This window comes from Pangasianodon hypophthalmus, chromosome 2, assembly GCF_027358585.1.
Source record: "Pangasianodon hypophthalmus isolate fPanHyp1 chromosome 2, fPanHyp1.pri, whole genome shotgun sequence".
Taxonomy (NCBI): domain Eukaryota; kingdom Metazoa; phylum Chordata; class Actinopteri; order Siluriformes; family Pangasiidae; genus Pangasianodon; species Pangasianodon hypophthalmus.
In genome coordinates, this window is record NC_069711.1 from 8,200,576 (window position 1) to 8,339,162 (window position 138,587).

At 38.3% G+C, this 138,587-nt stretch overlaps 5 protein-coding genes across 15 annotated transcripts; 3 read left to right on the forward strand and 2 right to left on the reverse strand.

Annotated features, from left to right (window-relative positions):
- Positions 1-8,302: 8,302 nt before the first annotated feature.
- On the reverse strand, positions 8,303-12,340 carry mitfa (melanocyte inducing transcription factor a). Its single transcript, XM_026921537.3, has 9 exons — positions 12,003-12,340; positions 11,585-11,797; positions 11,037-11,132; positions 10,823-10,940; positions 10,496-10,576; positions 10,033-10,089; positions 9,839-9,914; positions 9,505-9,652; positions 8,303-9,220 (listed from the first exon to the last, which is right to left on the reverse strand). The coding sequence occupies exons 1-9, from the start codon at positions 12,033-12,035 to the stop codon at positions 8,807-8,809; spliced, it is 1,236 nt and encodes a 411-aa protein (XP_026777338.1). The 5' UTR covers positions 12,036-12,340; the 3' UTR covers positions 8,303-8,806.
- Positions 12,341-36,043: 23,703 nt separating this feature from the next.
- On the forward strand, positions 36,044-87,171 carry frmd4ba (FERM domain containing 4Ba). 8 transcript variants are annotated; one of them, XM_053227092.1, is made up of 25 exons: positions 36,044-36,327; positions 55,484-55,549; positions 55,739-55,833; positions 56,237-56,329; positions 56,572-56,656; positions 60,981-61,037; positions 61,679-61,701; positions 68,397-68,480; positions 69,245-69,310; positions 69,544-69,601; positions 69,878-69,964; positions 76,449-76,525; positions 77,184-77,322; positions 77,739-77,880; positions 78,036-78,169; positions 78,370-78,486; positions 78,594-78,822; positions 79,068-79,124; positions 79,241-79,367; positions 79,917-80,081; positions 80,419-81,155; positions 82,328-82,460; positions 82,782-82,981; positions 83,276-83,446; positions 84,043-87,160. In XM_053227092.1, the coding sequence occupies exons 2-24, from the start codon at positions 55,484-55,486 to the stop codon at positions 83,293-83,295; spliced, it is 2,991 nt and encodes a 996-aa protein (XP_053083067.1). In that variant the 5' UTR covers positions 36,044-36,327; the 3' UTR covers positions 83,296-83,446; positions 84,043-87,160. The 8 variants fall into 8 exon arrangements, with proteins under 8 accessions (XP_053083067.1, XP_053083075.1, XP_053083069.1 ...); XM_053227100.1 differs by lacking the exon at positions 36,044-36,327 and adding an exon at positions 39,169-40,185 and having other exon boundaries at positions 84,043-87,161; XM_053227094.1 differs by lacking the exon at positions 36,044-36,327 and adding an exon at positions 40,198-40,371.
- A 3,587-nt stretch (positions 87,172-90,758) lies between these two features.
- On the reverse strand, positions 90,759-98,960 carry arl6ip5a (ADP-ribosylation factor-like 6 interacting protein 5a). The gene is made up of 3 exons (XM_026920277.3): positions 98,708-98,960; positions 92,677-92,894; positions 90,759-91,751 (listed from the first exon to the last, which is right to left on the reverse strand). The coding sequence occupies exons 1-3, from the start codon at positions 98,884-98,886 to the stop codon at positions 91,576-91,578; spliced, it is 573 nt and encodes a 190-aa protein (XP_026776078.1). The 5' UTR covers positions 98,887-98,960; the 3' UTR covers positions 90,759-91,575.
- A 391-nt stretch (positions 98,961-99,351) lies between these two features.
- trnt1 (tRNA nucleotidyl transferase, CCA-adding, 1) lies at positions 99,352-107,759 on the forward strand. Of its 4 annotated transcripts, none has more exons than XM_053227107.1 (9): positions 99,422-99,482; positions 100,273-100,401; positions 100,660-100,816; positions 101,697-101,890; positions 103,602-103,740; positions 103,827-103,953; positions 104,476-104,669; positions 105,793-106,046; positions 106,821-107,759. In XM_053227107.1, the coding sequence occupies exons 2-9, from the start codon at positions 100,330-100,332 to the stop codon at positions 107,067-107,069; spliced, it is 1,386 nt and encodes a 461-aa protein (XP_053083082.1). In that variant the 5' UTR covers positions 99,422-99,482; positions 100,273-100,329; the 3' UTR covers positions 107,070-107,759. The 4 variants fall into 4 exon arrangements, with proteins under 4 accessions (XP_026782404.1, XP_026782414.1, XP_053083082.1 ...); XM_053227109.1 differs by having other exon boundaries at positions 99,423-99,482; positions 100,678-100,816; XM_026926603.3 differs by lacking the exon at positions 100,273-100,401 and having other exon boundaries at positions 99,352-99,482; positions 100,678-100,816.
- A 146-nt stretch (positions 107,760-107,905) lies between these two features.
- avpr2b.1 (arginine vasopressin receptor 2b, tandem duplicate, 1) lies at positions 107,906-112,869 on the forward strand. The gene is made up of 2 exons (XM_026926633.3): positions 107,906-110,035; positions 111,491-112,869. Exons 1-2 carry the CDS (start codon positions 109,192-109,194, stop codon positions 111,688-111,690), a joined length of 1,044 nt encoding a protein of 347 aa, XP_026782434.2. The 5' UTR covers positions 107,906-109,191; the 3' UTR covers positions 111,691-112,869.
- The last annotated feature ends 25,718 nt before the right edge of the window (positions 112,870-138,587 follow it).

Consider the following 138,587-nt stretch of genomic DNA (forward strand, 5'->3'; position numbering starts at 1 on the left):
GACCCCGTATGCTTTAAGCGAGAAACACGTGCAGTCTGGCCAACGGGCAATATCACACGGCCTGGAGAGGACATCAGACTTACAGACGGTGTAAAATTTCCAAACTCCTCTTATCAGCGCTCAGGAAAAGCCAGCATGCACTAATCCTCACTGATAGAAGCCGCTAGACTTCATAATGGTATTGTTTAATGCCTGAAATAAATCCACACTGATGTTGTTCTTAGAGAGCAGGAGGCCTAGCTGTGTGTGAACAGAGGAAATTAATGTGTCTGTGTGTGTGAGCGAGTGAGACACATCTTAAGCCTTTTTTAACATCCATCCAGCAATTTACTCCTCTTTGTGAGTGTAAGAAAACAAGCTCCATATCAAGTCTCCTTCTGTGATCTGTGATGCACAGCTTTGCAGATTATGATGATTTTACTGCTGCACATTCCTGCTAAACAAGGGCCACTTTTGAACTTGCTAGTGAGAATGAACACCTGATTGTCAGGTGTCTTTGAGGCATGTTGTAATCTTCTCCTGCACTGTTAGGCCAGATGATATATTTGGCCCAGGAGCCCAACTACACAGGTGTCACCTGTTTCATTTTCAGTGAAAGAGGTGTATAAACCTGCAACCAGGTCACATCCATTCATTCTCAAGAGACTTAACAGGAGGAGAGAAAACAAAAAGGGGCAGAAAAAAAACAAAAGTGTTCGGTTTGCCAGATGGACAGAACTGCTGTCCCTGTGTATTTTAATTGAACTTTCATAGCTGCATTTTCTTTCCTGACTTGGCTACAACAGGCCCCATCTGATTACACATTATGACAATATTATAACAGATGTCCGGGCCAATAAAGCAAATTCCTGAAGGACTGCATGTAATGTGAGTAATTGATCACTTTTGTCCTCTCTCTCTCTCTCTCTCTCTCGCGCGCGCTTGCTCGCTCTCTCTCTCGCTCTCTTGCTCTCTCTCTTGCAATGGCTCTCTGTGTAACAGCATGCTCCTGTTCTACAGATTGTCCCACAGTTGGGACTTGTGTACATATGGTACACAAGTTTATTGGCTACTTGACTGTGCTGTTGATTGAGTGCTATTGTTGCACAGCACGGTATTGCTACACAGTGTAACAAACTAGAGGGGTTTTTTTTATACAAAATTAAAATAGCATCCATCTTTATAATAAAAAACTTTAATAAACAAGGTCTGAAACTAGCCATAATGATCTATATTTGCTAAGAGTGTTTCACAGACGGCAGTTTACAGCCTTATAACACTTTAACAGGTTCTACCTATTGAATATGATCCAAAATGGTCCTAGAACAGCCAATAAGATGGATGGGGTTTACAAATCATAAAAGGTTCCATGGATTTAGGTTAGTGATCATATAAGCAATACACAAATGAACAGATTTATAGGTAAATAATAAAGTCATATTAACTGTTCACTGCATGCGTGTGTACAGTGTGCTGTATATTTCGTTGCCTTATTGAGGTCATTCTAAGTTAGTGGACTATCATTTCACTGGCAGGTGAAGATTATTGTCAAATCCAAACACAAAAATTCCCCTCAAATCAATCGTACAGATCATGTGCAGAAATTTGCCACAAAGCTATTTCCTCTACTTTATTTTCTCCAGCAGTAGAAATTCATTGAATTCTTAGATCCGGTGTTGATTATCCTCATGTATCCTTGCTTCAGAGTGACCCATCACGTTGCTTAATGATTTAAATGAAAGTACACCGCTTCCGCTTCCAGCAGTGTGGCACATTACAGACACCATTACTAATCAGAGCCAAGCACTGTACAAAGAAAACACCCTAAGTCAGAGAGAGAACATAGCAAGAAGTCACAAAAAGAAGCAGTTTTCTTTTTAAAGCCAATGAAATACCATTTGGTTTTGTATAATTCGCCTCTCTCTGGATTATCTCATGGCAGACAACATGACTTTCCAAAATTTTTTAGTCTTCTAAAGGTAGTGGTCCATTTATTATTCATACGAATGTTGTTGGTGATGTATGGAAGTAATTGAAATGCGTCAAAAATGATACCTGCAAAACTTGGTGTAATACTGTTATAGTAATAATCGAATATATTTCTTACCTGAAGTTTCCCACACAGGCATTAATCCATTAATCCTATATGGAAAAGTTGTTGTTATTACTATATAGGCGTTTTTAGAATTTGTAAGACATACCACCACCAATTTATACTTAATGTCAGTGTGCAATGACTAACATAGTACATAATTAAAAGTAAGTGTTTCTACATGGAGGTTCATTTATTTCAAGCAAGTTGTAAAGACTCATGTGAATGGAAGAGTGGGGTGAGGTAACGTGAGGTAAATGTTAATGGTTTGGTCTCCGTCCTCAAGAAGAGTGTCCTCACTAGAGGAAATCATCTGTGTTATTGTACACGAGGTGCACCAGATTCCACTTAGACACTAATATTGTTGTGTCTTTCATGTCTACAACAATGTGTGAATATTATCTGCAATGCTAACGCAAACATATTGTTTGCAGATAGACAATATGCGCAGTTTGTAATAATAATAATAATAAAAAAAATTCAAAACATTTGCAGTATAATAATCACAAATAATTAAAATCTGTTTAAATTATTAAAGCCATTTTTTCTATATCAAATTTACTGGTGTATATATTATTCCATATCATTTATTCTTTATAATGTGAAGAGGAAAATCCTATTATTATTTAATATAGGAGGCTTTTAGATTCCATTGTAATCTACAAAAAATTATAAGGTAAAAAATTAAGAACTTTTTTTTTTTTTTTAGTTTTTAAATCTACTGCATCAAATGCCGCTTTATTGTTCCAGGACTGTGGAAAGAACAATATTTAAATGAAATAGTCAGTCAAACTTGTAGACTGATATGAGAGCTCCATCTGCTGGAATGACTTGGAAGTAAAATAAAACACACATATTTACTGTGTACTTTCCAGGTTATAAGTATCTGTGCTTTAATACTTTTGATTTTTAATCACTACTTTTCAAAAGAAATAGCTCTGCTTTCTATACACTACCTGATTAGCATACTCGGTCATCATGCCACACTGCTACTAGTGCAGGCTCTTGTTATCTCAAAACTGGACTACTGCTACGCACTGCTCCCGAGCCTCCCAGCCAGCTCCATCAAACCCCTTCAGATGATTCAGTATGCAGCAGCATGCCTTGTTTTCAAAAGCCTAAAAGGACCCACGTCACACCTCTCTTCATCTCCCTCCACTGGCTTCCTGTAGCCGCCCACATTTAATTCAAGGCCTTGATGCTCACGTACAACACCTTGCCTGGAACAGCACCCTCTACCTCAACACTCTCCTTGAGGTTTAGTTCCCTCCTGCAACCTGCGATCAGGTAACAACTGACGCCTTGGTAGTGCCTACTCAGCGAGGCATGAGGTCCCTTTCCAGAACCTTCAAACTGACCGTCCCTCAGTGGTGGAATGAACTTCCAAGCTCAATCCAGACAGCAGAATCCATCACTATCTTCAAAAAAACGGCTAAAGACCCATCTCATCCATGAACACTTAACTAAGCCCTAACTCCAAAAAAAAACCTGCACTTACACATGCTCTTACACCTCTACTCCGTGCACTTCGCTCCTCTAGCACTCAATTAAAAATCTCGTATGCTAGCACTACTTGTATTCTCTGCTTGTTGTACCTCTTTGCTTGTGTTTCTTTATTTGTAACTCGCTTTGGATAAAAGCGTCTGCTAAATGAATAAATGTGATCAAACATAGTTTTTAAAGGCATGAGGTTACATTTTTCCAGTGCAGCTTCAAGCAGGGTCTCTCAGTGTAATCTTATATACATTTCTAAATTAAGCATACTGTACATGCTTACACCAAAAAGGAGGGACGGAACAAAACAAAAGAGTGAAGGAAAGGAGATAAGAAGAACATAAACTCTGGTCACTGAAGAATTCTCCCTTAAATATAAAAACAACATATGACCTGATATCTGTTCCTAAAAATATCTAGGTGAATAGCTACATTTGTGATTGTTCTAGCCAAAGTGTCAAGACTGCTAGATTTTAAGCTAGTTCACATTTAATTTGAAGCACTGATTTATTTCTCATTTGTGATTCTTTCTTGTACTTTTGCTTTCACAAAGTACTCTATTTTGAGTAAAGAATTTTCCACAGTATTTTTATAGATGAATAATTGATTTTTTAAGGGTGGAATTTTTGTAAGGTACTTCTACCAGCCATGGTTAAATTACTACACACATATATTGTTTAAGATGTTACTTTTTAATTGTTAACATTATACACATTATACATTAAATAATTGCTTTAACATAACTTACAGTGTTACTTCAGGTAGCACACATCACTGTGTATCACTCTGGAAGTGTTAGAGAAGTACTTGACACCAACTTGACACAAGCTCTCAAGAGCTTATACACATTCTCAAGATACAAGTATCGGTGTCCTCCCACCTTCCAACTATCATAAGCAAATGTATACCATGGAAGTGTGTGTCAGATCAGTGGGAAAAGTCAGCAGGTTTATTTCGTTGTCACATCTACCATCACAAATCACAAATTTTCTAGCTGTTACTTTTCACTGTGTTTAACTATTAACTAATCTAACTTCATAAAACTGAACAGACAACAAAAACAGTTTGAATTGAACAACAATTTAAAAAAATATATATATTGCTTTTTCGATTAACACATGCTCATTCACTGGCATGTGTTAAGTCTCTCTGGTGCCAGCTAGTGGCCAATATTGGTATTTTATTTTTTAATGTAAATAGAGGACTCTGTGAGTTTGGTCAGTAGTGAACACACCATAGACAGCTACAGTTAAAGCTCTGTCATGTTTCAGTTCCTGTTATGCATTCTCTTCGGAGATTATTCATCTATATTATCGTGTCTTTACTGGAGGATAATTCTTGTTAGCTGACTGTCTAGCAGTAGGCAATGTCAGAAAGCTAAGCTTACATTTACAGCATTTGGGAGATACCCTTATCCAGAGCAAGGTACATTTATCTCATTTCTACAACTGAGCAGGTGAAGGTTAAGGGCCTTGCTCAAGGGCCCAACAGTGGCAGTGCTGGGATTTGAACTCACAACCTTCTGGCCAGTATTCTAACATCTTGACCATATACCACGACACAAATCACAGGGTGACTCGTTCTCAAAATAGTGGGCTAGATATGAATTTCTTAATGGTGTATATAAAAAAAGAAGAAGGATCAAGATGTTCCTGTATCCTTTGTACAAAGAACTCTGTACAAAGAACATTACTTTGTACAAGTAACAGCATGTTTAATGGTCTCTGAGGAAACCTGATTCTAACCACCTCTTTTTTTTTTTTAAATTAAAAGAAACACCTCTTAAACATGAAGGAACAGTTTATTTAATCTGGGTTGGGTTTTGTTTCTCTTTTTGCATTGTCTGTTTGTTCATAGACAGAAAAATGTGTGTACAGGTTATGGGTCCAAAAGTATTATAATACATCTCTTCAAATATCTAGTCTGATGCTATGACTTTTGTAAAACTATCAGAAAGTGGTTTTGCTATCAGAATAGCTGTCATAATACTAAGAAGAAGAAGAAGAATTGTGTAACAAAGGTGTATCAGGTTTAGAAGGGGCTAAAGAGTAGCAGTATAAGGGGCTATTGAGAACAATGGGCCAAAAGTATATATTTTTTTTACTTTCTATTTAATTGTATTGTATTGAATTGAATTGAATGTGCTGTTTTACTAATTTATGTCACACTTTTAGGGTTTTCATTCCACTCACCCTCATATATGTGTCTTCTGATGACTCTAACTGAAAGAAATATATTATCATATACTGGGTGATTATGCTGCAGATTCCTGTTTGAAGAAAAACTACCAAACTGTTTACTATTATTAGCCTATAGTTATCATCTGGATCGTCTGTAATAAAGTTAATTCCTGAAATGAAGTTCTAACATGTAGATGGAGGCAGAGCACCTACACGGCATTTCACTGGCTCTGTACTCGTTCTCTGCACAATGACAATAAAGCTGAATCTAATCTAATCTAATCTAAAATATGTAATAGTGGCCCAAATCCCCTCTGTGGCTTTACGGATTGGGACTGAGCTTCAGATTCAGTTAAACAGAGTTTTCTGTCTGTCCTTTGATAAGTAAAAATACTTTTGGATATAATGCAACTGTTGTTGCACCAATCACGTGTAACTAAAATCAAGTACAACAGTCTCATATATTAATGTGTTGACTCTAATATTTGAATGTAGTGACCTATTTTGATTAATAAAATTGCTTTATATCTTAGGGAAAATTCTATTTTGACTAAGACAGTTGACTGAGGACTGTTTGAGAAAGAGCGGCATTCCTGGACTAAAAACACTTTAAAAATCAGTGTATCATGTGAACATGACAATCATCAACAATCAACAGTCTTCCATGCAGCAAACACGTCTTTTGTGCACAGAAATAAAGTGCAGGTGAATCTGGTTTTGTGGTTTGAGTGGCAGTTGTAACATTTTAACATTTTCCTCCTTGCAAGGTGGATGAGAGCTGGAACTTTTTTTTTTTTTTTCGCATGCCATGGCAGAATTTCTACAGCTTGAATTTTTACAACAGTTGCATCCTACATTTTTAATGAGTGTATGATACAGTAGCTCCTACAGTCAGGATGATGAAGGATGATGAATGGTGTAAAAACGCACAAACCAAACAGGTAAGTCAGATAATGCAGGACAAATGTGTGAAAGATATTTAGTTGCATTAGAAATAACAATGAAGGGCTTTGGGAACAAAAACCTAATTTTCATCTGTTACTGAATTATCAGCTTAATGACTAATATTCAACAGCTATAACATCAAGACTACCAGTGATTTTAAAAATATGAAAAGCATGATGTTAGTGTTCTTTATATGAAGATCTATGTAAAAAGAACTGTTAACAGACTGTTTATTGTACTGAGGAAAATTATTTTTTTCTTAACATGAACATGAAGACAGTTCATTTAATTTGTTTTTTGCTGTTCTTGTTGCTGTCATTGCTCTGTGTTTTATATTGTAGGATAGTTCATATACTGAAAAATATTTGCACAGGGCATGGATCCAAAAGAATTATTATACAGCTCTTCTAATATCTAGTCTGATGCAGTGAATTGTGTAATGTTAACAGAAAATGATTTTGCAGTGTAAATTCTAATTCTTAAACTACTAAAATGAACAGGAGCTGCTCAATACGATTTCTTCTACACTGGCTGAAAAACAAGAAGCTGAAAAAGAATCTGTTTTGTAATTTCTATAATGATAAATAAAGTGTGCATGTTTGTATTAAGCAATATTTTAAACATAATCTTGTGTTACTGTATGAACTTGCGAATATCTTTTCAATTAACAAAGCATTCCAAATAATGCGAGGAGAAATTTGCACTGTGTGTGCATGTGTAAGTGACGTCTTTATTTTGACACCAATCTTTTTCAATATATAAAGGAAATATTAAAAAAAAAAAGAGGAAATATTTCTTCAATTAAAGGCACTTCATTCAAGGTCTCTCAGTTGTGAACTAATGATTCATATCTATATATCCTACTATATATCTATATAACACTATTAGAAAAGGGTCAAATAGAACCCTTAAGGGTTCTCTGGTTGTGCTTGTGAGGGAACCCTTAAAGGTTCTAAGTAGAAACCTACAACAGAGTGTTTCCCGATCAGGAACGGTTCCAAAATAAACCCATTTTAAGAAGCTAAGAATTTTTTCATATTCAAAGAACCGCTTTTTTCTAAGCGTGTACTGCCAAGAAATTGAGAAAACAAATATTCTGTAGTTACAGTATATAAAATCATATAACAAGTTTATACTGAATACATTAATAATGAGCAAATACTTCAAATTCCAAACTTATATATTTACCATGTAAACAAATATACCATAGGGAGTAATCAGAAGGTGAACTTTCCACTTTTCTAATAAAATATATTAGAAAAAGCACATAGAGAATACAATATAGTGAATACTGTATAACTATATGGATAACTAAATTTGAATAACCATTATTTCTGTCCATTTTCAGTTTATAATGTACTTATTTATGTTCTTTCTGATGACTAATTGAAAAAAAGAAATTACGTATATATTCTGGTGGATAATTAAATGATACACTACAGATTGAAGAAAACCCTGTTAACTCTTAACCTATTTATTATTGTTAGTCTATAGTTATCATCTATATCCTTTAGGAGTTACTAATTTTTGTGAAATTTGGTACTAAGAATCTTAATTTACCATAAATACAGTATATAATTCAAATTTAACACCAAATCTGAGTAAAGGGGTATTATTATTATTATTATTATTATTATTATTATTATTATTATTAGAATTTACACCAAAGAAATTTTGTGAGAACTTTAAACTTTGGCAGTTATAATGGCACTAAAAGCAATAACTTCAGAATTATCTCATTTTACTTCTGATTAAATGACAGATTACAGATATGCTAATAATATACAGTATAATGCAAGTATAAACTAGGATGAGGCATCATGACATAACTAATGTTTCTCTTGTCTTTTTTTTTTTTTAATATAAATAATATATATCAAAAATCATGGGCAAAATGGAATCACATCTGTTACACTAGATGTAACAGAATTAATGTACCGGAAACAAATCACATTTCAAAAGATCCCAAAAATCCCAGTGGTGTTCCAAATCCTTGCATATCTTTAGCAGTGCACAGAAACATCTTTGAATACACTACTACTGTAATCAACCCAACAACGAAAACAATCCTAAACAAAAACAGTCATAAAGAGTTATTAAAAGTTCATTAGCAGTGCTAACAGCCCTTGTCCTGCTCCTCTGTGCTCGTGCTGCTTCGTCTGCTGCTGTCATTGGAGTGTGTGGGAGAACCTGAGGAGAGCAGCAGGTTACTGGTGCCCACTGGTGACAGTGTGTTCTCCAGAAACATGTCGTCTAGCTTGGTTGTGGGTTCTTTGCGGCTTGCATAAAGCCCTGCCTCTGCTTCCTCGGTGGTGCTGTCACTGTAGCTAATGGTGCCATTGTTGAGGTCCAGAGTGGTGGGCCGAGAATGATCCGGGCTGGGGAGGTGTGGACGAGTGTACAGCTCGGATGAGCAGCTTGTGTAGCTGATGGGTTCTTCCTTGATGGCGCAAGCCACCAACTCAGTGGAGCAGAGCGTTGAGGAGCCTCCTACAGCCAGGCCATGAGCACGAGCCTGCATCTCCAGCTCCTGAACCATAAACACATGTACCATATTCATTACTCTAAACCTGAATTCGCATTTTACACCCAATACAAATCAGAAAATAAGCTGTGCAAGGGTATAAACAGTGTATATACTATATATTTCTACTACATATTATATATTTCTATACATGTTATAATTTCTACTTAATCCATCACTAAAGTGTAAAACACTTTTCGTACCGTCCCAAGCTCCTACAGAGTTATTGCTTCAGTATGCATACCAGTATAAAACCTCATTTTTGGAAATGAATAATTCATATTGTGTACCTGAATGCGAAGCAGGAGGTGTCTGTTGGTGTGCTCGAGTCTCTTCTGCCTGCTCTCCAGCTCTTTTGCTCTCTGCTGCTCTCTCTGTAGTTTCCTGATGTAGTCCACTGAGGCCTTCAGAATAGTTCCTTTATTCCACCTCATATCTCTATAAAACCCGTAGTAAACCCATAAGTAAATACATAACCCATTCCTGTATCGACTAAAAATGAAAAATCAGCTTAAGTGTTTTTTCTTTTAATTATATTTACAAAGAGAAATCATTTTGGTTTACTTTGAAGCAGCCTTAATGTGATTCTTAATGTCGGCAATTATGGCTAGCTGGTTGACTTACGGATCATTAGATTTGGGAATTAACGTCCCAAGTTCTTTAATTCTGTCATTTATGTTAAAGCGCCGTCTCCGTTCAACTAGGAAAAAAGAAGCATGTTTGTTAGACAGGGAGCATATTGACCATGGCAAAGAAAGTTTGTTTAGCAACAGTTCACTAAGCAAATTGTGTTTGAATGATATAAGAATTATTCTTACTTAGGTTGTGGTTGTCCTTCTTTTGCCTCTCTTTTGCCAAAGCTCTGACTTCTGCTTCTGGAAAAAAAAAAAATAATTAAAAAACATTTCAAGTCCAGTTAACATAAATAAACACCAAAAAACCACAAAAAAAATCCTGAAATTTCTTTATAATTAAAAAAAAGAATATATAATATACTGTATAATTTACAGTTTGGAACACTTATTCTGCTATCTGATTTGTTTTCAGTTATATGTGTATGTTTTTGTAATCAGGCATCCAAATTGTGTGCAATTTTCCATCAATCACAATTTAATTTATTACAGTAAATGCACAAATGAAAATGCATTTATCATGCACTATCCCAATTAAAATGTGTTTTCTTTCATTTGATGTAGTACAGGAATATGTGCGAAAACACATCATACAGTTAACTCTAATCTAAGACTCATATATGTGTTTGTCAAGCAGAGGGAAACATACCTACTGGAAGGCCTTCGGGCCTCTGATAAGAGTCAAACTTGCCACATGGTCCAGGTTGGTCCACGTGCATCATGTCAGGAGCTGGGGTAATTTGGTACAATATAGATTTTATTTATCGTTGCAGCTGTGCACTTAAAATTGCACACAATGTGGATAGTTTAATTTAAGAAAAAGAAAAACTTTCAGTTCCCATTCAATATGATATTGTTTGTTGGAGGTTTATGAGTTTAATTCTGACATGTAAGGGATTTATGAGGAAATATGCTTAAATGGCTTTAATGGGTACTCTAGGCAGAATTATCACAGACATAATGGAAGCTGATATACCTGAGAATTCCCTTTTCACATTGGGTAAACTAGATGGGCAGGAATTCCCAATGGTGACTCCAGCTGGAGGAAGTGTATGATTACTATAGATGTCCAAGAGATTTGCAGAAACTGGGATCTAAAAAGGAGTCAAACGTTACAATTATTTTATACTCAAACACAGAAATTATTTAAACAAATGAAAGATCAGTATCATATTTCTGTCTTAGTTTACTGTATTTGGTATTTGAAGTCCTGCGTCCATTAATCCAAGGATATCATCATTATAGCTTGACTCCAAACTGATAATGTCTTCAATTACGTCGTCCATCTAGAGCAGCAGCAGAACATATAAGCAAAGAAGATAATATATCAATAACACTTTGTAAACCATAAAACATGACCGAGTATGCAGTTATAGCATTTTCATGGAGATGAAACTCCAAATCTCAGACCATTCCTTTTCATTTAATATCACTAAAATTGTCCAATTTATTTATGATCTTCATTATTATTAACAATTATTAGCAATAAAAGCGAAACAAAATAAGAACAAAACAAATGTAGATCATGTGACAGGAACTAAAAATCACTTTTTTTTTTTTTTTTTTTTTTTGCTTCATATTTACACAGACCAGTAACTTTTAAACTCTTTAGTTTAGCGTGACAGATCAAAGTGAACTAAACATAATCTCTGCAGTATAAATATGATTAATGTGTGTGAATTTTATGACAAAACTATATTCACTTTTAGTAAGAGTCTAAAACAGGATGGGGAGTTACCTCTTTCTCGCAGTTGTTGCTGAGGGTGAGCAGGGCCATGGGGCTGTTGGGGGCGCTGGCTCCGGGGCCGGGGGGCATGCCGTGCTCCGGATTCTGGCTGTTTAACGGAGGGCTGAGCTTAGCCCCAAGCGTGCTGGGCAGATAGTGCTTCACCTGCTGCCTTGGACTCTGCTGGAGGTGGTACTTATTAGGGCTCTCCAAATGAGTCTGTACCTGCAGGAAAGACAAAAGTCCAAATGTCCATCATGTAGAAGACGCATGCCACAGAAAATCTAAATATCTGGATAACATATATTTTTTCAGTCTTATTACAGAAAGTGAAGGATAAGATCTTAGTCTAAACAACAAGGTCCTGGATCAAACTCTCCCATTCCAAATTGACTAAAATATAAAGTCAAGCACTAAAGTTGTATCTCACCTGGTAATGACTGTACTCAAGCATGTCCAACATATTGTTATGCGCAACAGATCAACACAGAGACCTCAGTAAGTAGTCAGTTCGTGCACTCAGCCGGGTTATAGTGACCAAATAAAGGAAGTCAGGCGCGTTCAGGCTTCTGGACCGGCTGCATTCAATGCACTCAAAGATACAACAATGAAAATATAAAAGAGAGAGGAAGAAAATTTGTTTGCCTTTTACTGAGTTGTCTCCCAAAATGATGACTTTATGCTTTTATAGAGCTCATTTGACGTCACCGTTCCCATTTCACAAAGACTCTTTTTAACTGATTTGCTCGTCTCTAAACTGAAACTGGCTTAGGGCTAACTACTGTTTCATCTTTAGTTCCACTCTGCCTGCATAAAACATTATTTGTTCTAAACATCCAAGAAACAATTACTGCTACTGTTGCTCCAGAAAAAAAAGGCAGAGTAAATTCTAAATGTTGATGACCATATCTCAGGCACACACACACACACACACACACACACAGAAAGAGAGAGAGAGAGAGAGAGAGAGAGAGAGAGAGAGAGAATGTACCCAGATGTATTTCAGTCATTAATTATACCTCATGTCAACTGAAAGCTAAACCATTTTTAAAATTGTTGTCTAGCTGTCTTGCTGTACTGAACTATTTATTTACTTATATATTTTATTGGAAGAACACCAAAATTTTGAATGATTGTATCCTTTACTTTATGATATATCCAGCATCACTGCATTAAAACCAGCAAAGCAGTGCATAATTTAAGCAAAATGAAGTCAGAGATTTTAGCTCCGTTTTTATCAGAATAACAAGACAGTTGAGGAAGACGTGCATTTACCATAAATTTAATGCCAAAGTAGGTTTATGTGAGAATTTTAAACATTTTTAACAAAATGGTTTTATTACATTTACTCAAGTTAGACAGTAAAGTAGGTTTTTTTAGTTGTTAAGAGTAACAGTACTCGAGTGGAATGTTGTGTTTTTTGGTATGTGTTTATGTGCGTGTTTATGAGATTGTGTGTGACTACAAGCTCGATTGTGTGTGTTTGCATGTGGAAACATGTCTAAACATAAATCTTGATGCAGACCAATAAAAATGTAATTAAGTGAGGAATGTGCATCAACTCTAAATTCACACCCATGTCTAAGAATTGCCCCGGGTTTTTTCTCCTGCCTCTACTTGAAAATTTCAGAATCGATGCATGATTTCGACTCTTATTGTTATATTAAGAGAGGATACTGAAAATTAAGAGAGGATACTGAAAATTAAGAGAGGATACTGAAAAAACGCTCTTTGGGCATTCTTTGAAAGATATTTTGTCACTCCCCCCTCTCTTCCAAATATTACAACTATCATTTGGTTGTGTTAACAAAGCTAACCTGTTGTTCCTTGGTCTAACAGAGAAGCGATTCAGACATCCTTGCTGTTAGAGCCCCGAGCAAGAGGCATGTTCACATCCAACACGTGTGGGACTGAGGTCTGCACTAAAGTCCTGATTTACCAGTCTTAGCATCTTATAATGCTACTTAAACACTTCCTACTTTTCAGTTTAATTGCATGATTGCATGCATTGTAAGCTGGTGATGACCTGATTTCTCATTTTCATGATAACTTGAAGAAGATTTTGTGTTGTTCCAATTAGGCCATTTTTAGCGGGATTACCCCAGCTAACTATTCTGAATCTGAATCAGAATCTGAGCTTTTATTGCCAAATGTGTTCACACACACACAAGGAATTTGACTGGATATGAAGCTTCCAGAACACACATACCTATAAGATGGCAAGACATATTATAATAATAAAATTTACAGACAATAATAATATGAGAGAATATCTAACACTGTACAGTAGACGCAATAGGCTTAAACGGAATAGATATATGTCCAGATATAATACAGCTATTTGAACTATTTTAGGTTAGCGGAAAGATTTCAGAACATTATGATTCTAGGAACGTTTCTTTCTATTAATACCAAGTTGTCTTACCAAGTCACATTTATACATAATATTTGTAAATATTCAATTTCTACAACGTTGCGTTACTGTGAGCAAACTGATGTTACGACAATTGTTTTAGAATATTGCTGGAAAAATATTTTTGGAAATTTACAGTCTAACTTTCATAGAAACATTAGCAAACTTAGCAAATGTCTGTTTAAATGCATCTCACATAGTGCACAGTCATAAACTCACTTAGTGATGACTAACATCATTTAGTCCTTAAAAACAGACTGAACTAAACTGGATTTTGAGCCTAAAAATATGTTTAAAGTGTAAAATATGTTTAAAGTGCTGATTAAACATTTTGCTAATTAAACATTGCATATGTAAGTATATGCTATAAACATATATGTAAATGCAACAAAATGTATAATTCATTCACTTTAAGTCTGTAATGGAGTGAAAGGCTAAAAAAAGCATGTTTTATCAACCAAATTGAACTCACTGGACTTCATAGTATGTTTCTAAAACTTATATTGAGGTAAATATTTTTTTAAGCCTAATTTACATTTTAAGAAAAAATCTTGCGAAAAAAATAGTGTGCGAATTTTAGTAAGTTGGTTTGTGTAAATAGATTTAGCTGTTAACTTGGAGTGTATGTGGATGAAACTAGGCATTTTTGCTGAAATGTGTGTGGGGTGAGGATTTGGAATATACAGAAATGACGTCTGAAAAGTCTGATGCTCTTTGGTTCTCTAATAATTTGTACTGGGGCAGCAGGATGGCGTGACGTGAGAAGAGTGTGCGGATGGACTTTATGAACGCAAACTGAGAGGTGATGCATGCTACAGACAGTTCCCTCCAGCCTAAAAGGACCTTGGGTAAAAAAAAAAAAAAGAATGCTCCCCTTGTTCCTCCTTATCTCTTTTTCCTATTTTCTAAGTTTGTGGCATCTTCCTTTGGCCTGAAGTCTTTGGGATATGGAGAGCGCATTCTAAATAGGAGCAATGTTCTCCAAAAAAAACAAAAAACTCCCTGCAGTTAAAGCGCCATTGCTGATGAAGTCAGTGTAATGCCAGAGTTGTACCACCTACCCATCAGAAAAAAAAGCATATCATGTCCATGAGAGGTTGAGGGTTTAAATCATAGTTTTAAAGAAAAATGATTGCTTATTACATTGCATTTTTTAAACATAGTTTTTCCTATGACTGCTTTTGTATGAAGTTTAGCAACAATATAGCATGGGAAAGAAGTGAATGATTTTAATACTACTAAGAGATCATTGTAAATTGTAAAATTGCAATTTTTGAGGGAAAAAAAGTTTCATTGTCTTACTCGCATTGTGCAAGTAACCACTTCTCTCTGCTCAGCATTGCTGCTTTATTTATGAAATACATGCTTTCAGGTATTTTACAATAAGCAATACACAAATTAACAGACATGGTAGTATACTGTATGTTGTGAGAAAATATATATTGAAATAACAGATGGAGTTCATTCACGGAAAGTGATTATATAGATACCTAGTTGAGACGTTTTATACTGGTTTATTCCTTGGGTGGGATTTAGGGTCTAAAAACTTAAAAAAGTTAAAAATATACATTCAGAACTTTACATATTTAGTCTCGATTATGGCTTTTGTTGAACCTTTTTGTCTTTATGGTTTGGTCTTAGACCTGTGTATGGACTTTAGACTTTAGATTTTTGCATATTGTCAATGTGCTCTATTTGTCTTATGACACAATGTCTTCTTCATGTGTTTATTAAAACTTGACTAAGCTACTTGCATAAAAAAGAACAATTATTGGACATTGCACACTTTCATGGCAATGAAAATTATATAGGAACGGATCAGAAAATATTCTGTTTGTCGTGCTCAGCTCTGTGCTATTGAGACGTAAATATCAGAATAATAATTCCTGTAACTGGTCATGCAATTGCCACCAACTGACTCTGCACATTTTAGTCACAGCTCATTTCATAGGATAGTTTTAATAGCATAGTTTTTATTAGACGCCTCTACATATCTACTGTGATTCATTTTTGGGAGATAAAATTAAACAAATACTCATTTTCCTTTCCAAACTATGTCAATTAGTATTCAATGCAATTTAGCATCCTCTTCAAAGAACTTCCCTCTATAACTGGTGAAAATGTAGAAAATGTCTGCACAGAAGGTCACACAAGCAGGATGGGAATAAACAGAGGTTCTTTTTAAACAAAGATTCATGCAATGTGCTTCTCAGCCTATGGCAATGAGGCATTAAGAAAAATGTAGCACTGACTCGCCAGAAGGGCTAACATGAACTGACTTGCAGGGAGATGAATCAATTGCAGTTGCTTAAGTGATAAACAGTTGTAGTGTTTATGTGTCCAGCTGGGCTAGCTGAGCTATCACCAGTAAAGGCTGCTATGACAGCCAGAACATATTTGATGCCCAGCCAGAAAATATTTGTTGCACCCAAATGGGGATGTCGAGACAGAGACGGATTTGTCACAGTGTCACAGAAGCCACAAGCACCAAAAACAGAATGAATGATTTCTATCTAGGACCAGGAGAGAAAGACCAGGCAATTAGTCACTCTCTCCAAGCAGACAATGAATTAATCATAAATGTAAGATACAGTACACAAATGTATACTGGCCAAAAATAAGGTCAAAGTTCATTCTAAAAATTACTTTGATAAAATAAGAACTGACTTCAGCCAACAGAAAAAAAAAAATCCTCTATAATTTCATGGTTATAAATTGAAGATATTTTGGGATTTAACTGCACTCTAATTGGGTGAAACTGGTTTTAATTCACCAAAAGAACCAGACATACATCATGTACAGGCTCATTTAATTTAATCCAAGGAATTCAGGAAGAAACCAAACATTTTTCTAGCCCGTCAAATATGCCTTCAAACTAAACTATGTTCTCCGAGTTCTCAGAAAGTCCTCTCATATCTTTTTATTTATTTATTTATTTTTTTTTAACAGAACAGAGGGTCTGTTTCCAGGTTCTGGGATTTGCTAGAGCACCAAGCACTGAGCTTGTGTCTTCCAAAGCTGGCACACAAAGCAGGAGTTGTTTGGGCCTGAAGCAGTGCAATTTAAAGGGCAAATCGACCACCAACAAGCTGAACAGGCAACCGTGAGTCCCATCTGCATGTGGAGCTCCAATCTGATGACATTTAAAAGTCAGCTGGTTAGCAGTGAGGCAATTTTATGGCTATTTTGTTAGGATTTATTTATTAATTTATTTACAACACGGCTCACAGCTTTGCAAAAGGAAGACTAGATTATATGATAAATGTATTTGATACTAGGCTATAAAGTTTTTCACTTGTAGGCATGTGTTCCTAATTCCTGTCCTGATATGACACTAGCAGTAAATGCACGAGGTTAAAAAAAGAAATGCTTCGTAGCTCTGTAACTATGCTAATAAAACTTACCATGTCTCATTATAGATAGAAAAATATTGTGCACATTACTTGGCTCTTGAGCGAATCTGACTCCTTTAATTAAGACATTGACATCCTATACCAAAGTAAGTGAAGCCAGTGAACATACCTGTGGAATAGTTTTAATAGAAAATGCTATGATATGTGACACTTTCAACACCTCGTACAATCCTCACACTACTTCTTAACTGTTGATACTGACTTAAGCTGGAGTCACTCATTACGTATACACTGTTCTGTCTGTCAGCACCTGCTTCTGAAACTTTAAAAAACCACATCTCTCATGCTTTCTAAGTAGCCTGTAAATGCCAAACCACATCACGTAATCATTCACACGACTCACAAGCAGCATATCCCTGTTCACAATGTCCAGACATCTAATTCAGCACACCTTGTTCACAATGACAAACACTTCCTTAAATAACTGAGACTCTTACCACATTTTTGCAACATTTCACACCTGCATTGTATCAGTGACATTACTAGGCCTTGTATGCCTGATGTTTAGCTATTCCTTATATTTCTGTATTTTTTTGTGAATAAGAGTCCTGAAAAAGCACAGGATAAGCACAGGACAGTCTTCATGATTACAGCAGCAGTCCGAAATCTACAGTATACAGGTGAGATTATCCACTGAAGCCAGGGTGAGTCTTGGGCTTAAACTGTTTTTTGGTAGGTGCACATCTTTAGGGTATCGATACGGGACCGTCTTAAATGGTTTTGCCTTAATGCCAAGACTCTTACCACATCTTTGCGACATTTCACACTTGCATTGTGTCAATGACATTACTAGGCCTGGTATGCCTGTTGTTTAGCTATTCCCATGCCTTATATTCCTATTCTCTTATTCCTTTTGTGAATAAGAATTCTGAGATAAGCACAAAAAACTCTTACACAAAGTAGCGATCCAGATACTCCTACATCAATATACACTGTATTCCATCAGTACATCCCACAAGAAATGTCAATGCAAGCAATCGTAAGCCTTCTCCAAATCCACAAAATACACATAGACGTAGCATGTAGAACACATGTAGAGCACCTCTCCTGACCCCTCACAAAGCCGGCAAAAGTAAAGAGCTGGTATGTTTTCCATGGCCTGGTCAGAAATCAGGGCCGTCGTAAGTGAGGGAAAAGGGTGACTGAGCATGTAGGGCCCTGGCATGTGAGGGGCCCTCGAAGATCCTAAAATTATTAAATTATTTTTTTTATTATTACGAGCTCCAGCACACACGTCTGTGTACACGCCTCTCACAAGCACAATATACACGCAATTTGCAAAATTTGCAAAAGAGAGGGAGGAAAAGAAAAAGAAACAAAGTGAGGGGAACAACTCCTCACAAATTTCTTTCAAATTTCCAATCTCACTCTAAGAGACAAATCTTTAGAGAAAAAATGTTAGCAAATATGGAAAACAATATGAAAACGACGTTTGTCCTTTTTAAATACAGACAGATTACATGGATCATTCATCAAAATATTAATATGATTGGTCATAACATTAAGATGGCATGATAATAAACTGGAAAATGAAAAATGATTAAACATATTAAATACTTTATTCCAGAGACATACACAATTCATACACAAATATGATTCAAAGTGCTGCATTAACATAGATGCAAATAATATATCATTTTTTATGTTATACTATACATTTATATGATCTACATCTTTTTTAATAGTGTTGGTTTAAAAATTACATCAGTAATATACACCAGTGATCACCAGAGCTATTTGTATAGTTGTACACTATTATTTAAAAAAAAAAAAAAAGTGGGAAAGGGGCCCAACACACTGTCTTTGCATAGTGCCCAAGATTCTGTTTTACACCCCTGTAAGAAATTGTATTGTTCCTCATGAATGCTAGGATCAACAGTCTGATGGAGTCTCCTCTCTAGAACGCTGGAATAAATTTTTTCCAAGGAGGCTGAACAGTATGTTTTCCCTACATTTGAAACATACCATTTTTTTCTTCTTTTATTAAATTAAAACCACCACCCTAGTTTTCTGGTTCAAAAAGCAAGAGCCCAGTTTTCCAGGTAACATTGAAGAAGCATCTTATCAACATGATACCAGCCTTGCCCAGTGCCTTCAACATGTCCAGGCTAAGCTCATCTACCTCAAAGTCTTGATGTTAGAACTTTCATAATAACAGAAACAGAAAATTCTGGCATTGCCCCCTGAAGGCAAACTGCTTCTTCCATAACCAACAATATCCCCTCCCAAGCCTGAGCTTTCACTTCTGCAACTGCAAACCTACTGACTCTCCTATACCTCTCAAGTGAGTCAGGAAACCCATCTGTGAGCTTTACTTGGAAGGGCTCTTTCTTCAACTTGATGGTGTCTCTGACCACTGGTGTTCACCAGTCCATCCTAGGTTTACTGCCATGACAGATACCAACAGCCTTCTGGACACAACTTCTTACAGCTGTCTCTGTTATTCAGGACTTGGTCCATTGGGACTCAATGTCCCTGATTTCACTTGATACAAGCAAGAAGTACTTTCAGAGGTGGTAGCTCAGTTCCTTCCAAAGCTTCTGCCAGATGCTCCCAAGCAACCCAGGTGGCATTCCTGGGTTTACCAGGTTAACCTGGCTGGTGCCTTCATTTGCGACAAATTAATCACTTGAGTCCATTTGTCAGTAACCACAGGACATCCAGGCTTCACCAAGACCCATCAACTACCTAGCACCAAATACTGGTGGGAATCCATAATGTTGGATGTTCACAAATGCATTAAATCATGTTCTGCATGTGCAAAAGAAAAAGTCCATATAATCTTTTTAGCCTGTAAATTTTATCCAAGCTCAATGTCCTTGGTCACACATAATAGGAACCAACATAAGCACAGCAATAGGATTCCAACCTGGAAGCCACAGATTGATTTGCCAAGTCCTGACAACTAACTCCCCTTCTTGCGCTTGAAGTATTTCAACTAATTTTCAGACAGTTTGGCATCCCTGAAAGCATTTCAGATAGCGGGCCCCAATGCACGTACCAGGTCTGGAAGGCATTAATAGAGACTTTGGAGTTCTGACCCCAGGGTATCAACTGCGGGCCAATGGCTGGGTAGCACATGCCAACCAAGAGGCTGATTCCTAAGAAAAACTCCATCACTCAGCATCCCCTTTCAGTGTGCAACTGGGTATCAGTCTTGAATGCAACAGACAGAGGTGTATCTACAAGGCAGGCAATTGCCTGGGGCCCCGCATTCTGAGAGGGCCCCCGAGGGTTGATCATTTAAATAAGTTTTGAAGACTCGTTTATGTTCCTGTGCCACCCCTTCACACGCGAGTCGCACGAGCTCTAATTCCTGAAAATGAAGAGGATGTATCTATCTGGCAGCCAGAAGCACAAGAGAAAACAAGAAGAAGAGGAAAAGAGGAAGCAGGACAGTGGTAAGTGATGGAGATAATGACGTATGAATTAAGGATAATTAAAGACAAACAAACCTACATCTTTTTGTCCAATTTCAGTTTTATTTCATCTTATTATTTGCAAGATGAATTACTGGTAATAGTTAGCTAGGGTTAGCATGTTTTGAGTAGAGTTAGCAGTTCTTAATGTGGGCTGAAATGCAATCGGTGTTACCGTGAACGATGGGCACAACACCGGCAGCACCGCTTGGCAAGTATCAGTGTCTCTTGCTCCCGTGAATCAATACTTTACATTAGTTAATATCAGTTAACATTAGTTGAAGATGGACATTTTGTTTCTTCACTGAGATTTGATTTCTTGTTTGTAAAACACACCAAGCTGTAAAAAGTAAACATTATGTCCTGTTAGATGTGTTTTGACTACTTTTAAATGTACGTTGTATAATTATGTCTCTGGGTAATATGAAGACATAATAACAAAAAAGATCTTTCAGAAGGGCCCCATGCATTTATTTTGCCTCAGGCCCCCACATAACCCAGGTTCGCCTCTGGCAACAGACATAACAATATTTGAGGACTGGGTCAGGAAAAAAGAGAAGGTCTAAGAAGCCAAACTGAGCTATGTGTTTGCATATAGATATTATTTATTCATTACAAAAAAAAAAAAAAAAACTTTTTTGTAAATTTACTATCTAGCTTAGTCTTTAAAATTGAAACTGTCAGAATTGTGTCAACTGCTTTATGAGTTCATTTAATAAAGGAGTTGCTGATGATGCAGGCATCTGGGGCGAGGATCATGGTATATATCTGTGTATAATTTGTATAACTCTGGTAATACTTTTTTGACAGTATGATGTGATTTTTGCTTAACACAATCATAAATTTCCTGAGCTTTACAAAGGAAAGAAGAGACCCACATTCCTCATTACAATAACATCTGACTTGGGTTTGACTAAAAAAAACTCAACGTACCATGCAGAAATTATTTTCACACTGTTAATCATGACATTAAATCCTACAGATCTGCCTGACACCATTTCAAAGGAGTGCCTGTTTTCCTTTCTCCTAAATATGTTCTAGTATGAAAATAGCATGTGGAATTATGGGCATTCTTGCTTGAATTAGCTGGGTGTGTACGTACGTGTGTGTAGTAAAACCATGTTTGCCTTTGTCATCTTGAGCTGCTTCTTTGCTAGGCAGGTCAGAGGTGATTGTACTAATTAAAGGCTCACCCAGCATTTGGCCTGGACCATTGGGGCTTAATGTTTTCACTTAAATGCTTAACCACTCTCTGCCTGGTACCTCGTAGCTAATTTTGCCTGCTTTGCAGAGACAAGCTAATCTATTTATCAAAGCTCAAACTGCCACATAACTCTTACATGCAAGTCTTGTAATTAATAGACGGACATTTAAAAAAAAAAACTCTTCTGAATGAGAACAACTAATGTACTTAAATTTGCACATTTACTATGAAGACTTTTTTCACCCAAACAATGAAACGTGGAAGAAAAAAGCTATAAATGACAAAAGCCAGAACTATGACCACAGCATTCAGCATTAAAACTGATAGTCTGCTTTTACTGAATAGCATATATGCACTTCATACTTGCAAATTAATAGAGGGGGGGGAAAAAATCTAAATAATCAATAATCATAATCAATTCTTTTATGTCCTGGTGGAAATCATGCAAAACAGGACAACCATTTGTAAAATAGACCTTACGTCAGGGTTATCAGCTACAGCTACATCAGCCACACATGAAAAATGAATACTTGTCACCCAACAAAACCAAACATTTATATTTATGCTGACAAGAATCATATGTCCAATTTTGCCTGAACAAAGTTGCAATAACCGCAAAAATAAATGTCTGCTCTCTCTGGATCTTATACTGTAAGTCTTTAGAAACACTTACGCCAGTCAGACTGTCTAATTCATCATGGACCCTTTCATTTCTCACTGCGAATGCAGTACAATCCCTCTAATAACTTAGCCACATAAAGGTTATTTCATATAAATAAAGGCATCTTACCAGAGCTTATTAGATGGTTGATTTCTTGCTGAATTAATCATTTTATGAGCAGTAAGACCATGTTGTTTCCCTCACATTTAGTTTATGCAGTCCACTCAGACCAACCAGAAAATCAAAGCCATGAAAAATACGTCAGTGTAGTGGAGAAAATAGGATTAAACGTCCTGAATGCCAAAAGTCTGGAAACACAGCGCGAATTAAAGGAGGAATTCTCTGAGTAGAGATAATCCCCCTTATGGATTTAACACAGTTTGGTCGCAAAGAGCAATATTCTTTACCCCAGGGCTGACACGGGCTACAGAATTCACATGGGGGTTTTGCGATCCTACAAATACAATCTTGGTTTGAATCCATCATCTCAGTATTTTAATAGCTGATCAACATTGGCAGACTTATCACACAACATGTACTTATACAGAAATATCTGGAGTGGGATATTCCTCTATCACACACTTATCTGTTTGGCTTTACTTGGATTTTCAACCAACCAGCAATTTGAGTCATTCTTAACCCTAATATACCTATATAACCCTATATTTACACTCTGCACCTACAGATGTAAATGAGCAGTGTAATACAAACTTGGCAAATTCTCACCTTCAGTACTGTAATGTAGACAGGATATATGGTGCATCTCAGCCTCTGTGATGATTGCACTCTTGCTCTTTTTTCTCCTCCCGTAACTGCTCCTGCATCTGCTGTGAATGGAACGCCAGTGATGATTATGTCACCAGAGATAATTGACACTGACCTTAACTACAGCATTGGTTCAGTGCTCCCATGTTCATTAAGAAACTCCTATGACATTACAGAGGACAGAAACAGCAAAAGAGATGGGCAATCAGTTTCTACTGAAACAAAACAGCTAATTCCATTAGTCTGAGCTTACTTTAGGCAACAATTCAGCAGCCAAACTAAACTAAGTGAGAGAATGGGGAAATATCACTAAAGCAGCTGAAAAGGGAAGGATAGTATTACACATATAGCAGTAAGAAGGAAGTAGAAAAACCATAATGGATGACTGCTTTTTTAGTGGATGAGGGCCAATGCACTAGAAAATTTTAAGTGTCATTAACTGGGAAAATGACCATACACACTCGCCAACAGCAGCCTAATCACCTAATCCACCACCTGGCCATCCTAAAACAATAACCACTTGTAACAAACTCCTTCAGAGATTAATATACGCCATAACATTTCCAATAACGGAGTCTATTGTACTCCATCGACCCCAAAATTAGTCCTCCAAACATACAAAGAAGAAAATACTAAGCAAGATAAAGCTTTTGTAGCTTCTTTTTAACTGTTCGCATAGGTTGCAAATAATTAAATAAATAAATAAATAAATAAGCAGCCCCGATAAACAGACAGACTGATCATTTTGATTTAGTTACTTTTATTTTTTTGTTTTATAGTTACTTTTACTTTTATCCACACTGGTAAATCTAGGGAATAACATTTCGGAAAATAGCACGCCCAGGAACAATTGCTTACACTAAATTACAAATACATCAGCATTGTACCAGAAAATTATGCTTGTGTCTGTGCAAAAAACACTCCATGATTTGTCAATATTAGTTACACAATAGTTACTGTATTTCAGAAACTAAGACCCCTAATTAGTGTTGAACTCATAATGTTTTTATCTGGGTAATAGCAAATAGTTGCCAAGCCTCAGGCCAGAATATCCAGTATTGAATCTCTAGAAATGTATCATGATTTCCATTTAAAATTTACCTACCATAGATGATGCCTACTCTGCAAATTCAGTGGAAACTCAATTCCATTACGTTTTGTACTACAGGTGAAACCAGCTGAAAAAAACTTGGTCCAGTGATGAATGTAAGCATGTGCTTTACTTGCAAAACTAGTTAACTGAGTCATAAAAAAAAACAAAACTGCAAACTCCAAAAGTGACACCATTTTTGGGTTACACTACAAAAGGTTTGACTAGAACTTGCTCTAAAGTTAACCTTTTAATATCCCAGCTTATCAATCATTAATTCATTTGAACACTATTATTCAGTAACTACTACTGCATTATTTAGTAACTATAGATAAAGAAATAGCAAAGATGTAGTTACAAGAAGGTGAGTCTGGAACTTCTGATCCTGGAAGTTTATGAGGTTAAAAAGACAGCTTTTGCAGTGTTTCTTAAAATCATAAAGGTAGGGTAATGGAAAATATGGAAATTTGTTCAAGCTAAAGCAAAAAAAAAAAAAAATCTGTGTTCTATATCAGGATGTACAGCACAAACACAGAAACATGGCTCATGCATGGAAACTTCCAGTCATTCTAGTCTTTCCAATTCCAAAGCAAGCCTATGAGTGTAGCCATCTTGGTGTCCATGGCTGGGGTAAAAAAGGAAGAATGGGACATGACAAATTCGTCTCCAGGCTCTAACCGAATCCAAAAATATGCCTCTTTCGTAAAAGGTTCCTGCTGGTTTCATCACCTCCCTCTGTTCTCCTCAGTGTAAATGAATGCAGTTGTATAGCTATATAATAAATGTGTGAATTCTCATAGTTGTTACAGTATACACTGTATTTTTTCTGTAACACCATGCAGTCCACTACTTTAGATACAATCAATAACAAAACAAGTGTGTCTTAACAAATGATGTTAAGTGACGATACATTCTTAACTTTGGAGACTAGACAATGTTAATTGTTTTGTTTTGTTTTTTTTTGTGGGTGCTCAAACTTTCAAAAGACTTCTGTAAGACTTTTTAATGCAGTTTCCAGTATGTGGTTATGAGACAGTGCTATAAGAGATAGAGATACACCTGAAATACATTAATTGTTTTGTTTTGCACATCCCAGTGGCTACGTTTACATGCACACCAAACTCCGTTTAAGGTCTATACTCAGGTTACAGCCATATTCCGAATACGATGTTTATATGCATACAGGCATGGGAACATTCCTGTATACGTGGTTGTTGTAAGTATGCCTGAGTTGCCATTCCTAAATACCTAGACTACAGCTAAGCATCTGATAGCACCCACAATTCCTTGCGGACCGAGCATGTATCTCCTTTGAGTGGATTTCCTGAATAAGGTGTTTGCATGCCACACATTTCCGATTAAAACAAGCATATTCCAAGGATGGGAATCAGAATTTACGGAATCATAATATTGTCTTAATTTGAGTCAGGCAATTGGATTGAGGTGTTTACACGACTCAATACTGATTAGAATATTGCAAAATTCCAATTAATATCTGAATATTGATGTGTATGTAAACGTAGCCAATGAGGTTCATAGAGGTTCCAGGTTTGAAGCCATCAGTCTTAATTACACACCTGCTTCCAATCTGTGAACTGTTGATACCATTAGCTTCCATACCCTTTGTTTTCACATCGGCATTGTGAAGTCTTGATTATTTTCGTACATTTTTTTGCCATGTTCCCAGTTTCTGCATCCTGTTACACTTTCTGTATTTAAAGCATGTTTTGGTCTGGATGCGTTGTGTCTATGAGGACTGGATGAATACTTATAAATCACATGGGCATCCTGCTAAAGCTGAAATAAAGAGAACAACAACAAAAGCCTCAACAAGGACAAAACAAGAACAAAGCAACAAGAACAAAAGAGGTTAATTGCACACTGCGACCAGATTTATCTAATCAACCAAACCTTGCTGTTAGGTTTTGTTGTTAATTTAATGAGGACATAGATGACATCTAATGAATGAAAATGGAGTGATTAATGCAAAAATTAGTCTACATTTAAATGACAATTAAAATTAGCAATATACTTTTTGTCTGCATACACAAAATTAATAACAGTCAGCCATAATTAAAACCACCTGCCTAATATTGTGCAGGTCCCCCTCGTGCCACCAAAACAGCTCTGACCTGTCAAGGCATGGACTCCACAAGATCTCTGAAGGTGTGCTGTGGTATCTGGCACCAAGATGTTAGCAGCAGATCCTTTAAGGCCTGTAAGTTGCAAGGTGGAGTGTCCATGGATCAGATTCGTTTGTCCAGCACAGCCCAGGGTTAGGGTTAGGGTTAGGGTTATGGTTAGGGTTATGGTTAGGTTAGATGCTCAGTCAGATTGAGATTTGGGGAACTTGGAGGTCAAGTCAAAACCTTGAACTCTTTGTCATGTTCCTCAAACCATTCCTGAACGATTTTTGCAGTGTGGCAGGGTGCATTATCCTGCTGAAAGAGGCCACTGCCATTAGGGAATACTGTTGCCATGAAGGGGTGTACTTGGTCTGCAACAATGTTTAGGTAGGTGGTACATGTCAAAGTAACATCCACATGAAAGCCAGGACCCAAGGTTTCCCAGCAGAACATCACCAAGAGCATCACACTGCCTCCGCCAGCTTGCCTTCTTCCCAAAGTGCATCTTGGAGCCATCTCTTCCCCAGGTAAGCAACGCACATGCACCCGGGCATCCACATGATGTAAAAGAAAATGTGATTAATCAGACCAGGCCACCTTCTTCCACTGCTCCATTGTCCAGTTTTGATGTGCCAACTGACCAGTCTGCAGCTACTCATCTCCATCTTACAGCAAGCTGCAATGCACTGTGTGTTCTGACACCTTTCTATCATAGCCAGCATTATCTTTTTCATTAGTTTGTGCTGCATTAGCTCTTCTGTGGGATCGGACCAGACAGGCTAGCCTTCGCTCCCCACACGAATCGGTTCTCTAGTTGTCCTTCCTTGGACCACTTTTGTTAGGTACTAACCACTGCATACCAGGAACACCCCACAAAACCTGCCATTTTGGAGATGCCCTAACCCAGTCATCTAGCCATCACAATTTGACCCTAGTCAAAGTCACTCAGATCCTTACGCTTGCCCATTTTTCCGGCTTCCAACACATTAACTTCGAGAACTGACTGTTCACTTGCTGCCTCACATATCCCACCCCTTGACAGGTGCCACTGTAAGGAGACAATCAATGTTATTCAATCAATAATCAATACTAATCAAATATTATTCACTTCACCAGTGATTTTAACGTTATGACTGATCTGTGTATATATTTTATATACATTATATATTACCAACTCTAGAACGGAAACACATTTCTAAAAAGGTGCATTGAGGTAAGATGCCTGAACTGTTTTGCAGAGAAATGTTTTTTCCTATCCTATTCTGAACATATGCTGTTACCCTATGATATAAAATGCTTTGTGGTAGCATTATATCTTATATCTGTTATATTACTACTCAGTGTTTGTACTCAGTGCTAGCTGTAAGTGTCAAGTGTATTCCAGTGTATACTTACTGTCTACTTGTTTACATTTTTGCTGTTAAAAACATATTGGTTAAATATATATTTAAAATGCTACTTATGTACTGAAATCATAACCATCATAAACAATAAATTCTATTTGATAAATATATTGTGGAATAGCTTACTCTTATTCTTACCCTTAATTCAATTAAAAAATATACAAATCACACTTGTGTTTTCTTGTACAGTGAATGACTTACTAATAATCTTAAAATAAGATAAAATAAGTGCTGTTTTCCACCTGAATCACATTTTCTAAATTTGATCTGCTCCTGAATACTTACAGTATATCCATTGTCCATAGTCAAAGCTGATTGCTGGGTTTAATAAGACATATAAAAAAAAGTAACAGGAATGATAAGGATGCTGGTACACATGCATTTTTAATGTACACAGACTAATAATACCAGACCTTCTATATATGTCAAAAGACCCTATGGACCACTTTTTTTCTCTGTTTTCTTATTAAATAGGCAAAGTTCTGCTGCCTCCTTTTGGCTGACACTCCACATGTAACTGTGCACTAATTACAATAAAAAAGTATGAAGTAAAAAAAAGTTACTAGGTGTCTAGATTACTTGGTTTTTTTTTCAAATATAAAAGAGAACGGTAGGAAAGTTACTGTTATCAAGTCACATGGCACTGTTCAGTGGACACTGGAATGTACGTTATATGGCCGACAAAAAGAAATTTGTGAACACGTGACCATTACGCCAATATGTTTTGAACGTGGAATTCCAGATTTAGCCACCCGTTCCTGTTATAATAACCTCCACCATTCTGGGAAGCTTGTCCACCAGATTTTTTTAGCATGGCTGTGGGGATTTGTGCTCAATCAGCCACAAGAGCATTAGTGAAGTAAGGTACTGATGTCAGATGAGGAGATCTGGGGCGTAGTTGCAGTTCTAGTTCATCCCAAATGTGTTCAGTGGACACTCGAGTTCTTCCAAACCATCCTTGGCAAACCATGTCTTCATGAAGCTTACTTTGTGCACAGGGGCATTGTCATGCTGGAACAGGTTTGGGCCTCTTAGTTCTAGTGAAGGGAAATCTTAATGCTACAACATACAAAGACATTCTAGACAACTGTGTGCTTCCGACCTTGTGGTAACAGTTTGGGGAAGACCCACATATTGGTGTGATGCTCAGGTGTCCACAAACGTTCAGCCATATAGTGTATGTATTGTATTGACTTTTTCTGTTCACACAGACTATGTGGGATTAATTTAATTCTAAAATCATATAGCAGCATCATGTTCATTATACTGGTTGGCCTATGCATTAAACAAGGATGAGAGATCCTTCTTCACATTTTTGCATGTTCTAATGGCTTGGACTAATGACTATCAACATGTTATCAACAATTTCTGCACCAGACTAGGGTCATTGAACTATCCATTCATTGTTTATCCTGGTCAGGGTCAAAGTGGACCAAGGGACTACACCACCAGAAACACCACTAGAGGTCAGTATGCAATAGGTCAAGCCAGACCAAGTGACCGTGCAGAAGGTCTAGCACCGTTTGATGTCCTTGTTTAAACACACCTGACTCAGCTTATCAGTTAATTACTGGGTTTAATATGTGTGTTACTGCGTGAAAATCAACAAACTGTGCCAGACTGTGGCCCTCCAGGATGCTGGACAGAGCAACAGTATTGGAGCACCTGTTTTCACGTTCCAGAAATCATAGGAAGTCATTTTACCTCAACATCGCCAATGATTTTTATGAAGTAAAATGCAAATAATAAAAACATGAGCAATGAGTAAGTTGCTAATTCAAATTAATTTTCGCTTGTGTACAACTGTGAAACAGGATAACCAAATCATGATGATGTCCAAAGGTGTATTCATTTTAAGCCCAGAATGCAAATCTATATCTAATGTTACAAAGCCCATAGTTTCTTATATGAAAGAAAGGATTTTTCTGAACAAGTCAAGCAGGAGGTAAAATGGATCAAGCAGAGAAATTACTTAGAGCTTTTTCTTTCACCCTTTTCAGACCTCGTTCACTGACTTCACAGAATTTTTATGCACTGGATAACAACAACCTATTTTATAATTTCTGATAAGATGTGTATTAATGTGTAGTTTAGGGCAATTATACAGGAATGACAGACAATTTTTTACCCTCAGGCTATCATATTAGACATGCTATATAATAAGAAACCAGGATGTTGGGTGACAATAAGGGGCACAAGCTGGTGATGGGTTTGCTTTCGACAAGTAATTTCCCCATGTTAACATTTGCTACTTTAGAGGCATAGGTAAATACATAATCAACTATTTACTATATATAATATAAGATGCATTGAATCACACAAGCGTTAAATTCTCTATGTGTTGTAATATATCACGGAATGCATTATGACAAAACATGACATTTAAAATGTTCCTTGGTTTATATACAGAGCTCAAATCAGATGATCCTTTGATTTCATTATGATTAACAACCCTCAAACACAATCCCTGACAAAGTGCTAGCCTACCACATTAGCATTTACATGTAAATGGATGCAAATGACAGAGCAGCAGAGGAATGGTAGACACAGAAATGACAAGGCTGTGATAATCCCTGGGGTAGATAAGGCCGAGGGGAGATTTTCGGGGGGCACTGAGATGCACACTGCACACATGGCACTGGATAAGGAGGAGGAGGAGGAGGAGGATGATAAGGAATAATGTGATAATGTCTTCCCAAAGTCTCAGTCAGTGGGGGATGGAAATGGGAATTGGAGGGTAATCCTTGTGCCAACTGGTTTTAGCTTTAGTTTTAATGTGCTTAATTTGATCACAATATTATTGGCATGCATGAATTTTGGTATGCCTTGTCATTTTCTTAATGTACTAACATGACTTAGAATTACACAATACACTTATTACAGGGTAGCCAATAATTCTAATACATACATGCAATGATTTACTTATTTTTAATAACTGTCTAATCACTGTCTTTCTGTATAGAGTACAATAATAGAAAACATGGACATCTTTTGTTTAGTGTGTGATGCAGATGGGTGTGTTTTTCCAAGGTGTGTGGTTCTAATTAACAGGCTGAAACTGCTATTCGCCCCTTCTCCTGTTTTCACACACACACACACACACACACACACACACACAGAGTGAGCACAAGGGAAGCAAAGATGATACTCTTTTGTTGTATCTATTGTATTTAGACAAAGTCCTTTTGTTGCACCTGTCTTTGTTGCTTATTTTCATATTGTAAATGCATTTTATAATTATGTCTCATCTGTAAATATGTTGAAGTTATGTACAACAAAGCTGATTTTTTTTTAATTTTTTTTTTTTTTTTATTGGCATTCCTTCCTTTTTCCTGCAGCAGTGGATTTAATGATTTCAGGAGTGTTCCTATTGTTCCAAATGCTATGGAGTCCCAAAGCTCTAACACTCCCTTCCTTCCCCCATCCCTCCCTCTTTCTCTCTCTCTCTCTCTCTCTCTCTCTTTCTCTCTCTCTGTTTCTGCATGGCCTACCCCACACGTTTTGCCTTTTAGAGCAAAGCCATGGTCACACACCTCCACACGCAAATAAGCTCTCATGCAGCTGTAGCTTTTTAAAATCCTTCTCTATGAAGAAAAATAAAAGGGAGTGGCATGGAAAAAAGGAAACCTGTATGATATATGCAAGATTTAGCATGTATGACATTTCCTCTAGATTGCTGTGTTAGAGGTTTTGTTGAAGTGGCTTAAAGACCTTTAGACAGCTTTATATTTTTAAACTACAGTTATGTACAAAACAGCATATATTCTTAGCACAGTTTCCAGCTGTACTGTTCCTCCTCCTCCTCCTTACTCATGGCTGATAAGGTGAGAAGTGGAAAGTTTTCTTTGGGTGGTGAGTCACAAGAAAGTCATTGCATCACGTTATCAGGCCAATGATTATGGAGGTGAGAGAGGGAGCAAGCGATGCATTGCTGTTTCGCACACACTCAAGGGTGAAATCGCAGAGCTGGACTAGTCAAGGTTGCCAGTCTTTACACACTTTGAACTTGATGAAGCAGTTTGACGAATAATGTATGAGATTTCATTCTATCATCTGATCTGACATCCGTGCAGCTATTTTTGTAAATGCAAATGCAGTTTAAATGCAGTTTCATGAAATGTGTGGTGGGCTGGGAAAACCCTACACATCCATTTTTGACATTTTCCACTATATAGTTTTGAAAACTACAGACTTTCCCCAAAAAGAAATATGTATCTCTTTACATGTATCTCAATGAGAAGTAAAGTTACAGTATTTTAACGTCTGGTTACCCCCAAAAGTGGAAGGGGAGAAAATTGCATTCATAGATTCCATGCCAATTCCAACTCATGGGGAAAAAACCATTTAATTATATCAAGTTTGTCTAACTTAAGCATGCCTGTTTGCAATTACACTCACTACCTCAACCTGAACTCCCAACAAAGTCTCACTCCTGCTTTTGACACACACATTACTGAGCCTTATTTTCCTATGTTTTGTATATCCGGGTTTGACTTTGTTTCTGCCTCTTTCTAGTTTTGTCCTTGCTGAGTTCAGCGTGTTTGTAGATCGCAGAACCTTTTGCCTGTTTATCGAGTCTCATGGCTGCCTTTAGTTTGTCTGTGCTGGTTTGTTCAACAAAAACTTGTATTTGTATTTAAGCCTACTTCTTTCTGGCACACAGTAAAGTAACCGTTGAATTTTAGTGTTTTAAAATGCACTATATAACACTATATATATATATATATATATATATATATATATATATATATATATATATATATATATATATATATATATATATATATATATAATTACAATACTGTCTCGTACAAAAGTGTTAATATTAACTGTAAGACAAATATACAGTGGGGTCCGAAAGTCTGGAACCAGACTGATTTTTTTTTTCATTTAAAATTGGAAATAAACAGAAGGTTTTAGAATTTAGAAATATTTAAAACAAAGAAAGTTGAATGTTAACAATTCAAGATTCTGCCCTATTTAAATTTAAGCAAATGTGAGATATTGACCATGTTATCTGCTTTGAGCAAAAAGTCAGATTTTCTTCATGTCTAATCTCTTCTATTGAAGCATGTGTTCAGACGACACTCTGATGGATTTGATCTAAAATGGATCATAAGGTTTTGCACGAACTTGTGGAGTCCGTGTCAGCTCGAGTGTACACTGTCATTAAAGCAAAAAGGGGACGTACCAAATACTAAGACACTCTGCTGTTCACTCAAATTGTTGTCAGTAATATAATTTGTAATGAAAATTGCTGTATGATCTTAGAAAAGAATGCAAAATAGAAACATTTTCACTAGTGACAGACTTGTACAGACTGTATGTTATGTGCTACAAGTTCCTAAATAGAGTGATCCAGGTCAGCCTTTTCCAATTAGATCTTTGCAAATGAATAAATAAATAAATAAATAAATAAATAAATAAAGTCTCTCGCAAACATCTTTCTGTTCACTTATGCCTATTTCTTACTGATATATTCTAATTATGGAGTATTTAACTTGAACTCATCTTGAAGTTTAATCAAAAAATGGCAATACAGGGTTTTCAAGAGTCAAGACTCAAGTCAAGAGTTGTTTATTTGTCATCTGCACAGTTACACTGTGTACACTGGGTATTGAAATACTTGGGACAAGGCTCAGATTTAGACATTGTCAGTACAAACATTTATTAGACATGGACTAACACATTTTTTTTTTTCAAGAGAAAAAAAAAGTCTGGAGCCAGGATTCTTTTTGCCACAAAAGTGCTGCAGATCATTGAAAGTTAGGACCACTTTATGTTAATACACCAAACACAGCTTCTTGACCACCTGCTTATCGTCTGTGGGAGGCTATTAAAACTGAATGTAACAACATTGCAGTGATTATGTGTAAAAGGCTGCCTGTACCACAAAGATGTCATTATTTGAAAAAAATGAAAAAGGAAAAACCATTCCATATTAATTTATGGTGCATGTTGCTTCAGTCGTTACTCGTTTGTTAACGTTTATTCTTGCTAAATTAAAATTAATAAATTTCATGCACTTTTTGCTTGGCCAATATGAGCCTCAGAGTGGTCCGAGCATGCATGAAAGCTAGTATTTTTTAAATTTAGCACTGAATTATATATAATATTAAACTTGCAGACTGTCTTTTACACATGGACATGTTGAATGATCTGCAATGCTGAGAAATAAAAAAGCTCAGTGAATCTGCTTAATTTAAATGTGTACATCGGTTCCAAGGGATTGAACTGCGTTACATTGACACAATCTGTTTTCGTACATGGAAGATGATTTGATCGTGTGTTTTAAAATCCCTGAATAAAGTCAAACTCCATGCTCTCGCCTGAGCTGAGGATTCAATTTGGGTCACTGGTATGCTGGAACAGCCACATTACCACTGTGCTATTCACCTTAATTTAATTTTTTAGTTATAGATCACATCAATGCCAACATTCTCGTCAGATTTCATAATATAATTGGTTTACATTTACACTACGTGAATTGATTTACATAATTCAATCTAGCAATTAGAAACTTGTTTAAATTAAGTTTAGTATAAGCAATGAAATCATATTTTGATAAGAAACTGAATATTTTTATGTAAACTATATGTAATATGTTGTCTTATATCTGACTGACCATATATTCCTTTTTTATTTTCAGTGAAGTTACTCTGTTCTCCTCATGGCTGGGTTGGTTTCCTCTGGGTTCTCTGGTTTCCTCCTACCCTTCAAAAACATGCTGGTATGTGGACTGGCTAAAATAAATTTCCACTAAGTCTGAGTGAGTGTGTGCATAGTGTGCTGCAATAGACTGGCATCCCATTGAAAGCATTCCTGCTTCACAGAAGGCTCTCCACCACAACCCTGACCAGAATAAAGCAGTTACTGAAGATGACTGAATAAAGAAATGAATGAGTAACCTATTCCATTTAGTGTAGCATAGTTAACCTATAAACGGTATAATTCATTCTTTTGTTTTTTATGTTTACCTTTAGTTATATACAATTGCTGCAAAAGCTCAATTCTGTATGCACAGTAAACATGTTTGTTAAGTTCTTTTAAAAAATCACTAAACGACCATTTTCCTTCATTGTAATTGTTTTCTCACAGTAAACAAATGGTTAGATTTTAATCCAAAATTGGTATTCGCTTTCGCCTGTATGGGAGGGCAGTAATAATAATAATAATAATAATAATAAAAATAACTCAATTAATAAGTTTGCAGAGGTTTTTTGGATGAACTTGTGAAGCGTTGTTCACAAAACTCATCTTTTTAAGTTTATGAAAAAAAATCTTTGGTTAGGTTGAATATGTGGATTAAACATAGTTGTATGGTGTTTGTCATAGATTTTTGCTCAACCAACTCAACAAAACCAGTCATTTTAACTTCTTTTCGAGTTGGGTTTTCCTGTCCATTTTCTGCTGATATTCTTAGTCTCTGACCTAGTGAACCAGCGTCAGGATGTATTTATTGATAGAGACTTCAAAAAGCACTTCTGTAAGTCGCTTTGGATAAGTGTGTCTGTCAAATTCCATAAATGCATGGAGTTATCCTACACAGCCTATCCCAAGGGACTCGGGGCACAAACCCATCACAGGGCACAGTTGCACATACCACAGACACTTTGGAAATGCCAGTCTAAAACGCATGTCTTTAGGCAGGGGGAAGGAGGAAACCGACAGGATACTGGGGAACATGCAGGCTCCACACACACACACACACACACACACACACACACACACACACACACACACACACACACACACACAGCAGAGGTGGGAATCGAACCGGAAAACCCGCAGGTGCGAGGCGAACGTGCTAACCACTCAGCCACCGTGGCCCCTCCCGCTCCTCTGTTGTGTATCATTTATAATATTGTTCTTAATGCTGGCGCGAGCTGTTGTCGCTCAGTGAGGATAGGAAAACGGGTTGCCGCGTGGGCTGGTCTGTGTGTGTGTGTGTGTGTGTGTGTGAAGGTAAAGGGGCGGAGTGGAAGTGCGCTTTTGTGTGAATGGGACGCGACCGTGGCGGCGGTAGCTATCCCGCGTCCTGACAACAACGACAACACGGGAAAAAAAAAGGCGACCGGGAACAAGGTTTATCTATTTGCGTTGCGTTTTTCGCTTCAACTTCAGCATTAATGACTTCATTCTTCCTGTTTCATGTTGTTTTTCCGCACTGAACATGTGGCTGTAGTGTAAAGTAGGGCGAAGTGGCTCTGGTAGGAAGACAACACTGGGAACCTGAGGCTGGGCTGCAGTAACACTCAGAGGTACTGTGCTGTTCACTCCACTCACTTTTCCTCCTGTTTACTCAGAAAGGAGACACTTTGTCTTGTCTCTAGGTTTGTCTTGTGTGTTTGCTGTTCTGTAGCTGTGAGTGCAGGATAACTGTGTTAACTTCCTCGCTTTTGTCCTGTTAATGCTCTTTTCATATCAATGTCCTGACATGTATAATAGTATACACAGCTCTCCCAGTGCTCAGTGTTATTAAAACTAATATTTCAGCATTATTTATGATCACACTGAACCTGGGATAGATAACACAATGACACAACTTAACACAAAAGCCTGATTTCTTCTTCCAGTATAGTGTTTCTCATATTCTTGTGAAATGGATCAGACACAGACACAGAGAAGGGATCTGATAACACATTTGAATTTCAGATTTGAATCTGAAAGAAGCTCATTAAAAAAAAAAAAAAAAAAAAAGATCTCATGCCAGGTTGTCAATCATACAGTGCTTGGGAAATCTTAAGGAAAAACCTGTGCTGCACCAGGAGACATGCATGCTCTTGTTTTCCTGTAATGACACATGGTAGGTGCTGATTAAACCTTTGGTCTGTGTGTTGTGAAAGGAGAGTTTTTAAAGACCCAGCTCTATCAAAAAGCCCGTCGTTTCCCTTCAGTGTTGCTGGCCGTGGCGGTGAACTTCCCGTTTCCTGGGAAAGACAAACAATGGGAGAACAGAGGACATGTGACATCCGGGCTATGTCTGAAGCTGACAGACTGCAGACCAGATTTAGACCGGTGCCCTGACATCTAATAAAGCTGATCTTTCTGCAAAGTGGTAGACAGGATTGGGATATTTGAAGCAGATGAAGGCGGTGAAGGCGTGCAAAAGAAGTACACACGCTTCAGAAGAGAAAAGAGAAAGTCTCTCGTCAGATAGGGATTGGGCTGTGAATTAACAGGTGATGCTTTACTTGAGGGCAGACATATTGTTCCTTACATTTCATGCAGGCTTGTAATGAGGCTAGTATTGTACTGATCATGAAAAGAGCACACACCACACAAATACACACACACAAATACACACACACACACATTCAAACAAACAGAACAAAAGCAGACAGGCATTGTGCTGATTGTTGGTCTCGGATGTTCAGTTGCCTTTAATGCGGTCAGCTGTTCCAATTCAATAAAGCTATTAACAGACACAAAAGATTGAATTCCAGCCAAGACACATGAGAGTCATTTGACTCTCATGCTACATTAATGGTCTCACATAGAGAAGTCATGCTTTTAATGTTAAAAAAAAAAAAAAAAAGCCAACCTTTTCTATCTAGACTTTACTATATGTCTTTTTCAGCCTGTTCAATGTTATTTGTTAAAGAATTTGACTTTGGATGCCACTTCGCTCGCCATTTTCACTCTTACTGCATTTCACACATTTTCTTTCACGCATTTACGATTAGTGAACGTTGTCATATGATACAGTTGTAAATCCAGTCCGGGTTGTGTTGACTAATCTCGCCAAATTTACAGTGACATCACGTTGGACAGGTTTTTAAATGCAGGCGCTGCACAAAGGATATCTCAATCATGCTTGTGAAAAGACAACTTATTATCGCCGAATCAGGATTTTAAAATCTCACTACTCACACCGTGTGTGTAATTTGTTTATACAGACTTCATCAGCATGGAAGCTTGAGTGGCTTTGAGGTTTGGAGAGCCAGAAAGTCAATGTCTGTTACTGAAACAACAGAAGGCTTTCAGGTTTATAATGGAAATCAATTCGAAGCCCCTGTTGCCGGTGGTCACAGCAGGAGTGGCCCAAAGGGACACGGAAATGAGAAGTCAGTTAAAGCAAATCAGTTAAAGTGTGCCTGAGCCACGTTATGAGCTATAAATGTTCATCAGTAGTGGTGGACAATGTGCACTACGACAGGAGCGTAAAACAAGAGGAGTGGGAGTTATACTGAGCCGTCAAGTGATTCGCGAGGATAAAAGTAACCGTGCTGCTGCATATCATTGGGGCTGTCGGTTTGTGCTTGCTTTACATAGAAATGACCATCTCGTGGTGTACGTCGGGTCAACAAACAGTCTCTGACTCGTGAGAAAGAGTCGGGCTGTTCAGTAGACTGAAATAAACGAGCCGTTATATCTCTGTCTCACTCTCTCCTTCTCCCCTCAGGTCCTTTGCTCTGTAATTCACAACATCCATAACATCTACATTTCCATCCACCCAATAATCCAAAATGAGAAGTTTATGCACAGCATATATATATATATATATATTTTTTTTTTGTGTGTGTGTGTAGCTGTTCCATGAGTGTTGCTCTTATTCCCTTGATAAAGAACAAGCTGCAGAAAGCTTTTTACTTTACCTGCTGTATGACGTACATGGAAGTTGTTTTTGTGTTTCAATATTTGTCTACGTCTAATAACGGACATTTAATTTTCTGTGAAATACAGCTGCTGTTTTTGTAGGCCATGTTTATTAGACAGCTTTACAATGTTATCCCAGACACATGAACATTTTTATTAATATCCTCCCACATCTGTGAGACTCTTGAGCAGCATTAGTCGCTCAAATGATTCCTAGGCTAATTCACAGTGACACACTCGTTCACCTCGTGCACATGTATGTGTGTGTGTGTGTGTGGGGGGGGGGGGGGGGGGGGGGGGGAGGGGGGGGGGGGGGTGGGGGGGGTTTGATGGCAGATGCTTCAAGTGCTCTCTGCTGTTGCAGGATCCCTGTCTTGACAGGCACGTTTCCAGAACAATAGACAGCATGTTTGTTAACAGATCCCCAGAAAATTGTGCATTCCCTAATGAAATCCATTATTTACCTAATGGATTTCAGTGCATTGCCTTTTTTGGCCGTAAGAATAACTGCAAGTCTGCAGTGGAAAGTTGGTTGCTTATAATGCAGCTAAACAGAGCAAACATTCACAATATGCTGCAAGTCTTTGTTGCTTTGTTACTTGTTGCTCTCTGATGTCTATTTATGGCTGATCCTTTTAAGTTTTCCACTGTTTTTTTTTTCCTGGTTTACATTCTTGGAGCTGCTTTTGAAACAGGTTTCACTGCCTTTTCTGAGAATCAAAGCAAATATGCAATGTAGCTGCAGTAGCCTCAAGCCTTCTGGCCTTTGGGATTGGTAGGTTAGTCCGTTCCTATAGAGCTTCAGGTGTTTGCTTTTCTGGCATCTTTTTACTTCATTTATTTATCCATATAAATCTCGGGCAGAAAGGCTCGAGAACAAAGCACGCCGTTCTGTTTCATACAGCACGCTGTAGCTTCCCTGCTGCTCATCTAACGCGCTAGAGGGGAAAATTGAAGATGATTTGTTCAGTAATTACCCCATCCATCACACACTCACACACGCGCAGACACACGTACAAACACGCACATACACCTAATACCACTGCAGAGTCTGAATAATAGTGACTGTTAATTTGATTCCATAGTGACTGGCCTCAGAAGGATGGGTCACCGCTGATGGGTTAGATGTCTGCCACTGCTCTGTGTGTGTATTTGTGCGTGTGTTTCCTCTCTAGAGAGACATTAGCATGGAGTATATAGAAACAGAAAGGCACCAGGGAGCAGTCATGACCTACAGTCTGGAAATGGCAGAAATCAATAGAGCAGCGTGGGTAAAGTGCAAAGTCCCAGATGAATAGGCCTAGTTGAATGTGGGGGAGGAGAGGTAAACTGTAGTGAGTGAGAGTGAGCTAGAGGATCCCTCCTCCCTTTTCCTGTACTCCCTTGTGTCTGTCTGAGCCGGTGTGTGTGTGTGAATCAGGGGAAAAGAAGCGTGCAGAAGTGTCAGGATCTCTGGCCAAAGTCTTCTAGCCACTTCACACTGCTGTATAATCTCACCATTAGTCAGACCTGACTGTGGGGTGAGTCAAAAGCCAAAGACTGAATGAAACACAGGGCTTCGGTTGGACGAAGAGCTTTTATTTTGACTATTCGCTGTTTTAACTCAGTCAATTCAACATAAATTTAACAGCGCCACTGTACGTCATTGTTGCTGCCTGTTTGTACTCGCGGTCAAAGAGAAATGACAATTAGCTTGTGTTCACAGTGTAAGTTGATTCAATTATTATCTTTTTTGACCCTTTTTTTTTATTATTTTAAATCTTTGGCTGTTGACACCTGTAAAGAGTGTGTAAGAGCTTTCCTCTGTTTTGACAATGTGACAGTGCAGGAGCATCACGGACATTTAGATTACATCTGATTCCGATTTGATAATATCTGATTACAAACTGAAATGATTCATCTTATGTACAGTAAATTTCGCCATGGCAAGCAACTATCCAAAAACTTGATGACATTGTGAGACAGCACACTTAACTAGGTAGACTGACTGCATTTATTGCTGCATTTGTTAAACTGGCTTCATTCACAAGATTTTGGCGCAAGGTTTCCCAGAATTCAGCGATAGAGATTTCTCTAAATAGAGTTTACAGATCAGGGCCACAACGTTATATGGTTGTTCTTTGAAGAGCATGTGACAAGAATTTAAATCCAACTCTTTTAATTTGGTCTCCATTATACGTTTTATTTGCAACTTTGATTAGAGTTTGATCAAATACCCTGGAGTAAATCAGAAGGCCTTTTTCACAGAGCTAGACCTTTCAGCTGACAAGGACAGTGTGTGTGCATCGGTTAACTTTGAGAAGAGACTCAAAAGAAAGAGATCGTCTGTGTCTGACAGCCTGATGGGCACCAGATTGTAGTTAATGTATAATGTATATTGTGAACTAGGTAACTATTTTTGCCTTTCAGTGGAAGGTGATTAGCCGGTATAGAGTTCAACCCAGCTGGAACTTTTATTCAGTTCAGACAAGAGAATTTCGCAACACCCTATGACCTGTGGATTCTCTTCTGGTGAATATCCAGAGAGGTGATGAGACAGGATTTCCTGCTATGAATCAGCCCTTCTTTTGTGGTGTGAGAGTTCTGTCTACACAATTGCACCATCACATTTAATCATCTGCGAATGTCACTGTGGATCTGATCCATAATATTGAAGTAGCACACAGGGCTGGGTGGAAAAAAAAAAGGTTTAATGTTTAAAGAATTATAGAAACTTGTGTTAAAATGCTGTTGCTGTGTATGGTGTACAATTACAGCAGTCTCAGGTCTACTCTATATGTATTGAGGTGTATTGTGTTCTTCACTGCACTTAAAGAAAGCACTGTCATGTTATAGCTTCATCTGCTAATGAAAATGACCTGTGTCAGCACAATGGTGTCAGTCACGCTACCAATATGACCTGAGCTTGAGCTGAAACCTGATTCTCTCGAAGTGTGTGCTACCCAGACCGCTGCTCCCAAACGCTGAACGTCTGGGACGCTGGTAGCCGTCTTCTTCAGCTGATTCTATAGACAGTGTGATTGACTTGGGGATGCTGAGGTAATGAGTACGTTTGGAGAAAGGTGATGACTATGAACTAATGGGCGTGCAACGTTCGTGTCAAAAAAGAACAAGGAATTTCAGGTGTAGGCTGAAGTAAATACAAACTGATCTATCCATATGACACGTACGCGCAATTCATAATGTTAAAAATTACCCTTAAGTAAGAACCCAGTATGCAAATACAAGAGGTTATAAATATAAATAACACAAAGCTGGGTCCACATACAGTTGACTGCTAAAGTTTACAGCCCTCATGGTTGTTGAGTGAGTGGAAAAGGAAAAATATACCTCTATTTTAGAATTTATCTACAAATAATGATTCCGAGATGTTAACAGTGGAACATAGGTGTATCCTCCAACAAGAAAACAGCAATCCAAAACATAAATGCAGAAAAATAATAATTTGAAAAGACACGATTTAATGAAAAGGCAGTATTTGACATCTGGCAGAAGAGACGCTTGAACGTCACTGATATCAGGAAAGAATGATGAGGTGAATATTACATTTATGGCATTTGGCAGACGTGCTTATCCAGAGCAACTTACATTTATCTCATTTTTCATACAACTGAGTAGTTGAGGGTTAAGGGCCATGCTCAAGGGCCCAGCAGTGGCAGCTTGAACTCATGACCTTCTGATCAGTAGTCCAACATCTTAACCACTGAGCTACCACAACTGAGAGGTTCCATGAGTTATATAGATGATACTAAAGGGACTGGAGACAATTATAAAGTAATAATAAATTAGTAATAATAAAATAAATATAATAGTATATCATAGTCAGAAAGGGAAATGAAAATTTGAAAACTGATATTTGATTTTTTTTTGTCCTGTTTATATCTTAACATACAGTAAAGAAACATCTATAAAACATTATAAAGAAACATCTATGAAACCTAATACACTAAATGTATTGTATGGTATGAAAACTTCTCTGACTCCTCTTAGGATGACAACGAAGATTCAACCTAATGTACACTCAAAGTGATAAAGCTGATCGATGAACTGTGCCTGACCCTTGACAGATTTGTTGCGTCTTTGGCCGTATTCTTCCCATGAGCCTCCCAAGAGCTTATTAAATATGGATGTTAGAGTTAATGGGAGGGTTCTTTCTCTTAGCAGCCTGTTGTGTTTAAATCTAATCCAGTGAGAGTAAATTTAATTAGGTTAAAATTAGTTAACAATTTAGCGAGATCGATGTCGTATAGCGTTGTAGCAGTTAAATAAGCATGCTGTGTTGTAACAGAGGTGTTGTGTAGTATTGACCGGTGTTTGTACAACAATTCCTTAGGAAGGAGGATAGAGGAACATATGAACAGTACTTGTAAATAACATATTGATATATGGATATAAAATGAAAGAACAGAAATGTGTTAGGAATTGAGATTGATGATGGGATGGATCGAAAAGTATGAGTCCATTAGTAAGAATTACTTTTGTTTCATTATTTATCACAGATTAATACACCATTAAAGAATACATTAATAGAATCATAAACAGATTATTTAGCTGTTTGAAAAAGCCTCAAAATAAATTTAAATGTTTCGGTATGTTTCAGCCAGATGGTAACACATTATACATCCAACGACACAGAATTATTTTTGTTGTCTCTCAACACCTCATATTGATTCAGTTAGTAAAGTCCTGTATGTGTCGAATAACCAAATACTATACATTTGAATGGAGAAATCATTTGTACGAAACAGATTTTGCTCACACGTTTGGCTTCGACCGTATGGAGGGTAAACTACAAGTATAACCTTTATGAAATGAATAAACAGGATAGTAGAAGCTACATATGTTTGAGCATAAGCAGGAAATCTAACGTGGTCTGTGTTTCCGCCCTTTCACCAAGTATCATTCCAACTTCTACACTGCCTGAGTGACTAAGTAGGCATTCAAATTAGGTATTGAGGAAACATACTGTTCTTATGATTCAATAAAACCATGCATACTTGTAATTGAATTGGGCATCCAGTGATGCCACGGGGAACTGAACATGATTTGTAGTAATACAACACCTCAAGTGTTGCAACCAGTTGAAGTGTTTGCAGGCACTTGAATTTTTAACAGCTGCTCCATGCCCAAGTCTTAGAGTTACACAGTAGAGTATTTCTTACTTAATGGCTATGTGTGTTTTTGTCAGTATTGTAATAATACAAAAAAACTATTATCCGTATTATCCATATATACAATTACAAAAAAAAAGCCTTACCCAGTTGTGTAGCCTAACACTAGAAAATGGTACATTCCCCCTTAGGTCATTTTGGCCCATGCAGGGAAGCTAAGGGAATCTATTCATGCTGGTCATCTATTGCATGTGATATTTAAACCCAACACCCCTTTTTCTTCTCCTCTCTATTCTGTCTCTCTATTCAGCTCAGCATCTGTGCTATCCCTCAGAGACCTTATTAGTGGGGGCAGACAGACAGCATGCAAGTGACGTTAGACAGTGGCATCGTTTACCTCCGCCTTCTGGTCCGTGGCATCTGTGTTAGGCACACACACACACACACACACACACACACGCGCTCACAATGTTTACCACTGTTCAGAGACAGCTCTGTGGGGTGCTGCTCTGTAGCCCAGTGCCAGCAGCAAAACCCCAAATCTTAGTCCAAATGGACATCTCAATGGTTCAGTAGTGGCAGGGCCAGACATGCTGTCGGGACTCACAAAGCAGGGGCTGACTGTGCTGCTGAAACCTTTCTTCCTGTCTTTTTTATCAGACTTTATCAGACTTGTTTTTGCTTCCTTCGGTGAACTCATGGTTTATTTCACTGACAGTGTTTCTCCAATAAGATTACGAAATAAGTACCAATAAAATGACGCTTAGAGAGTGGAGATTGCTATTGGACTGAACATGATTAATATTAACTCAATCCAATCCAATGTTTTGTTTAATGTGATCATTTTTTTTATGTAATAAACTGTAGATTATTGAGTGATCTGGAGTTTAAAGTGATCACACTAGCGCTTTAGCGAGACAAACAGAGGTTGTAGTCAGTCAGATTGGACTTGGGACATGTGCCTTTATCTGTGTGTAATGCGTGGATGTTGGTTTTCCGACAGCTGCTTGCACATCGGGTCTGTATGAGCCTTAGTTCTGATTCATTCTCACCTCTGTGGGATCTTCACACGTTTAACATTGTGCGAATGTGATCATGATCATGAGTGAGAGAATCTTTTAATGGAACGGCTTTCATTAGCGAGAGTGTAGGAGAGGGATCAACTGCCACTAGAATAATTAAATAATTAAAGCGTGTGTGTGTTGAAAGTCCACTTTAAAGAAATAAATATATAAAAACTATATAAATTAATGACTATATATTATAAAACAACTTTAGTACCAATCATTTCCTAATGGGTAGCCTTCCTCCCTCTACTACCGTAGTCAGAATAGATTCTTGGTTGAGCAATGCATTGTGGGTGTTCTCTAAAACCAACATGCAGTTGAAAACCAGACAATAAGCGCTTAAGGGTTTAGCAGTATCTAGCTTGGAGAGTAATCGCTATTGCAGTGAAAAGATATGTCTGTACAACCCCTGATGTATGAGTCTTCACAATGCAGAGGTCACGCAGATGACACTAGCGTACCGTGAGTCAGGGTGTGAGATCATCATGAATTGCCAAGCTGAGGCAGGAATACTAGACAAAAATAGAGGCAAGAGTTGACAGATGTACTGGACAATCTATTCAGTGTTCCTACTCAACCTCTAACGCTTTGTGTTTATTCTATGCCATGGTTAGTGTTAGACATAGCATATACTGTAAATGCATGATGCCTGTAATATTTATAGTTGCATGTATTATAGTTCTCTCGGGCATATTTATTACAAAAGTTTAGTTCTTTCAAACAAAATGTTTGAGATTTGTATTTTGGGTTCTGATTTACATGTTTTGAAGGCAAATATTACCCCTAGGAAGTTAAAATATAGGGACAAAATATATATTTATTAAATGCGCCACAATTTTATTTAATGACGTATATAATTCAAACATACACAATTCAATTTCCATGCTCCATCCATTTGAATCATCTCCTATAATGCTTGATTCGATTGAAGAACACAGAGCAAGGAAGCTCCTGACCTCTCACCTCTCAGTACAGAATCTCTCTTTGTGTGTGTAAGGCTGCCAGTAATTCTTGAGCTGACTGTATATGGTCCTAACTGAACTTGTTACTCTTATTGTTTTTGGTTCTCAGATTTTTTTTTTTGTCTTTTTTAGTTCCTAGTTAGTTAATGTTTAGTCAAATATGCAGATTTTTCACTGGTGTATCTTAATCTTAAAGCAAAGGGGTTCTGTTTTGGAAGAACAGTAGGGTATATTTCCAACCTGGAGGCACTTTGTGTGTGTGTGTGTGTGTGTGTTTGGGAGGGATTAGGATGAGGATGCCTTGCAGAGCCTGTGAGCTGGGGATGTGGGTGTGTTTGTTTTGGTCTATGTTCACTACTGTGTTGTCTGCGACTACAAGCTGAACCTCAGAGAGCTGACACAAGCTCATTTTGTACTGAAGCACACAGGTCTTTTCCTGCTCCTCCTTCTCCACACGCTGTCTCTCACCCTGGAAAGCTGGAACGCTGAGATAGATATCTGCTCTAATTCCAAACACCTGAATGAATTGAATCAGATACGTCTCAAGTGATTAGGAAAGGCGTTGGCTGTAGTCCACTTTGTTTGCTCCTGTGTTAATTAACATCCTGCAAATGTCTATAATTGGTAGAATAAAGGCTTAGAGTGTAAAAGAGAGAGGCATAATGGAAAAAAGTGTGATCCTGCACTCATTACCCAATTCAGATTCAAATTAAAATTTTCTTGGTCTCACACACAACCATACACAGTACGACATGCACTGTAATGCTTTTTTCGACTGTCTCTGACATAAAATAGAATTTACATAAGCCAGAACTTGTATACAGGTCGAAAAGGAAAAATATAAGGGATATAAAAGACAGCAACAATATAACTATATTTGGAATAAAGTGCAGATATGTGAAGTTGTTGTGCAATATAATGCTGTGCAATGTCAATTTTACCTGATCCAATTGCTATATGTATACTTATATTTCATATATGAAAAGGGACCATCATAGGCTCACCAGTACGTAGATATTATCTGGGTAATACACTGTTCTCAGCAGAGCAGTGAAGCATGACATGGTAGGTGTATAGTGTGTGTGCCACTGGTACAAGTGAATCAGGCACAGCGTTCGTACCAGTGAGTACATAAAAATGAGCTGGACCTAATAAGATGACAGCTCAGTGTATTTATCATTATCCCATAAATTAAATTTGATATCTGATAAATGCCTGGCTGTTTAACTATTAGAGGAAGTAACTACAGTGGTCAAAATGATATGCCGTATCTAATGGCGACAGATATCTAATAAACCGTCCCGGGGTCCCAGAATGTCAGCCCTGATTAACAAGTGGGAAATAAGAGCTTCTCCGCAAAACCCTAACCTGTTTCAGGGTAGATCTTGTTTTGATCCCCTGTTCCTATGTTTGAACGCTGAACTTAACAACTGGTGTTGGTTTAGACACAGTGGCATGTTTAAACCTGCTGAAGCTTATATCCTGTCTTTCTGTGCATTCCACTACGTGCGAAAAAACACATTCCCTTATTCTACCTTATTTATTGTGGTGGCCATTTGCAGAGTAGATGTTCACTGTGTCAGTGTGACAAGCCAGCACACAGACAGTGGAATGTGCTGAAGTACAGACCCATGTACATATACATTTACTCATCTGGTTGACGTTTTTATCCTAAACGACTTAGAGACAGGATACTGTTGAGCAAATGAGGATTATGGGCCTTGTTCAAGAACCCAACAGCGACAGCTTTGGAGGTGGTGGGATTTAAACTAACAACCTTCTGATTGGTAGCCCAAAGCCATAAATGACATATATGTAATTAATTAGCATTGTGCATCATAAATTTTCATTTTTTCACTAAATGTAATTATATGTGTAAAACAGTGTATTAAGATACATGATACAACATGCTTTAAGTAACTTTTGTTATGTCAATTTAACTTTTGTTGTGTATTATGAATTAAAAAGCTGTTAATAAAAATGACAAAAATGCTTTTTTATGCTCATCATAGACATTACAATCTTTCATTCTCTATTAGCAAAGTTAGCAGTGAATGAAAGCTACCCTTCAACCCTGTTTATGATATTGTTTATAATACCCAGCTTGAGTTGTGTGGTGGAGGTTGCTGGGTTATTATCCAATTTGGGGCAAATCAAATTAGCCCTGTTGTTGCAGTTCTTTAATATTGATTGGCCTGGTTTCATAAAGCAGCCTGGTGCACTGATTTAGCCAGCAGTGGCAGTGTATATTATAGCTGATGCTTGATTGTTCCTCAGTTTCAGTCACACTATTTTTACTTCCACTTGGATCTGTTCTTTTTATTTCACAAACATATTAATCATGTGAAGTCAGGAGCCACACAGCAGTGCACATGCACATGTCTACTTTAGTTCCTTATTCCTAACGTCATCTTAGTGTGTTCTGAGAGACTGCTTTCTCACAAACAACCTGGGGGGAAATGGGTTTCCAGCTGCAACACAAGACCGCTTCTTGTATGTGAGACTATATATAATTTCTTCATCTGAAGCCAATAGCAAGACTTTGAGCACACACATTAATCACTCTAAAGAATATTTATTTCAAATATAAGCTTATTTTCCTATGAAGTTCCCCATTCCTTGATCTGATGGATAAATATTCAGTTACATTCAGTTTTATTTGTATAGTGCTTTTAACAGTAGATATTGTCACAAACCAGCTTTACAGAAATCTGGATGTAGCTTTAGATCCCAAATGTGCAAGCCAGAGGTGACAGTGGGAAACTCCCTGAGACAACATGCGGAAGAACCTTTGAGAGGAAAGGGAACCCTTGGCTACACCGGACAGTGGAATTATAAATCATTACTCTTCTACAACTGTATACTATAAAGTCAAATCATACTGTATAGTGTCTTGAAAGGATGTCCAGTATAAGTCTACTTTGAATGGGAGACCTGGAATAAGCATAGGAATGGCTTTATAATAACAGCAGCAATTCCTAGGTACAACTCTGCAGTATCTAGTTGAGATTATCCACTGAAGCAAATGGTGAGGCAAATTTTTAGAGTTTCCATGTGGGACTATCCGCATATGCAAATATGCTGTCTTTTTTTTTTTTTTTTTTTTTTTCCAAGTACAATATTTTCCAAAGTCAAAGTGCAGACAGAGCTGTGTTGTCCTACCGCCACCCTCATGTCACGGACAGACAAACTAAAGGTTATTTTTAAAAGGATTTCCTTTGGAATATACCGGGTGGAGTCATCTGATGCCTGGAGGAAATGACACCCTGTGGAAGCTCAGAAACCTACATAAAGTATCTTCAGAATGTAAAGTATCTCTTAAGTAGGCTCATTTGCTCAGCGCCGAAACATCAAATAACACCACTGCGTAGAAACATCATGAGCCATTATTATATACAGAAGGACATCAGCATGTTTTAAAAAGGCCTGGATAAACTGCAGCTATTGGAGTCATCAGTCTACACCATTATCTGCTAATCAGTGCAAGAATCAAAACAGCTATTCTTTTTGTGCACGTACATCTTTACTTAATGTCTGGCCATAGTGCAGCGTTTGAGTGAGAGGCTTTGGAAAGACATGAAAATAACAGAGTAAGAAACCACAATGCCTGTTTGTGTGGATGAAGCGGAAAGACTGGGGCAGTCATTGTGTCTGCTTGTGTGTGTATATACTTTGAGTCCGCATGTGTATATGTTTTTGTGTGTGTGTTTGAAAAGTGGGCAGAACGGGTAAGCTCTGGGGCCTGCCCTCCAGCTCTCTCTTCCAAAGGGGGAAAGTCTTGGATTTGAGCCTGTGTATGCAGCATTGAGCTCAGCTACTATAATCCAGACCCAAACCTTTTATTGGGTTACAGTTAGGTTGGGAGAATTCCCGCAGGAGTATTGCTTCTTAGCATTTCCTCCAGAAAAAAACATGGCTCTGGGCTTCTTGTGTGGCATAGAGGACCTGCTGGCTTCTGGGAGTCAGTTCGTATGGACTGTTACTGAGCAGGTGCTGAGAAGATGCTACAGTGATGGACTGGTGCCATGTAGGAGGTTGATTCATTCATGGTGGCATATCGGAGATGTTTATCAGGTATGACAGTAATGAGCTAAGCTTTCAACAGCAGCTGCGGGGTCATGATAGTCACAATTTGTGATTAGACAGCTCTGCGTACCTCATAGATTTATCGTAATCGTTAAAATTCTGGATTTGAGCTTGATTTCCAAGGTAAGCTCTTTGGAGAATGACTTGAGGCAGGTCTGGAATTCCAGTGTAGTATTCGTGTTGTGATCTTTAGTGAAAGTCTTCGAAATTTTCAGCTGAACTGTTTACAGCATCATCAGCATTGCATCGGTTATACGTTAATGTTCTTCATTTCAGTGTGCATGGAGGGAATGGGGGGGTCGGTGTATACATCATTAGTGGTGATTGAAGATGCTCGAGATGTCTCTCTCATGATCCTCAGAGCTTCTGTGGAGAAAAAAACTGATTTCCATGAGATCCATGTCAGTTTGAATGATGTCACTGACCAGTCTGCCTTTCCCAAAGAAGGTTTGTTTGAACAAAATGCCATTTTTAGAACATTATATCTAAAGGAAGTTAAGGCAGTCTTGTGAATTACACAGATTCGGGAATGATGTGAGGAATTTCCCTGTTTAGTACATTTAGAATTGTCTTTAGTCTTTGGTTTGCTGGGTAAATCAAAATCTGGGTATAAAGTGTGGACAACTTTATTGTCAGTAGTGCGGACAGATATTTAAACTTTTATGTCAGGGAGAATTATTAAGTCAGTTTATTTAAATGACCAAAGAATACTTCTTTTGTCATGAATAGTTATTTCAAAACCTGCGTTTTCTATATTTCTCTCTGAACACATTTCACTGCACAGTAGTCCAGTGTCTCCTTGTCTTCACACTTTTCACTTTGGGTTGGATTTTCATATGTCCAGACAATCACGTCTCCAGATGTTATTCTTGGCGTCAGACCTTTATAGTAGTTTTTGGAGCTGGTAGATCTGAGTCATTGCCAGTCAGTTTTATTTGTTCCATGATGACTCCAGTGGTGACTCTCTGTGTGTTTAGTGTAGAGCTGGAGAAGTAGCTGGCATTTTTGTTTTTATTATCAGTAGAGGTTTAAGAATTCTCAGGTCATTGACACTGCATTATTGCATTAATAAAGAAAATTAGTAAAGCTAGTTAGGGCTTTTGTAGAGTCTCAAGTCGTTGACTGCAGAAAGAAACTCACGTTTTGGGGTGAGGATACTTGTGAGAGGGCTTTGTTTGAAGTCTCTAACCCTGAGATTGGGCCTCAGGGGATGTCGACCCCTGTGTCATAACCAGTGCACATCACATGACTCCTTCCTTTTTTTTAACCATGGGACACCCACACACTCACACACATGCATACACATTAAAAACAATGGATTGTTGTAGGACTGTATATCATTAACAACTAAGAGAAAATTCTACTCTTATCTGGGTCTGTGACTGAACAACAACTAGATCTAGCTTTCTCACTGGGACATGGTGGTCCCTGGTGATGCAAAAACCACTCTGAACCAGGCAGAGCCACTGCCTCATAGACGGATAGACAAAAGCACAATGAAGCTGCTGTGCTGAGTGAATACATACGGATTCATAGTGGCCAAAACAGGCACTATCAGTGAAGGATAAGTGTGAGTGGTGGATAAGGACAATAGAGTGGGGGTAGGGTGTTGCGGCCACATTGAGCTTACATAATACGAATACTGCAAGGATTACAAAAGAAGCTCTTCAGAACTTCGTCTTTTGGTCAAGGTAAAGAGTTTCCATCTACACTGATGCATTCTTTTCATTTAATGGCATTGTTGAATGCTATAATTTCTTGTCATACTTATTAAAATGACAAAATGTCATACAAGTGACGAATGTTTTTTTTTTTTTTTTTAAAGCTTCATGCGGAACAAGTCATTAGTAGCTAAAATTCCAAAAAGCAATGAATGGAGCATTAAATTTGAATTAGTTGGAAAAGACAAATTAGACATAAAATGCCAACATTTAAAAACATCTGTGGTTTCAGATAGAGCTCTACTTAATGTTGCGTAAAGACGCTACTATTCTTGACTTGTACCATGTGCAGTTTTTTAAAATTATACCAACACTGTTGAATGCTCGATTCTGATTGGTCAGAAGGTGTTGATTAATTTTCTATAACAACAGCTCCGACAGTTGCTCTGGCTGCAAGGTTTATGGTAACGCACTCGTTCTACTATAGAAAAATTTACACAAGGACTTGTATGGAGAATGCTCCACATATTCGGATTTTTTAAAAAGTATAATTGTTTATATGGTTATCCGTGTAGCATTTTTGGAAGGAGTGTATGGGATCAGTGCTTTGTAACAGTCAGAGGTAAAGCTGGAAATTCTCCAACATGGGAAGAAGTTGCATTTTGTCTTATTAACTTTGCAAGAGAGGGGGAAAAAGAGAGGCTGACAAGATAACAACAGTTTATGACACTTTGGGGTGGGCCGTGATTGGAAAATAATCTTTTGTTGTGGTCGGAGCTGCATCACACCACCCTGTTGTTGATTATTTTCCTATAATAGCATGCCTGGTCATGTTTTGTTCCTTATTCTATGATCAGAACAACATAAGAACATAGACCTAGATTGCCTTTACAATGCAGCTTTGATAAAGTCGTTCAATTCAGACTTGTCTAAAGTCCCTTAAGGGGTTACTATAGTGAGTAATTCCTGCTTAGACAATGGAGCTTACGTAATTATCAGCGACAATAATTCACTTGATTAAGATGGATTAAGCACAATAATGGTCGTGTTTATAAGAACTGGACATGCCATAATACAAAAGCAATATTATATGAAATTAGTTTCACATGTTGGCAGCATATTAAAACATTTGTGCTAATAGTAAAGTAGCCATCCTCAATAAACACTAAGATACTTTGGACTAATCAGTTTCTCTGACAATGTGAAGAGGATTACCATTTATTAAAGGTGGCCTGTGTAAACCGGACGTACGTCTTGGCAGTGACTGTTAATTAACAGAACGCACATAGTTCCTATATATTGATCCACTGAGCTCAGTAAATTCTCATTCATTTATTGAACAAAGTTCACGAGAGACATTGCAACCAGCTTGTTAGTATCGATTACACAATTTACTAAAAGCCATATGAAGACGAGGACATTGAGACAAACACGCAATCTGTGTCTGTCAAACAGAGTGGCTAACGTCTTCATTTCTTTTGATTGCAATGCGTCTCCACAAGATTTGTGTAAGAGAAAAACCATCACAGAGTATAATTAAAACATTTCTGTGGTGTTTTTCTTTTTTTTTTTTAAAAGAGGACAATGAGTTCTCACAAAGTCAAGTTTACATCAGCGTAATTTATTCCAGCCCTTGTTGCGGGTGTGCGTTGTCCTGGCTGTGTGTATTGTATGTGTGGGTGTGTATGGGTAGGTATCCAGATTTTCCATCAGGGGGAAGTAAGTTTCTTGGTACGCACTGATCGTGTTTGCTGCAGCCTTAATTTCTAGGCAGCTGTGACGCTTGGACTTCGTCTTATATTACGCAGTATTCACAGAGCTGGATTTTATAAAGCAGACTTATTCATTTAATATGACTCTGTAACTGTGTATCTGTGAACGATGCTATTGTAACTTTTTTAGCACTGATTTTTCTAGTGAGGTCTTATTCACTTGCTTTCATGCATTTTTTAATTTGCGCATAATAAAAATTTAATGAAAATGCCCCCAAAAATAACTAGATATCATGAAAAACTACATTTGTATAAGGTGGAAAAGTTGTATCACCAAAAAGGTGGAATGATAAATGGGTGGAAAGAGTATTTGAATAAACCACTTGGTAAGTGTACTCTACCATTCTACCGACTGTGTGTTTGGCTGGAGCTCTTTTAATAAAGTAATCTTGTTGCTCCTTTTCGAATTAGTCCCATAACAAAAGGCGAAACACATTTTCTTTGCTGACTATTTGGTAACACACTTTTTAAATATGCAATCCATTTGGATGGAAACATACCTGGAAACTTTCTCCTCTAACATGGTTGCTCGCTTGCAGATTTGTAACAACGTTCATATGACAAGACATGAAGGTTAAATCTGCAGTTGGTGTGGGGTTAGTTTTCGGATTTTTTCGCACGTTGTATGTTTGTGTGCTGTATAGAATGTGTGGCGTAAGGCGTCACATTGCGGCTTGGGTCCTGGGTTCGATCCAGAACTGGGGTTACTATCTGTGTGGAGCTTCTGTGTTCATGTAGGTTTCCTCCCACTGAAACCTCCAAAAGACATGCATGTAGGCAGAGTAGTTACGCTAAATTGCCCCTAGGTGTGAATGAGTGTGTGTGGGTGTGTGTGCATGGTAGCTAAGTAAAAGGTGAAATACCCTCCCCCCTCTCCCCATTTTCTCACCCATCAGCCATTTCTCCCCCATCATATGACAGCTAACAACTCAGCAGAGTGAGGGCTAACGCATGCTTCCTCTGAGACATGTGAGACCATCAAAACACATCTTTTCGAACTGGTGCTCATGCACTGTGATTGACAGGGGAGAGAGTATACCATCCCTCATACTCAGAAAGCATGGCCAATTTTGCTATCCCGGCCACGGATGGCTGCGGCATTGTCAGAATTCGAACTCGTGATCTCCAGACAATAGGGTGAACGCTTTTCTGGTGCACGTCTCTTGCCCCTTCTAGGATCCTAATAAACCAGTAAATTATTTGAAAAATGTGTAACTGTTATTTTTACCATTCATTTATTTATGACCCAAAACTGACGTTCAGGGAATAATGCTGCAAAATTAACGAACACTTTGTGTTATAAGAATTCTTCTCCACTCATCACATCATAGTCCTAAAGCCCCCTCATACACATTCTCCATTTTTTTTTGTTATTTTGTACTCTAGATGCTATGCTTAGGTATGTCTATTTAATATATACAGCTACATTCATATGGTGCTGCTACTACTATTACAGATAAAGCAAAAAAAAATTAACAATAATTACTACACAAAAACACAAAGCAATAGAACATAACATGTCAAAAATGATGGTAGTAGCATCAGTCTTAACCGTTAAAACCTTTTAAAAGCAATTTGCAGAGTAAATTGTGCTGATCCTCTTCTGTGTAGTGTTTAGTTAGCGGTTACACACGAGGTAATGTGTTTATTATTTGGCTTTTGCACTTATTCTTCTCGTACACCGTCACAATAATTTGTACCTCCTGTATTTTCTTATATGTTCTATCGTGGTCTTGGCTGCATTTTGTCGCACTGTCCATGTGTAAATAAATGGGGTAGCAATAAAAATGGACTTGGCTTGATCTCCCTCAATATATATACTGGAGTATTAATAAATATTTTATAGAAATTCACTCAAAAGTACATTCAGCAGCTGAGCGCCCTACTATTAATCACACCAGTGGTGCCTCAGTCTAATATATCCCACACTAGATGTTCTGAAAGACAAAATTTGGACAAGGTTGCCCTCACAGCGTCCTTAAATGATTAGATTAGCTGTAAATCTAGTTTGCGCCTATTTTATGTCTCTGTCTCAGGTTGGTATTCAAAGATCACATGAGAGTATACAGAGATAAGTGTTGTATCAAATGCCATCAACATTAAATGCCAGCATACCTTTCTATTGGTCAAAACACAGTCTGTTCCGTTTTTTTTTTTAGATGACGGAGGGCCGGCAGTGTCAGGTGCTTCTGCTGGATGACAGACAGCTGGAACTGCTGGTCCAGGTGAGGCTTTAAAAACTTTTTACAAGGTTTTAGAAGTGTACGTTGTGTATGAGAGCTTGTGCTGTATTACTAAGACTTTCAATAGCATACTGTTGAAAGTGTAAAAAAAAAAAATCGGGCATGAAAAAAACTAGGTTTGTTCATCACAAAATATTATTAGCAGCAGCCTGTTTTTCCTTTTTTCCTCAGCCGAAACTGCTGTCTAGAGACCTCTTGGACATGGTCTCATCCCATTTCAGCCTGAAGGAGAAGGAGTATTTTGGAATTTCTTACACTGACACGAAGTAAGCGTGCTCACTGCATGAAACATTATGCTATTATGTGAATATGTTTTAATTGACTAGATATAAGTACTTTACTGACTATATATATATGTGTGTGTGTGTGTGTGTGTGTGGCTGTGTATGTATGTATCTGAAACAAGTAAATAACCCAAAGTAACTTATGTTTATCTATCAGTCTGTGAACTTCTTCTGTGCCTGTTATTGTGATGATATGAACAAAGGAAGGGTAATAACATGACAAACTACACCAGGCGTAAAAGATTAATGAGTAACCAGCCTAAATGAGTGAGAATGTCTGTGTAGTCAGTTAGAAACTCAGCAAAGCTGACCGCATGCAAGTCGTGATGATCTACTGCAATGGTTTGTGTGTGATGTACAGTGAATAAATCATTTCTTTTCACAGTGGTCAGACTAGCTGGCTGCAGCTGAACCGGAGAGTACTAGAGCACAACTTTTCCAAAAAGACTGGACCACTCGAGCTCAAATTCCAAGTTAGGTGAGTGTAGACATTTAAACTTGTCCATCTCTCACAGATATGAGTAGGACATGACATGTCTACTAGATGGCGCTATTGTGCAACATACCATGTTTTAAAGAGCAGTTAAAGGAGTATTATATTTATCTCTGATGTGCATCATGTTTATGCTATAGGAGAATTTATTTCAACTGGAAGTGTGGGAATCTGTGGGTATCTGCTCAAACATGCAGGAATTTAAATCGCCATGTGTTCTCTGACAGGTTTTACATTGAGAGTATCACATTTTTGAAAGATACAACCACAGTGGAGCTGTTTTACTGGAACGCAAAGTCTTCTGTCTACAATGTGAGTGCTTCATGCTTCATAAGTGTTTCCAACAGTTTAAAAATGTTTTACTATACCAAAATGACTAATAAAAATCATTTCTTAGGTCTAATTCATTGTAATTTTTTTTATTGTCAGTTTTTTGGCACTCTTTGTAGAGTTTTATGTTTTATGCAGATGCCAAATAAATGTATCCAAAGTGATTTACAAGAAAGGTAGAATACAATACAAAAGCAGAGCTGTTAAAATGATTGAAAGAATAAATTTCCACCAAATGACAAGAGAGGAAGTGTGTAGAAAGATGCAGCTAAACACACCTGAACACACACAGCAAGCCGTAATAAAACATGAGGGTTGGAAGTAGTTGGTCAAACTGTAAATGACAGTCTTGGCAGTGAAAGAAGACCAGCTTTTACTAATGAAAGTAATACACAATAACAGCAATAAAAAAGAAAGTAATACATACAAGCATAGAACAACAAGGGAGCAACAGGTAACAGAATCCCAGTATGCCATCCGTGATAGACGTTTACAGCATAAAACTGCTTCTTCGGTTACTGTACAAAGCAACAGTAGCTTAACATCAGGCATTTGCCAGGAAAGAAAGCATTTCTGATTTGCTCTAAGACCCTCTGAAATTTTAATCTTCATTCAGCTTCTAGTTTTAGTGCCCAGTGCTGCATTGCCTCTTGTTAAACAATGCCAGCATTCAACTCTAGTACAAAGTATCAACTGATTCTGTAATCCTCCAAAAATATCACTTGACTGCATGGATTTTTAGTGTGCCACTGTAATAACAGTGGGAGCAGAAGCAGGGAATAAACTGAATAAAAGGTCTTCAGTAATCTGAAGCTTTTGCCACACACATAGACACACACACACACAGACACAGGCCAGAAGTTTGTTAATTAAAAAGAGGGAGTGCAGCCGTGCAATGCCAATAACTGTGAGGAGAACTGGCTAGACATTCTCTCTATCTCTCTTACACGCACACACGCACAAAATGTTACACAGGTCATATTTAGTCGTGTTCAGTATGTTTATGAGGCATTTAAATAATCAAACAAAATTAGAAATATTGGTGGTGAATTTGTGATCTTTCTTTTTGTGTTGTATTTTGTATTCTAATTTAGTATACTTTCAAATATACACTCACTGAACCCTTTATTAGGAACACTATACTAATACTGAGTAGGGCCGCCCTTTGTTCTCAAAACAGCCTCAATTCTTCATGGCATGGATTCAATAAGACGTTGGAAACATTCCTTTGAGATTCTGGACTGTGTTGACATGATTGCATCACGCAATTCCTGGGTTTTTTTTTTAAGGTGCACTTTCCTGCTGTGAATCTCCTGTTCTACCGCATCCCACAGGTGCTCTACTGCATTCAGATCCGATGACTGAGAAGGCCACTGAATACTGAACTCATTGTCATGTTCATGAAACCAGTTTGAGATGATGTTTACTTTGTGACATGGTACATTATCATGCTGGAAGTAGCCATTAGAAGATAGGTTAATTGTGGACATGAAGGGATGCACATGATCAGCAACAATACTCAAATAGGTTGTGGCATTGTGGCAAGTGATGATTTACTGGTGTTAACGGGCCCAAAGTGTACCAAGAAAACATTCCCCACACCATTACACCACCTCCACCAGCCCGGACTGTTGACACAAGGCAGATTGGGTCCATGGATTCATGCTGTTTGTGCTGAATTCTGACCCTATCATCTGTATGCCTCAGCAGAAATTGAGATTCATCAGATCAGGCTACGTTTTTCCAGCCTTTAAATGTGCAGTTTTGCTGAGCCTGTGACCATTGCAGCCTCAGCTTTCTGTTCTTAACTGACAGAAGTGGAACCCGATGTGGTCTTTTGCTGTTCTAGCCCATCTGCCTCAAGGTTCAACGTGTTGTGCATTCTGAGATGCTTTTCTTCTCACCACAATTGTACAGAGTGCTTATCTGAGTTACTGTAGCCTTTCTGTCAGCTTAAACCAGTCTGGCCATTCTCTGTTGATCTCTCTCATCAACGAGGTGTTTCCATGTGCAGAACTGCCGCTCACTGGATGTTTTGCCTTTATTGCACCATTCTGAATAAACTGTTGTGAATGAAAATCCCACAAGATCAGCAGATCACCAGCCTATCCGGCACCAACAATCATGCCATGGTCAAAATCACTGAGATCACATTTTTTTCCCCATTCTGATGGTTGATGTGAACATTACCCGAAGCTGCTGGCCTGAATCTGCATGATTGTATGCATTACACTGCTGCCACACGATTGGCTGATAATTGCATGACTGAGTAGGTGTACAGGTGCTCCTAATAAATTGTTCAGTGAGTGTATTTTGCTTGTCTAATATTTTGCTTTTTTATAGTAATGTAACGTCACTTGTCAGATTCTGATAGTGATGCAGTTTGGCTCTGCTGATTTAACCAAAGCCAGCTTGTATTACACATGCATGGGCATAGTGTAAATAGGATAATCCTGGGTAATGTGGGACACCTATGCATTTGTGTATTTACTCTTTGGTGTTATCAGAGTAAGTAAACATTGGTAATGCTAAGCCTTAGTACTGACACAGCCCTGACAAAATCACATGACATCACAGTGCGCAGCACAAGATACAGAAAGGAGGTTTCCGAGACTAAGGGTGCGTCTCAATCAGCTCCCTAGATCAGGAATCAGTTTATCGTGTACACAAGTTCAGGCAATGATAAGGACTCTGGCTCACTACACACTGGGACACTGATGACTCAATTTCTGGTGACATGGCTACGTGCTCGTGTTGTAAAGCGTCACCACTGGCATTTATCAACAACAGGCAGAACTGATGTCTTTGTCATAAATTTGTTTCTTAATCACATAGGTTTCTGTCATGGTACATGGTACAAGGCTAGCTACTGGATTTTTTTAAAATCATTAGACACTTAAAAGTCATTAGACTCAAACAAACTATATAGAATGTCAAATAAAGTTAAAAATCGCTAACGCAAATGATCATTTGAGAACTACAACAATGATAACAAGCTATTTATATTTGTAGACGAAGTTGACTGAGAGTTTGTCTGCCATTTTTTATCGAGCTGAGAGGCTTCAGAAAATATGACGTCATTTCCAGTAAGGGAACACAGTGAGCATCGATGCGCCTTGCTTTTTGCGGTGCATTGTGGGATTTTTTTTTAGGGAGCGAACGTTCCAGTGCACTGGAAGGATTTTGCGGATTGAGACAGCCCTTAAAATGGCCGACTCCCTGATCAGTGCCCTGACTCCTGAACTAGGGAACTGATTGAGACACACCCTAAGAGTAAGATATGATCAGTGATAACCTATAAACTGTAAATCTGTTCCTTACTGATATAAAATTAAATGACGTACACATACAATAAAATAAATATAGATTGCTTATATTACGTATTTTTTTCTCCAATGTGTCAGGTATTCTGGGACAGTTCTTTCAGCACTTGAAATGAAGTTAAGATAGATAGATAGATAGATAGATAGATAGGGTAGAACAACTCATATTTCAGTTACATATATTTCTTTTGCATAGGCAGTGTTACTTCTCACCTAGTTCCTTTTATTACAGTAATATTGTGGCTTTTCATTTGTATCTCCAGTAGTCAAAGCTAAGACACCAAGACTCTTGAGCTTGAACATAACATGTTCAGTGTTGCATCCAGCACATATATTATCTCCAGAGTTAAAACATGGACATTTAATATATGAAAAAAAAATGTCTGATCATGTATCTTGTGAAAATCATATCTCCAGTTCTACTGTTATGACTAGACAACATGGGGGTTTGAAAAAAGCCTCACAGAAAATGTTGAAGTCAAAATAATAATGGTCCCACATTGTCTGAGCTCATCCTATATTATGACTTTTTCACAATACTGAAGAAAAAAAAAGTTTCTACTGTCAATTTGGCTTTTTTCTGCTTTTAAGAAGCTTTAACTTGATTTTTTTTTTTTTCTTGATGCTACTTGAAAACCGCTGAACCTGTTAGCAGACTGTACCAACTCAGTGCAGGGGTTCCTCTAACTCGCACCTTTAACTATATATATTAAAGAATACGTATTTTGTGTTAAATATGCTATAAGTATGTGATAATATGTCTGTTATAGTGTGTTAATCACTTTTTTAAAGTATGGAGATACTGGTAAATGTTTTCTTTTTAACAAAGGGACATTAATGCCTCTAGTTTTTGTGGTGAATGGTTTTTCCCTCGTGGAAACCTGTGAGGGGACGGGTGGGACTGAAATAGTTTAAAGCTACCGGAGCCGCAAGTCGGCAATATTTTCAACAAATTTACGTTCTTTCTTTTTGTTTTTCTACAGGGGACTATTGAACTGGAGAGTGAAAATGTTTTTAAGTTAGCTGCTTTCGTGTTGCAGGTAAGTGCGCTGTTTAACGGCGGTTTGTTTGACAGACTGCAGCTACAAACCCGTCGCTTGAGTTTGAATCCAAACTGAGTGAAGAGCGCGCTCGCGACGCAGCGGTGCTGCATGGGAAAGCAGAAGGTTGTGTAGAAGTGTGTCGTGTTTTATATAAAACACGTGTTTGCGTAACACGCTTTAGGTGAAGCTGCATCGTATATATTGTTGCTCATCTACTCTAGGGAGAATTTCGAAAACAAGCTTATTGGGGCTCACAGAAGTCCTGTGAAGCTGGTAGAGTTAAGCTTCTTAGTCAGTGTGTGAAGCAGATAACTGGGATGCATCATGTGCTTTATCACTAATATTGTCATTATGCACATACTCACTGGTAATTCAATGCTTTTGGCTTGTTCAGCTCTTATTCAAGATGCAACATGCATACACATCCTGAGCACATATATTATATATGCAATATGCAATAGATTTTTAGTGCAATTTTAGTGCAGCAAGTATACTGTGGAGTAGAGTTTGCAGTGGATGGATATCATGTGGTAGTGCACTGTTCAAAAGTGGTGCAAAAGTGAATATACAAAAGGAATGTGCAGTGTTCACTAATACATATGTGTTTGTGTGTTTTTGTTTGTTTGTTTGTTTTTTAGGAGGCAAAAGGGGACTACACAAGGTAAATCCCGGATCTCGATCCTCTTACTTATGAACAAGTTCAGTGTAGTTGTATATATTCAAGATTCAAGTAGTGTTTTCGGCATGGTAAAAGGCTTTGCATTGCCACAGCATTGGGAACGTTAAATTACAGACGAACACATTTACACACAATTTTAAAAAATAAAAATAGTAGCAATAATAAGGAAAAAAAAATCTACAATGATTCGTTTTATTCCCCAAATGTTCCTGAGCATTTTCTGCATGTTTACAGTGTCGGTGTTATTGTGTGTTTGGTTTGCTGATGTTTCTCTAAGCAGGTGTAAGAGTTTGTTCTTGTTTGATATCAGATTTGAACTCCTTTTCATGGGTTGTGAAGTGTGTGTGTGTGGGGGGGGAATGTTTCCCTGATTTGTGTATGATTAGAGCGTGTTGTTAAAAAGTGCAGTTTTGTTTCCACGTCGTTTTGTGTGCAATGGGGGCACGGACTGTCTTCTCTTGGTGGCCAGGTCTGTCTGTGTCTGCCCGTCTCTTCTGTGTATATCAGTGTGTTTACAGATTGCGGGATAAAAAGGAAGGATTTGGTGTGCATTGGTATTTAAAATGTATGACATTCTAACCATACAGTCAGATTTTGCTGTTTACAGTATGTCAGTTTTGTTCTTGCAATTCCCGTTTTAAATAGGGCTCTTTTATACTCTAGAACTGTCAAGGCAATTGTTTGTTTAATGAAATCACTAGAGTATCATTTAAACTGACTTGTTGAGAGAATTGCTCTTAGCCTTGGGTAAAGAAATACCTCTTTTCACAGGTTTGTACCTTGAAAGGTACGCCTCCATGGTTTAAACATTTCCTGAGTGTTTAGAGATATTATCTATATCTGTATTGTGTAACAAAAAAAGCTTCCTTTACCTATTACAGTACACCACCATACAGGTATACAGTGTCACCCCAGTGGCAGTGTAGCTGCAGGTCTATGAATATCCATGGATGGGTGTGTTGGGAAAATATCTGTGGTTTGAGTCATCAGATGTCCGTCGTCACCTGTGTGTTAAGGGTGAATGGGCTGATATTATAGTCTCATTGTTAAAAGAGCTCACCTGCACAAAATATTAAGCAGGCAATGAAAGGTTTACCTGTAGAGTCTACAGCTGTCTCTTTTGAGCAGTATGTGAATTTTAGAGCATTGCCAACGTTTTGAGTTTGATGTAAGAGCTGATTTGGAGTTTAAGAAAAGAGATTCCGTAAATAAATTTCACTAAAGAGCTTGGAATTGTTTTGTAAGTGTCGCTTTCCGGTAACTGTGAATGAATGTGTGGTCTTTTAAAAAGGCATTGCTGCATGCTCTAAATGTAAAATGCCACCAGAGAGACTGACACTTCCTTTTTAATGTTTGGTTAATGTTTATGGTTAATATTTATTTTTGATTTTGCTCATGGGGAGGTCAGCTGTAGTTGATTATTCCTTCAAGTGTACTAGGTGACACACAAGTCTGCAACCCCAGTGAATTATGTGCCAGTGTTCTTGGCTTGGATTTTATACTGTAAGTACACCCATCAGCCATAACATTAAAACCACCTGCCTAATATTGTGCAGGTCCCCCTTGTGCTGCCAAAACAGCTCTGACCTGTCGAGGCGTGAACTCCACAAGAACTCCGAAGGTGTGCTGTGGTATCTGGCACCAAGACTTTAGCAGCAGATCCTTCAAGTCCTGTAAGTTGTGAGGTGAGGCCTCCATGGATCAGACTTGTTTGTCCAGCACATCCCTCAGATGCTCAATCAAATTGAGATTTGGGGAACTTGGAGGCCAAGTCAACACCTTGAACTCTCAGTCATGTTCCTCAAACCATTCCTGAACAATTATCGCAGTGTGGCAGGGTGCATTATCCTGCTGAAAGAGGCCACTGACATTAGGGAATACTGTTGCCATGAAGAAGGGTACCTGGTCTGCAACAATGTTTAAGTAGGTGGTACATGTCAAAGTAACATCCACATGAATGCCAGGACGCAAGGTTTCCCAGCAGAACATTGCCCGGAGCATCACACTGCCAGCTTGCCTTTTTCCCCATAGTGCATCCTGTGCCAGCTCTTCCCCAGCTAAGCAAGCCTTTGGCACCCACTACCCCTGTCGCCAGTTTACCGGTTGTCCTTCCTTGGAAAACTTTTGGTAGGTACTAACCACTGCATACCAGGAACACCCCACAAGACCTGCCGTTTTGGAGATGCTCTGATCCAGTCATCTAGCCATCACAATTTGGCCCTTGTCAAAGTTGCTCAGATCCTTATGCTTGCCCATTTTTCTTGCTTCCAACACATCAGCTTCGAGAACTGACTTCACTTGCTGCCTCATACATCCCACCCCTTGACAGGTGCCATCGTAATGAGATAATCAGTATTATTCACTTCACCTGTAGGTGGTTTTAATGTTATGGCTGATCAGTGTATAGGCGTTTAAGGCCTTAAATTACTGCTGACTATCTGCATTAATACAATAAGAAAGCATAATGAGGCTGATAAAACAACTTAAAATGGTGTTGTGTTATGATGTTTGTAAAGGCTATATAGATTATGATGTAATGACTATGGAGGTACTTTTCTATTACTCAGAAGCGTTGTACAGTTGATCTTCTCAGTTCATGTTCGGTTTATACAACGTTTATACTCAATTTAATGGATTGTAAGAGATTCTTCTAGGAGACTGCAAAAAAAAAAAAAAAACTTAAGCTGGGCTTTCGTAGTAACAGTACCTGGTTGCATAATCTCTAAACGTCACACCAATAAAGTGGACGAGTGTGTAAGTTAATGCCAAACCCGTTTGTTTGCTTCTGTCCCTCCAATGGTCCCATGACACATTGTTAGAACACAAAGCTTTGTACACTCTTAGTTGTGTGAAGTGAAAGCAGAGCTGGACTCTTTTACTCTGGCTAAGGTGTTGCTCTTACAATAAACATATAATACAATAATACAATAATGACCTTTACCTTTCCAGTTAACTGGAGAGATGGAGCTGTGAAATGATGTACAAGTCGTTAAGAAATAGCTCTCCCAAGCTATAAATATGACACATTCACTGCATGCACTAAAATAGGAAAATATAGTAACATGTTAAAGACATGTCTTTGGTTGTCTTCAGTTTATTCACAGTTTGCGTTTTGCTTCACGTCTGTAGATAAATGACACAAACAGATATGATTTTGGCCCCTACATGAAAATGTGCAAAAAAAAAAAAAGAATAACCTGCAGGAATAAGTGAACTTTTGAGCATAAAATCATGTTATTCACATCTTTGTTGTTGTTTTTCAAACACAAAATGTTTAAGTAATGCAATTTTTTTCTGCCAAACACTAGCCTAAAAATAATTGGCACTCTTACGATTTATATTTTGTGAAGCTTACCCTGGAGAGAACAGTCTCTTCCTGTAATGTCTAATTAAACTGGAGACACTTGGTAAACTCCTCCATGCAGAATATTTTAAGCTCTTAGGTTTGTGCATGTGGACTTCCCTCTTCAACTCAGACCACAGGTTTTCAGTAGGGTTCAAACCCAGAAACTGAGATTGGCATTACAGAATATTGCTTTTGTGTTGATTTGGATTATGCTCGGTTCGTCATCTTGTTGAAAGCTCTATCTATGGCCGAGTCTGAACCTCCTGGCAGATGCAACCAGCTTTTAGGGTGAAATATCCTGGTACTTGGCAGAGATCATTATGCCATCAGTCTTTAAAGTTCCTGGAACGCTAGCCACAAAACAGCACTAAAGCATAAATGATCCATCTCCATATTTTACAGTGGTTATCTGGTGCTTTTCCTTGTATGCAGTCACATTTATCACCAAACGTACTGATAGTGTGCGTGACCATAAAGTTTCTCTTCTGAGCACAATGACAATTGCTGTTTTAATGATAGTTGGTGAAGTTCATGCACTGTAAATTTCTTGCAATACTTCCAAACATCCTGTTGTTATGGAAGCGGCTTTTAACAAGTGACCTTTGAAATGTGTCAACCACAAGAGTCAGCTAAACTGTGTCGTTCAAAATCTTTGGATTTTTTTTTTCCCCCGCTTTCATTCATTCATCATTTTTGTTATTTTTATGAAGGGTGCCAGTGATTCTGAAGGGCACTGTATATTTTGACAGTTAATTATCTGCTTATGTCTTTAGCCATTGTGCTTAAGTATTCAGAGTAGTTCCATGGCTGTCTCTCTGTCTCCGATAATAGCTTGTTTTTTCCTCATATGCCTGAAGATCCCAAATCCCCTCCATAAAGCACAAGCAGTAGAGACCAGCATGCCAGGAGATTAGGCCCTCATCCTCCCTTCCTACCTCAGCCTCTGCCTTTAAGCCTGAGTAGATGTAAAGCTTGAGGGAGTAAAGATATGTTCCCTGGCAGACACTCAGGCGTCAGGCTGGTTAGTGATGTATCAGTGATGTGTATCTTTAAAAACGCAAAGAACCACTCATTTTAGCATCTTATCAAGTGCACTTAAAAAAAACGTCAATTTGATTGTAATGGCACATAATTCTAGGCAAGGTTACTGAAGAAAATTCTCTTTACAGGAAGGTCGGTATTGATGTGAAGCATACCTTGCACTACATTGCGCATGACCAGTGCTGACGAGGAATGTGCTGATAATTTGTTGTGTAATATAGCATTTAACAAAATATGTTAGTCTGGATTTAAAAATATCATCATTACCCCACCCTCTATTGGAAAAGACTGTCTGGTAGACAACTCAGCCCTGATGAAAATCTGTTTACGTGTAATCTAAACCAAATGTACGCACATGGCAAGAGAGGCATTTAGTGTTGCCGCTGACGTACCAATGGGAAGCTTGAGTTCTGTTAGAGTGTAACAAATGACTAATGTTAGTTTTTTGTTAGTTTGTTAATTTTAATGTTGGTTTCAATCAAATTACACATGTTTTTAAGTCATAAATGTCTGTAAGAAGCAAAATATAAGCTCATCCATCCTCAGAATTATTTTCAAATTGGTTAAAATATACAGCATGAATCATATTTCCCCACAAGACTAATTTTTCATACCTATTGTGTGTTGTCATGTGAACACACATGCAGAGAATGCACACAAAATAGCCAAATATGAAAGAAATCATATTAAAAATCTTATATTACATAGTAATTTTGTTTGTATTAAATTGACTAACGGATGTTATTTAACAGATTACCCACCTTGTTTAATAGGATAGAAGTCAGTTTGCTCTCTTGTAATTTAGGGTGTATAACCGAGAGCTTTTAATTTCACTTAACATACCGGTGTGATTATTAATGACCTGTTAGGCTGCGTGTACACATGGCAGTTGTATTAAAATGACCTTTTTTCCCCCCCACTTTGCTCTCTGTGGGAGGTGATTCAGTCTCCAGTGAAATAGCTGACACATTAGTGTTTCTATCTGACACGTTGCCTCCTGTAGCCAACTGTTTGATAGTACAGACATTATAATGAATTCCAGATTGCTGACTGGGCTTTGCGGTGAGAGCAGAACTGCTCTGTGTGTTACCACATGATCAAATCACCCAGCACAGCAGCCAAATTAATGCCATCAAACATTAAGCGTGAATCAGTGAACTGTTAAAGACTGCTGTCTTGCTATAAACTGCTTACAAAAGCTCTCCTGTTCTTCCCTAGCTTTCATTAATGCTAGCAGTTCTAGCAGGGTTCTTGTGTGGCTAACAAGGAAGCATTGCATTAAAAACTTAACACTTACACTGCCTCTAATGTGTCAGTCTTTTGGTAGTTGAAGGTTTTCATTAGTGAGTTTCCTGATATTTCCTGATTTACACAAACTCAGGGGCTTTCATAGGACACCAATGTTTTTCCAAACTAGCTACATTTTCACTGATACCACATTTCTTTTGGAAATGCTCCTACAAACAGTTTACAAATAAACTGGTTCATATCCAGCTTGATAAAAGAGATGTAGTTTCTACTTCCTACTTTAGGTTTTGTGGATAAATGTAAAACCTGAACATTGCCACACTGTTTGTTTGAGAATGTGTGGGCTGTGTCAGTGCCTCTCGGTGCTGTCGAGCCGACCAAAACCTCTTGAATGGCTTTTGTGTAAGTTCAGTAGTACAGCAACCCTGCTAAGCAGCACTTCCCTTCATGGCGTTTTAACTGCAAGGCACTTTTTTTGCGCTGCACATGTTTCGAGTGACAGATAGAGCTATCACTCAACTCGACAGTGACATGCTCATCTCGACAAGCTCGGTCCACTAAGATAAATTACTATTACCATTAACACCGTATTGGCAATAGCTTTTTACTTGTCAAAATAAAGTGTATGAAAAGTCGTCTCTGGTTTATGTGAAATACAGAACAGAAGGTATCTATGGTAGCCTGCTTGTTGCAGAACTCGTTGACCCCTGGAAGGGCTAGAGGGATATGATCTGGAAACATCAACAAACCCCCTTGGAGAAAATATTTATAACATTTCTGTTAGGTGTTATCAGTGTTGGCAGGAAGAGTTTTTAGATGATTTGTGTCTACTCTGTTCACACACAGCCTTAAGTTGAAACTAGGCAAACTTCTTCTTGATCAAACTATTTCTACAGTTCCTATGTATGTACTGTGTATTGTCATTCAGTTTAAAACAATTTTAAAGTGGTATCTTTTTTTTTTTTTTTTTTAAACATGAAATGCATGGTCTGCTTTCCAGTTAATAAAAAATGTTCCTTTTTTCTTTTTTTTTTTTTTCCAGTGATGAAAGTGCAACATCAGACTTGAAAAAGCTCCCCGTGTTTCCCACAGCTGTTTTAAAGGAGCACCCATCCCTTGCCTATTGGTAAGAAACTTACCAATGTTTAAAGGACCATTAAACAATTTAAACCTCTGCTCACAGGTTTACTATCAAACAACCTTAAATTTTGCTCTGACGGCCCTGTAATTATCATTTCCAACGTGTTTAATTGTAGCCTGGAAGTGCAAAACTGCAGGCTCCAATGATGGCAGTTTCTTTAGTGCAGCCACATGCAATGCGCTTGCAAGGCCATGCCTACAGTAGACTTATGAGCCAAATGATCCTGGTTAGTTGCAATAATTCCTAGATGTAGAAGTTATTTAAAGTAATAACTTCTGTTGCTATTCTAATTTTATTCCAATTTAAATGTTTTTCCTCCATTCTGGATCATAGGAGAATGTGTGTTGAGGAACACCTGTGTGGGTATGTGTGCAGAAACAGCTGTGAAGGCAAAGCGTGTGTGTGTGTGTGTGTGTGTGTGTGTGTGTGTGTGTGTGTGTGTGTGTGTGTGTGTGTGTGTGTGTGTGTGTGTGTGTGTGTGTGTGTGTAATATTGAGCATATACTAGACACAGGGTGGATGTTTTACAGGACAGTTGGCCAGATGGCATTTCATGGCTGAGCGTGCTGAGCTCGTGTCTGACGAGTACAGTCTTTACAAATGACACATTCATAGTTCAGCCTAGCATTCAATTACTGTTCATTTTGCATGTGCAGATTGTAATGCCTCTCTCTGTCTCTCTCTCTCTCTCTCTCTCTCTCTCATACACACGTACACACTCTTGTGCTCTCCCCCCCTCCTGCCTTGTAGTGAAGACCGAGTCGTTGAGCATTACAAAACCCTCAAAGGACTCACCCGAGGAAAGGCCATCATACAGTAAGTGCCCGATAATTTCTCACTAACACACCAAGTGCATTGGATATACCAGAACAGATATGTAGACCAGAGAGGCATCTCAGTCTATGCGTGATCTGTTTAATCAGATTAATCTGGTTTGAGGCTATCTTAAATGATGCATAGATGAGTTAAATAGAAGCCTATTGTATTATAAACTAAACATTTTGCTTGACTGATTGCCTATTTCTGATTAATGCTTATTTTATCTTCAGGTATCTCTTGTTAGTGGAAGCCTTACCTTCATATGGTGTTCATTATTATGAAGTGAAGGTATGCTAACGTTAAAGTTTGTGGAATTCTATTGAACCTGTTTTTCTGACTTGGCAAAGCACTTTGTAATACATCATCTGATATCTGTAAGCATTTGCTGCTGTGGAAAAGTGTAAAGTTAAACTGATCAAGCTCATTAAAACTGACTGAGGAGCTCAAATGATTTACTGACAAGCCGAAGTATGCGCATTTGATCTTTTTATTTTGATAATGCAGCTTACCTACTGGGCTAATTACCCCAATGAGTAACTTCCTTTTAAAATTTCCCTTTCACAGGACAAGCAAGGGATTCCGTGGTGGTTAGGAATTAGCTACAAAGGCGTTGCCCAGTACGACCAGCAAGACAAGCTAAAACCCAGGAAGGTAGGTTACAGTGAGCAGCAGAGGAGATTGTGACATTTTCCCTTTAACCTTATACATGTTTTACCTTTCCCCATAAGTTAATGTTTCACCAAACTGCAGATATGCGACAAGGCAAATCTGTGAAAGAGTGTTCAGAGGAGGCAGCGTTTCCCACGACACATACTTGCAGAATCTTTTAGATGATATTTGAGTATGCGTAGCTGTCTAATGAGAAATAGATGTCAAAATAGTATTTTAAGAACGATCTGGATTATGTACTATCACACCTGCCAACCTTTATACATTTTGCATAGGAGCATCAGATTACATTGCTATGAGTTATCACTCAATTTTTTTCCTAGGATAGGAGGAAAAAAGTGTGCATGACAGTTTTGCACATCCCAACGTGCAAAAACATGCAAGAAGATGGTTTATCGGCATGGCTAGATAAAGAGAATTCATCAACAGTGCCACTTTTGTCTCGCTCTCAAAACTATTATTGTCATTAAACTTTATAAAAATAAAAATGCATGTACTACAACTGGTTTTTCTTTAGTTGGCTAAAGTAGTACTGGAAGTAATCCAGCACCTGGGTTTTACATGAATTTTTACTTCATTTTCCTTAAATACAAAACACTTATTCATATTTTGAACATAACTCTTCTAGTAAACCCTGTTCTAGGTGGGGTTTTAGGTGGTAACATGGGACAGAATTACAGGGAGGAGTGAAAGACCTATTTAAATGAGAGAAACTATGTGGCGTTCATATAAACAGCAAGGGGTGTGAGTTTTTCAGCATGAGCCTCACTTAGGTTATGTATTGTTATTTTGCCTGCTAGCTAAAAGAACCACACCTTATCCGTATATTTCACAGACTGCAGTAGGATAGCATGCTTTGCTGCTAGGAACATGTGGTTAATTAGCAACATCATCTCACCTATTCACAATCTCTGTTAAACTGTTTTTGGCTTCCTGCCCTTCCATTTAAGGTCTATATAAACCTTGCTCTTTCTCATTTGGCGGCGTTTTTTTTTCTGCAGGGCCCATGTCATTACAGTTTGAAATTTCTGGCATTCGTTATTTGACCATAGCTGGGTGTGTATCTGGTGGCACAGCATTAATGGGCAGCTCCCTGTCTGTACAGCCCAAATCTTTAGAGACATGGTGTAATTGTGGAGCTTGAAGGCAGAGCAGGGACTGATGCTGGCGCAACGCCAGCCAGAGACAGGGTTTCTGAAAGGGGTCTTGGCTCATTTGGTGCGTTCCTGCCAACCTACTTTTCCTCCGGCAACGCTGAGGTGTAGATAGGGGGTTGAGTGGGAATGTCCCCAGAGCACATCCTTTTCTCACTCTCATTTTCTTTCCCAACCAGCTCTTCTCCTGGCAAAGTTGTAGCAAGGACATGTGAAGGGGGGGGGGTGGGGGGGGGCAAGCTCACCCCTCATTTTCCTCTGTCTTTTATTCTGCCTTGCTCTCTGGCAAGTTTTTTTTGTACATTCTTTTTTAAAAGTACCCCCTCACCCGGTTGTCAAAGTGCACCCCATCAGCCTGCCAGTATTGATTGTGCTTGCTGTCAACACTGGCTGCCTTTGTATCTTCCCAGCCCACTACCAGCAGACTGCTCTCATTATGCAAATCCCCCCCAGTCATTGTGCTCTTCGCTCAGCCCAAACAATTGATCAAGCAATAAAACACAATTACTCTGGCAGGAGGGCTACGAGAAGAGAGGATGGGCCTCGCGGCTGGGCCTGTCTCACGTGAACCATTGCCTAACGTCTATTGGGGGGTCGTCGGATTAAAAAGCTTTTAAAAAACGCTTTTCCCGCACTGTAAAATGATAGGCTGTGAAAGCAACTACTGCAGAACGATTTTTTTTTTCTCTCTTTCTATAGCAATTCCTACAATAAATGTTAGCTTTATTTCAGTTTTGAGTGAACGGAGTTATTTCTTCTTAATAATCACCAATAAACCCAAACACATTTCTAGCAGAAATTTAAAAATGAATGAATGAATTAATGTCTAAAAGCATCTCCTGACATGCAGTTTGTCTTTAAAAAAGCTTCGTGTGAGCTGTGTACTGTTATTCATGTCAACACTGTTTTGATAAAGTTGTCTAAACTTTATCATTTATAACAACTTGTTTATGGCCCTGTTCAAACTGAGTATTAAGTTTAAGCGAAATAGATTTTTCCCTCATCGTTATTCGGTTTTAAAATATTGTGATAAGCAATTTAATCATCCAGACCCCTTAGCCTAAAAAAAGACAGGGGAAAGGAGCATTTACACCATTTCAGTTTGAAGGAGTAGGAGTAGGAGAGGCATGAAAACATTACCAGGTTTGCACTTGGAAACTGTGGTAACCACGAAGTAATTCTTAATTAATTTTTAAGTAATTCTGCAGTAATACGCAGTAAACAGTTTAAAAAAACATGACGTCAGATTTCAATATAATCTTGTCTGCCATTTTCTCTGTTCATGTGGCTCAGTGTTGAGCAGGAGAGCACAAACAAACAGCATATTTAAGCACTTTCTAATATTCACCACAATTAACATTATTTAGAAAGTGTTCGATTTGACACTCAGTTGTAGGCCTGTTTAATTCTTTTGAATCCATTTTTTTCTTTATAAATAAACACTGTAAATTTTATAAATAAGCATTACTACTGTGGCAACATAATATTGTTTTGATGCTCGGATGTATTCTGTTGTATTTGTTCTTTATCATTCTCTCACGATACAGAAGATATTACAAGTATATAGTCTGTAGCTACAGAGTCTATAGTTACTGGTCCAAATGTATATTTATAACCCTGTATTGTGTACAGTTTGGATTTGGGTTTCTTGGGTTTCATGTCCCCACCAGACTAGAGATTCAAGCTCATGTCTGGAGATGTCTTCATGAAGCGGTATTAAATCATTAAATGCCATTTCTTTAAATAGTTCTTTCACCAAGGTTTTAAAGTGGTTTCATATTATTACATTGGCTAATATAATTGGAGAACGATGACACCAGTTCACTGACACAAAGAACCCCAATTTATACAGTAATGAGCAGAGGAGGAGACTTTGCACCACGACCCATTGTGCATGTTTCCTAGATTTAATTACGTTTCCCAGCTGCAGATTTAATTAACATAACGAGAGCCCAATCTTGTTCATTTTCCAATATACAAATGAAGGCCCTGCAAAATGTTATTACGTCTGTTTACCGGGGAACGTGTAGGGTTACAGGCGTTTCTAGTTTGCATATTCATAGAATCAGAATTTCTTATAGGTATGTTACAGTGACTTTCTGTCCTTTAATTAATGAATTATTATTTTATTTTATTTTTTTTGCACAACCGACACATTAAGCCCTTTATTATTCAGCATTTAAAAATACAGTGTTTAAAACAAGTTGGTGACTAAGAGCTGCTGTTCCCAGATTATTGCTGAGGTTTGATGGGTGTGTCCCATCCTAGCTTCAGGCCCAATAAACAAAATCCTGTTGTAGTAACCGTCCCGAAACCATAATCTTCGTAATTATTATATAATTTGTAAATCTCTGGATAAATAAAAAAATCTATTGGACATTGATATTTGCTATGTTGTTGTTTAATGTTCATGGTCGTCATCATTCTAAGTGGTAGCTTACTTTCTTAATCAAATATTTTTGGAGGAATAGGGTGTGTCGGAATCCTTGACATATTTTGATGTCGTCTTCCCTGTCAATCTTAGAGTGACTCGTGGAAGTGTTGTGTGTGTGTGTGTGTTTTTTTTTGTCTGTGTTTGAAATTTGATGTTACTCAACACATTCTTTTTTTTTTAAGCACTATGTCTTGTAGATAAACGGTGTGAACTAAACAATTAATGTTTTTTCCTGACCCCAAATTAAGTTTTTCATGTTAAAACCCATAAGGGTTCAGTTCAACCCTCGATAGTTCTGTATAGAACCCTACAGTAGAAAGTTTTCCTGTCAGAAAGGGTTCAAGTAGAACCCTTAATTATCCACTAAACCCTTAAGAACCCCTTCTCTAACCGTGCAGGATAATATTTTGACAAACACACGGAATGTTAGACTAAAGTAAACTGAGATTCGGTGACGGCGATGGGTTGAAGCTGTAGCCTGCCATCTTTCACGTGACCTGAATCTTGACGTGGGAAACCTGAATGTGATGTTTGCTTCATAAACACATTGCACCACTGTGCTGTTTTCAGAAGGTAGACTAAACTCCTTTTTCTGCCAGCACGTTTACTCCAGAAACATTAGGGATTAGCTTCACTAGATACGTAGCACCACTCGCTCGTTCGCACATCAAGACTCGTCTACCTAAAATCGCCCTTTTGAAATTCAAGTAGCCTTGTTAATTTGAGGTTGCAGAAGTTTGTTAAATAAACAATTTTATTTGTGCTATAGTCTTACTTTTACCTGTGGTGTAGTTGTAGGATTTTCATGAAGTTACTAACACAAATTCCTGATAGAATAAAGTTGCACTTTAATTAAATTATGTCTGAATCATCCGTAATTGCATCCATTGCATTGGACAAAGACATCTAATTGGATAAACCTTAGATGTCCCACACTAAGAGATGGTGCGAAGTGGTCTGGGGTCCTTTTACTGGTGCACTGTTACTGTTTGGAGAATTTCTAACTTTACTGTTTGACTAAGAGCAAATGGAAGAAACAATCTCTTTAAAACATTCTACAGAAGCATCACATTACAGATTTTTTTTTTTTTTTTGCTTCTTCTTCCCCTTGTTGTTTCAGCAACACTTAATACCAGCTCTAACAATGGAGTTTTGTAAGAAATCTGCTTTCTTTTTTTTTTGTGCATAGCTCCCACCTTTATCTTTCTGTAGTGTCTATACATTCTATCTGTATATTGTGGCATCTAGTAGAGATATGTCTTCTGAAGCTTCTGATAAGGAGGTGAAACATTTTCTGTTGTCAGCCTGAGCAGTTGGTAAAGGGGCCCATCTTGTTTTCACTAAAAGGTTAGGAGTGCCATGGCCAGCGATTAATGATTAAATATAAGTAGTAGATTCCATGCATATTTGCCCTGGGAAGCATTGGGAGTGTTGAGGAGTTGCCGCACTGCATCTGCTCTAGGTGATGTATGCAATTTAGGCTTTGGAAAATTCACACACAAACACCAGGAAATTAAGCATAAAGTTTAATGAGCGGCTACAGAAGAGGGTGCTAAATCTGCTGCGTGCTAGGAAACAGCCAGAATGAAAAGCAAATTCTTTCCCAAGTGAGACCATACGCAGTAAATGTTTGAACCTGTGATATGCCAGTGTATAACCAGTAAATCTGGTTTGAGGATAGAGTTAAAGCCAAAGGTACAAGAGGGAGCGGTAGATAGGCTGAGAGAATGAGTGTAGGCTTAGTCAGAACGACACAGAGAAGAAGAAAGGGAGGGGTAGAAAAGTGTGTATTCCAGTCCGAGTTGTCAACCTGCGTAAATGGGTTAGGTCGAAGTGAGATTTTTGTGATGTCACGCAGAGGAGGAGTGTATGGGAGGGACTTGCTGAGCTGAAACTCTTGCAACACCTTTTGCTTTCTCTGAGAGCACACAAGAGAGTATTGTTCAAGGAAGCCTCAACCCTGTGGGAAAACTGAGCGTAGGACTCCACAGAACTTGTTCGATACACCAGGGAGTTTATGCAGGCTTCTTAACCTCACTGGTAAGAGCTCCACTTGGATCTATAAGTCACAGCCCAGCGATTCTTAAAAAGGTATTGTACCAGGTGTATCTGAGATTTTTTGGAAACTCTACCTGAATCGAGTGAATTGTATTTGATATTAGATTTCTCAAAAGTTCGTGTGAGAAAATGGTGGCAAGTCTTTTAAGCAAAGTCAAAAGGGTCGCCACATGATATTCCGTTTCAGATGTCTACAGTTCATTTAATGTCCTTCATTTTGTGCGTGTATGTGAAAGCGCTGAAGTGTGTTTCCTGGTTGTGGGATTGCCCACTAGTATTTCCGCCCTTTTCTAGGTAATCTGTCATCATGATTACACACCCTGAATAGATATTGTTCTGTAGCTGTTTGGAGTCTGACCGAGCTGGAGATGAGTTCCCGGGAAAAGTTTTCAAGCACACTTTGTCTATCAGTAGCAGATGTTTTGCAGTGACCATATCCATAGCCTTGTTTGAGCTCCCTTCCTTTAGGGCATATTTAAAATTAAGCTGTGGCTTTGACCGTGGCTCATCTCCTGTAGTTTCATTATAGCATTAATAGTGCTAAATTGACCTTGTAGCAGATGCCTTTTGTCATCTGTTTCCAGCTAAATGTACTGACATAACACCTAGTCCTCTTTGTTTTTTTTTTTCTTTCTCAGAAAGAGAAAAGAGAGAGAGAGTATTAATATTTTTTAAGCACAAATGCCTGATTTATAGCCCATGTGTTTGTGAAATAAAGGGATGTAATGGGGTGCCATGTGTCAAAACACCCAATGTTTACTTATGTTTATCTGCTGATTCCGCGAATCATTTACAGCAAACTATTACTATCTCTTTCTAGGTCTTTCACTGGAAGCAGTTAGAGAACTTGTATTTCCGTGAGAAGAAATTTGCAGTCGAGGTCAACGACCCTTCCAGGTAAAACAAGAGAAGAGTTACACATCTGAGCCTTGGTGCATTTTTTTTTACCCTGTGCATCCTCACTAACTCTGCACTTTTCAAATATTTTCAATGCTCCTCATTCATTGGAGAATGAAATGTCAACTTAGAAAAGCCTGTTTCTGCAGTTTAAGGATACGGCAGTTGAAACATTTAACTCGTGTTCTACACTGCTCCTGGATGGTAAAATGCTGCTTCTGGCAACATGAGTCATAACTGAGAGACACTACTGATACTCATAACTGAGCTCTTGACTGTAGCTGCCTGGGTTTTAAAGCTGTACGCTGGCCACAGAGAAGGGAAAGTTTAGTTAAAGCATTTTATTGTATCTCTTCACAGCATCAAGGTCAGTGCTGGTATCCACATTGAACTATTTGATATGTAATGGGGGCTTGAGTTGATGTGTAAACACATATGACTACTGCTGGAGTTTTTTTTTTTTTTTTTTTTTTTTTTACGTCATACAGCTTGTGAAATAGCCAGTTGTAGTTTGCTGATTTACACCGTCGTCTTCACATTTCCTACCTGACACTTTGCTGGCTTTTGCACTGCAATAGTTTGCTGTTTTATAGAGCCTGACTATGGCCATTAGTTGTCTTGACGCCTCTTTTAAATGTGTGTATATATTAATCCTCAGGAGAGCATCATCCAAGTCCACTTTTGGCCAGTCTGGACAGGCTATCCACACGTGGTATGCCAGCCACTCACTGATCAAAACCATCTGGGCGATGGCCATCAGCCAGCACCAATTCTACCTGGACTGTAAACAGAGCAAAGTGAGTCTGTCAGTATTAGCTACATCAATCTTTCTCTATTCTTATTTGAAGCTCATGTAACTGTGTATATTATAGTGCACTTAACTTGAATTAGAAGTTTGCTTCAGTTTTTACACATTGTGTGGGCATATGCAGTAGGTTTAGTAGTGATAATTAAAGACAAATAGATTTGTGATGTAGTCTTGAAGGATGAGGGTCAGATGTCTTCAAGATTATATCACAAATCAGTCACTTTCATTTACTTCTATTATAGATTCAGTGTGACCTGGATGACTGAAAAATACATTGATTATGCATTTAACAGTACAGAGGTGGAATGCAATGAGCATTTTGTTGTGCTAATTGTTTTGAGTTGAGCCGTGCATCTTTCTAATCTCCAAGCTGACCTTCATCTTTTCATACTTTTTTATATAAAGTCTAAAATAACCACATCTAAGAATTTGGGGGACATCGCCATGGACCTTACAGAAATTGGAGCCTCCAGAGTCAGCAGGATGGTGAGCGGAGAGAGCAAAGACAAGCTCATCATGGCCAGCAATGGAAGCCTGGCCTCTGCAGGTAATAAATCTCATAAATACTTACTGTTCTTTATTAAAGCCTTTGAGCGGAAGGTTCTCTCTTATTGGTGTATTAGGTTTAGTTATGTTTGACATCATTTTCATATGTATATACCTGGGGTTTGTGTTTAAGGTTGAGCTTGTTTGTGTGCTCAGGTTCTGCAGATTCTGAGGTAAATGAGGAGCTGAAGAAAGAGAAGATTGCTGAGCTAAAGAAGAAAGAGCAGAGCCTTCAGGATCTTCTGACTCAGAAACTGACTGAGCTTAAGAAGATCTGCCTCAGAGAAGCAGTTAGTGTTTTTTTTTCTAACTTAAGATCACTGGAGTAGATTGAGATATATATATATATATATATATATATATATATATATATATATATATATATATATATATATATATATATATATATATATATATATATATATATTTATTTTTTTATTTTATTTTTTTTAAGAGTAGATGACATAAAAATATATCTTGCTTTCCACAGGAACTGACAGGCAAATTGCCTAAAGAGTACCCTTTAGCATCAGGAGAGAAGCCTCCTACCATAAGAAGACGTGTAGGAGCTGCTTTCAAACTGGATGATCTTTTCCCCTATTATTCGGTACCTCATTAGTCTTTATGTGCTTTTCAGTTCAGTAATACAGCACCCTCAACTATGACTATACGATATTAAATGTCAATGTATTTTTTTTTTTTTTCTGCCCTCAGGACCCTCAGTTAAGGAACTTAGAAAGCCAGTTTGCTCTGCAGCAAAAGATTGTAGAAGCGGCAAAGAAGCTCGCCAATGAAACTGAACTCTGTAAAACTGTGAAGAAGAAACGGAGGAGGAACTTTGAAGATGCTATGAAGAAGCTTCAAACGATTGAGAACGAAATTAATGACTACAGAGTGAAAATGGGCAAGACACCTACGCAAAGGGCCTCACTGATTATCACTGGTACACACCTTTTTAAAAAAATAAAAAAATTAATTACCTGGGTGTGAGATAATTAATAGTGGTTTATTGACTGTGTATTAATAGTATAGTATTAATTGATTTAGGCTGCATTAATAGTTTCTTTCAGTTTTATTAAATAAAATATCTTCGTAGTTCTTTTATGTGGCTGAAGTCAGTGATGATTACTGTTATAACAGCGATGATTGTGTTAAACTAAACAAACTGAAGTCTTCATCTCTTCATAGATGACATGAGTACAGCAGAACTCAGCTCACTATCTGACAGCTTAAATCTGGACGATGGTAAAATTTAAAACAGTTCACATTTAGTCCTACTACTTTGTGATATGAAACTGAAAACCTCTCTACGCATGCTAATCTGGTTAATCAAACCCTTTTTCTTTCTCTTTTCACCGCAGATGAGGCATTTGTAGTGCAACGGCAGCGTTCCCGTTCAGTTCAGTATTCACCACGGCCTTCAGACAACCTCGGCATTCCATATCCGTCCGATCGCAGGGCCTCCGAAGAACCGCACAGCTCTGACAGGTGAGACTCTCCCAGCAGCTACAGTCTTTTCTTTCTCTGCTTCTATCTCTTAAGTGGGGTTTGCCTTTGCATTTGGGGCTTAGGCTGGTCGAGGCTTGTTAAATCATGTTAAGGCTTGTTAGAAACCAGACATACATTCCTACTTGGGTTTCTACCTCTATCTATACCTCTTATCGTATCAAGCACACTCAGCGTGTTAAAAATAGTGTGAGAGGAGCTTGTTCTTGAATGACTGCTAAAAACACGGAAACAAATTAAAGAGGCAGAAAAGAAAATGTAGTGTTACAGAGGAAGCTTTTGCAGAATTGCTTACTACTTACTACTTTAGTTAGTGAGTCACAGTTGCAGTGTAATAAAGGATTTTTTTTTTTCAGTAGACAAAATATCATTCAGCTCTTCCAGCTTTTTGATCAATGAGGTAATCCTTCAGTTGCGAAGTGTGGCAGGAAGTAATTGGGTTTTTTTTGCCCTTGAGTGATTGGTTTCCATAACGATAACTCGTTAGAGGAAGTCAACATTGTGAAAGCAATCTTCTTATCTGTGTTATAGATTAAACTATGGCGAAGTCCAAGAACCTTACTCCTACATCCACCAAGATACTTTATCACCGCATAGTAGCCCCTATTACACTCCCTCCAGGCAAGCAGGGAACTCGCGCAGCATGCCTCCCACTCCCCAGCTGACACGCAATGCCTTCAGCAGCATCCAGCTCAGGTACTGAAAACCTCAACACTGTACACTGTACAGACATCCATCTCCAGCCCTCCAACATGCCTCCATCTGTCCCACTTAATATCCATCCATTTCAACCCCACCATGACTAATCTCATTGACTTTAGCCTCCACACTGCTGGAGCAAGTTTACACCACAAAAACATAAGTGACAGTCAATAATATCTATTTACATCTGGTGAATATAATCATGCTAACTGCTATAACCTGTTATTTCTTAGTCACGGATAGTCATGCTAGCATTTTTGGTCAAATTCTCCATTTCAAAGCTTCTTTAGAATGATTCTGACCTATTTGGTGTGTATGTACGCGCACACAGGTGTGAGGAGGACGCGCCTGAGCACTTCCGCCAGCGCAGTGGCAGTCTGGAGTCTCAGTCCCTCTTTACCTCAGAGTGTGACGGCCCTGAGCCTGTGTTCACCATCACCCCTGCTGCCCGACGCAGCAACAGCACTGAGGTACTTGACGATGTGTCCTCACACACCAGTCAGTCAAGCACAGAGTACTGCGCCCATTCGCGTGCTCGAAACCGCCATCGTCGCCAGAGGGACTACGTCTATGCTAACACAGGCAGCATGCCCAACCTGGCACAGAACGAGTCTCAGTGCTACACCTATAAGGCACCGACCAGGCCCACCACAACAGCCTACTACGTCACCGGATACCCCTGCTATGCGGATCCATACACCAATGGAAGCTACGCATATGAGGATGAGACAGCGGGCCATTATAGCATAAATCCTTCATACCAGACTCTGTCTTACCATGCACAGGAACAGTACAGTGACTACAGTCACACTGAGATGGACAGCATGAGCCAGAATCCATATGCTACACTGAGGCAGGCGAGGAGTCGGCCGCCATCGAGGAACGAAAACCTAACGAGGAACATGCAGAAGGCTATGGTGGCCGAGCACTTACGAGGCTGGTATAACCGGAACACAGCACACAAGCAGATGCCGTACGAGTACGAGAGGGAGTCCCAGCAAAGCCAGGCCTACAGGATGACACCACATGCTTACGGCTATAATGATCGCAGCACCTCATACGCCTCAGGTTAGGCATTTCTGCTTTCGTCTTCATGTAAACCTATATGTTCTGTGTAGGTCGAAATGGCACAAATTGTAGAACAATGCTGAAAATAATAACCCAACTTTCTGTGCTTTTCTCCATTTCCGTAATGAGTGTGAAGAAATGTATCCATTGTTTACATAATGTTGATTAGCATATAACAAGTTTAAAATAAGTCTTTAAAATGACTCCTATTCATACATATGAAACAAAAAGGCTAATTGTAGACTCTTTCTTATTCTTGACACTCACTCACCTTCAGAAGTATCCTCAAAGCAGCTGAAGTGGTTTTGTGTGTCCATTTCAAATGTTATTAATATTGCTAATAATTCAGAGAGATATTGAGTAAATTTCGCAATTTCAGCAGTGTACATTTAAATAAGATGATCCAGGTCACTAAGTATACATTGTTAACAGAATATAAGGTTTAAGGTTAAGTCTTCAATCAGTATTATTCTCTGAGTTCTGCTTCTGTAGCCTGGTCCTGTTCCAGTATGCAGGTTTCTGAAATATATAAGATGGTAAGATGTGGTATATAACTTACTAATTGCATTATAATTAAATGCTTGGAAATAAAACAAAGTGATGATTTCAGTGAAATGTTTGTATAAGTTCTGTAAAAGAATAATAGCTAGCGCATAACATTTGCATACATGACCATCGCATGTGGAAATAAAAATCACAATATATCACCCAAATAAAATTTTGATCTCTGTGACATACACACTTAGTCCATAGCCCTTAGTAGGGCTGCACAATATATCGTAATTATGGAAATATCACAAATGCAAATATCGCGATACGCAGATCGCAAGGGCTTGCGATAACTGAATGATTTTAATAGTTCAAAAAGTCAGTTTTAGGGCGACGCAGATAGCAGAGAATGCTTTCTTTTCTGCAAAAGAACATGAAACATGTATGTTATTTATGTAATTTTCAGTATATAAATATAATTGAAATTGATTTTACTATTAAATGTTATTAAACAAGTTATCGCAAGTCTCATTTTTCTTCAACAGCGTGCAGCCCTAGTCACTAATGGCTAATAAAAGAAACGTGTCTGTGTTTTTAGTCTAATGCTCTCCTTAGGAAGACATTATTTAAATGTTTTTTTTTATACACTGACTTGACTGAATTGCATTATTCTTGATTTCCAGTTTCTACAGCATCCAACACAGGGACCTGGCGAGATCACTTGTCCGTGGGTTTATCAGAATACAGCATGGGCCTTCATCCACAGCATGCCTATAGCTACAATTCAGTCCATCACAGTCACCTTCCACAGAGTCGGTAAGAGCCTCTAGGCCTTAATTACCCTGTAGTCCTTGCATTAATTGTCTTAACCACAGTGACATGCACCTTATGCCTTAGGAATGCACTCATTGCATCTCACTGGATCAGTTTCAACACTGAGCTGCTCACTTGGGCCACACAAAATATATTTTGCTGATTAGCACTTACTACATCTTTTTGTGATAAGTGATTCTTTTGCTTTCGGTGTACTATGGGTTATAACTCAATAGAGTTTAGGACTGTGTTCTTGTACTATGTTCTCTACAATGCCTGCATCTCCCCTCTCTCTCCCCGTTTCTCCCATCCTCTTTCTCATAGACATGCCTTCAGTCCACACCCCGCACCCTCCTGGCACTACCCACCTCCTTCCTTCTCACCTAGTGCTTGTTCTTCCTCATCCTCTTACTTCTCCCTCCCTCCACCTCCTTCTTCCCGCTATCGGGTGGAGCGGTCGGGCTGTGATGGCTCCAAAACTGACATGGTTAATAAAGCCTCCTTGCTAAATGTAGCCCTTGATAGTAAGTAAAAATGTGCTAGTTATGTGTTTTGCTCTGTTTTTCTGTGTGTTGTTTTGTGAGTTGAGTTATTGACGTCTCTGGTTGTTTGTGCTCCATGTTGCTGCGGTTTATGTGGAAATTTCTGGGTTTGTCCTCCCATGAAAGGAAAGTTGCATGGCTTTAAGTGTCTGTGTTTCTCCAGACAGAAAGGTCTTAACATCATGTCCTTGGCTCACATATTCCTAGTTGTGTGTGAAGAGAAAACACGCACAGGTTTCTGCTTTATCTGACTAACCACCATCCCTTTCGTGCCAGCCGCCAGCCCCGTCTCCTAGCTCCGCCCCCAGGCCCCAGAGCTCCATCTCCGTTTGGTAGGAGGAGCCCAGCTCCAGGAACTTTAGACATGCCTGGTGCTGTTGCCAGTGGTTATGACCAGGACTATTATTACACTCAGTGCTAGTGCAACTTGCAGCACTAAACAATGTGGTGAGCTGCATACAAACCCCACACTGCTTCTCTAACCTGTGTGCTCAATTAACTGTTGTCACTCCTAACAATCATTTTCCTGATGCACTAAACCTGTCTGGTAGCTCAGCTTTATTGAACCTACTGCTGGATAGGTTTGTGTGTTCAGTGGTGGTGGGTTGGTCCTGTGTGTCGGGTATCAAACTAAACGGGTGGCGTCTTGTTCTGAGGACGAACATGTGACATGTCTTGATTGCTGTGCGTTGTACTTGTGATTGTGCACGTTCTTCATCATTTGTATGAATGTTTTAACCCTATGTTGAGCAAACATCTTCATAAAAAAGTTCACTTAGCAGTAGCTATGTGTACAACACCTTCTAATGTGAAAGTGGTTGAATTTTCTTAATTATTACTCTTCTTTATTCTCTTTGAATCTGAGGAAGGGGATCTGAAATATAGATTGCATACTATAATATAATACTATCATAATTTAATTTCTCTGGCTCTATGCTTCCTCTCATTTAATGTGGACAACCAGGGGTTAAAATATTCAGAAATATTCAGTCAGAAAATTGATTTCCTGATGCACATTTCTAATGCCATATTTTATATTTCAGGTCATACATAGATGTAAACCAAATGGATTCACACCTGAGTAGCCCAGTGGACAGTTTTGACTCTGAGGATCAGACACTTTACTGGCACGAAGACTCCAAGCCTGGAACTATAGTGTAGGAAATTAAGATAACTTTTTCATGCTTTGTGCCTTTCTCAAATCCCTGTTTTTACTCCGCGGGTGACGAGTTCAAAGCATCAGTGTTTTAAGGAATGTTACCAGGCAAGGACAGTGCACGACGGCGTTCAGCCAGCTCGGAGAGCCCGAGTGCATTCCCCTTGTAAGAGAACCGAAACAGGCCTTTGGGACCCTCTGGAGAGCAACACATTTTGAGTGTGTGTGTGTGGTGCTAGCACTTCTGGAGCTTGGCCTGCCCTGATGAATGCCTGCTGTGGAATTTCTTTGGGATTTGTTAATATGGTAATAGTGATTGGGCCGAGGAAGGTGCTATTCGAGCCAAATAGCCTGGACCATTCCATTGCCATGGAAGGATATTACAATCGTAAATCCTCTTCATGGACACAAAGCAAATATTAATATGAAGGACTAAACTCAGCTGGTTTCTGTTGTGTGTAAAATCTCCCATGGACATTTTGCAGTTTGTTTAAAGAACTTGAAGCATTAACCTTTATATTGCTATTGAAGTTAACTCTCTTGTAGGGAAATTATTTTTTACAAATATTTTATATATAATTATGCATAAACATTGGATTCACAAGGGCTTTGAATATGGCTATGCAAAAAAATGGAAGGTCATTCAGTATTTTTTTTCTCTTCCCCAGGTTACCCCAGTCCAGCCGGTGTTGCTCTTTTAATCATGTATTTACCTGCTGAATTATTTACACTCATTATTTAAAATACATTGTGTTGCTTTGCCCATCTGCTATGTATCTTATGAAAAGAGCAGGAATCTGTATCATGGTATTGACAAGATAAAGACTACTTTGGAAAGGTGCTTGACAAACACTGACCAGCTACCAGCCATGTTCCTGATAGCTTGCCCATGCCATGTGTGTGTAAATCATGCCCTGGAATATTCTACATTACTTATTACTAAGCATTGGAACATAGCTTCTCTTTATTCCTTAAAGCCAAAACTTACTTTTTTTTCCCCCAAATCTGACTGCATCCAATAGCAGAAACCAAGGCCTGATGTTTGACATCTTTCTCTCTCTCTCTCTCTCTCTCTCTCTCTCTCTCTCTCTCTAGCAGAGAGCTGTTTATGTATATGTAAATTCTGTATAGAATTTATTTTTTGTCATTTTTAAAGAGAATTTTTTTTCTATGTGCTTTTTTGAGAAATGTGTAATATATAGTCATCAGAAATGTTAAGCTGGTTCTTAGTAATTTCTATCAATGAAATTTCTTTGAATTAAAGAACAATAACCAAACGAAACAAAACGTTTATCATTTAAAACATAGTAAAGATAAGACATGTTGCATGGTGAGTGATAAATGAAGCAAATTGATTAAATGGTTTTTGAGTTCTTTAAAAGTCGAAATGGATTTAGAGTTCAAGCTCTAAACCTTCGACAGTCTTTAAATAAGATTGTAGTATGATTTAATGAAACCTGGGTCTTAATTATACTGGTGGCATTGAGGAGAAAGACTGATTAGCACATAGTCAGTTAACTAGAAATGCATTGTTTTGTTCTACAACCCAGATGTGAACATGTTCTCTCAACGAAGAGATCTAATGCCTTGCATTCTTTCCAGTGTAAGACTACAGACAAATGCTGTTTTGCTGCATATATAGAAAACCAGAAGAACCTGTAGGAGAGCCGGCACACCCACTCATTCCTCATGGGGACCAAAACTAGACCAGCTATGTTTACATAGCTCAGTAAGAGAAAATCACACCTGCAATACCCATTTCCAGTGTGTATGTGTGTGTATGTATAATACTTTGGCTTGATCGAAGAATTCACTATATATGAAAAGAAATGATCCAGTTTAAGTTCTGTAAAACATTTGTTAGGCTGCTTCTGACTTTTTAAGTTAAAGTGTAGATTAGTTTCAATGTTGTGCTAATCAAACATTTCAGAGCCCTCATAGTTCTCCACACTCTTTCTTGGTCTTTATTGTTATACTTCTAATACGCAACATCTGAAAGTACTCCATGTAGACACTTGAAGTACATTCTACTCCTTCATCCTAACAGGACATCCTGAGAAACACTGTAGCAACACAATACAAGCACAAGCTGGGACAGCAGATTATTCTTCTTAAACTCAAGTTTAAACTTGGTTATACTTTAAGTTTTACATTTAGCAGTTGTATCGTAGCCTAGCTTGAACGTCATCTGCACAGTATGTAAGTTTGTCACTACGCTCTTTTTTGAAACAAAGTTGCTCAAGAGATCTAAACAGTCGCCAAGTTGGAAATTCTGAATGCAGATCAGGTTTCAGCTGCTGCCATTCATTGCTCTGGTCTGTTAATAAAAAGCTGTTGTAGCACGAGTGCTCAAGCAGAACAAGAGCAAAGTACAAATATTAGAGCTTAGAGTCACCACTTCATTCTACAGCAGTATTTACATTTCACTAAGATGACTAACTTTACAGACCTTGCTTGAAGGAAATATTGTACTGGGAAAGACACTAAGTGCTTCCCCGGGTCACAGTCATAGATTTAGTATTTCCTGTTAAGGTCAGATCGTGTTTATGATTGGCTGGTGACGGTGATCGCTATCCAGTTTTGCCGACATGGTGACTTTTTTTGCTAGATTTTTGAAGACTTCTTAGACCATTTCAGCAACTTTATTTCAATATAGAGCTTAGCAGCAGTTCTATGGAGTGTTTGCGCAGACATTAGCAACTGTCCTGCACTCGATACAGCTCTCCAGCTCACAATCACAGCTGCTGGTTATACGAGTTGAGAGAGCAGGTTTGGTCGACTCGCCACCAGTGTGTAAAGCCTGACTTGCCCTTTCTTGAGCCGACGTTCCCAAAAAACCAATCACTGATCACCATTGTTTGTCCCACCCATACCCTACTTTGTTCATTTGAAACTTTTCTTAGCTGTGCATACATTTATATTTTGTCATTTGGCAGACAATCTTATGGAATAAAAATCCATAACATTTTCCTTCAGCTCTGTTTCCCAACACTTCACTCTTCGTTTGCATTCTTGAGAGAAATTATACTCACTCACTTTTACCAAACTCTTTCTCCTGATCAGGGTTATGGTGCCTAAAAATGATAGTATTTTATAAGTACGGAAATAGTTGGTTTGACTCTGATTTGTAAATACATATCTAGTTTGACCAAAGATGACTACTTTCTATACGAAATGCTATAGACTAATTGTCTTTAGAAAATTGTCCTTGTACATCATATATGTTTTGACATTTTAATGAATGACCATGACTGACTTTTTTGAGCATGTGTTAGCTACTTTCCCCTGAAAAGAGTTGTCTACGATCAGTTTACACAATACTAGTTACTAGTATCTTAAATCTTAAATTAGATTTTACCTAATGCTAGTTTTATTCTTCTCACAACATATGGATTAGGACTCATCATAGAACTATTCAGCTGGTGCAAGTGGATACTGTACTCTAGTAAACTCTGGTCCACAGCTCACTGCTCTCCCCAAACAAACTGGGATGTTCAGGTCACAGCTGTGCCCCGCTGTCTCTCTTTTTTCTCCCTTCGAGACACAACAGCTGCACAAAGCTATCAGGGAGGGCAGCAGCAGCTGACGCTGGTCTTCAAAACAAACAATGGCCTTCTATCTGTATCTTACCTTACCAGGCACTTCATGCTCCATCCAAGTGCCATTTAATACAAATGTGTATGACTGGGTCTTTCTTTAGTGGCCAACATCAGTGGCCTGGTAGCAGATAATTCTTCAAACTTCAAACATCTATTTCTGAAGCACACTTTTACCTTGAAAGGAATGGCTTGACCTTTTGCACTTTCAGGTCAGAAGATGGTCTTGTACCTACCTTCTAATTATGAGGCAAACCACAGGCAAGCAAGTTTGTAAGCGTACTAAACAATGCCCTCTAATTATTAGAAGCCAAACCGCACCATTTCAAAAGCGGATTGGGAGTTATTTTGCTCTTAATGCTAAACATGATCAGATTTTTACACTGTACTTCAAGGAGGAAAGTTTATGAAGATGAAACATGTTGCAACACCATCTGTATGTCAAGATCATTTATGATGACATCATGCTTAACTAATGGCTAAGGGAAACTTACAGTTTAACACCACAGGATTCACTGGTGTGTCAGTACCCCAACTGTAAAATAGCTCTTAAACACTCTGCCTGACAGTATAGCCTTGTCAGAGGTACTCGAATTACAGTTTATGTTGTAGTACTTTGGCTAAGCCTGCTAGTATGTAAACTATTCCCGCACTAGTCACTGCACACCTTCTACAGTGCTGAGGCTCCTACTGTGCAATACAGTACGAGTGCTTTTAGAATTATTGTAAAGTGCTCAGTCTGAAGCAATGGCGAGGAATGTTGCAGCTTATATTGTTTGGCTTTTTTTAGTGAAGCTCATTTTTTATTTGTCCTTTTGAGTGAGATAAACCACTCCATTTTCTCGTGTACAGCTGTTACAGAAGAGGAGGTTGAACAGGAAGTCACAGCAGGTAGTGTTGGTGCCTCACGCACTACTGAGCTCGGATTACCGTCTGTGTGGACTTCCGCAGGCTCATCCCATGCCTGCGTGGATTTCTTTTCCTCTCCTGGTTCAGGTTTCAGCTACGCCTATAGATATGAATGAGTCTGAGAGTCTGTGTATGAATGTTTGGGATACACTGTGATGGCCCGGTGAACTTGTTCAGGAATACATCCTGGATCAAATAGGCTAAGGATCCACAGCTGAATAAAGCTTAACGCATAATCAGATTAGGTATCAGATTTTTATTGGTGTGTGTATCGTTTCTACTGAATGTTAGGAACAAACTAAACATGCTAGGCCACTTATCAAGGACTGAAGTACAGCACTGCAGTCATTTAGGGACACACTACAGCAAACGCACACAGCTGTTAGAGCTCTGTTTGGAGAGGTTCCTGCAATAGCATCTGCACTCCCTCTGACTTATTGCTACATCCATTCAGTGAGTAGTGCTTGCTCATGTACGTTATTAAATTGATTGCTTGAAGCTCAAATTTAATGTTATTTATTTAACTTTTAACAAGAGACAGCGTCAAAGCAGTTTCCAAGTTCCTTGGGAAAACTAGTATCAGTTTCAGAGAGATGTTAAAGAGTACCATATTTACAGTATATTACTGACTGAAATGTATATTCTGCCTGAAAAGTGTGAGTGGTTTAATGTTATATTCTATTATACCACAGTATACCATGTGCTGTTGAATTCTTGAACCTGATTGGTCAGAAGGTGTTTAATTTTTCTATAACAACAGCTATAGTTCAAATGATACTTTAATACACTCCTTCTAACACACTATCTTTTCTATAGCAGTAACTCATTCACAGGGATTTGGATGTTGGACATGTTACATAATCTAAGGCTAATAATAAATGCATTAAAAATGATATTTAAGAAGTAAACCGATGTGGTGACGCTTTCTGTAAGGAGACGTGTATGTAACATTTATGGAAGGAGTCATAGGTGTCATTCTTCAGGACACGTTCTGATTTCTCTGTAACAAGACAAGTTATTGTCTTATTAACTTCAAGAAAGAGAAGAAGAAAGCCTGGTGAAGGGATGAGTGTTTATAGGTGCTATAACCTGGTAACAGGAACTAACTTGTTTTGTGGACATTGCACAATGTACACTATATGGCCAAAAGTTTGCAGACACCTTACCATCATATTCATATTTGCTTTTTGAACATCCCATTTCAGATTTAGTCCCCCTTTGCTGTTGTAATAACCTCTACTCTCCTAGGAAGGCTTTCCACTAGATTTTGGAGCGTGGCTGTGGGGATTTGTGCTCATTCAGCCACAAGAGCATTAGTGAGAATAGACACTGATGTCAGATGATGAGGTCTGAAGTGCTTTCGGCATTCCAGTTCATCCTGAAGGTGTTCAGTGGGGTTGAGGTCAGGGCTCTGGGCAGGACACTCGAGTTCCTCCACACCACCCTTGGCACACCATGTCTTCATGGAGCTCGGTTGGTGCACAGGGGCATTGTCATGCTGGAATATGTTTGGGCCTTTTCGTTCCAGTGAAGGTAAAATTGTCATGCTACAGCATACAGCGACATTCTATGTAATTATGTGCTTCCAACTTTGTGGCAACAGCTTGGAAAAGACCCAGATATGGGACTGATGGTCAGGTGTCCACAAACTTTTGGCCATATAGTGTATATGTATAGTTACATTTAATTATAAATGTGGATTTGTACTATGTGCTATGGTATTGTTGGACAATAATCACCGTCTAGGTGGCATCACACCATGCCACCATTGATAATTTTCCTACAACAGCACATCCCATAGTGTTTTATTTCTTACTTAATGTACACCCCAGGAAATTGAGGAACAAAGCAGGATTAATTAGCTCACATGGGGTGCAGCTTGGAAAAGGAAGGATATTATGAGAGCTGTTGCTGATTCAGCAGTGCAGAAGAGCAGCCATATGAGTAACTGCAGATGCTCAAACTCAGCCATGCACAAACAGGCCCTGTAATCTACTGCACCTATTGATGAGATCACCAGGGTCAGTCACAGTGTGTTTGTGAGGGCGGTATTCTCTCTCTTATGATTTTTGTTAAGATGAGCCATGAAAGAGTGTACTGTGGGGAAAAAAGCACTTTTTATTTTATTTGTCATTGAATAACATCATGGAGTGTTTTTGGTGTAACTAATCCCTTGCACACAATATTTAACACTGAATTTTTAGACACTTCAAGATAAGTTATTTCTTCGTTATTAATAATAAACATTTTGGTATTTATGAGTGATTTATCAGAAACGAACATAAGATTTTGTAACTCAAAATATGTTGAAGACAAACGCTTACGACTTTCACAGTCTAAATGATTCCTCGCATTATTTCCTCTTGAACTAAGACATGCTGCTGTCCATGCCTGTTCCAGTTAAATGAGATGCATTCAAATACAGAAAACTCACAGAAAACAAGCAAATAATACCAACGGACTTTGGTTTATCATAGATTAAATAAAGCTCATATAAAGCTACCAGGCATGAGAAGTTGAGAAGTATACCTTCAAGTCATGTTAACAGTACTTGAGCCCAGAAGCTACTTTCATAAGCCAGTTTAGTCATCTGGCAACTGGAGGAAGAACATTCATCATGAGTTAGCACTTTAGCATCACATCCTGCAATGATCCCTTCCTATATCTTGCAACAGTTCTCATTATCTTTGGTTCTTTCTAAAAAAAAAAAAAAAAAGTACCTTTCATAGAAAAAAGAGAAAATTTCAATTCATAGAAAAATAGTGCTTTGTAACATTTGTAAATGATCTCATCATGTTACTTGATAGAAATCTCACTGCAAGCACTTGAGCATACATTCACACATCTTTTGGAGATGTAATCATCCGTACACCTGGATCTTGATCATGCAGACTGAAATCAAGGAAACTTCGCTGTCATTCCTTGAGCTTGCTCTCCAAGAAGTCTTGAATCTTGCTTAAATTCTCTTCCTGTTGGCCGAGTGCTTCCAGTAGAATGCCCATGGGTGACTTCTTCAGCCCTGCGCTCTCCATCTTATTCTCCAGCTTGTTCTTCATGTTGCGCAGACGCAGTGACGCGTGAGTGAAGATCACTGGAATGCAAAAGGACAAGACTGAACTGCATTGAGATGCTTTATGTACTTTATGGCTTACAGTTTCATTTTCACCAATACCAATAAACTAGCACACTGAATCTGGGGTAAGAATGTGTACACAATAATACGGGTGTGTTGACGATATTTCTAGTCATGAAAACCTAAAACAGAATTTCTACACCAAAGTGACATCTCTGCTCCTGAAGGATAGGAGTGGTGCTGGTAAATATTCACAATAATTGTGTACTTTTTGTATGCTATACATTTCTACAGCAATGCGCTGTGAGAAAAAAAAAAAGGTAGTAAGCAGATATTTTGTTCAGAAAATCAAGATGCTGGCTTGTATGGTTAACTTTTCCCATTCTGTTGCATCCTAATTTGAAACAATGAGCATTGACGGCACAATGCTCTTCCTCAATCGTCTTCCTGAATCGTCAATCACAAGACATGAACAAATGTGGGTGTGTCTCAATCAGCTCCCTAGTTCAGGAGTCAGGGCATTGATCAGGGAGTCGGCCATTTTTTTTAAGGGTTGTCTCAATCGCAAAATCCTTCCAGTGCACTGGAACGTTCGCTCCCTAAAAAATCAGAGCTTCGATGCTCACTGTTTTCCCTTACAGGAAATGATGTCATATTTTCTGAAGCTTCTCAGCTCAAAAAAATGGCGGATTAACTCTCAGCCAACTTCGTCTACAAATGTAAATAGCTTGTTATTGTTGTTGTAGCTCTCAGATGATTACTTACGTTAGCCATTAACTTTGACGTTCTATATAAGGTTTGTTTGAGTCTAACGACTTTTAAGTGTTTAAATATTTTTAAGAAATCCACTAGCTAGCCTACGATCCTGCTTCAAGTACCATGACAGAAATGCATGTGATTAAAAATTTCTATGGCATATAATGTCAGAAAGAATCTGACTCACAGATTAGCGGGAGTTTAATCCCCAACAAGAAGACCATGACTCCACCGAAGAGAGACATAAGGAGGTAGCTGGCAAACAGCACTACAAAGATAAACAGTGTAGGGTTGTCCTTCTTAAAGTTCTTGATTACAGCTTTGTTGTCTCCAGCCCACACCGCGCCAAGGAACACTGCTACGACTACTGCTGCTCCGGTGAACATGCCAATGGGGTTCATGAACCTGAGGACAGAGATAAATGGACCAAGACAAGAACATCACTAAGGGGAAAAAACACACAGTGTTTGAGAATGGTGACATCTAGTGATGGACTGAGAATACAAACAAACCCTAGTTTGGTCCTCAAGACAAACATCCAAACTGGATAGATGACTGATCCTTTCAGCAAGTTCTCTTTACATAACTAAATTTCAGCATGATGTATAGCATTCTACCGTATCTAAAGTACATCTGAAAATACAGTCGTGGCAAAGTACTGAGGCAAAGACTGGGTGAGGTTCTGTGAAAATGTAACGCAAACATGCTCTCAGACTTCTGTCAGTAACTAATGCAAACTCATTCAAATCAGTTAAATATTTGCCTGATTATCATTACTGAATAGAGCTTCCTGAAGTCCAGATCCGTTTGCTGTCACCTTTCAGCCTGTGATCCTGAGGGGTCAGTCTTTCTTTCTTTCTTTCTTTCTTTCGTTCTTTCTTTCTTTCGTTCTTTTTAACTTGAATTCATGATCGTAATGCATATTTAGTGTCATATTATAGTATAACAATTTAACATTAAATTAAAGGATTATAGGATATCAGGACATTATAAACTCAAATTATTTAGCACTTATGTGTAATTTGACGTAGGAAAAATAGCAATGAACAAACTAACAGCTTTGTGGACACTGCCGAAAGCTGGCGCAGATGACTCCGATTTTCATATCTGCTTTTATGTCTTACAGCATTTACATTTACAGCATTTAGTAGACACCCTTATACAGGGCGACTTACAAAATCATACCCTCATGCTAGTTCACTAGGTCAGGGACTAGGTGTACCACAGAATGCCACAGGAGGTCTTTTATACCAATGGCCATCAATCTGTGTAACTCCTCCCCCTTCTGCAGGAAGTACAGTTGTAACATCGGACACTGAGAATAATAGTATCACTATCATGTGCAATACCATTATTGCGCAATACCATGGGCATTATCATTCTTCTGCTATTCTACCATTTGAATGTGCAATACCATGTGCAATATAAAGTGCAATATCATGTGTAATGTCACTTTCTACTTTTCTACTTCTCCACTTATTTTTGTGTACTTACTTATTTTTTAAGTCAAGTCAAGTAGAGTTTATTGTCATTCCAACCATATACAGCCAGTCAGTACATAGTAAAATGAAACGTTTCTCCAAGGCGAAGGTGCTACATAAGACAAACACGGAACAACAGAACTACAAGGGACTACATAATTTATACATAAAGTGCACAAGTGCAAACATGTGCAGACAGCACAAGACAGTACAATGACAACTGGGATAGACAATGGGCACAGTAAGTCCCAGTGCAGCGCCGACCAGTACACACTTCTATTAGAAAGTGAATCCAGTGACAATAGTGAAAAGAGTACAATATAAGTTGCTGAAATAGTGCAAATAGTGTAAACATAAGTAGTAGCAGCCTATGTACAGTATAATAAATATTGTAGCAGCATAATGTAATGTGCAAAAAATTACAAAGAGGATGAAGGATGCACAGCTGTGTGTGTATGTGTGTATGTGTGTGTGTTCTTTCAGTCCAGTTTCTGAGTATTGAGGAGTCTGATGGCATGGAGGAAGAAACTGTTGCCCAGTCTGGTCGTGAGGGCCCAAATGCTTCGGTACCGTTTGCCAGACGGCAGGAGGGTGAAGAGTGTGTGAGAGGGGTGTGTAGGGTCGTCCACAATGCTGATGGATTTGCGGATGCAGTGTGAGGTGTAAGTGTTTGCGATGGAGGGAAGAGAGACCCCGATGATCTTCTCAGCTGTCCTCACTATCCGCTGAAGGGTCTTGCGATCCGAGACAGTGCAATTCCCAAACCAGGCAGTGATGCAGCTGCTCAGGATGCGCTCTCGATACTCCCTCTGTAGAACATGGTGAGGATGGGGGGTGGGAGATGTGCTTTACTCAGAAAGCACAGGCGCTGCTGGGCTTTCTTTGCTATGTAGCTGATGTTGAGTGACTAGGTGAGGTTCTCCGCCAGGTGAACACCAAGAAACTTGGTGCTCTTGATGATCTCCACGGAAGAGCCGCCGATGTTCAGCGGAGAGTGGTCATTCTGTGCTCTTCTGAAGTCAACAACCATCTCTTTAGTTTTTTCCACGTTTAGAGACAGGTTGTTGGCTCTGCACCAGTCCGTTAGCTGCTGCACCTCCTCTCTGTATGCTGACTCGTTGTTCTTGCTGATGAGACCCACCACGGTCGTGAGTCAGCAGAGTGAACAGCACCCCTGGGGGGCCCCAGTGCTCAGTGTGGTGGTGTTGGAGATGCTGTTCCAGATCCGAACTGACTGAGGTCTCCCAGTCAGGAAGTCCAGGATCCAGTTGCAGAGGGAGGTGTTCAGGCCCAGCTTTCCAATCAGGTGCTGAGGGATGATTGTGCTGAATGCTGAACTGAAATCTATGAACAGCATTCGAACATATGTGTCTTTATTGTCCAGGTGGGTGAGGGCCAGATGGGGGGTGGTGGTGATGGCGTCATCTGTTAAGCGGTTGGGACGGTAAGCGAATTGCAGGGGGTCCAGTGAGGGGGGCAGCAGGGTCTTGATGTGCCTCATGACGAGCCTCTCGAAGCACTTCATGATGATGGGAATAAGTGCAATGGGACAGTAGTCGTTGAGGCAGGACACTGAAGACTTCTTTGGCACGGGGATGATGGTGGTGGACTTGAAGCACGTCAGAACGACGGCGCTGCTCAGGGAGGTCCGTGAAAATATCCGCCAGCTGGTCTGCACATCCTCTGAGCACTCTGCCAGGAATGTTGTCTGGTCCAGCAGCCTTCCACGGGCTGACTCTCTCCTCCCTGGTCATTGGGAGGAGGGGTGGTCTTCCTTGTTGTCATATCATTCTGCGCCTCGAACCGAGCAAAGTTGTTCAGCGCATCTGAGAGGAAGGCATCACTGTCACAGGCAGGTGATGTTGTCCTGTAGTTGGTGATGGCCTGGATGCCGTGCCACATGCGTGTCTCTGCTGGCCATGAAGTGGTTGTGGATTCTTTGTGCGTGCATGCACTTTGCCTCTCTGATGACCCGGGACAGTTTGGCCTTCGCTGTTCTTAGGGCCACCTTGTCACCTCCTCTGAAGGCGGAGTCTCGGGTCCTCAGTAGCGCACGCACCTTTGCAGTCATCCATTACTATGACTTGTGTCATCCATTACTAAAGTATCCACTACTAAAGTATCTCACTTTTTTGCTATTCTATTACGCACTGTGGTTATTTTTACTACTTCATTTATCACTATATTGTCTTTTATTCCTACATTGTTGTGATATATCTGTTTGAGCAACCTCTGGCACAAGAATTTCAATCGGGATGAATAAAGTTCTAGCTTATCTTATCTTATCACCATCAGCTTAAAAACCCTGCTGGGTTTTGAAAACGAAACAAAAAGAAGACAAGGATGATTATTTTTTAACACAAAAGCTCCCTTCAGCCGTTATCATGCAGATTTGATCATACTTCACTTTTTAAGTACTGGACAAGTTTTAGAGCCTTTAATTCTCATCTACTCAGCTCTATGTCTGCATGTGTTCTGCCACATTTAAAGCAAAACTCCTTCCTGAAACACATGAAATAGGTATATATTGAAATATCTGTGATATCCTTAGCGATTCAGCTGCTAATGTCTTGACTGGTGCTGCATTTTTTTTTGTTATTCCAATGACAAGTTTGTCTTGTTGCACTGAGGTCATAGGAACGAGAGCTTCTTTTGTCACTCACCAGCGACATATTAATGTCATATTAATGAGATCTAAGAGAGAATTAGAGGAGACAGTAAACGTTGGACTCAAAGTTCCAGAATCCAATGCAGACATACGACACAGCAGAGTTGAGTTAGGGAGGAGAATCGGCTCGGCTTGTTGGCGATCTACGAGATGATGAGTATGATGGCACTGATGGTGGTGAGGAGGAGAGGATGCTGGACAGACTATAGGTCTGAAGCCTGAAGTGCTGCTGCTTCGCTCGCTTTAGGTAGAAATGAAGCGAGGGCTGAATCCCACTGCACAGCTATCAGCAGGTAGTCAAATGGCATTGTGGGTAATGTAGGAAATGGTAACCAAAGTGAGACGAAATGGGACCAACATGCTGACGTAAGAATTTTAAATAAAACATTCATTAAAAATTGTGAAGGTCACGTTAATTATTAAGGTTAACACACAAGTCATTCAGGGTGTAATTTTTTTCTTTAAGTATTATAAACAAAAGTAAAGTATTATATAACATTAAAACCACTGACAGGTGAAGTGAATAATATTGATTATCTCGTTACAGTGGCTCCTGTCAAGTGGTGGGATATATTAGGCAGTAAGTGAACAATCAGTTCTCAATGTTGATGTGTTGGAAGCAGGAAAAATGGGCAAGCGTAAGGATCTGTGTGACTTTGACAAGGGCCAAATTGTGATGGCTAGATGACTGGGTCAGAGCATCTCCAAAATGGCAGGTCTTGTGGGGTATTCCCAGGATGCAGTGGTTAGTACCTACCAAAAGTGGTCCAAGGAAGGACAATCAGTGAATCAGCGACAGGGTCAAGAGATGGCACCAGGATGCACTATGGGAAGAAGGCAAGTGTGATGCTCTGGGCAATGTTCTGCTGACAAACTTTGGGTCCTGGCATTCATGTGGATGTTACTTACATACATACCACCTACCTAAACATTGCTGCAGACCAAGTAAACCCCTTCAAGGCAGCTGTATTCCCTAATGTCAGTGGCCTCTTTCAACAGGATAATGCACCCTGCCACACTGAAAAAAATTGTTCAGTAATGGTTTGAGGAACATGATAAAGAGTTCAAGGTGTTGACTTGGCCTCCAAATTCCCCAGATCTCAATCCGATCAAGCATCTGTGGGATGTGTCCGATCCATGGAGGCCCCACCTCGCAACTTACAGGACTTGGAACTGCTGCTAACGTCTTGGTGCCAGATACCACAGCACACCTTCAGAGATCTTGTGGGGTCCATGCCTCGACGGGTCAGAGCTGTTTTGGTGGTACAAAGGGGGACCTGCACAATATTAGGCAGGTGATTTTAATGTTATGGCTGATTGGTGTATTTTACACTGTGCAAATGTGTATGAATGTAATTAAATGAGTGTGTAGACAGTACTTCACCATGTGTGTTGCCTGGGCTGCATTGTGCTTATATCAACTTCGATGACATGCCTAAAAAGTATACTTTGAACACTAAAGTTGTGACTGGAATAATACATGTTAGGAGAGAGTCACATGAACACTGCTCCTTCTTGGGGCTGGAGCTGGACTTCATTCACAAACCCTACCGAGTCCCTGCGGATCTGGCATTAAGACGGTCAGCAGTTTATAGCCGTCAGGGTCAGCAATCACTGTGGGTGGCTATATTTACAATGACTTCATGTTTCCATATTGGTAGAAATGTTGCAGCAATGCAGCTCATTTCCCAAGACACAGTGAGTAGGAGCTGATGTGTATGTGGCAATATGGCCTCTTTTACTCAGCACTTTGCTCCTCTCAGGATCAAGATGTCAGATATTGATGAGTCAAAGTTCTTAGTAGGATGAAGAGAAAAGCATGATTCAACCAAGCATTACTAAATATACTTGGAAGCTCATAAGATCACTTATAAGTCTTGATACAGGCTGGAACTACTGTTAGCTGCTGTATTTAAACACAGCAGATTAATATGGTGTGGATGCAAAGTAAATCAAATATTGATAAATAAATACAGATTGAAAGTCACTACAGAAGTGCAGCAGAGTGTGTGTGTGTGTGTGTGTGTGTGTGTGTGTGTTAAAGACAGGCTGATGTATCCAGCACTCACCCCACAATCAGAAACACAACCACAGCCATGGCCATGTAGTTAGTCTGGTAGTAAAGCAGGTTGCTAACCACTCTGTTGTTCCATTTCGATAAATCGCGGATGTCTGGTTTGGCAAATCGTTCAGATCCAGGGAAGAAATCATCCCACGGTCTAAGCGGCGTTAACTCGACTTTAGCCATTCCTGCTTCCTTGTAAACTTCTTGACAGCTGCTGAGTGCCTGCTGATCTCATACAACCACAGAGTCTCGGGAAATCTCGCGAGACCTCAGATCTCAAAGCCTCAGATCATTTCTGTCTGATTAAGAAGGCGGTTAGTAGAAGTTAGGAGTGTACACTAGTCTAAACAGACCTGTTTTTAGTTTTTAGAGTGAATTTGATATGTAAACATAAACGACATAACAGGTAATACTGTATACAATGGTTGAAACTAAGGATAATTTCAGTTTTTATACGTTTTTGGGCGGGAATTTGAAATCAATGAGCAAGCGCTTTCAGTGGTTGGATTCCAATTACCGCATTATTTCTATTAAAAGTTCACTATATAGGGTATGGAATAATAGGTTTACCAAAGTAGTGTATGTTTTGTTTAATGGGTAGCCGTGTAGAATTTACTCAGTATAACATTCAGTGTAATCCTATTGGCTGAGACAAGTCTGTGTGCGTCACGTGACAAATGACGTTGTACACACGCTTGCGCTTCCTCTCAGCTGTCATGGCCGAACGACGGCATGCAGTAAACTCCAGCACAGGGGAGCACTGACCTTTATGTTTACAGGTAATTGCATTTTATATAACTTAAAAATGTCGTGTTTCATGGAGAGGCGCAAGTCATTACAGCTGGAGCTAAGCTAATAAATGGTTATTAATCACAGACAGACAGACAGCTATAGAACATGCTACATGCTAGCTTTCAGCAGTGAATAATAAAGTTAGCATTACAGCTAAAATTAATATAAAGCTGCGCGCGCGTGTATGTGTGTTAGGGTTGCAACGGTATGATATTTTCACGGTACGATAACCGTCTAAAAATATCATGGTTTCACGGTATACGGTATTACACAATTCTTCTTCTTCTTCTTCTTCTTCTTATTATTATTATTATTATTATTAGAGTGACCCTTAAAGGAATGAAAACAGTAGGGTTTTTTTTTTGGTTGAACAAACACTTTATTATAATTTAAACAATAAATTATAATTAAATAATAATTTAGAACCATTTTTTAATGCAAGTATGTGTAAGAATTAAAAAAAAAAAATCCCTTTTGAAAATAAATAAAATAAGTAAGAAGTCTCCCATATAAACAAAAGAAATTAGGTAGAAAAAAGGAGCAGGACCTTTAAAAAAAAAAAAAAGTTATCTCTATTTAGGCAAAAATAAATCAAACTGTACTTCCTGCTGTTCTTGAATGTGGGTGAGCATGTTTGATGCGTTTCCTCCTTTGGCAGCTACTTTGCTTCCACATTTTTTTGCAAACTGGAGATCCGTCCTCGAGGACAACCCGCCTTGTGTTTTTGGGAAATCCCACGTTGTAATCCCGCGCTGCTGATTATAATTTCTTTCTCAGTGGGGGCTGGAGATTGGTGATATGAGCATCGCTTCTCTCTGAGATTTTCTCCGCTGTATGTGTGTGTATGTATGTGTGGAGCAAGCTGACGAGTCTAAGTCGAGAAATAAAGAAGATGTGCAAGTGCAGGTGAGATTCTTAGTCCGGTTGCGTTTTTTTTTTCCTCAATACTGTAGATAAGCAAATATACATGGTATGAAACAGTCAAGTTTCATAACACAGTATACCATGAAACCGGTATACCGCTGCAACCCTAGTGTGTGTGAATAAAGCAATTAACATATAGAGCTGATATGAAAGAAACACACAAACTAAATTAGCTGTAGTGTGTTTGCTTATGGATTGGGCAACTTGCAGTGGCAGAATGTCACCGTATCTAATTTGCAGCTGTTTATCCACCGCCAGATGTGGGGAAGAGGATTTCTCATCCCCCAGGTGGTAAACACAATTCGCCTCACGTGGAGTCGCCGACATTTCTTCACCATGCAGCTGAAAACCAAGGAGTTCCAGTCCTTATTCACAGATGGACTGAATGCTCTTGCAGGTAAAACTGACATAAACTACCCATTTAATTGCTTGAATAGTAAAATTACATAATACATCACAAACTGATGTAATAATGATGTCATAATGTTTTTGCTGTAATTATTTGATACTGTTTTTATGTGTATGTATGACTACGTACATACAGTATTCATTCATTCATTCATTCATTCATCTTCAGAAACATCTTTATCCTGGTCTGCGTCATGAGCTGCGTCTCAATTCGCCTACTATCCATCCTAAAGAGTATCCGAGATTAGAATGAGTGTGTCCCAAATCGTAGTGTATTGAAATGAGTATCCCAAAGGTACCCGGATGCTCTACTATTTCCGGTAGATTTTCGAAGTGTGGATCCATGGACACTTTTTCAGCTAATATTGCCTACAATTCCTTTGGCGGGGGAGGAGGAGTTTTGTGAAGGTTTGCTTTGCCGAATTCAAGGACCCATTTTAGAGAGGTGTAAATGAAATGTGGAAAAATAAATCAAGGGAATGGTAAATTAAATGATATAGTATAAATTATATAAGGAATAATGAATGAAGAAAAGCTGAAATGCAGCGAGGAGTTTGTTTACGGTGCCAGTGTGCGTAACTAGGCAACACCGTTCTCTTTCGTTACATGACGTGTTAGTATGTCCGTGTCCTCGCGTACTCTTTTGCTACACACTCAAAAGTATGTACTTTTTCTTCACAAAAAAGAGTGCATACTTTTAGTGCATAGTATAAGTAGGCGAATTGAGACACAGCTGTGGCGTTTAAAATATTGTCCCTCTGGTGTTAACAATAGTTTTTTTTTTTTAAATTCAATAAAATTTTGGATGAAAATGAAAATAAAGAACACAATTTTCAGTGAATGATAATGTTCAGAATGTGTTTGTCCAGAGATTTTTCAGAAGCACCAGTTTGAGCTGAGGATTGCAGGGGGAGCCGTGCGAGACCTTCTGTCAGGGAAACAACCCGAAGATGTAGATTTTGCCACTACTGCAACACCCGAGAAGATGAAGCACATGTTCCAGGCTGCAGGGATCAGAATGATCAACAACAAAGGAGAGAAACATGGTACCATCACTGCCAGGGTGAGAGCTGTGGACCAGATATATTTTTAACCGCTCTTCAGTTTTCACCTTGCATTACTGTTTATTCAGGATGCATAATGAAAGATCTCTGCACATGGATGTATTTTATTTTACAATTGTGTGCAAAGGTTTGGGCAGCTTTACCCAAATTATATATGCTATTGATTTTTGAAGTGGAACTAAGTAAATAGATTCGCTGCATCAAACTATTTAAAAAAAAATGCACAGTTACAACATCCTTAAATTAACTTAAAATATAGAAAAAAATAAAATAGCAATTGTTGCCTGTGCAAACGTTTGGACACCCTTCCAGTCTCGGAAAATAATTAACTCATTAGGCCTTAATTGACTTATTAGGAGTCGTTACTCGGGTCAAGAATTGTCATTAGGTGTAAGAATTTCAGAGCAGCATAATTTTTTTCTCTTCAAACTTTGTGCTAACACTCAACAACCATGGCCTCCTCTAAGCAGCTGACTAAGGATCTGAAAATGAAGTTAACTGATGCATTCAAAGCAGAGGAAGGCTATAAAAAGATATCAAACCACTTCCAGCTCAAAATTTACACTGTCCAAAATGTCATTAAGAAATAGTAGCTAAGGGGAACTGTGGAAGTCAAGCCAAGATATGGAAAACCAAAAACATTTATAAAAATCTGTCCATATGCTGGCTAGAAATGCAAAGGAAAACCTCCATAAGGACCTGCAGAAGGGCAACACAGGAGTGGTGGTGCAACATTCTGCTGTGCTGTGCTGTTTGCACAAATATGAGCTGCATGGAAGAGTCATCAGAAGGAAACCTTGCAACCTCAACACAGAAGTGAATTCCAGAGGCATTCTGGAAACAAGTGATGTGAACTGATGAAGCACAAATGGAACTCTTCGCCCATAATCACCAAAGGTATATTTTGATGAAAAAAGGAGCAGCATTTGCTGAAAAGAAAACCTTGCCAACTGTTAAGCATCGGGGTAGATCTGTTATGCATGGGTAGATGGAAGAAAGGATTCCAGTAAAGATTGAAGCAAATGAGACTCAGTCAGTCAAGAAGCTCGAAACATCAAAATCATCTGTGAACTGCTTCAAGAAATGCAAGCTGAAGCTTTTGGAATGGCCCTCACAGTCCCATGTCTTGAATATCATTGAAAATATGTGGGTAGATCTTAAACATGCTGTTCATGCAAGATGTGATATAAAAAGCTTTTGCAAGCTGTGATATCTGCCAAAGGGGGTCTTACTAAGTATTGATTTAGTATGATGTCCAAACTCTTGCACATGCCACAATTACTATTTTTAAGGTCACCAAATATAAAGTAACTATATTAATAAATTTATTTATTTATTTATTTTAAATACTTTGCTGTAGCAGTTGTGTTTACTTCTTTTCCCTTCAGAAATTAATGAAATATGTCATTTGGCCAGGGGTGCCCAAACTTTTTTTTTTTTTTGGGTCCAGATACAGATAACCTGATAATAATTTTATCAATACTTGGTAGTGAGTTTTAATACAGATTTTAATACTGTGAGTTGACTTGCATATCACACTTACGTGCGCATGCTGAAAGCGATCTCTGTTGTCTTTACATACTTAAACTATGCATATTGGTAGAAGTTTATAAATGTAAAATATTAAAAGGCCAAGTATTGGAGTCATAACATTATGCATTGGATAAAATTGAATTCTAATGTTAAACCGTTGGTTCAATCCACATACAGCTGCATAATGAGAACTTTGAAGTGACCACTCTGCGTGTGGACGTGCAGACCGATGGGAGACACGCGGAAGTGGAGTTCACTACAGACTGGCAGAAAGATGCAGAGCGCAGAGACCTCACAATTAACTCCATGTTCCTTGGTACTTCATGATTTTGTGCCATATTAGATTGCAGATTTTCTAAATTGCACCTCACCGTCTTACTTGCATTTGAACTGTACTTTTAGGGCTGGATGGGACCTTGTATGATTATTTCCAAGGCTATGAGGATCTCCAGAACAGAAAAGTTCGCTTTGTTGGGAATAGTGCACTTAGGATTCAGGAGGACTACTTGCGAATTCTGAGATATTTCAGGTGCGTTAGCATTCCCATTTGAGATAATAATTCATTTGTGTCAAACTACTCACTTTTAATTTAAATTTGAATAGCTCTGAACAGAATATCATCAGTGTGCTCCTCATCTGCATTAGTAACAGGTTGTATCAGTGATAGCTGTGTGTTTGCATGTAAGGCTGCACAATATGATTGCAATATTGTCATTTTGATGAGGTGTATTACAGTAGTGAAAAGCCTTAACATTTAAGCAGGTCGAGTGCTGGTGACAGAATCAGAATATTCATCAAGAACAAGTGATTCTGCGTACACACAGTGGAACTGTCTGTGATATGTGACACAGCTTATGTGTCTGTTGTGCCATTTTACTCTGAATTAATAGCAATATTTTTGTTATTTTCAAATATCAAAAGACAAACATATTTGAGTCATATCTCATTATTCACTGGATTAAAGCATGTAGTAATGTTAAACTACTGATTCAATACACATACAAATTATGTGTGTACATATTACCAAAAGGTCTGTGTGTATTTGTTGCAGGTTTTATGGGCGTGTGGCGTCTGAGCCAGGGCAGCACGATCCGGACACTCTGGAGGCGATCCGGGACAACGCACGAGGCCTGGCAGGAATCTCAGGGGAGAGAATCTGGGTGGAACTAAAGAAGATGCTGGTGGGGAATCATGTGGCTCACCTGCTCGAGCTTATTTATGAGCTAGATCTGGCTCAGTACATAGGTCAGATATGCACACACACTTTCTTGGTTATGAATGTTATGTGTAGAGAGTGTGCAGTTGATTACTATAAAGCTGTTTGTCAGACGACATGAACATTCTTTGCTTGTGTCAAGTACAGTGGATATAAAAAGTCTACACACACCTGTTAAAAATGGCAAGTATTTTGATTTAAAAAAAAAATTAAACCATGATAAATCATGTCAGAACTTTTTCCACCCTCAATGTGAAATTACAGCATATAAAAATTAAGTGAAAGCAATCAGAATCAATCTCATGTTCAAAAGTAATTATCAATCAATTACATTATTCTGATTAATCCCAAATAAAGACCAGCTGTTTCTGGAGGATTTTCTTGACATCTTCTTGGTTTCATCTGACTTCTGAAGCCATGGTCCGCAAAGAGCTTACAAAGCCTGTACAGGGTCTCACTGTCGAAAGGAATCGATCAGGAGAGGGGTCCAAAAAAAATTCTGAAACATTAGATGTACCATGAAAATGGAGCACCACAGTGACATTACCAAGAACAGTACATCCCTCCAAAATTTACAAAAGGACAAGACAAAAACTTACCAGGAAGGCTGCCAAGAGACCTACGGCAACATTAAAGTTGCAGGAATATTCGACAAGTACTGATTACTCTCTGAATGTGACAACAGTTGCAAGTGCACAGGAGATGCCCTTACAATTTGATGGCTCTAGAATGTTTTTGCAAGAAAGAGTGGGAAAATATTGTCAAGTCAAGATGTGCCATGCTGATAGACTGAGTGGTGTAATAAAATCAAAATGTGCTTCAACAAGGTATTAGTTTAGGGGTGCGCATACTTATGCATCCAAGTTATTGTAAGTTTTTTATTTTTCTTTTTTTCCTTATAAAAGTTTGATTGTTTTTCACTTTATTTCTATATTATTCAGTGTGTACACTTTTTATATGCACTGTAGTTGAGCAATATGACACGCACTTGGCTAAATACAAGACTCATGTGATATATTTTATTTTTTTTCCCTCATATAAAGATTGTGCACTTGCCACTTGGAGAGATTTTGTTTGTTAAAATGTATGAATGTAACAACTTCCATCCTAATTTTCATGGGCTTTCCTGGCTTGTGTTTGGTCTTTCTCCAGGTCTCCCAGCAGATGTCAGTATTGAGGAGATGAAGCAGGTGTACCAGAAGGCGCAAGGCAGCTCCCCTAAACCAATGACTGTGCTCTCAGCTCTGCTGCGTGGCCCAGAAGATGTGGAAAGGCTAGATCTGCGGTTGAAGATCTCCAGAGAGGAGAAGACCCTCGGCATCTTTCTGGTGAAGCACAGACGAGACCTCGTTAAGGGACAAGATGAGAATGATTGCCTGAAGCCATTCACTGATTTCATCATTGATGTAAGTAAACCCACTGGTTGACATGGGGTTTTTGATAGAAGACAGAAACTGTCACATTGAGAAGGCAGAGTGTGATGTAAATAGAAAATTGTCTGGACCACAGTACAACACTTGTACAAACTGATGGTGAAATGACAGACTTCAAGATTTTTTGCCAGGCTGGTTCTTTAAGTAATCAATCCCTCGCACACAACGCGATTTGCCCAGAATAAAACGCAACACGCTTTCAGTTTATGGTCATATAATCAGTGTAAAATGTGGACACCTTTCACATTTGTCAGGAGGGGGGACAATCATCCTCAAAATCAGCCTGATTATCCTGAAGTGTGACCTAGGCATTAGGAGTGATTGATCTGTTCATGACTATTGTGTGGAAGAGCATTTCAACTTGAAACAAAGATGACACAGTGTTAAATTAAAAAAATAAATTCAAAAGCAAGTGGGGTGAAATGTAATGATATGTGGACTGTGGGCCACAAAAATCCAGTAAGATGTCTGAATATATTTAATATATAAGACAATATTAAATTAATATGAATATTTAATATGAACAATATGAAATTATAAAAGTACAATATGACCGTTAGACCATTTTGACATAATACTTTTGACATACTACCCTCGGTATACAGTTGCTGTGTTCGTCAACGCAGTCAATGTACAGTGTTCTACTGTAAACCTAAAACTCCACCTTCAGCATCTCAGTTATTGAGCCTTGTTTATTTGACTTAGTAACAGTTTTGGGATTTGATTGTGGATTCATTCCATTTCTAGTCCCGAGAGCCAGACGCCCAGAGCAAAGTGCTGGAGCTCCTGAAGTACCAGGGCGAGAGGAAGCTCCTGGCTGAACTGAGTCGCTGGTCCATCCCCCGTTTCCCTGTCAGCGGCCATGACCTGCGTCGCCTGGGAATCACCTCGGGCAAGGAGATCGGTACGACCCTGCAGGAGCTCCGTGATGTCTGGAAGAAGAGCCGCTACCGGCTGGGCAAAGAGGAACTCTTGAGTACCATCAGCAAGTCCTAATGTAAGACAAAGAAAACCATTGAGAGATGGTTGTCTCAGTGAACTGCTCTAATGCCTTAGTTTAAGAGGTCAGCAGGTGCAGCGTGCCCCTACCTCCTCACGATTTACAGCTAACGAGGAGACGAGAAATATAGAGGAAACACTGGCTGTATGCAGGTTGGAGAATGTGTAGTTTTGGTAATCTCCTTCCAATCCTAGCCGCATGAGAGCTAGGAATATTTGGCGATGATCTATCAACGGACACACAATTTCAACAGCTGCACTTCAAGGATTTGTCCAGAAAATGTAAAAATCTAACTTCCTGGGTTGTCCTGATGGACAGAACTTCCACACTGCTTCACTCCACGCTGTTCATACAGTAATCTAAGCCATGCTTCACTTTTCTTCACCCTCCTTTACTATCAGTTAAGTAGTTTGCCATTTGACCATTGCTGATAATTTATATAAATTTAAATTCATAATTCACCATGGCCTATGTATTTTTATGTTTATTTTGCTTTCATAATTTGCTGTTTATAGGTCACACAGTTATCCGTTGAAGAGGTAATGTTCAGCTGGCTCTGAAAGAGAAAACATTTGCCTAATGCAGCTATAGTCATGAGTTCATTATGGAGAAAAAAAAAAAAAAGATTGCAAGTGGCTATGTAACACTTATCTGACTTTGAAGTAAACAAAAATACAAATGAAAAAGGTCTGTCTGTCATTTTGTTGTTAACAGTCCACATTAACCTTTCAGAATAATTCACAAGATGTGTGAACTGGAGTGGGTATTTGCATGCATGTGATTAAAGGGATGCTTTAGCAGTGACTGTAAATATGGAGGCAGACGAGTGTAAAATAACCTGCAGTATTCTACAATTTATTTCTTGCATATGCTGTGCAGTCAGTAATCCCAATCTTACAACCCACTGACATCACAAGTTTTCCCATCATTATTTGGATGCTTTAATTTTCTGCTGTGAGTTTCAGATTTCATGGAATTAAGGAGATTAAGACTTTCTTCTCCTTTTCAGCTAATTGAGGCATGCTTTATTGGATTCAATTTAGAAGACTGGCTTGGGCAATGCAAAGTCTTCCTCTTTTTCCTTTGATGACTCTGAATGGATTTATTCTTGTAAATAGTCATGTACTTCTCACATTTTGTGCACTTGCTATGCTAGTCTAAAGCAAGTATAGACATTTTACATCAGCACTAAAGATGACAGCGACAGCAGCTGGTACCATGTGTGCCAAAAGCATGAAATTCCTGAATTTCATAAATGAGGATAATTGTTTTTAATAGCTCTTCAATATTTCATTATTTCCTTCATGTTAGATTTTTTTTGTCTCAAATGTCTATAGTCTTTGCTGCAGAACATAACAGGCTTCTCAGTAATCATGAGTCTGTCATAATCTCTTTGTGATGCTGAATGACAGACACCCTGCTGTTAAGGCAGATTTGATTTCACTGTTGGATACTACCATTTTTTTCTTTTTTCCTGTCCTCCACCATACTTGTTTTCTCAGCTGACTTGTTTTTTATTCCAATTAATAAGTGCATAACATCTGTTTTTCATTGTTTTTTTTAAATAGTTGCTTTCTCTTTACTTACTGTAGTTCTGATTAGAGCTGGTTTTTGCAAGATCAAGCTGGTTAGAGACCAAAATTGTTTTCTTAGCAAGCGTAATGCTTGCTTTGCTGTTATATAAAGCCTTCGGAAAGGACACGTGGTTTCTGCGTAAAGGCGCATCACACTAAGCACAGCTGGATAGGACATCAGGGCACTGGCAGCACTGATGCAGACAGACTGTGTGCATTACGCACAAGGTGTCTTGTATCAGGTTGAGGTGGTAAAGTCAGACAATTCCTTGACTCACCTTGACATGCTTTAGGGGAAGAGTGTTGAGTCTTTTCCACATCATCGGAGACTACTTATAAATCCACTTCTCTGACTTGCTCACAACTCCAGTCTGCGTCTTCACTCCAAAATGGTCAAGTCAGCGTTTCCATGGTTTTTCCTACATGCATCCTAGGTGGATCGCAGACTTCCCTGAAGCCTGATTTTGTTTTTAAGTTAACAATGAGTCGCCACCACTCAGACTGAGATGAGGTTCAGCGCTGATTGTTTCTTTCATGGTGTAAAATGTCGTTCTTGAGCTCAAACTCCAGTAACGTGAGCCTGACGCGGCCAGCACTGACCGATGAGCCGCGAGATGAGAGATTAGCTCGGATCGAGATCGCGATGCTCAGCGTTATCTTCCTGAGCGCCACGGCTCTGAATCTCGGGCTCTTGCTCGTGCTGCTGAGGAGACGCGGGGCCATGTCGCGCATGCGCGTGTTCGTTTTGCACCTGTGCCTGGCGGATCTCACCGTGGCCTTCTTCCAGGTGTGTCCGCAGCTCCTGTGGGACATCACGGACCGCTTCGTAGGTCCAGACCTGGTGTGCCGCTTGGTCAAGTACTTACAGGTGGTCGGCATGTTCGCGTCTACTTACATGATAGTGGTGATGACAGTGGATCGCTACCAAGCCGTGTGCAACCCCATGGGCACGCTGCAGAGGAGGAGAGCGCGCTGGAACTTGCCGGTGTGCATTGCTTGGGTAGTGGCGCTCGTAGGCGCCCTGCCGCAGATCTTCATTTTCTCCCGCGTCCAGGTGTCTCCAGGAGTCTTCGACTGCTGGGCACAGTTCGTGCAGCCATGGGGACTTAAAGCATACGTGACTTGGACAACTTTGGTCATATTCGCGCTGCCTGTCCTGACGGTGATCGTGTGCCAGGTGTGCATTTGCCGCGCCGTGCAGCTCAGCCTGCGCATGAAGACGCACCGAGAGGGCTGCAGCAGTGCCAGCAGCGTGCTCGGGCTCTCCAAGGCTCGCGTAAAGACCGTCAAGATGACCGTCGTGATCGTCCTCGTTTACGTGGCTTGCTGGGCGCCTTTCTTCACCGTGCAGCTGTGGTCTGTGTGGGATTCCAGCGCTCCCACTGAGTGTAAGTGCGGCGCGTTAACATGCCTTTTAGCAGTGGATCCTCTGATACATTACTATCTGAAAGGTTTATGAACAAAGTGAACTTAAATAAAACCGCCCATATGGTGTTCAAACTATTCCAGATATGCATTTTCATCCATAAACCCATAGTTAAACTGTCATATTATCATCTGCACTCGATGAAAGGCTTCTTCAAGGGTTCATTAGTGGTTCATCAGATCAGAGGATCTCACACTGTTTTGCAGCCAGGGACTCCTATAGGAGTAAATGTGGAATAAATTCCACCCACCCTCTCCATATGAATATAATAAAACTAATTAAAAAGTTAGGCTCATTATTTCACTATGTAGAATAATATTCTGCCTATTTATTAGAGCCATAAATAATATTATGTTATAATTATATGTATATAATATTAGAGCTTTTGTATTTTCCTGAACATACTGACAGAACACTTTTTTAATTAAAATTGTCATTAGATTCATGTTGACATATTTAGTTTACTAAAGGTTTGGACTAAACCCATTCATTTTAAAGGACAGTTAATGAGGCTAATAACAATAGGAACTCATCTATATACACACATATATATACACATACATACACTCTTGGGCAAAAAAAAAAAAACAACAACAAATCATTGGTCAGAAAATGAGCAAGAATTAAACAGATGCACTCCTGAGAGCTCCTGTGCCTCCATTTGCTGGTTTACTTCTGCTGCAGTGAACTGTTTGTTTGGGGAAAAGCTAGAAACAGGGAAATTCACTTATATAGTCTTCTTGTACACAAAGGTAAAATCATGATAATGATTAAAATGTTTGTGGTAAAATTCAAACTAACACATGTCTGACTGAGTGTACAAAATTTTTCCAAAAAATATTTTCTGGGATGATTTTTTTTTTTTCTTAAAACATTAGTGATCATTTGGTTATCTGCCACACCTGATGCAGCTCATCAAGAGCCACAAGGCTTAAACATTTAATGAAACCAAAGAGAAGAGTTCCCATACTAACTTCCTTTATCTATTTGTTTAATTCTTGCTAATTTCCTGACCAATGATTTGTTGTTAAGACCAGTAAAAGCTTAATTTTTGCCATTTTTCTGCCCAGGAATGTGTGTGTATATATATATATATATATATATATATGTTATGTATATATATATATGTTATTTCCACCTCTGTAACAAGAAGTCACAAAGGTCCAAAACAAAAGAGAGAGTTACATGTGGATTCATTTCAACAACTTTCTGTTATAGAGTTTTACATAGAACCTTTAAGAGTTCTTCCTGGGAAGTAACCAAAGAACCTGAGTACAGCAGCCATTTTCCCCATCCTTGTATAATTAAAAGTAGTTTAAATCGAATAAGAAATTTGGCAGTGTTGGTGCTAGTTTGAGTGTTAATTATTCAGGCTGTCTTGTGTAACCATTCTGATCACATACTGTTTCCATTACAGCTGCAACTTTCACCATCCTTATGCTCCTTGCAAGTCTGAACAGCTGTGCTAACCCCTGCATCTACCTTGTCTTCAGTGGCCCAGTGCCCAAGCAACTGTTAGCACTGATGTGTACGAGCCACAGTGAAAGTAAGGGGTCTGTGCCTGAGGATGCCACGGTGGTCAGTTCTGTCTATCTGAGCTTAAAGAGTCTTTCTTAGGTAAAAGTGCTGGTCTCACACCTGTGGAGCTGCTGAAGAGTCGTGGTCATAATAGATTGCATCCAAACAGCTGCACCAAGGCAATCTGATTTTAAAAAATTAGGTTTTTTTAACAAAAATTAATTACTAATGATGTGATAGCTAGTATTGTTCTAGCCACCAGATTACTTCAGGGTACACCTTCAGCCTTCATTCGTACAACCCTTAATGGTTCTTTGGTTGCCTAAGAAGCAAATAACCCTTGATTATCCAATGAACCTTGAAAGAACTCTATTTTAAAAGTGTATGTATGTCCCAAAATGTGCATTACATTCACTGTTGCTACCACCACCTTCCCCATTACTCAATATAATACTAGATAGTAGTCACACCATATATGTGGATATACCCTTGAACATCCATACTCATAGCCAAGATGTAATTTGTGGCCATATTTTGTCTGTCACGGTACAAAAAAATAAATAAATAAATAAATAAATAAATAAAGGACAATAAAAACAGCCATGGATAGCTACAGCAGTACTTCATTATCTAATGTGTACACATACATTTACTATGGCATATAATTTAGTGCACAGGGTTTAACACAGATTACGGGGTATTTGAGAACTGTACAGGATTGTAAATTTCAGTATAAAATGAAGGTTTAAGGAGAGGTAAATTCCTACTTTCATATAGAAACATTGGTCTTGGATTTTATATAAGTGCTCCTATGCTAAATGTTCTTGCTTTTATTGTATACTCTGCTTGTGTGTTTCATTTTAAGTGTCAATAAAGTGTTTGTGTGAATCAGTATATAGACTTTAATAAACATAAATCAAAAAAGAAGCATGCAAAAGAAAAATGCACAATTCCTAACAATTGTACACATTCCAAGAATCACTGTGCTCCCAAATGCCCTGACACACATATAAAAAGTATAAAACTATCCACACACAAACAATGAATCAGTTATCCAATTAACCAATCACGTGACAGCAGCACAATGCATAAAATCATGCATTTTTCCAAACTTTAATTGATCTGCTGGATCCAAACCATGCCAAAAAATTCCCCCAACACTGGCATCTTTAGTTTCTACTGATACACTCATATATACATTCAGTATTTCCATGTGGCATAGCCAGGGGACCCATGCTTTAAATATTTTTTTACAGTAAAATTACATGGAAATGGAAAATTACAACTCACCATTACCAAAGCTGTTATACACTCACCGTCCGCTTTAATAGAAACACTTGTACACCTGCACATGTACGCAGTTATCCAATCAGCCAATCATGTGCCAGCAGCACAATGCATAAAATCATGCAGATACAGGTAATTTACACCCAGTCCTTTCTCGTTTTCCACCTCGACTTCAAGATTAGTGAATACAAACCAGGATGTCCTATTAAACACCACCACTGTGACTTCAGTGCAGCACACAGCTACATCTTACAGGAGTAATGAAATAAATACACCAACCAACAAATTAGCACCAGAATCACTAAACACATCAGAATATTTCACTATAAACATATTTACTGTGATTCAGTGTGGAGTTTTCCTACGACATAGCTAGCAGCATTTATCTCACTAGCTATTAAAAAATCTATGGAATAATAAAGAACACTATTGAAAACATTATGAAATGAATGACATTTAATCACATTAACAATCTATAATATAGCCATATACACATTTACAAAAATATTTTTTAAATACACCAGACATTTCCTTGAATTGAGCACGTACACAACCTCAATCTGTAACTGCCAAAACTTTTAGTGGGCCAATGAGATTTTTTGAACAGTGAATCCTGAGGACATTTGCTTATGACATGCTACATTTAGCTAAAAAAATTAAATAAATAAAAAATACATTTAATAGAGATGTTTTTACTGGAAAAAAAAAAAAAACTATTCCACCGGTGAGTGTGTGAATGTGTGTGCATGATGGCCTGTGATTTATTTGCATCTCACACAGGTTCTATTCCTGCCTCATTCCCATTGTTCCCAGGATATGCTCCACATTTACTGCAACCCTAATCAGGATAAAATGAATAATTTAAGATGAATTAATGAAGATGAGGTGAATACAGGAAGATGAGTTCCTGAAGATGAATAAATGAATGAATGGATGAAAAAATGTGTACTATAAACTGTATAGTGTCACAAATGTCATAAAATACATGCATTTTTGGCCCAGTGTCATCATCACATACAGATGATTAGATTATATAGAATATAAACTATTGTGGGATTTTCTTTCATTCCTGTGAAGTCTGCATACCTGTAGTGATTCAACCATTTGTGGGCTTATATGCTCCTTTCATTTAAGCCTATCCTGTTTCATTTACAGCAATCAGGTCACAACCTCAAATTTTTATCTTTGCCAAGTATGAATAGGAGATGCCTATAATGCTAAGGTCACTGAAGTGCTGAAAGGAACACTTTCGGAAAGTGCCGGCATCTAGCTGATAGTTTTGACATAAATGTTTATTATAAACCACTGTAACCTATAAAATGTAAAAATAAATCTAAAAATATAATATAATATATATTATATAAAAATAAAATGGCTTCCCTTGGGCAAGTTTCCTCTTAAACAGCTGGAATAATGGCAAGTGATTTACAGAAGGTTTTCCCTGGACAGTGCTGCTATGTGATCTATGTGTAGTGTAAATCAAAAACATAAAATCCATGTCAAAGTATGTCAAAAACACTGGCTGGTATGTCTTCCCTATATTCTAAGTTTAATTTATGATTGAACAGAAGAGAACAGTGGATGACCCCAGGGGAAATCATAAGACTTGACAGCCAGGTTTCATCCAAAAGTGAAAACATAACACACCTGTTTTTCAAGTATCCCCCTGCCATATCATCTTTGTTCTTTTTACCCTCATAGCTCAGAAACCCAGAAACATGGTAAGCCTCATAAATGCCACAGAGCAACTTGCAACCTTAAACTAATGCCACTGAGTAAAATGTGTCTGACTCATGAGTAGAGATCGATCAAACGCCTCAATTGCTCACTGAAAAAACAAACAAGACTTTGGCTCATGTACATTACTTGTGAGTGGATAGCATACATTATGTTTTATGTAGTCAGTGTCTCTGTCCTTAGAAACACTAAATAGACAGACCAGCATTGATCATCAGTCTTGCGGATAAAAATGACCTGTAGCCAATTCTTTAAAAATACACATACATATATCCAGCCTACACATACAGTAGATCATTCTACACATACAGTCATGGGAAAAAGAAAGTACACCTTCCTTTAATTCTATGTTTTTATTTATCAGGACCTAAATAAAATAAGTACACCCTTCCTACTTCCACAGTCATTAAAAGAGAAATTAGCAGACAGGTGTTACTTATGAAATGCACAAAATTAGTTAATCTACCTCTATAAAAGCAGAACTTTGGGCAGTTTGGTGTACTGGAGCATTCAGGTGTGTGTCTACATCATGTCAAGAAGATAGGACATCAGCCATGACCTCAGAGAAGCAATTGTTGTTGCTCATCAGTCTGGGAAGGGTTATAAGGCCATCTCCAAATAATTTGAAATTCACCATTCTATAGTGAGGAGGATTGTTTACAAATATATAGGCTTTGAGATGTCAATCTTTCTAGGAGTGGACGTCCCAGCATATTCAGTCCAAGGTCAGACTGTTTAATGCTCAGAGATATAAATAAAACCCCAAGAGCTACATCATGTGTCCTATGGGTATCTGTAAGCACAATAAAGTTTTATGTTCATGCCAGCACAATCAGAAAAAGACTGAACAAGTATGGCTTTCAGGGAAGTGTGGCTAGGAAAAAGTCCCTTCAAAAATGGGACAATGATCCCAAGAACACCAGCAAATTGACATCTGAATGGCTAAAGAAGACAAAAATCAAGGTGACAGAATGGCCAAGTCAAAGTCCTCAGCCTCAACCCCACTGAGATGCTGTGGCAGGACCTTAAGAGAGCTGTGCATAACAATTGCCCTCAAAGCAATGTTGTAAAGAAGAGTTGGACAAAATTTCTCCAACATGATGCGACAGACTAATAAACTCCTACAGAAACTCCTTCTGGTTATTGTTGCTAAAGGTGGTTCTACATGTTATTGAATTATAACATTTCAATTATAGGGTCTACTTATTTTCCCCCTAGTTTCTGAATGTTGGTCTACTTTTTTAGTTATTTGTTTGTTTATAGAAGTTTGTGAGGCTCACACAGTTTTTAGTTTGCCATTGATAAATAAACACATAGAACTGAAGGAGGGTGTACATTCTTTTTCCAATGACTGTATATCACCAGAATCTCAGCAGAACGTTAAAATGAGATACGTGTTTTGCCTACAGGCTATTTTTTATCTACATGTCTTTAAATGGTGAATGGTGAAGTGGAATATCATAACACATGAAAAGAGTCAAGAGATATCCGCTATTACTGTAAAAGAGATAGAACTAAACTCAAAAACATGCTGTTAAAGTTAGAAGGTTCTATGTGAGAATGACAGTCACATAGAAGGAGTTTAGGATTTATGATGTTATACAGTATGTTTGCCCACAAGCAAAATTGATCTTTACACACTGCCTGATGTGTAATTCATCTAGGAATGTGTATTGCATAGTCTTGTAAAAATCTATTCATCCATTTGTACCGCTTATCCTACACAGGGTCATACAGCCTACTGTGTGTTTCTTTGGACTTTGGGAGGAAACCAGAGTAAACCCCCAAAGCACAGGGAGAACATGTAAACTCTGTGCACACAGGGCAGAGGCGGGATTCGTTCCCCAAACCCCAGAGGTGCGAGGTAACAGTGCTAACCACTAAACCACTGTGTCCCCCATGTAGAAGTCTGTAACAAATACGTGGATGTATTTGGGTAGACAAATTTGGGTACCATTTCAATTAGTCACATATAAGACACAGAGGGGCAGAAAGAGAAACAGAGAGAGTGGACACAAGAAAGCTACAGATTTACTGTGTATCTTTAGGTTAACAGTTTTGTTCTCAATACTTAGGTAGGATTTCTTTACATACATGTCATCAAATGTACAAATGTCCCACTTGGGGACTGTAACTTTGATGTATTGGAGCGTGATTTGACACTTTTAGCAATACCCATGGGCTTATGCTACCTTTTTAGAACCTATGTCTGTGGTCTTTAGTGAGATCAACCATCACCTTTTAGTTACCTTTATATACATACAGATGTCAAACTCACTGTCAGAAAAGACTCCAACACACCTTATTAACCCTTTAATGCCTGAGTGAAGCATTACATTTTTAGTGCTACATTGTAATATAATTATATAATTATGCTGTTTGTATGATTATGTTACCTTGCAGGCATAAAGTGTTTCTGAAAGATATAATTTGACATTATTTTATTTTATTCAGTAGAATCAGTTCTTCGAAGTGATATAAAACACTGATGTAAAAAGGGAAGTAAATTTAACGTTAATGCAGAAACTCTGGTACAGTTCAGCCAGGGTACGATCACACTAATGCTCCATAACAGATCTTTGAATGTCTTGCGCCAAAATCCATTAATTCAACTGAACCATTATAAAAAGGGACCTTTCATCTCAGCCAGAAATGGAGTACTTGGCTTTCCTGTTATACCCCACGCCAGCCTGAATGATCAGAAATGCTATAATGTTGTGTGGACAGCTTTCATCACTTGCTTGCTTTAATCACCATTCCAAGAAAACAGACCTGCTGGAGCTTATTTGTGTGCACAGAGGGGAAGGAGGGTGCAAAGAAAGAGAGAGAGAGTAGGCTAGAAAATCGAACTAGGTATTATTCCTATTAGCTAGTGTTCTTTGGGATCTTTGGGCACGTGTTTTCCATTTGATGGGAGGCCAAACACTTTCAAGTTCTGCATGGAGCCTTGAGTTCATCTGCTAAAAATGCAAGTCACTCCACTTGATGGCCATGTGTGAGTACGCATGAAATCATATATACAGCTCAGACAATCAGATGCACAGCATTAATAAAATGTATGCTGTTCAGCCTCCACCACTGCCAATTAGTAACATTAGAGTGACTGAGGGAGGTGAAAAGACAAGGGAGGTTGCACAGGTTGCAACATATCTCCATCTTTTTTTTTTTTTTACAATAGTAATAATGTGTTTTTTACAATAGTAACAATAATGTGTTTAACTCTGCTGCTATTTCTGTTATGTAGAAATAATTAAAAGCCCTAAAATCTCCTGGATTTATAGTTCTGACAAGCCTCTGTAAAACCTTTGAGCCTCAAAGGGCAGTTCTTGATGGTGGGCAAACTCACGTGAGCTTCATGCAAGTTCATGCACATGAACGTGTACTCACACTTAGTTCCATTAGCGATAGAGTGCTTTGAATCACCTCACGCTGATACTGCCATGTGAGTTTTTTTTTTATTAGCATGCATTAACAACATCCCCTGTTTGCACGTGTAGAGTGTACCCAGTCCATTTGTTGGTCCCTGACAAGATTTGAGAGATGAATGTATGCTGTATAGTTCAAGTTGTTCCCCAAACAAAAGGAGCCCATTTTTAGATTTGGTGAGTACACTTTGGCCAGCTAATACCAAAGCCGTGCTATTTTACTGTAGTATATCTGTGTGCTGCAAAATCTTTTAATCATATTACCATTTGTGTGAGTTTAAAAAGAGCCAGCTCCAGAAAAAAAGTATATGGCTGATATAAAAAACATTAAACTGTCTTATACTTTTTCACCACTGAATTTGGGACTGATATAAAAAGACAGTATTTTAGTCTGAGATTATACTCATGGTTAAAAAATAAAAAATCAATGACTTATTAAATCCACAAAGAATTTATAATTCCTGATAGGCCTGGTAAGATTAGCTGAGTCTTTCAGAGCTTCGAGCTCAAGGTCAAGTAAGTTCGACTTGGGTAATCTGGCTATTTTGACAAAAATGAGTTATAAACTTTTTATTTCATGGCACTAAATATACAGTGTATGCAGAAAGTAACTTCCCCCATCCCAAGAAGTGCCTCTCCAGCATAATTAATACTTATCAATTATGCAATTTTACATATATATATATATATATATATATATATATATATATATATATGTGATGGTTTTCACTTCATCAGGTTGTTGCAAAGCATGCATGCAGCCACAATGTGTAACAAACAAATGAGAGCGGATGCGCAATACCTAAACTTGGAGTCTGTGAATAGACTGTTCACAAACTTGGTCTCTCAAGCCCATGGTGACTGAACCATAAGTGCAATCATTTGCAAACATTTTGGAAAACCTATAAAAGATTCTCAACATCATCAACAAATATGTGCCAAATACAGGAAAAAGCCTACGCTTGCAAACGCTTGTACACCCCCAAACACCCCCCCCCCCCCCCCCCCCCCCCCCCAACCCCACACACACACACACACACACACACACACACACACACATATTTGGAAGTATTTGGACAATGACAGAGTTTTTGTGATTTTGCCTTTATACACCACCACAATGGATTTGAAATAAAATAATCAAGATGTGATGGAAGTGTAGACTTTCAGCTTTATTTTAAGAGGTTCCACAAAAATATGGCATTTACCAATTAGGAATTACAGCCATTTTCAACAAAGTACCTCCATTTTCAGGGGCTCAAAGGTATTTGGACAAAGTGTCATAATTGTAAATATAACCATAATTTTAATACTTGGATGAAAATCCTTTGCAGTCAATGACTGCCTGAAGTCTGGAGCCCATGTTCTCAAAACTCAAATTCTGAGTTTCCTCCCTAGAGATGCTTTGTCAGGCCTTCACTGCAGCCACCTTCAGTTGCTGCTTGTTTGTGGGTCTTTCTGTTTTCAGTTTTGTCTTCCGTAAGTGAAAAACATGCTCTATTGGGTTGAGATCAGGCAACTGACTTGGCCATTGAAGAATATTCCATTTCTTTGCCTTCAAAAAGTCTTGAGTTGCTTTCACAGTATATTTAGGGTCATTATCCACCTGCACTGTGAAGCGGCGTCCTATCAGTTCTGTAGCATTTGGCTGAATGTGAGCAGAGAGTATAGCCCTATACACCTCAGAATTCATCTAGCTACTTCTGTCAGCAGTCACATCATCAATAAACACCAGTTAGCCTGTTCCATTGGCAGCCATACATGCCCATGCCATAACACTGCCTCCACCATGTTTGACACATGATGTGGTATACTTTGGATCATGAGCTGTTCCTTTCTTTTGCCATACTTTTCTCTTCCCATCATTCTGGTACAAGTTAATCTTGGTTTCATCAGCCCAAAGAATCTTATTCCAGAACATGGGAGGCTTTTTAGATGTTTTCTGGCAAAGTCTAATCTGGCTTTCCTGTTCTTGAATGTTACCAGTGGTTTGCACCTTGTTGTAAACCCTCTGTATTTATATTCATGAAGGCATCTCTTGATTGTAGATTTTGACAATGATACGCCTACCTTCTCCAGAGAATTCTTGACTTCTGTTGATGTTGTGAAGGGGTTTTTCTTCACCAAGGAAAGGATCTCCTTGGACTTCATATTGGTAGCTCCAGTCAAACAGCTGCCAAATGCCAACTCAATACCTGATATCAACTCCAGACCTTTTATCTGCTTCATATGTCTTGAAGTAATGAGGGAATGGACCGCACCTGGTCAGTTAACTTCTTGTCAGTCAATTGTCCAAATACCTTTGAGCCCCTGAAAATGGAAGTACTTTGCTTAACATGGCTGTAATTCCTAAATGGTAAATGCCATATTTTTTGTGGAATTTTAATATGTCTTAAAATAAAGCTGAAATTCTACACTTCACTTCAATCACATCCTGATTTCAAATCCACTGTGGTGGTGTTTAAAGGCAAAATCACAAAAACTCTATCATTGTCCAAATACTTCCGGACCTGACTGTGTGTATATATATATATATATATATATATATATATATATATATATATATATATATGACTCTCTAAAAATAGCCTAGTCTATTCACATTTCTAAGTAGAAATGTGTCTTTGGTATATATGTCAAGCAACACACAGGAAATATCTGGAAAATGTACAGTAACATTAATGGGCAGCTCTCAAAGCAATATGGTGATATAAAAAATGCTACTGGAGCATGGTGGTAAATATTTGATTTAGTTATGCTTTCAATAATATAATTTTGTTCCACAACAATGCAATAGGTGTGTTACTATATAATTGATTCATTTATCCATTTTAGCCCTAAACTAAAACCTTTCCAAAAGAAGTCCTAAAACCTTTTATTCACTGAAATAAAAATAGATTCAGATTGGGGATCAGATAATGAAAAAAACCTGCATTGCTCAAAGATAAGTACATTTGCAGAGAAATGTCTATATACACATATATGACAGGCCCTAGTTTTTCTGATCAAAAGGACAAATTGATTTACCTGAGAGATGGAATAGTAAATCAACTTTGCCCTCACATTTTTCTTTGACTGTGAAAACAAAATTGACCTAGATTACAGGATAAATGTATAGTGAATAAATAGACCAGAGGACCAAGCTGTATGCCTAAAACCTGTTCTTGGTCATTTTAGCATGATTTATCCAAATATCAGGGTGAAAAGTTCAGCAAAGGATAATTCCTAATACAAGGTCTAAACACAAAAACAAGGCAATAAGACACAGATCTGCAGTGCAAATGCATGCAAAACACGTTACAAACAAAGAAGGTTTACCCAGAGGAGGATTATAATAAATACAATTATTTTATCAATTTGCCAAGATTTGGATGCATGAGCACACCGACATCTTTTATGCTTTTTTCTGCTTTACTGCCAGGTGCAAAAAATTAGTTTATGCAAGTTGTTAATAGCTGATTTGAATCAGAAACATTTGCAAAACTCGATTTAAATGATGGATTTAGCATTTAAATAAAAATCAAGATCTACCTACAATCACTTCTGGACTATGACCCTATAGACAATGCTTATTAACCATACCTTAACAATATGTTACACCAAAATGCTTACAGTTGATTTACAAATCCCACTGGAGAAATCATGCATGTAGTCAAGGCCATCTGATCTGTTTTCTTATATTATAATTCATATTTCATATGTGACTAAATAGGGATACTGTATCCTTCTGCAAAAGTAAAAACAGATTTAGATCTTATAGTAAAACGACTTCTTGTGTCATTTATATAGCACTATTAGGATGACTCACACATGCAAATGCCTCCTGTCTAATGTTCTTGGCTTGTCCTAAAACAGTCTATTGATTTCCTCAGGGAGCAATTGAATATGGGATTACAATGGTGACACCCCACTGTTTATCTATTAAACATGTCAGGTGTGTCCTTGCAGGTTAAGATCCTGGTTGGGCTTTTTTATATGACAGATGATCTTTACAGACCTGAAGACTAATGGTTTCTAGGCTGAGTATCACCTTGACAACATGACACTATCGACAGGAAGAAGGCAGAAGGCACTATGTATAGCTTTATGTATATAGCACACATGTATACAGTGCATGCCTACATACAAAGGATATGCACCAATTTTATTCAGAGCAACTAGATTATCTCATACAGTGTTTTTTTTTTTAAAATTCATATCAGTCATCTTTCAAAATTCTCTCAAAAAGTGACCTAAAATTGTCACAATATCATTTCTTTCCAAGAGAGATTTTTTTATTTTTTTATTTTAGTTAAAAAGTTATTTAGGAAAAATAAGAATGTATACATAAGGAAAGTATGTATCTTATTGGTAATAAAAGTTATCATAGTTTGAGAAGATGAAAATGCAGGTAAAATGGTTTACAATGTTGGTTTTGATTCCTGTGCTTAGATAAGAAATAAAAAGATCAAAAAGAAACTAACATAAGTGTTCATTTAAAAGAAGCTAAACAAAATGACAAGGGGTTTTATATCACAAAGTTTTCACTATTGTGTATCGATTATTCAGTATACACCAATCAGCCATAACATTAAAACAACTTGCCTAGTATTGTGCAGGTCCCCCTTGTGCTGCCAAACAGCTCTGACCTGTCGAGGCGTGAACTCCACGAGATCTCTGAAGATGTGCTGTGGTATCTCGCACCAAGACATTAGCAGCAGATCCTTCAAGTCCTGTAAGTTGTGAGGTGGGGCCTCCATGGATCAAACTGTCCAGCACATCCCTCAGATGCTCAATCGGATTGAGATCTGGGGAATTTGGAGGCCAACTGAACACCATGAACTCTTTGTCATGTTCCTCAAACCATTCCTGAACAATTTTTGCAGTGTGGCAGGGTGCATTATCCTGCTGAAAGAGGCCACTGCCATTAGGGAATACTGTTGCCATGAAGGGGTGTACTTGATCTGCAGCAATGTTTAGGTATGTTGTACGTGTCAAAGTAACATCCACATGAATGCCAGGACCCAAGGTTTCTCAGCAGAACATTGCCCAGAGCATCACACTGCCTCTGCCGGCTTGCCTTCTTCCCAAAGTGCATCTTGGTACCATCTCTTCCCCAGGTAAACAACGCACATGCACCCAGCCGTCCATATGATGTAAAAGAAAATGTAATTGATCAGACCAGGCCACCTTCTTCTATTGCTCCATGATCCAGTTCTGATGCTCACGTGCCCATTGTAGGCACTTTCAGGCATTTTTGCTGGTTCACCGGTTGTTCTTCCTTGGACCACTTTTAGTAGGTACTAACCACTGCATACCGGGAACACCCCACAAGACCTGCCATTTTGGAGATGCTCTGACCCAGTCGTCTAACCATCACAATTTGGCCCTTTTCAAAGTCGCTCAGATCCTTACGCTTGCCCATTTTTCCTGCTTCCAACACATCAACATTGAGAACTGACTGTTCACTTGCTGCCTAATATATCTCACCACTTGACAGGTGCCACTGTAATGAGATAATCAATGTTATTCACTTCACCTGTCAGTGGTTTTAATTTTATGGCTGATTGGTGTATGTTTGAATTACATACTGTACTTTCATATTTACAATTTATATACTTAGTGTAATGCGTAACATTGCTCTGTGTGTAGAAAATGTGGTTGTGTGATTTAAGTTCATTTCTATTACTCTTTAAGTACAAATGCACTTGAAAGAAAAACAGATATGGCAATAAGTGCCATTAACTATTCATTCACACTAGGAAACAGCAAGCCGCTTGTATCGTGGCTAAAAAAAAGGAAGGTGTCCTCAACATAGAGTTCAGTGTATGACATCATTCCAATATGGTTGCTCACACCATCAATAGTAAATAAAGTACCATTTCTCTACTTTAAATAAGATTTTAATGGTATTTCCTTTATATCAATAAACACAGAAACACATTAATTGGTTAAACCTATAACATTGAAAGATACAGTATATGAAATGGTAAAAACATGAACTTTAATTATCGCTCATATCACTAATGTGATCTGGCTAGTTTATTGCTCATAAAAGACAAGTGTTCATAGAGGGGTCCATGTTTTTTTTCCTCACTTTGCAGGTCAAAAATCATGTCTTTTATGGGTGTTTGTAGCCATTGCTACAGTTATCACTTGTGAGTATTGAGATTTGAGATTGCAGAGAAAATGCATTGCTGACTGTAAAAATCATACAGATTTTGCGACATATGGTACCTTTGTTTAAAATGTATTATAAAATGGATAGCTTTGGTGAGAGCAGTGTGATTGGATCTTGATTGCTTGATTTCAGATGATACAGATGATGCTAACCCTGCCCCTGACACTAATATTAACCTCCATAACCTTTCATATGTATTACGTTGCGCAAATTATTACAAATATGCAAATTTGCATGAGACCATGTTGGGACGTAGGGAAGAGATGATGTTGAAAGCAGAATGCAGCAGAACGAAATTCCAGAGTGCCATGCATGAAAACAATTTTGCTTACTAAAGAAAGAACCACAGGGCCATGCAAAGCTATTTTTCTATTTTCTATTCTAATTTTTAAATAACAAAGCCATTGTTCCCCAGTGAAGCTAGCACTTCTGGAACACCAGTCAGAGATATTTAAAAGATACACTACCACAATTAAAATTTGTTGTGAATAGCACATAGTCACCAATATTTTTCTGTAAAATAAAATAAAATCTGTACACTCAATTTTTTTCCCCAAAAGGGCATAATAAAAAATGTCATACATTTTTTTAATAGAGTTAAGGTTGAATTTAAAATTGCATGAGTGTGATAGTTTGACACTAATCTGCATTTAATCTGTATTTAATAATTTGAGTTTTGTGAGTCTTGCAGTAAGATAGATGCTAACTGCTTCATTCACACCCTCTGTGGAGACTTCCATTAAAGCCAAGCACAGAAGCCATTTCAGAGGGCAGCTGATTACAGATAATTCATATAAACACAATGAAAGTAGGTTATGAACTGCTTAAAATAGGTATGAGAAACTGAGTGATGAGATAATCTGTCAAGAACGGAAAGATCTTGATTTATCAGGCCTAATGATACTGTGTCCATATGTGACAGTAACAGGCTTATGTAAACCTCAGATGTTACAGTGACATACCATGTGTAGATATCAGCATCGATTTCTAAGCAAAGTGCTTGAAGGACGTTTGTCAGGTAACACAACATTGAGCTAAAGTAGGGAGCTCGCTGTCAAGGCAATCAAGCAGCCTTTCCACTCTATGCTGTTTACATTGATGTTATCCATCTAAACACATGGACTAAAATCAGCAGAAACACAACAGGATCACATACGTAGAAGTGATTGGATTTTCCGACTGCAGAAAATATCCATTCTGCATGCAGTGTGAAGAAGCATAAAGAAAGAAAGTGAACTGACTTATTTAACAATGTGCAATACAGAATTGTTGTGGTTTTTTTTCTTTTTCTTTTTTTATGTGTGCATATGCCTGCACAATGAGATTAATCACTTTAAGTTTTCCCTCTTTAACCACTTAATGGTGTCTATCTCCCTGTGACACTTTGTTCATATTCAAGATTAACGTACATTTATATCACTTGTGTTCCGCATACAAATCTGAACAGTAATCCTAAATTGCTCTTAATTTGGAGTTTCTCACCCAGCTATACATGCGTTTTTTTTTTCCCCATTAAGCCAATCATGAACACCGTGTCCTTTTGATTAAATAATGCTATATTTAGAGGCATCTATCTCATTTTTCAAGCCTTGCCTTCCCCCTTCCAGTGTCCCAAGCTATTATCCTCATCAGCTCCTCTTACCTAAGGGCAGTAAGTAGCTTATGTAACTGATAATATCTCTAACTCTTGGAAATAATGGCAAGCCCACTTTCTGCCAGTGTAGGTGTATGTACACTCACCTTTGTTGATTGTTGTTATCTGAATAAACACACACTGTGTGAATAATATTGAAGAAAAAGGAGTTTCAGAACATGAACACATCAGTGTGTCATAGTTAATGTTATGTTATGTAACGTGTAATGTCACATTATGTTATCTATGTTAATGTCGGAGCTGACAGAATTGACTGTTTAATCTCGGATTAGGCTTGTAAATTGTCTGGGTTTCAGTTAGGGTGTATAATACAGAATATTGGTTGGAATGCCACTTTAAAAGTACAAAACTTCTGGCATTAGCTGATGTGTCTGATTCTAAATTCTCACCTCTTCTAAATAAAGTAAAGATGATAGATTTTCATAGAACAAAAGAAAAAAAAAACAATGTTTTTGGTATTTATCTAATTAGTGCAGGGAATTTTTGTTGGTACTGCAAATTGAAACATGGTGGTAAAAAATCTGATTAATTTTCATAAGATACAAAAACAACAAAAATAGATTCGCTCATTATCATGGTATTATAAGGTTATAGATGGGATTTTGGTTAAAAATTAGTTCAGAACTTAATCTTAATATTAATGGAACATACTATACTTCATTCTCATTTGATGTTATTCTTTATTTGTAAAATCCACATTTTAGTTTAATTCAGAAATAAAAAAATAAAATAAAGAAATAAAAAAAACAACAGCTAGTGTATCTAATGATGGATTTGGAAATGAGTTTCTAACTGTTAATGCCCAGTTACTTTATATTTGATCAACTTTAAAAGTGAAGAGAAAAAAAAAAAAGAAGTAATTGTTTTGCATATATGAGCTGAGTCTCATATATGCAAAACAATATCTAGACAAGGCAGAGGCATTCAGTATAACAGCACTCTTGCTTGTGTGATATTGCTTTTTTTTTTCAGTTTATCAATTATAAAGTAACTTATAAAATGAAAAATGTATTTTTTAAATTGTTGCTGCAGAGCTTGTGTTTACTTCTTTTCACTTCAGAAATCAACAAAATATGTAACTTGGCCAGGAGTGCCCAAACATTTGCATACAACTGTACACCATGTACTATGCCATAGGAAAGTGCAGATCAAATCAGACATCACTTCAGATCCTGCTACAAATGTGTGGAACAGGATGTGATGTCATGCTCTATGAATTATACTGAGATTGATTGACAAGTACACTGGGAGGCTTATAATCAGGGCACAGTCATAGTTAATGAAATAAAATGGGCAAATAAAAAAGCAAGATTATAAACATGCAAACTTTAGCAGATGGAGAACAGAGACAAATGCTGGGCCTGGGAACCTTAGGGAGGTGATAATGGGAAGCATCACATGTAAGGCATGTGACGTAGGATCATTTGCAAGAAATTATATTCAGTTCAGCTCAGTTTTATTTGTATAGTGCTTTTAACAATGGACATTGTCACAAAGCAGCTTTACAGAAATATTTAAATTCTGGATATAAATTTTAAATTTATAAATGTATCCCTAATGAGCAAGCCATAGGTGAGTGTGGCAAGGAAAAACTCCCTGAGACGATATGAGGAAGAAACCTTGAGAGGAACCAGACTCAAAAGGGAACCCACCCTCATCTGGGTGACACTGGATAGTGAAATTATATAAATACTTCCCTTGTAACTGTGTAGTACATGGTCAAAAATTGCAATTGTGTAACCAGGAAATTCATTATAGTTTTCACATGAAGTCTATTTTGTTGAAGTTATCAAACTGTTCACTGATGGAGACTTGAGTGCAAAACTGTTTGTGGCAAATTGCAGTCCTAAAGCTATCATGGCAATTGTAGTCCTACACATCATAGAAAACTGTTTATATCTTCTGCAGTCCATAGCCATCTTCATGGTTTCTAAGTGGTACCATCCAAAGTAATCTCATGTATCTTTAGGCTGTCCATATGGGGCCATCCTCAGCAGCAGCGAGTGCTTTCCAAATGATGAGAACTCCAGCATCAGGCTGGATCAGACAGGTTCGGAGAGCAGAAGGGGTCACGAACACGGTACTTATAGTAACTAGATTTTAGCCGAGACATGACTTTCACCAAGTCATTACCCATAAGACCATAAGAAGATGGGTTTGCTTTTGTTCTCTTCCTAACGAGTCTTTGCCACTGTCACCTCTGGCTTGCTAGTGTGGGATCCAGATCTACATCTGCATTTCTGTAAAGCTGCTTCATTTGTAAAGTTGCTATGTCTATTATAAAGTTACACACACTGAGGTAGAAGAGAAAGATAAGATGGTATCCCCAACATTGGAGGACAGGACCTGTCGTTCCGACTATAGTTATCAGCTGCTATACAGATAATTCCATACTGTGTACATATTAGATGAGAAAAATAAAGGAAAGGATGGCTGAATGACAGTGATATTTAGTACAAATACCACAACATGTCACTACCTGATTTTGTTGGACGGTCTTGGCATGCAAGAATGTGCATGCCGTGCATTAGTTTTGTATACCAGCACAGTCTGGGGTGTGTTATTCACTTATAACAAAGCAACTTGCCAATGATTACAATGTTTAATTTATTAAAGACATGAAAGACATGTCACCCATTTTAACAGTTTATAGTTAATACTGTGGAACGTCTGAGGGACAAGTTAGTTCCTGTTCTCGCTTACGTTATAGCTGAGGTTAACAGTTATTCATCACCAGCCTCTCTCTCTCTCACACATACACACACACACACACACACAAAGTGCAGCTTGTCATGCAATATGTGACTTCTTCCCAAATGACTTCAGTGTATTTATATAAACAAAAGAATTGGCCTTGCCATTCCAATACTTTCAGAGGGGACTGTACACTGCAGCATGGTTGAATGCTCAAATCTGATTGGTCAGAAGGTGTGTATTATTTTCATATAACAGCACAGGTAGATCCAGCTGTAGTATGAACGTTAATAAGAATGAGCTCATTAAAATATTTTATTGTTTCTATAGTAACAGCTCATACACAGGGACTTGTACGGCAGACGCTCCACATAACCTAAGACTAAATATAAACGGATTTAAAAATCGGCTATTGTATAACAAAGTAATTCTTACAGTTGTTGATGTGGTGAAGTTGTGCAGTGGCTCTGATTGATTTTCTCAGCTTCACAATGCTTTGCTTTTCTCCTTAAAATATGGGTGGGTGTAAACAAAAGGCAGATCAGAATTTCAGTTTTCATTTCCTGATATTTACATTTAGAAAATGTAAACTGAAATTCTGATCTGTCATCTCAGATCAACTTTTGATCTCAAACCTAAATGTCGTCAGTGTATAGCAAAAACAAAAGACACTCCAATACACACAAATACATACATACATATATACACATACATATCACATATGTAGCCTGAACAATAGCTTTATATTAAAGTGTTCGTTCTAATGTGTTAGCGTTTCTATAGTACCAGCTGAATCACAGGGACTTGTATGGCTAATGTTCCAAATAATCTAAGGCTAATAATAAACACAGCCAATCAGTTTTACTGTACCAAGACAGCTAAAAAGACCCCTTTTGTCTCCTTGACTTTTGAATTAAAATCTTGGGCACTGGTCTGCCTTCTTGTTTAATTTTCAGTCTCTCTTCATAAGTATGAGCATTGAAAGAATTTTCTAACATCAGGTCAACATTAGCAGTGTCTGCCATTTTGTTCCAAAAAGCAGCTAAGCTGCTAGCTGAAAAAGAAAGTGACAGCTGGCATGCTAGACTTATAAACAACAAATTTCAGACATGAATGCAAATGATCAAACTGAACTTTATACTCACAGTTTATTTATAATATTTAAAAATTATTGCAAATGCATGGCTCAAAATAAAATGTTAAAAGTCTGTTGTCCAATTAGCATTAATCTTTCATCCCATTAAAACAAGTGTACTTGATTCTGTCATAGACACCCAGAGACGCACAGAATTTCTGAGAGTGTATCAGCACTGTGTTGGGGGCTTTAAAGAAGACTTTCGTGCAGGCTGCGCTGTCCACCGAAAACAGTTCGAGTTAAATTAAATGAACATCATAATACTGCAGTGAGATATTTGATCATTTGATTTGCTGAAATATTGAATTCCACCAAGATTGATGAATAATATAGACACTTTGGTAAACATTTCATTGCCTTGTTTTAATGAAATTTTAGGGGAAGTCGGGCTTCCTGTGTAGTCTTAAAGCAATCGCCTGTGATTTGTAGTGAATATCAATAAGGTGAGCAAAAATATCTCCTTTAAATATATCTTTGTTGACACACTTGGAAGTGTTAGCAAAATAAATTAAATAAAAAAGAATACTACTTTTAGGCTGAATTTTGTTAACAAACTGCTGTGTTAGCTCTGTATATGAATTATGATTTATGATGTATTACTCATCATAGATTATTGAACCTGTAACTGAAATGACATACACGCCTGTGACAACAATTTGTTATGAAAAAGCATCTTTGTAGCTTATTCCTGTGTGTCAGTCTGATTTATGTGGTCACTGCATATAAAAATGTGAGCAGAAGCCATTTTTTTCCTAGTATATTTAATTTATCATGGTTTGGCTCCCTCTAGGCAGAATACCATATAATGAACCCAGTAAAAAATAAATGCACTGAATTAATTGCATTGAAAATATACTGAAAGTTGTTAACTAAGTTGTAAATATAAAAATAAATTGATGTATTTCATTGAAATGCACTATTAATTTCAAAGTATGCTAGTATACTTTGATCAAAATTGCATTATAGTATATTTTTTAAAAATACATTACCATGAAATGTACTTTTAGTTAGAATATTGTTTAATTTCATAAAATACACTTACATATTTACATATTTACATAGTTACATATTTGCTTTAAAACACATATGTATTAGCAACAGTTAATTGTAGTGATGCATTTAAGCACACTTTACTTAATCATCACTTATATAATATATTTTTAAAATTGCTTATAATATTAAACAGTATTTATTCATTCATTCATTAATTTAGATTTTATGTTTTACTTTTTTTTACTTTCATTTATACTTAAAATTTCATAAGGGTGTCAATTAAATTGTGTTTTATTTATTTATTTATTTTTTGTAGTTGTTTATTTCAGGTTTGATGACTTCTTCTTAGTGGTAGGACCATTTATTATATAATAATCTGTTCATATGTTTCTGCAATAGTTTATTTCCTCTGAACTATGTGAATTTGTCATTTGTAGTGGAATAAAAGGAGTGATTTATCATTTGTAGATTACCAGCATATATATATATATATATTATGATGTTCATTTAATTTATATATATATATATATATATATATATATATATATATATATATATATATATATATATAAATTAAATGAACATCATAATACTGCAGTGAGGTATTTGATCATTTGATTTGCTGAAATATTGAATTCCACCAAGATTGATGAATAATATAGACACTTTGGTAAACATTTCATTGCCTTGTTTTAATGAAATTTTAGGGGAAGTCGGGCTTCCTGTGTAGTCTTAAAGCAATTTCATTTGTCACTTGTAGTGGAATAAAAGGAGTGATTTATCATTTGTAGATTACCAGCATATATATATATATATATATATATATATATATTTACAGTTGTGAAATTCTGTGAAATTCAATACTTTATTCTATAAGCAGTAACGGCTATTATTGCGGCCTTCAGGGGCGGCCTCCCACCACCTATTATTCCACCATTTCCTGTGTGTCTTTTTCCTGGTCTACACCTACCCCTTCTTGAACCCCATGTGTTGCTGAAGATATAATAGGAGTTTACTGCCAAGCATATGTTCAATGCTGTGTTTATATAAAACACACAGAAAATAGTGTTTTTTCTTCTATCAAAGATTAAAGCTAATGTTTGTAGTACTGAATTCTCATGCTATGGAAAGCATATTGGTTGCTAAATGTATATTTCATGGTGTGATTTTTTTTTATGATTTAAATAAACCAGAGCAATAGATAAGGCCGTGTGAGCATGGCCAAGTGTTGGGTGCAAATGGGAGAGAACAAGTGGGTAACTGCCTGTGTGTGGTTAATGATCACCTATTTATACGCTTTGTGTCTTGCAATGAGCTTCCGAATGCTCAGCACAGTCTCCTGCTGTGTCTGTGTGCATTAGTCTATCAGTTTATTTGTTTGTTTTCCCTTATTAATGATTAAATGTGTGCTAGAAAGCACAGGAAGCACCTTGTCTAACCCCTGCCTCCTACATACTCAATTCCATCATTCCAACCACCAGGGTGTCTGAAATTTACTATTACTTTCATGGAAAGGTATTTTCAGACAGTATTTTCTAATATACTAAAAGTGTGATGTGTATATAGTAATGCTTATAAAATACGTTTTAATTTCACTGTAAGCATATGTGCATCATGGATTAAAATACAATATAGTATATTTAAAACATGCAGAGATATACTTAAAAGAGTTTCATTTTATTATAAATAAAACAATTAAAGTACGACTTGAATATTATTTTTGTACAATTGAACCATAAGAGCTATAATTGAGCTATAACTTATTAATGATTAGTGTCTTACTTTATAGAGGAAGATTTTGGCATTGCAAGTTTACTGCAGTTTATTTAGTGAACCATTTTTTTTTCCCTCTTTGGAACCAAAAACAAATCCTGTATAATAATACACTGGCCAAAAGTATGTGGACACCTGACCATCACACCCATGTGTGGTTCTTCCCCAAATGGTTGCCACAATGTTGGGAGCACACAACTGTCTAGAATGTTTTTGTATGTTGTAACATTAAGGTTTTCCTTTACTGGAACAAAGAGGTGCCCCTGTGCACAAAGCAAGCTCAATGCAGACATGGTTCGCCAAGGTTGGTGTAGAAGAACTTGAGTGGTCAGAGCCCTGACCTCAACCCCACTGAACACCTTTGGGATGAACTGGAGCACAGACTATGCACCAAAGCCTTCTTACTTGACATCAGTACCTGACCTCACTAATGCTTTTTTGACTGAATGAGCACAAATCCCCACAGCCACATTCCAAAACCTTCCCAGAAGAGAGGAGGCTGTAATAATAACAAATGGGGACCACCTCTGTGTTAATTCCCATGATTTTGGAATGGGCACATATGGGTGTGATGGTCAGGTGTCCACATATTTTTGGCCATATAGTGTATCTGTTCTTATTTCAAATAGCCAGTAGAGGCTTGTCTCAAGTCCCCATCCAAGTGCACATACAGTAATGAACACACACCGTGAACACGCACCCAGAGCAGTGAGCAGCCTTTTTTGCTGCGGCGCCCGGGGAGCAGTTGGGGGTTCAGTGCCTTGCTCAAGGGTCTCACCTCAGTCGTGGTATTGAGGGTGGGAGAGAGCGCTGATCATTCACTCCCCCCCACCTACAATCCCTGCTGGACCTGACATTCGAACCCACGACCTTCAGGTTCACCTTCGGGTTGCAAGTCCGACTCTCTATCCATTGGGCCACGACTGCCCCCTATTGGGCCACGACTGCCCCCTATTGGGCCACGACTGCCCCCTTTGAGTTTGTTTAAAGGTGATAGATACACTATGTGATGGTTATGTGCCACTGTAACCTTGCAACTGCGATTATATTAATGGACCTGTTAGTTGTAAGACTGAAAGTTATTTACTTAGAAAATGGGGCTATCCTGATGCTTGACTGCATAATGGTCTTTGTAGGCTTATCATCTTAAAGTTAAGGGAGTGCTATGATTGCTTTTCAGTGTATTTTTCATTACATTGCTTATTCAAAATATTGTTAGATTTCAGATGGCAGAAATTTGATTCGTTAAAGGATCATTTCAATAAGCAACTCAAACTGTGTCAATGAGAAATCCATTAAATGAAATATCAATGCTTTGTCAACTTAACTAATACTTGGCTAATACTTGGGTCAGAAGAAGTGGGTTCTCATATAAAAATCTTTTATTTCAATTGAAGAGTTACATTGTTAAAAAGCAACACTGTTCATTCATTCATTCATTCATTCATTCACACAACACGCCCGAACATCTAAGATTGCATCTCTTAACAATGACAGTTAGACAAGGACAGGCTCTTGTTCTTGTTCCACGACTGAAAGCACAATAGGCCTAGCTTAAATGCATGGTATGAGTACAAATTCATCCAAAGCTTCATCTCTCATTGTCAATCATGCAAATTTATGTACTTGATTAGAGTCCTGACAGTAAAAAAGGCAATGTAGAAACAACAATGTTTTTAGTAATATAAAATTCAAATTAATTTAATCTCAATTAATTTACCTCTGAGGTAAAATTATTCTACATGAGGATCAACTAATGACTGTTTTCTTTTGGGGGAAGAAATTATGAAATTTAACAGAAAGGGGCCCAAATAAAGCTCTGTTAGGAAACTATCCAAAGAACTCTTTAACAACCCTTTTTGGTGTTCAATTTACTGCAGTATTTTTGTTGACTGCCTTTTGGACAATATACTGTATGTACTGTACTTTTCTCCCTGTGTGTGTCTACTTTGTTTTTAAGTAAGCTCTCTTAAGCATTCAAATGTGATGGTCATTGCATATAGAGAACTCTAGAGGGCCCTAGAGTAGCACACACTATTACAGTACTAAGAGGAGGAGGAGGAGGAAGAAGGCTTAGAGCACTCAGACATACTAGGAATGCATCAGTTAAATCACTGACAACAGTAAGAACATTAATAAGGCATGCAGTCTTATAATTTTGGTTATAAACTTGTGGTTGATTAAGGCTATAGATGTGACAGTGAGTCCCCCAGAAGAGGCTTCCTACACTATTTTATTCTGCCAGTTTACATAGTACTTAAAATTGTATTAGACTGAGGTCCAAGAACAAAGCAGTGACTACTTCATAATGTATCCAAATTAAAATATGATTAATTGGGCTCTCTCTAAGGATGTCTATGCACTGTTTTTAGATGTTACATCTCTGGGAATGTCCAGGGGCAGCTTTTCTGCTCAGATATTAGTGGCGTGTGAGTGGAAATGTTGCACTGAAACTGGCCACTGTGGATATCATGTGCTTGGTAATCACATGCTGTTAATCAGTTTAGTGCACATGCTTTCCAAAGACATAGACACTGCAGGCATGATCCGTCAGCCACAAAGTCTTGCATTTGTTATCATAATCTTCCTCAGCACAGATAATAAGCAGGCAGGAATGGCGTTAATTACTTTCCCAGCATGCTACAAACAGCATGCTACAATGAATAATTTGACTATATTAGTTAATTCATTGCCTATATTACAAATGGCATTTTTGTTGCTTGGAAGGCTACTTTCTCAATATGTTGTTATTATACATAAAAATATGATAAATTAAATAATTACCATTACAATTTCTGTCCTTTTTATAGGCATCTTAGGCCACTTGTTTTCTGGCATATTGTTTCTGTAATATATGAATATATCAGAATCCTTAATCTTTTTTCTCCAGTAGAATTAAGACATTTTTGCTAGCCTGGGTTTCAGTTCTGTTGTTCTGCAAGTCACGTAGTTAAGATGATAGGTAATATGAGTTAAAAAAAAAAAAGCAACAGTAAATGCAACAGTAAATGAATGGATAATTCCATGCCTGTACTCTGGTTCTGAATAAAATGAAATAGTGTATCATATGCACAGATTTTACATGCAAATGCATATAAAATCAAAAAAGTAAACTTTTACTATATAAATGTTGTGTGAATTGGTTTACTCGCTCTTGTATGTATTTTAACTACATTATGACTATGTATTATATGCTTTATATTAAATATAGGTAACATAAAACTATGTATATCGTGTAAAAGGTATTTTTTGGGGCATTTGTTATGCAGACCTAGCAGCCCTGAGTCTATTATCAATAAAATAACAGACAGCTCCTCACTTTTAGTTAAGCTCGGTCATTTCATTTCCTTTAAAGATGTGTCACTTCACCAGAACATCTTCATATAACAAAATACACCAATCAGCCATAACATTAAAACCACCTGCCTAATATTGTGCAGGTCCCCCTTGTGCTGCCAAAACAGCTCTGAGCTGTCGAGACATGGAGGAAGGTGTGCTGTTGTATCTGGCACCAAGACTTTAGCAGCAGATCCTTCAAGTCCTGTAAGTTGTGAGCTGGGGCCTCCATGGATAGGACTTGTTTGTCCAGCACATCCCTCAGATGCTCGATCGGATTGAGATCTGGGGAGTTTGGAGGTCAAGTGAACACTTTGAACACTTTGTCATGTTCCTCAAACCATTCCTGAACAATTATCGCAGTGTGGCAGGGCGCATTATCCTGCTGAAAGAGGCCACTGCCATTAGGGAATACCGTTGCCATGAAGGGGTGTACTTGGTCTGCAACAATGTTTAGGTAGGTGGTACATGTCAGAGTAACATCCACATGAATGCCAGGACCCAAGGTTTCCCAGCAGAACATTGCCCAGAGCATCACACTGCCTCCGCCGGCTTGTCTTCTTCCCAAAGTGCATCTTGGTACCATCTCTTCCCTAGGTAAGTGACATACACGCATTCGGCCTTCCGCATGATGTAAAAGAAAATGTGATTACTCAGACCAAGCCACCTTCTTCCATTGCTCCATTGTCCAGTTCTGATGCTCATGTGGCAGCTGACCAGTCTGCAGCTACTGAGCCCCATATGCAGCAAGCTATGATGCACTGTTTATACTGACACCTTTCTATCATAGCCAGCATGAACTTTTTCATCAATTTGTACTGCAGTAGCTCTTCTGTGGGATCAGACCAGACAGGCTAGCCTTTGCTCCCCACACGAATCAGTGAGCCTTGGGCATTATGACCCTGTCGCCGGTTCTCTGGTTGTCCTTCCTTGGACCACTTTTGGTAGGTACTATCCACTGCATACCAGGAACACAAGACCTGCCGTTTTGGAGGTGCTCTGAGCCAGTTGTCTAACCATCACAATTTGGCCTTTGTCAAAGTTGCTCAGATCCTTATGCTTGCCCATTCTTCCTGATTCAGAGGTTGGAAAAAAGAAACCTGCTGTTTTCCTCAGAGAAATGGTTTTCAACTTGGCTACACAAGTGTGTTCAATTAGTCTGATCTATTTAGTCAGAGAAAATAATCTATATAAATGTTGACAGACTGTTGTGGAAATCCATCTTAAGAAGCAAAGAAAACAGAGGCAGATTGTTCAGAGTGAAACAGTCTATTACTTTTATTGCTTCATCAAGAAGGAGAGTATAATGCAGCCTCAGAGACAACACAGTCTTCTGACTCAATTCTCTCAGTCAGTACTTTCTTTCTTTCTTGTCACATACACACTCAAAAACACATGCATAAGTGGTTACTGGAACCTATGTACTGGAATATATTGTTGCTTACTGTATGAGTACTTACTGTATTATACCTACTTACCTTTTTTGGCTGACTACGTGGCTTCCCAGGCAGCTTTTCCAGTGTTCTTAAAGATAAAGATACACTAAACAGTATGTCCAAAAGTTTGTGGACCCCTGACCATCACACCTACAGTATATGTGCTTGTTGAACATCCTATTCCAGATTTAGTCCTCCCTTTGCTGCTATAACAGCCTCCACTCTCCAGAGAAGGCTTTCGACTAGATTTTGGAGCGTGGCAGTGGGGATTTGTGTTCATTCAGCCACAAGAGCGTTAGTGAGGTCAGGCACTGATGTTGGGTGAGCAGGCCTGGGGTGCAGTCCGTGTTCCAGTTAATCCCAAAGGTGCTCAGTGGGGTTGAGATCAGGGCTCTGTGCAGGACATTTGAGTCTCTCCACATCATCCCTGGCTTGCTTTGCTTTATTTTTCTCAGAATGAGATATTCTGGCCTTATGTATCCACATATACAGTACACACAATAAGCATCACATACACACAAGTTATTTCAGTCTTTCTTGGAATGCTTATGCTTCCAAACTGACAGACACATAAAACATTTAACATTCAAAATAACAAGCACTTTTCTTTTCTGTCTGTAGGCATTTAAACCATTTGCATATTTTGCCCACCCGCTGCTCAAGCTGAGCTTCCTGCCAAGGGCAAATGCTTTGACACACAGAACATGATCTTCCTCCTTCTTCTATTGTACAGAATTTTAGTACATTTTAGTAAAATGTATTCAGGTTAATATATCAGATGTAAAATATGTTTTCCTGTTATAAGAGCAACATTCAGTATATCTGGAAAACCCAAAAAATTGGTTATATGTTTGAATTAAATGTAGGTGCAGTCCTACAGACTAAGTTGAAGCCTAAAAATTTCTGTCTATTCAGCTAATTGTTAGCTAGACAATTTCCATATCATTCAAAACATAAAGCTGTGCCATAAAGGAATCATTGTCATTCAATGAGCTTTATTTGTCTGTTCCTTCTAAGCTTGTGTGCTTCTCTTAGATAGCTCACCACAAGCTGTTGTTGGTATTACACAATAATGTCTGATTGGCCAAGAATTCCCTTTAATGACAAATCTGAGCCAATGAAAGAGCAGCACTCAGCAGGGACAGCAGGTGCATCCTGCATCTGTGTAGCAACAGCATGCAGGTCGCATAGCAACAGCAAAAGCCACTCTGCTGCTATTACAGAGGCTAAAATAGCTAAGAAATGCACACTGTGCACCTGCCATTGCATTTTAAAGTAGGGGTGACACCGGGGATGGTTGCAGTTTTTTTTTTGTATGTACATTTCTGTCTGTTCCTCAGAGCTCTTTTAAGCTTGTGCATTCAAA

Bases quoted from the DNA above. Each gene is read 5' to 3' on its own strand.
- mitfa (XM_026921537.3), bottom strand. From the start codon at position 12,035: ATGTTGGACATGCTTGAGTACAGTCATTACCAG. The intron at 11,798-12,002 runs GTGAGATACAAC...TCTTTCCTGCAG, and splicing joins TTGAGTACAGTCATTACCAG to GTACAGACTCATTTGGAGAG. The intron at 9,653-9,838 runs GTAAGTCAACCA...CGGGTTTTATAG, and splicing joins ATTCCCAAATCTAATGATCC to AGATATGAGGTGGAATAAAG.
- frmd4ba (XM_053227080.1), top strand. From the start codon at position 49,718: ATGGCTCTGGGCTTCTTGTGTGGCATAGAGGACCTGCTGGCTTCTGGG. The intron at 76,526-77,183 runs GTAAAACAAGAG...ATTAATCCTCAG, and splicing joins GAGGTCAACGACCCTTCCAG to GAGAGCATCATCCAAGTCCA. The intron at 79,368-79,916 runs GTGAGACTCTCC...TCTGTGTTATAG, and splicing joins GAACCGCACAGCTCTGACAG to ATTAAACTATGGCGAAGTCC.
- arl6ip5a (XM_026920277.3), bottom strand. From the start codon at position 98,886: ATGGCTAAAGTCGAGTTAACGCCGCTTAGACCGTGGGATGATTTCTTC. The intron at 92,895-98,707 runs GTGAGTGCTGGA...CTCTGTCCTCAG, and splicing joins GTTGTGTTTCTGATTGTGGG to GTTCATGAACCCCATTGGCA. The intron at 91,752-92,676 runs GTGAGTCAGATT...TTTGCATTCCAG, and splicing joins GATTAAACTCCCGCTAATCT to TGATCTTCACTCACGCGTCA.
- trnt1 (XM_053227107.1), top strand. From the start codon at position 100,330: ATGTGTGTGTATGTATGTGTGGAGCAAGCTGACGAGTCTAAGTCGAGA. The intron at 103,954-104,475 runs GTGCGTTAGCAT...TATTTGTTGCAG, and splicing joins CGAATTCTGAGATATTTCAG to GTTTTATGGGCGTGTGGCGT. The intron at 106,047-106,820 runs GTAAGTAAACCC...TTCCATTTCTAG, and splicing joins TCACTGATTTCATCATTGAT to TCCCGAGAGCCAGACGCCCA.
- avpr2b.1 (XM_026926633.3), top strand. From the start codon at position 109,192: ATGTCGTTCTTGAGCTCAAACTCCAGTAACGTGAGCCTGACGCGGCCA. The intron at 110,036-111,490 runs GTAAGTGCGGCG...TTTCCATTACAG, and splicing joins TTCCAGCGCTCCCACTGAGT to CTGCAACTTTCACCATCCTT.